Source organism: Staurois parvus, unplaced genomic scaffold (assembly GCF_062004578.1).
Source record: "Staurois parvus isolate SC_StPar_1 unplaced genomic scaffold, SC_StPar_1.0 ptg000169l, whole genome shotgun sequence".
In the NCBI taxonomy this organism is placed as follows: domain Eukaryota; kingdom Metazoa; phylum Chordata; class Amphibia; order Anura; family Ranidae; genus Staurois; species Staurois parvus.
Genome location: NW_028317965.1, coordinates 5,641,143 through 5,785,321, shown reverse-complemented (window position 1 = coordinate 5,785,321; position 144,179 = coordinate 5,641,143). Strand labels below are relative to the sequence as shown.

The 144,179-nt window shown below is 42.5% G+C and overlaps 1 protein-coding gene across 15 annotated transcripts in view; it reads left to right on the top strand.

Annotated features, from left to right (window-relative positions):
* The first annotated feature begins 137,890 nt into the window (after positions 1 to 137,890).
* The window catches only part of NRXN1 (neurexin 1), a 2,017,115-nt gene continuing 2,010,826 nt past the window's right edge, over positions 137,891 to 144,179 (top strand). For 5 of the 15 annotated variants that reach the window (XM_089676455.1, XM_089676459.1, XM_089676453.1 and 2 more), the window contains exons 1-2: positions 137,893 to 138,101; positions 142,369 to 143,660. In XM_089676455.1, the coding sequence (XP_089532581.1) occupies positions 142,937 to 143,660 (724 nt within the window). In that variant the 5' untranslated portion in view covers positions 137,893 to 138,101; positions 142,369 to 142,936. Of the gene's footprint in view, positions 138,102 to 142,368; positions 143,661 to 144,179 lie in introns of all 15 variants that reach the window. The other 10 variants (XM_089676458.1, XM_089676449.1, XM_089676446.1 and 7 more) reach the window with 3 other exon arrangements.

The window sequence follows — 144,179 nt, the reverse complement described above, 5'->3', positions numbered from 1 at the left end:
TGCCTCCCGGCTTCTGGAACCCTTAAAGGGCCGGGAGGCGCCGGCGCCAAGGGGTTAAAGCTGTGTGTATTGTTTCCTTCTATGGATTTAAGATACATTAAAGCAGTGGTCTCCAAACTGCGTCCCGTGAGTTTGCCTATAAGGGAGCCTTGGGGCAGTGTTCTCCCATATGACACAATTAGTGAGTCACCATTCTTTCCACTGACACCAACAGTAGGGTATAATTCTTTCTACTGACACCAACAATGGGACACTATTTCTCCCACTAAAACCAGTAATGGGGCAGTTATCCTCCCACTGATACCTACACAACAGTGGGGATTTATTAATTCCACCGACACCAATGATGGAGCATTATTCCTTCCACTGACACCAACAATGGGGCACTATTTCTCCCACTGACACCAGTAATGGGGCAGTTATCCTTCCACTGATACCTACACAACAGTGGGGATTTATTAATTCCACCGACACCAATGATGGAGCACTATTCCTTCCACTGACACCAACAATGGGGCACTATTTCTCCCACTGACACCAGTAATGGGGCAGTTATCCTCCCACTGATACCTACACAACAGTGGGGATTTATTAATACCACCGACACCAATGATGGAGCACTATTCCTTCCACTGACACCAACCATAGGGCACTATTTCTCTCACTGACACCAGTGATGGGGCATTTATCTTCCCACTGACACCAACAATGGGGCACTATTTCTCCCACTGACACCAGGGATGGGGCAGATATCCTCCCACTGACACCTACACAATGGTGGGGATTTATTCAATCCACCGGCACCAATGATGGAGTACTATTCCTTCCACTGACACCAACCATAGGGGCACTATTTCTCCCACTGACACCAGTAATGGGGCAGTTATCCTCCCACTGATACCTACACAACAGTGGGGATTTATTAATTCCACCGGCACCAATGATGGAGCACTATTCCTTCCATTGACAACAACAATGGGGCACTATTTCTCCCACTGACACCAGTAATTGGGCATTTATCCTCCCACTGATACCTGCACAATGGTGGGGATTTATTAATTCAACCGACACCAATGATGGGGCACTATTCCTTCCACTGACACCAACCATAGGGCACTATTTCTCTCACTGACACCAGTGATGGGGCATTTATCTTCCCACTGACACCAACAATGGGGCACTATTTCTCCCACTGACACCAGGGATGGGGCAGATATCCTCCCACTGACACCTGGTGGGGATTTATTCAATCCACCGGCACCAATGATGGAGCACTATTCCTTCCACTGACACCAATCATGAGGCACTATTCTTCCTCTTCCTGACCACAGGTTCTTTGTATTTTTTTTTACTCCCATTGATCACCAAGACTGAGGTATTGTATACTCTCACTGACATTGGGGCATTTTCTACATCCACCAGCCACAGTCCAGCCCCCCTAAAGTCGGAAGGGCTGAAAACTGGCCCTTTGTTTAAAAAATTTTGTAGACCCCTGCCTTAAAGCATACCTAAACCCCAAAACACAAATGTAATGTAGCACTCCCCCCTTAGGAGTCGCTGAAGTTTTTGGGTCCGCATATAGCCCTGCACAGCCAGGCAACACACATTTTCCACAGACTTGCATTGCACAGACAATATTAGGGGTATTGAACTTGGATGGGGTAAGGTATGTATGGGATGCCCAAGGGAACTGCAAGGGAAGGTGCCCGAGGACAATTTCCTGGCAACAAAGTCTTTACACAGCAAAACTCTTCTGAAATCGGCATGTCCTCCGACTTTGAAATCGTACGACTTCACTGTAAGTCGCACAATTTCAAAGTCGGGCTTGATGTGCCCGGGGTGTTACACACATTTGCAATCATAGTTGTCCCTGCTACTTTGCACAGGACCCAGTTTTTTTAGAAAGCAGATTATTAGACATATGCAGAATGAAATAATTAGTTTAATTTCATTTTGTTTTGTTATTTAAATAATTTAATTTCGGATAATTTATTAAATAAATGTAATTTGTTTTCAGAATTCGTTTAGTTTTGTTTCGTTTATTGGTTTTCGATTCAAATTTTCCAAATTCGGTCAAACTGAATTCAATTCGACTAAATCAAAAAGTATCAAATTGGCATTCAAATTCAAGTTTATTCCATTCGAAATGCAACTTTCTGCAGACAGTTAGGGGTTTATTTACTAAAGCTGGAGAGTCCAAAATCAGACTCCCTTCTGCATAGAAACCAATCAGCTTCCAGGTTTCATTGCCAAAGCTTCATTGAACAAGCTGAGGTTAGAAGCTGATTGATTTCTATGCAGAAGGGAGTCTGATTTTGGACTCTCCAGCTTTAGTAAATAAACCCCTTATAGTCTTTCTATTTTATTGTGTTTTCTATTCTATTCTTTTATCTTAAAATAGAATCTTAAAATAGAAAATAGAATACTATTCTATTTTAGTCTATTCTTTTATTTTATTTTCTGTTCTGTTTTATTCTATTCCATTCTATTCAAAATTTAACATTTTGGAAGGTGGCTATATTCTATTATATTCTTTTCTATTCCCTTATTTTCTATTCTATTTTATTCTATTATTTTATTTTCCAATCTATTTCATTCTGTTCTATTTAACTCTATTATTTTCTATTCTAATCTATTATTTTCTATTCAATTCTGTTCTTTTATGTTCTATTCTATTCTATTCTTTTATTTTCTATTCTGTTCGGTTCTGTTTTACTCTATTCTTTTCTATTCTATTTTTTTCTTTTCTATTCTATTTTATTCAATTCTTTTTTTCAAATTTGATTTTGTTTTCAAATTCGGTTTGATTTTGAATTTGCTTCAATTCGAATTTCAGACATAATTCCGTTTTATTTCAGATTTGTTTGAATTTATTGCTGTTCTGATTCAGAAATTCGGATACATCCAAATCTCCGAGTAACAAAAAATGTGTCCACATTTCGATTTGGAGCAAAACGAACCTGTCTACTGCTTAATATGATGTCAGGTATGATCTTTTCCCATCAGTAGATAATATTCTCTTGCTTGAAATGCTTAGTTATTGTCTTGTAAAGATAAATGCTTTGGATGTCATTTTTTATATGAAAAAAAGCTGGGCTTATGCAAAAATCCTAATATTTAAGCTTCCATTGTGCAAGTATGCTTTATAGTTAGCATTTATTTGGCTTTACTTACTAAGGTCCAAGGTAATATGAAGTCAGACAGTTGTCACCCTGTGGGCCACTTGACCCCACACCATCCTAATGCAGGCCATAGATGGGTCGAAAATCGGCCGATTTTTCGGCCGAAAATAAAATCGGCCGATTTTCGGATTGTTAGTGGGTTAATTGTTCGGCCGTTTTTCGGTATTTTGGCAGTTTTTTTTATCGATAAAGTTGGAAAAAGATCGGCCGATTTTGCTGATCGGCCGATTTTCGCGGCAATTATGGGCAAATCGGCCGATCTTTTTACCGATAAAAAATCTGCTCATGAGCCGTGACCTGCAAGAGGAAGACAAAAAGAAGAAGAGGATAAAGAAGAGGATGAAGAAGAAGAGGATGATGAAGAAGAAGAGGATGATGAAGAAGAAGAGGATGAAGAAGAAGAAGAGGATGATGAAGAAGAGGGTGATGGAGAAGAAGAAGAAGAGGAAGAAGAGGATGATGAAGAAGAAGAGGATGAAGAAGAAGAAGAAGAGGAAGAAGAAGAGGATGAAGAAGAGGAAGAAGAAGAGGATGAAGAAGAAGAAGAAGAAGAAGAAGAGGATGAAGAGGATGAAGAGGATGAAGAAGATGAAAAAGAAGAAGATGAAGAAGAAGAAAAGGATGAAGAAGATGAATTCCAGTCCGGCAAAAAGTGTCCCTGCAGAGAGCTCGGCTATTTCTTTGACAGTGCTTTGACATTTATAGCGGTTGCAACAATGTATCTATTTGTTTCCGAATAAAAACATCTGTATGCGAAATGGATACAAATAGATACACAAAGCACTGTCAAAGAAATAGCGGAGCTCTCTGCAGGGACACTTTTTGCCAGCTGTAGACAGGATGAAAATCGGCCGATTTTTTTTACCATTCCTGGTAATGTCGGCCGCTTGAACGAACGATTTTTCGTTTTTTTAAAGAAAAATCAGCCGGTTTTCTCCCCATCTATGGCCTGCATTAGAGTGCGTAACGGTACATTAAAAAAAATTATTCTACAGATTTATATAGCGACAACAATATGCCCAGTGCTTTACAGTATCAAATAACAGATAAATGTAGAAATCTTGAGGGCCTCATCTTACTCAAAGAGGTCATTCTTGATAAAGAAGTGTAATATCCTGTAACATAGGTAGCAGACATCACTTTCTCTGGTTGACTGTGTAGCCATTGCCTTAGTTTTTGGGATGATATGTTTTTGTTCTGCACTGTGTCTCCCATGTGGAAGAGGCCATCTTGGTAGAGTCAGGGGCTTTGCTTCCTTTTGTTGAAGCCTTTAACCACTGCCTGTCCGGACACTTTTACCCCCTTCCTGACCAGGGCAATTTTCAGCTTTCAGCACTATCACACTTTGAATGACAATTGCGCGGTCATGCAACACTGTACCCATATGAATTTTTTACTATTTTTTTGAGACAGATAAAACTTTATTTTGGTGGTATTTATTCTCCGCTGGGATTTTTATTTTTTTTGCTATGTAAATGAAAATGTCCAAAAAATTTTTCTTATAAAATTTTGCAAATAAATAATATTTCATCATAAGTCTTGGCCAAAATGTATTCCGTTATCTTTTTAGTAAAAAAAATAAATAAGCCAAATTAGTTTATAACCAAAAATTATAATTTTTAAACATTTTTTTTTACATTTTTATTTTTTATATTATTTATTTTATTTTTTGTACATACTGTCACCCTAGCAGTACAGTGTAACCATGGTGACACTGTACTACTTTTGAGGGGTGATGAAGATTTTTTTTTTTCTTTTTTACACTGATTGCTTTTACACCCGTATAAGATGTAAAAGCAATAATTTCTCTTTCTCTCCTCTGTCTGCATTCTTGCAGCCATTGAGAACTACTGAGTGAGCTGTGATTGGTCACAGCTTGTCACATGGTACAAGGCTGTTGTGAATAGCATTGTACCATGTGACCTCTGTGATCATTCACAGATTTCACACGTAGTAAGCAATGATGTCAGAAGTGACATCTTGCTTACTACTTTGCATGTAATTACTGATTGGCCAATCAGTGATCACATGATTGGGACCTCGTACAGAGGTCCCGTCCGACGATTGGTGTTTCACTGTATCGGGAGGACACAGCGGGCACCGGATCGCGGTGCTGCACGCTCCCAGGGAGCTCGCACAAGCAGGGTGCAGGGAGGCCGTTTATAAACGGCCACCCGACCCTGCACTGCCACCGTCCGGCCATTTATATACAACGGCTGGTTGGGAAGTGGTTAACAAGGAGAAGTAGTGGTATCACCAAATCTCACTTCAAATGGGAGGCAGCAGTGTCTTAGATTTCACACAGCAGATATACAGCTACAGGAGTGCCTTTACACCCTCAAATACTAGGAAGTGCATTTAAAGAATTTAGGACAAATGGTCGATTTCTTTCAGGGTACCGCTTAGACCTAATTAACATTTCCAAATGTTCCCTATAACATAGCAAATCTTTACTTCGGACCCTCTTTTAGTCTGGATTTTCAGTTTCCCATCTATGCCCCATTGTGACTGCTGCTCTTTAACCTCTCTACAGTTAAGAACAAGCCCCAGGTTTATCGTATTCTTTCCATTCCCTTTATTCTAGGATCTTAGCTGTTCAGACCACTCCCAAAACTATTGTATTATGAGGACTTTTATACCTAAAGAAGAAAAATAGCAGATCTCATGGAGGATATGAAAGGTGTTCTTCCAATGCAAGAAAGAAGCTGAGTTTTACACAATACTGACTTCTGAATACAAGCTCTTCAACACAGAAAATAGTCTTTGAAAAAGAAAACATTTATATATATATATATATATATAAATGTTATATATATGTATAATGTTATTATTATTATACAGGATTTATATGATACCAACAGTTTGCGCAGCGCTTTACAATATAAGGGAGACAGTACAATTACAATACATTTCAGTACAGAAGGAATAGGAGAGCCCGGCTTGTGGAGCTTACAATCTAAAGGATATATATATATATATATATATATATATATATATACTTTCTTAGTTTTGTGGCCTGTGTCCATGGAAGGGTATAGTGTGTTATGAATATATAAATCTTAAAAAAAAGAAAAAAAAGTGATAAAAATATATATATCTATATATCTATATATATCTATATCTATCTATATATCTATATCTATCTACATATATATCTATCTATATATATATACTGTATATATATATATATATATATATATACTGTATATATATATATATATATATATGGTTTCTTAGTATTTTTTTTTTTTTTAGAGAAATAGGAGTATACAAAACATATGACCATTGGCACCACACCAAGTTTGACTACACAGAGTCAATTGGCTACACAGATCCCAGTAAATTGTACAATTTTAAGAACATAGTACAAGTAAAGAGCTATATAATTATTATAGATCTTGGTAGCCTAAAGAGTGACTTACAGACATACTTTATTATTATTATACAGGATTTATATAGCGCCAACAGTTTGCTCAGTGCTTTACAATATAAAGGGAGACAATACAGCAACAATACAGTAAGGAGGGCCCTGCTACTTGGAGCTTATAATCTAAGAGGGAGGGGCTGGTGGTACAAAAGGTAATAACTGTGGGGGATGGACTGGTAGAAGGAATAGAAGATTCTGTTATTAGCTGAAGGCAGGATAGGCTTGCCTGAAGAGATAGGTTTTCAGAGTAGGCGATAGTAGGCAGAGTAGGTGGTAGTCTGATAGATTGGGGTAGAGAGTTCCAGAGGATGGGGAGGCTCTGGAGAAGTCCTGGAGATGAGCATGGGAAGAAGAGACAAGGGAGCTAGAGAGTAGGAGGTTGTGGGAGGAGTAAGAGAAAAAGAGAGGAAGGCGCCTCTAAGTGCAATATTGACAATTTATTTAGTAAACAATGGATAAATTGCACTTACAAGATAAATAGTTAAAAAGACTCATCGTGTGGTAATTAGATCCAGGTGGGACATCCAGCCGTCCAGCAGCAAAATCTGTCTATAGGATCAGGTAGTAGAGTCCAGGATGTGCCTGTGCATCAAAATGAAGCTTGGAGAGCAAAAGTCAGATGTAGAGGTTACAGCTACAGAGGTTAGGCCCCAACAAGCACGCCCTATATGATATACATTTTCTGGTTGTGGGAGGAGTGGAGAGGACGGTTTGGGTGATATTTGGAGACAAGATCGGTGATGTAATTTGGGGCAGAGTTATGAGTGGTTTTAAATGTTATTGTTAGTGTTTTGAATTTTATTCGTTGGGCAATGGGAAGCCAGTGGAGAGATTGGCAGAGAGGGGTGGCAGATATGGACATACAGTCACACTCATACAGGGCCAGGGCAAGGGGGGGGGGGGGCTGCCCTGGGTGCTCTGGTATCATATAGGGTGGGGGCACTTCAAGGAGAGTTCCTGCTGCTACAAGCTGAGAGGAGTAGTGACAGCTGCAACACTACTTCTGTCAGCTTAGCACTGGAAGAGACCAGCTAAATTTGGAGAGGAGAGAGTCGGGAGGAGGTGCAGGCTGTGCTCTCTCTACCCTCTAGTTTCACCCACCTGCTACTACAGCTCTCCTGGATCAGGACTGTGCAAGGCTTGCTTACCTGCCCCCATCCCCTCCCAGCACAAAATGTAGGTAGGAGGCGGGTAAGCAAAATCTATAAAGTCTTGTATGAGCTGATGGCAGTGGGGATGGGAGTGGGCAAAGATTTGTGCTGGGAGAGGGAATTTCAGCAGGAGGGGGATTTTTTGCTTAGGAGGCAAACATTCAGATAAATACTTTTTCAGATACACATTTCTGACACATAATGCTCATAAATCTTGGAGGGGGGGTGGCGGGAGGAGGGGGGGTGCAGTTTGGCATGTTTGCCCTGACCAGGCACTAGATGACCTTGTCTCAGCACTGCATTCACACACACACTCACTCTGCTCTCTACCCCTTTAGACATAAGACAGTAAAAATATAGGAAGGCTGAGATGTCCAAACAGGGCTGCCATATTTTGGTGAATTTTCTCGAGCAAGCCTGTCCTGTGTACATTTACCAAACAACAGACATATTAGGGGTTATTTAGTATAACTGGAGAGTGCAAAATCTGCTGCAGCTCTGCAAAGAAACCAATCAGCTTCCAGGTTTTATTGCCAAACCTTAACTGAACAAGCTGAAGTTAGAAGTTGATTGGCTACCATGCACAGCTGCACCAGAGTCGGAGTGTGCCAGTTATAGTAAATCTCCAATAATAGAAAATATGGTAGTGTGACAAGAGCAACACCACACAAGGGGGAAAGTGGTTACTTAAACATCCACGCGGAGTAATACAAGTTAAGTAATTACAAAGAGTACTTTATTTTGATCACATAGATCATAAGGAGGTTGAACACGAGCACAGTGAACATATCAAACAAAATAAAATCATTTAAAAGCACTTAGCGTCCTCATTTCTGGGTGGTTTGGGCACATAGGGAACCATATAAGGCAATAGAATTTTCTGGCGATATACTCTTAAGTTTACATATAGTCCAGTCTTGTATTAGAATTGACCATGTAGTCTTCAGACATATTCTTGGTATGTGCCAGGGTATGTAGAGTAACTTCCTGGTGAGTAGAAACTATAACACAGAAAGATGGTGATCAAAGACTTTCAGTAACATATATATCGCACCAACTCTACCCCATATAAACATGAACTATTACTCCCATTACCTTCTCAGTAATTTGGCTGTCATACCAGCATGATGTGTGTAGAGACTTCCTGGGTAACCACCCCAAGTGAAACAAGGTCCACAGTAACAAGTGATTCTAAGGATATATATAGAGAGTATATAAATCATAAATATCAGGCAGAATCCCTGAATAAAAACAAAAAAATATATATATAAGAGGTATGTATTACCATCGATGATGATCAAGAAGACTTCACGTCGACTTGAAATAGGATCAGGTCCTTTCTGCTTGTTTAGTAGTATATACAGTATATGAGTGGGAAGCCAGGTAGTCTCAAAGCAAAAAACTTCAAAAAAGAGTAGTATGTATATAGCAGGCAATATATACCTGAATCTATATACCCACTGAGGGGTTTCCAAAAATTGCTCAAGCTGAGATAGCAGGGCGGTTCCTTAAGGATATCACCATATCACAGCATATAACACATGTGTGACATAGAATACATATATTCCTCCACAGAGGATTTACAAAAAATTCCCTGTGAAAACAGGGGTACTAGTCACATGTAGTATTCCATAAAAATTCCATATGGGCTTATAAACCCTAACCAGCGACTAACCGCTAACTTAGACAAATAAGCAAAGAATAACTTGCCACCGGTGGAAGGTATGCTCTATTTAGTATTGCCACATGCGGACTGCTGGAAAGGTAGCCTATGGTAGTTTTTTCAGAGCCTCGTGCCCTCTTAACATGGATCTGGAGCAAACGCCGCTCCTTCCCTCCTCGTGGGCACCGCACCCTATGAAGACGCCGAGCGTAGTGACGTCATTACGTTGACGCGTTTCGTCCGCCAATCACCGCGGACTTCGTCAGAACTGGGAGGGGACTTCATTTCCATTGCCTTATATAGTACACTAATTGCATACAGAGAAATCTCCATGTCGCCCTCTTGTGTTGAAAAGATATCACTACATTAAAAAATCCGAAGTGAGTTTAAAAACGTATAATGACTGCTGACATTACATAGAAAAGCCTTATTTTACAATAGAAAGATATTCTTTAGTGAAAGTAGAAATAAGGGACAGAATAATTCCAGATCCAGGGGCCATAAGGAGAGGAGGGAGCAAGGGGACCCCAAAGGCAGAGCAAAGTCTATATTTTAATACTATCTTTTTTAATATTTTAGATAATACAGAGATCGGATTTGGGACAAGATAGAGCCTAGTACCAGTTACATTTCCTATTTAGTCCCCTAGGGGCCCTCATATCGAGGGTATATTATAGCAAAGAGAGTCCATGTTTTCCTAGTTTAGGACTAACAGTATGATCATAGCAATACAGGAAAAAATGTATAGCTTCAAACATTTATTTCAAGAAGACTTTAAAGTTGAGTTCTGTATTTAGTCCATAGGGGACAAGTGCACCCAGGGTATATATCCAGAATTTTTCTTTTTGGAGAAGGACTTTATCAAAGTCACCCCGTCTAGCTGAAATATTCAGCAAAAAGATCCCTTTAACTTTCAAGCCTTCTGTTCTTCCCCCATGTACTTCTTTAAAGTGTTGTGCCAGGGGATTTTCTTTCTCCCCCTTCCCTACATTTCTATTTTCATTTCTAATATCTCTCAAATGTTCACCAATCCTAGTTCTAAGATTTCTTTTAGTTTTTCCTATGTACATTTTCTTACAGGGACATTCTATCATGTATATTACTCTATTGCTAGAGCAGTTGATAAAACTACGTATCTGAAATTCCCGTGAGTTATCCTTATTGGAGAATAGGTTAGTCTTATGTACATATGGGCAGATTTGACAGTGGCCACATGGAAACATACCTCTCATGCGTTTCTTCCTAGTCAGCCAGTTTGTTTGTGGAATCCTCTGAAACTCTGACTGTACTAATATATCATTTCAATTCTGAGCCCTTTTTGCTACCATTTGTGGACTCTCCCCTACAATTCTTGCTATCTGTGGATTTTGTGTTAGTAGATGCCAGTGAGAATTCAAGGCATTCCCAACTTCCCTCCATTGTTGTCCAAATTTAGTTATGAATCTTATAGGTTGATTTAAGGGATCCTCCTCTGATTTTGATTTTGACTTATTTATCAGTTACTCTCTTGTTCTACCCGAGGCTCTTCGTTTAGCTCTTCTTAGGGTTTTGTGTGAATATCCCCTTTCCCTAAATCTCTTATAGAGCTGAATAGATTCATTTCTATATTGGGCCTCTTCCGTACAATTCCTTTTTATTCTCTGAAACTGACCAATAGGTATGCCCTCTTTTAAGCTCCTTGGGTGATGGCTACTGGCATGTAGAAGTGTATTAGCGGCTGTTTCCTTTCTAAATGTTTTAGTAACTAGTCTATCTTCATCTATTGAGATTGATAGGTCCAAGAATGATATTACCTCTTTATCGACTATATAGGTTAGTCTGATATTTCTATCATTCTCATTCAGAGATCTCATGAAGTTTTCCAACTGGTCAATACCACCATCCCACACCATCAGGACGTCATCAATGTACCGCAACCATTTCACCACATGTTGCTTAAAGGGAATAGAGGGATATACTAGCTCTTCTTCCCACAGACCTAAATGCAAAGATGCAAATGCCGGAGCCCAGGGTGCCCCCATGGAGGTACCACAGATTTGCTGATAAAACGAACCAAGGAACTGGAAACAGTTATGTGTCAGCATAAATTCCAGAAGGTCCAGGATAAATTCATTCTGAGCTTCCATTTCGGGAAAGTATACCTCCAGGAAGAAAGCCACAGCTCTCAGGCCCCAAATATGTGGGATAGAGGTATATAATGATTCCACATCTATACCCACCAGAAGTGCCCCCTCTGGCACCCTGAACTTTGCAATTTTTTTCAGTACATCCCCAGTATCCCTTACATAAGATCTAAGTTCAAGGACCAAGTCCTTAATAAGATCATCCACAAACCTACCTATTAGTTCCAATGGACCTTTAATGGCGGAAACTATCGGACGTCCTGGTGGTTGGATAGGGTTTTTATGTATTTTTGGGATTACATAGAATGTGGGGATATTATACACATCTACTGTCAGCATATCACCTTCCTGTTTAGTTAGGAGGTTTGCTTCCCGGGCCAATTCTACTTTTTTGTTCAAAATAGCAACAAGTTTCGGGAAGGGATTCACATACAGTTTACAATATATGTTGGGGTTTTTTAATTGTCTCAGTACCTCTTTCTCATAGTCATCACTTTCAAATAATACTACATTCCCCCCTTTATCGCTCTTTTTAATCACAATGTTTTTAGCTTTTTTAAGTTCCCTAAGTGCTCTTCTTTCACCTTGAGTGAGATTATCGGGGTTCCTCATTGTCCAATTAATTTTACTCAGATCTTCATGTACCAAATCTAGAAAAGTGCTAAGCCATTTATTTTCCCTAATATTTGGCATTCTTCTAGATGGAGTTCTTAGTCTAGTATGTCGTTTCCACTTATTCGAAACACCTTGTTCCCCCGTCTCGCCCATAGCGGGAGTCTCCTCAAGAAGACTGAAGAGGTCATTAAGTGCCTGTTGTTCCCTTTCCGAATCTAGGCCATAGGAATTCTGTTCCTCTCTAAGCAAGTACGGGATTTTTAAGAGGATCTTTCTCAGAAATAGATTTAGATCTTTATAGACCTCAAAAAGGTCCATTTTATCCGTAGGGGAAAACGTCAGACCTTTACGTAATAGATCATATTGTCTCTTTTTCAATATAAACTTAGATATGTTTATTACCTTCAGATCGTTATCCCCCTCCTCTAGATTATCTTTTATCTCTTGTTACTCAAAGTCTTTGATCACCATCTTTCTGTGTTATAGTTTCTACTCACCAGGAAGTTACTCTACATACCCTGGCACATACCAAGAATATGTCTGAAGACTACATGGTCAATTCTAATACAAGATTGGACTATATGTAAACTTAAGAGTATATCGCCAGAAAATTCTATTGCCTTATATGGTTCCCTATGTGCCCAAACCACCCAGAAATGAGGACGCTAAGTGCTTTTAAATGATTTTATTTTGTTTGATATGTTCACTGTGCTCGTGTTCAACCTCCTTATGATCTATGTGATCAAAATAAAGTACTCTTTGTAATTACTTAACTTGTATTACTCCGCGTGGATGTTTAAGTAACCACTTTCCCCCTTGGGTGGTGTTGCTCTTGTCACACTACCATATTTTCTATTATGCATTCCTCGGTTTATTAATCCACACTTCTATAATAAGTGAGACGGAGATAGTATTAGGACACAAAGTATTTGTGTTATTATTGGTGGCTTTTTTCGGTTGCTATTTTTGTGATATAGTAAATCTCCTTCATTTTGTTGTAGGCGGAGTAGTGTTGAAAAATAGCTTTTCTGGCATAAAGAAAAAGTAAAAGGTGCATAATACGACCATAGGTATGTTGAATTAAATAGTTGAGAATGCACATTTCCAGAGTTTTGGGAGCCTGCAGGTTCAGATTGGTCTCAAATTGATTGAAGAATTTATTCCTGAAGGCGGAGAGGTAGGAGGAAGTCCAAAACATATGTAGTAGGTTAGCTAATGGTTCACACTTTGAGCAACAGGCTTGTGTCACCATGACTATCCTCATTCAAGACAATTTGTTGGGAGTATAATACAGTGCCTTGAAAAAGTATTCATACCCCTTGAAATTTCCCGCATTTTGTCATGTTACAACCAAAAACGTAAATGTATTTTATTGGGATTTTATGTGATAGACCAGCACATAGTGGCACATAATTGTAAAATGGAAGGAAAATGATAAATGGTTTTCAAAATTTTTTACAAATAAATCTCTGAAAAGTCTGCAAGTCCACCTGTGTGTCATGTAATCTCAGTATAAATACAGCTGTTCTGTGAAGCCCTCAGAGGTTTGTTAGAGAACATTAGTGAACAAACAGCATCATGAAGGCCAAGGAACACACCAGACAGGTCAAGGATAAAGTTGTGGAGGCGTTTAAAGCAGGGTTAGGTTATAAAAAAATATCTCAAGCTTTGAACATCTCACGGAGCACTGTTCAATCTATCATCCGAAAATGTAACTGCAAACCTACCAAGACATGGCTGTCCACTTAAACTGACAGGCCGGGCATTCATCAGAGAAGCAGCCAAGAGGCCCATGATAACTCTGGAGGAGCTGCGAAGATCCACAGCTCAGGTGGGAGAATCTGTCCACAGGACAACTATTAGTCGTGCACTCCACAAATCTGGCCTTTATGGAAGAGTGGCAAGAAGAAAGCCATTGTTGAAAGAAAGCCATAAGAAGTCCTGTTTGCAGGTTGCAAAAAGCCATCTAGGGGATACAGCAAACATATGGAAGAAGGTGCTCTGGTCAGTTGAGACCAAAATGCAATTTTTTGGCCTAAAAGCTAAATGTTATGTGTGGGAAGAAAACTAACACTGCACATCACCCTGAACACACCATCCCCACCGTGAAACTGAGCAGAGTTGATGGGAAGATGGATGGAGCCAAATACGGGGCAATCTTAAAAGAAAACCTGTTAGAGTTTGCAAAAGACTTGAGACTGGGGATGAGGTTCACCTTCCAGCAGGACAATGACCCAAAACATACAGCCAGAGCAACAATGGAATGGTTTAGATCAAAGCATATTCATGTGTTAGAATGGCCCAGTCACAGTCCAGACCTAAATCCAATTGAGAATCTGAGGCAAGACTTGAAAATGGCTGTTCACCGACTCTCTCCATCCAATCTGACAGAAGCTTGAGCTATTTTGCAAAGAAGAATGGGCAGAAATGTCCCTCTCTAGATGTACAAAGTTGGGAGAGACATCCCCAAAAAGTGAAAGTTATAGCGTTTACAAATGGCGGTATATATACACTGTAATTTTTATATTTTTTTACTAGTAATGGCGGTGATCAACGACTTATACGGGACTGCGGAACTGCAGGACTGCGGTGGGCATTCTGACACTGGGGGGAACTGACTTGGTGTCACTGACATCCCCAGTGATACCAATACAGTGATCATAACTTATAAAAAGCTCTGACACTGTACTAATGGCACTGGGCAGGAAGGGGTTAACATGTGGGCTGATCAAAGGGTTAACTGTGTGCTGTTTTACTATGGGGGCTGTGTGTGTGCTTTACACTGTAAGCACACTTTTATGCAGAGCCATACAAAGCAGGAGCCATACAAAGCAGTGTGCAGAAGCTAACAGGGGAGAGATCTGTGTTGTTTATACACAGGTCTCCCCCCGTCGAAGATGTTTGGCGGTCACCAGGTACCAGCGAGGAATCACCAGCCGGGACCCACTGATTGACAGCCGAGGCCATGAATGGCGGCGAGGGTAGGGCGCACGTATATATGTGATTTTGCGCACCCGTGCCACCCTGTCGAGTATTTCTGCTATAGGGCGCGCAGAAATGGTTAAAGCATATATAATAAATAAATTTATATATAAACACATACACACACTGCAAGGCAAGTAATGTTGATATAAACGTTGAAGTGGAATATACTATATTAGTATTAATGTTTCATGTTCAGTGTTTTTAAAGTATGAATTAATTAAGTTTGGGAGATTAAAAACAATAATATTTATTCAGGGTTGAAATTTGGCAGTGTTCCTTTTGATGGTAAATCAGGCTATATAAGGAGCAATATGCTTCCTTTTATTAAAATTAGACAATGGCCATTAATTAAAAGAAAGGAAACAATATAGTTTGATTAATGAGGAAATGACTGACAATACTAGCACAGGAAACATGCCAGTATTCTAAAGCAATCATTTCCATTTAAACAGTATTTGGATGCTTTTCTAAGAGACTTCATGGAAGATATAATTTACAAGTTATGATAACCAAAGACATTGTGCATAAATCTGAAAATAATATAAATAGGATGTCTTCATTTTATGTATTTTCTTATTAAAACAGAAGTTTTTCACATATACATACATTTAAAATCAGCAATAAAAATCATCCCATATTAAAAAAATACAATAAAAAAAAAGAATTGATTTAAAGTAAACCTCTGCCTGGACTGTGCATACGAATATATTTAAATAATTAAAACAAGCAGTAACAATACAAAATATAAAAAAGTCTTGGCCAGAGCTCCTTACCAGCCATTATACAATAAGCCGCCACACACTGGCCAGTACTATCTTGTTCAGTGGATGGGGGATTGACGAAAAAAAACAACTAATATCAACACATCCGGGATACTTATCAGGGCATTGTTTAACCACTTGACACTGCACTGTGCTATTTTAACTGGCAATTGCTCAGTCATGCAACACTGGACTCAAATTACATTTACAATTGCAAGAAAAAGTATGTGAACCCCTTGGGATTACGTGGCGTTTTGCATGAATTGGGCATAAAATGTGTTCTGAACATCATCTAAGTCACAACAATAGAAGAACACAGTCTGCTGAACATAATACTACACAAACATTAGATGTTGCCATGGTTTAATTGCACATAACATGTAAACATTCACAGTGCAGGGAGGAAAAAGTATGTGAACCTTTGGACTTAATAACTGGTTGACCCTCCTTTGGCAGCAATAACCTCAACCAAACGTTTCCTGTAGTTGCAGATCAGACCTGCACAACGATCTGGAGTCATTTTGGACCACTCCTCTTCACAAAACTGTTTCAGGGTAGCAATATTCTTGGGATGTCTGGTGTGAATCGCTCTCTTAAGGTCATGCCACAGCATTTCAATCAGGTTGAGGTCAGGACTCTGACTGGGCCACTCCAGAAGGCGTATTCTGTGCTGTTGCAGCCATTGTTTTGTTGAATGACTTGTATGCTTTGGGTCATTGTCCTGTTGCATCACCCATCCTCTGCGGATGACGTTCAGAGCACATTTTATGCCCAATTCATGCAAAACTCCACGTAATCCCAAGGGGTTCACATACTTTTTCTTTCAACTGTATATCATTTTTTTAATGCAAATAGAGCTTTTTTCTGGTGGTATTTTATCAGCACTGGGTTTTTGATTTCTTATTAAACAAATTAAAAAAGACCGCAAATTTTGAAAAAAAGAATGATATTGGATTATAGTGGGACTGTGATAGTGTGGTGCGCAATCTGGCACTAACAGACACTGGCTGGGATAGATACTAACTGACACTGTCATCGATAGTGACACTAATACAGTGATCAGAAATAATACTGTACACTGCACAAATGACACTGGCTGGGAAGGGGTTAACATGTAGGGTAAATCAAGGAGTTAACCGTTTGCCTAAAAAGTGTAATGAATGTAATGTGTGCTGCTTTTACTTACAGATCTGGCAAATTTTCCTCCCTGCTTTTCAGGGAGAAGAAATAGCTACATCGCTAGGGCTTTTTTTCAGCTGGAATTAGGTGGAACTCGGTTCCACCACCTCTAGCATAGGCCCTCTGCTTCCTGTTCAGACTTGTGTTTACAAGTGATAGCTTGTCTCCCAACGGCTCACACAGATCTAATCTCCGGAGCAACTCCAAAACTGGGTGCAAGATGGGGACAAGAGAGATGCAGGTGTCCGGGGTGCAGTACGGCCGACACCCCCACTGGGTGATCTCCCTGAAAGTGAGAGAGGCAGAGCCACCTACAGTGTGTGGAGAGGTACTAGAGCCTGCTGGGTGCTTCAGTGTAATACAGCAACAAAAGTAATACATGTGGAAGATGCACTGTGTGCAGAACACCCCCGAATTTTGCACTCTGTATGCAGCACACCCCCGAACTCTGCACTCTGTATGCAGCACACCCCCGAACTCTGCACTCTGTATGCAGCACACCGCTGAACTCTGCACTCTGTATGCAGCACACCGCTGAACTCTGCACTCTGTATGCAGCACACCGCTGAACTCTGCACTCTGTATGCAGCACACCGCTGAACTCTGCACTCTGTATGCAGCACACCGCTGAACTCTGCACTCTGTATGCAGCACACCGCTGAACTCTGCACTCTGTATGCAGCACACCGCTGAACTCTGCACTCTGTATGCAGCACACCGCTGAACTCTGCACTCTGTATTCAGGACACCGCTGAACTCTGCACTCTGTATGCAGCACACCGCTGAACTCTGCACTCTGTATTCAGGACACCTCTGAACTCTGCACTCTGTATTCAGGACACCTCTGAACTCTGCACTCTGTGTGCAGGACACCTCTGAACTCTGCACTCTGTGTGCAGGACACCTCTGAACTCTGCACTCTGTGTGCAGCACACCTCTGAACTCTGCACTCTGTGTGCAGCACACCCCTGAACTCTGCACTCTGTATGCAGCACACCGCTGAACTCTGCACTCTGTATGCAGCACACCGCTGAACTCTGCACTCTGTATGCAGCACACCCCTGAACTCTGAACTCTGTATGCAGGACACCCCTAAACTCTGCACTCTGTATGCAGCACACCCCTGAACTCTGCACTCTGTATGTAGCACACCCCTGAACTTTGCACTCTGTATGCAGCGCTGATGTGATCTGAATGACTTCACTGTTTCTTTTCTAAATTTTAAGGATTAATTACTGCACAGTGCCTGCAACTACAGAGGTCAGTGTGATTTTATTTCAAAGTTTTGTTACTACTTGTTAAGAATATTTAAATATTGGAAAGTCAAGAGAATGGCCACAGTTCTACTTTGAACCCCGAATGCAGTCTCATACCTTTTTATAGTCTTGTACCCTTGTATGCTATCATTTTTAACTGGTGTTTGCTTAGAAATGCTTTATTAGAATGTTGCTGTTTCCCTTCTGTGTCTAATTTCTGTCCTTTGTACACCTAAACAGGACCACATACAAAAGTATTTTTTATCGAAAGCCAAATCAGGATGAAAATGTGTGTCGAGTGATGGTCCTCAGTATGAGATGTGGAGGAAAAAAACTTTGTAATGTCCACTGAAAAAAAAGAGCATAAGAGGAGAGATGGGAGAGTCTTTCTGCTATAGTAAGTTAGCAATAATATTAATATTTAATGTTTTTAAAGAGGAAAAAAATACAATTGGCAAGGCTGTGAAAATCCTAAGGGTTTAGAAGGATTTGTGGTAAATGCAACCTTCCAGTTAGGAGCAAGAAAAATACTCCTGTCTCCATGCAAGAAGTAGGCAACCAAACTGGATGGCTCAGAGGGGGCCAACCTTAGGTCCTCAAAGGAGAAATCAGATTGGTGGGCAGAACTCATCAGAATAAATAGAATAAATAGAATAAAAAAAAACATTGTCCATACGCAGGATCACCAAATGCTTTCTAAATAATTGTGATGATTTCAACCTCTCCATGATCACTCTAGAAATTCTGAAGGACCCTCTGCACACTGGTATATACCCTTTCAAGCAAACTATGCAATAAATAGGGATATTTGGTTCACACATATTGCAATACATGCTTAAGCTGGCCAACTGCGTCAAAGTAATCCCTCTATGGCCAGTCCTACTCTGCCCTGCCTACGCAAATGCTACTGTGGACACAATGCTAGCATAGGGGAAAAGACACAATGGGGAGAGCTACAAGGTTCAGGTCTGGCTACTGACCCAACAATACAACAAACAAGAGATCCCTGTGCTCAAATCCATACAGCTAGTGTCTGATGACGAATTTCCCCCACGAATCATTATCACTCAATTCTGCAAGTGGTTCTGATTTACTATCGCTGTTCTCTAGCCGGTCTAAAATCGCTTTTGGCTTAAGGGGACGCTTTTTGGACGCCATGGACGTTTCTCAGTTTCCAGGCAGAAAGAACAGTAAAAATGCAGGCAGGGCGCCGGACAAAGCACTCGGGACAAAATGTATGTGAAATGTTTTGATACAGTAATGGAATACTATCAGATTTTAGTGTATTGAGGGAATGTCAAATTTTTACATTTTTGAAATTAATGCTGGTTCCGCCCCCCGTACGTCCCGTACGTCCTGACACTCGCAGGGAACGGGACCCGGAAGACAGATGCCGGCATCGGCCGGAGGACATGGCCAGGTACACTGCAGGGGGGACATCATGGGGCCGTAGGACAAGGTAAGTGCTCGAGGAATGAAGCGCTGCAGTGTAAACCCGAGTGTAGTTTGGGGTTACCGCTTCTGGTACTGAGAGTTAACCTCGAGATACACTCGGGAATACCGCCAGGGGAGTTAAAGTGGTTGTAAAGGCTCAAGGTTTTTACCTTTATGCATTCTATACAGTCCAGCGATGTGCACAAGAGCCTTGGTTCTCCGAGGACTCTCCCTCATTGGCTGAGACAGCATTGGGAGCCATTGAGCCAATGAGGAGAGAGAAAAGGTGGAGCCAAGCCATGGCTCTGTGTGTGAATGGACACACAGAGCAGAAGCTTGAGAGCGAGTCTGCTTGGGTGTCCCCACAGAAAGTTGCTTGCTCTGGGTCCACTAGGCAGGATGGAGTGGCCAGGAGCACCGGTTTGGGACCTGAGCAGAGGAGGATCCGGGCTGCTCTATTCAAAACCACTGCACAGAGCAGGTACATATGACATGATTGTTATTTTTATTAAATTAATATCACTTTAAGGCCTGTACACATTATGCCATTTGGAATCGTAAGCACAAACGTTGCAATTCTGCCCAGAATTCCAAATCATGGAAAAAACATGCAACGCGCGTTTGAGTGCCACTGTTCTTAATGGCACCCCAAACATGGTGAGACTCTGCAGAGATTGTCGATTGACAGGATTGTGTGGGAATTGTGGAAAAATGAGCATTTCAAATTCACGCTAAGCTTGTTGCCCAATGAGGAGCAAGAGCTTCTTTTCAGTGACAAACACGCATAGGGCAGCACACGGAATCACATGAAAATCACGCAACACAAAATTGCTTGCAGGAACACTCGTTCCCACTTTGTGATACAGTAGCATAGCAGAGCCATACAAAGCAGTGTGCTTACAGTAAAACAGCACACAGTTAACCCTATGATCGCCCCACACAGGGGTGTATTTACCACAAGGCAAACAAGGCACTTGCCTAGGGCGGCATTTTTCAGGGGGGCAGCACCTCCCCCCAGAAGAAGGGATGGAAGAAGTGACATGCACGCCATGGGAACCAAGTGAGATCTGAGAGAAGCTGCGGGTTGCTTGATGGTGTACGTAAAGCCTGACTCTCATTCCCGGGTGCGTCCGGAGCTGTAAAGACGGGTGTCTTTTTTCTATAGCTGGGGGGGGGTAATGGAAGGTGGTGGCAAGGGTGTTGTTGGTCAATGTCAGGCTCTCTCTGCGTATGGGGAAGGGAGGTGGGTGTTGGTTGGTGTCCATGGGGGCAGACGATTTTTATGTTGCCTAGGGCAGCACAAAACCTAAATACACTAGTGGTCCCACATGTTAACCCCATCCTGCCCAGTGCCATTAGTACAGTGTCAGTGTTTTTTATTAGCACTGATCACTGTATTGGTGTCACTGGGGATGTCAGTGACAACAAGTCAGTTCCCCCTAGTGTCAGATTTCCCGCAGTCCCCTAATCCCGTTATAAGTCGCTGATCGCCGCCATTACTAGTAAAAAAATAAATACAATTCCAGTATATATACCGCCATTTGTAAACGCTATAACTTTCACGCAAACCAATCAATTTACACATATTGGGGTTTTTTTCAGCAAAGACATAGAGCAGAATACCTTTTGGCCTAAATTTATGACAAAATTTGATTTGTTACATTTTTTTTACTTGACATGTTTAATAGCAAAAAGTCAAAAATATTGTTTTTTTTTTTTTTTCAAAATTGTCCGTCTTTTTCTGTTTATAGCTCAAAACATAAAAATCACAGAGGTGATCAAATACCAAAAAAAGCTCTATTTGTGAGAAAAAGGACGTAAATTTCATTTGGGTGCAGCGTTGCATGACCACGCAATTGTCAGTTAAAGTAATGCAGCACCAAATCGCAAAAAACTGCCTAGTCAGGGGGGGGGGGGGGGTTGTGGTAAATCCTCTGGAGGGCAAGTGGTTAATTACACAGGTTCTGGAGCTAATTTAATATAGATAAGACACTAGGTGAGTTTAATTCTCACCTTAATCAGCCATGGAACCTGTGTAATTAGTATGTGTTCGGTTTTTAGCCCGGGTTCACATATGTGCGGTGCGGTATATCGCATGTGACTCGCACAGGAACCGCACCGCATTCCTGTGCGAATCACATGCGATTTGTGTGCTGTGCGATTAGAGCCATACATTTTGTATGTGTGACAAACCGTCCCTTTGTGATAACATTTTGCCCTTTCTGTTTCAGTTTTCTCCCCTTGGTAAAGCTGTATATGTTTAGCAGCTGTTATGTAGACAGACATTCTACACTGTTTGTTTAGGGTAATGTGAACTTGTAGTCTTCCACTTCTATAGAGTTCATACTGTATTGTAGGGTTTTGTTGTGGGTGGGAAAAACCCGGTACCAGGCTGTCTGGTGGGGCTGAAGCTGTATATACTGAGCTGTGTTTAATAAAGATCCATTCATTGCACCCTACACGAAGTTCCGACTCGTGGTTTGGGATAGCAGGGAAAGATTAGTTTTGAGCTCTAATACCTGCCTTGGCAGAGCACTGGAAGACTTGCAGGACAAGGGGACCATCGGCTGAGACGCATCTCTCTGAACAGTTCCACCACAGTATGGCTCTATTCAAACCGCACCCCCACCAAAAACGTACAGGACCCTTTTTTTGGTCTGCACTAGAATTGAATAGCATAAGTATTCACACCTATGCGATCCGATTCTGCACATCGCACCGCATTTTGCGGACCGCTTTCGGGGTGTTGTTAACTTAACATACACACCCGCAGCAGTTCGCATGAACAGGGTGCGATTCTGATGCGGTGCGGAACTTGCACTGAAAATGCTGCGAATTCCACACCGCAACCAGGACTAAAGGGATGGCGCAGCAACCCTACCTACATCAGATTTACCAGAACTGTATGAATCTTTTCTATTGACTTTACCAAGTTTGATCGAAGTATGTTTGCCCAAACCTGTTAAGAGAATAATTTTCTGATTATGATTACACATAAAACCGCACGTAAATTATGTATTGCAGCTTTAGCAGCTCGGCGTTGCACTTATCTCACAGTTTGATATTTTCCAGTTCCGTATAAATTGATTTTCTAAGCTATAGGTTACAGCATTCCCTTGTTTTTGTTTTTCTACGCTGACATTTGCCAGCGTGTGCGTATCCTTATCAGTGATATCTATGTACTAATGCAGATTCTGATTAGAGAACAAGTTGCCTGAATGAACTTTCTTTTATTTGGAGGTGCTTCAGATTTTTTTTTAAGGTTTCAGTCTGCATTTGTGTTGGAAATATTTTAACAATAGGAGTGATTGCTAATGACATAACATGAAAATTGAAGACATCTTTTTCCGCAGAAACAGCAGTTCAGCAGTAAATCCGTTCTCAGTGACAGTTAACGAAAACACTCTTTCATTACTTGCTTAGTTACGATCCTCCAACTGTGCATGTTGACAGCAGCAGTGTTGGTTGACGTTAGAGACATACTAAACAAAGGAACAGGATGGAAAAGGGCCCCAAAATGGTCTCATAATGTATTTCTGCGGCTAACCACTATGGCGATTACTACATGCGAATGACATCTCATAAGTATGTCACCTACTTTATTGGCCAACTATGTCAAAGGTGGTAAGAAATATCGCTGCATAACTCCTGCCATATGATTAGTTGTGTTTGCAGCAAGGAAGCAAAGTTTGTATCTCTCTTTGTCTCTTTTCTCTTCTCTGGACACCATAATTACTGATGAGTTGAACTGCCTTGGATTTGGTTCACAGAACTTTAAAGAAGTTACTGTGAGAGGGAGCCAGGAAAAACAATGGTTTGTGTCCAGGATAGAAGATATATTTGACCCAGGTTCAAGCAATACACAGATGTTTTTTCCTTTTTGTGCCGTGTGGTGGGCCTTTTTAGCTCACTGAGGGGTTAACAAGCTCAGCTGAAGCAGGTTGAGCACACTGAGCTCTATAGTTACATAGTTATTCTGGTGGAAAAAAGACAAAAGTCCATCCAGTTCAATTTAAAAAAAAAAAAAAAGTTGTAATCCTATACCCACAGTTGATCCAGAGGAAGGCAAAAAAACTAGCAAAGCATGATGCAATTTGCTCCTGCAGGGAAAAAAATTTCTTCCTGACCCCCCGAGAGTTAATCGGATATTCCCTGGATCAACTTTACCTATAAATGTTATATCCAGTTGTATTCTGTGTATCCAAGAAAGAATCCAGGACTTTTTGAAGCAATCCACTGAGCTTACCAGAAGCAACTCTTGAGGGAGTCTATTCCACATTTTCACAGCTCTTACTGTGAAGAAACCTTTCCGTGTTTGGAGATTAAATTTCTTTTAATCCCGACATAAAAAAAGTTCCCCCTTGTCCTCTGTGATGACCTCAGGGTGAATAGCTCTACACCGAGTTCACTATATGAACCACTGATGTATTTATACATGGAGATCATATCCCCCCTTATGTATTATACATGGAGATCATATCCCCCCTTATGTATTATACATGGTGATCATATCCCCCCTTATGTATTATACATGGAGATCATATCCCCCCTTATGTATTATACATGGAGATCATATCCCCCTTATGTATTATACATGGAGATCATATCCCCCCTTATGTATTATACATGGAGATCATATCCCCCCTTATGTATTATACATGGAGATCATATCCCCCTTATGTATTATACATGGTGATCATATCCCCCCTTATGTATTATACATGGAGATCATATCCCCCCCTTATGTATTATACATGGTGATCATATCCCCCTTATGTATTATACATGGAGATCATATCCCCCCTTATGTATTATACATGGAGATCATATCCCCCCTTATGTATTATACATGGAGATCATATTCCCCCTTATGTATTATACATGGAGATCATATCCCCCCTTATGTATTATACATAGAGATCATATCCCCCTTATGTATTATACATGGAGATCATATCCCCCCTTATGTATTATACATGGAGATCATATCCCCCCTTATGTATTATACATGGAGATCATACCCCCCTTATGTTTTATACATGGAGATCATACCCCCTTATGTATTATACATGGAGATCATATCCCCCCTTATGTATTATACATGGTGATCATATCCCCCTTATGTATTATACATGGAGATCATATCCCCCTTATGTATTATACATGGAGATCATATCCCCCCTTATGTATTATACATGGAGATCATATCCCCCTTATGTATTATACATGGAGATCATATCCCCTCTTATGTATTATACATGGAGATCATACCCCCCCTTATGTATTATACATGGTGATCATATCCCCCCCTTATGTATTATACATGGAGATCATATCCCCCCCCCTTATGTATTATACATGGTGATCATATCCCCCCTTATGTATTATACATGGAGATCATATCCCCCCCTTATGTATTATACATGGAGATCATATCCCCCCTTATGTATTATACATGGAGATCATATCCCCCTTATGTATTATACATGGAGATCATATCCCCCTTATGTATTATACATGGAGATCATATCCCCCTTATGTATTATACATGGAGATCATATCCCCCCTTATGTATTATACATGGAGATCATATCCCCCCCTTATGTATTATACATGGAGATCATATCCCCCCCTTATGTATTATACATGGTGATCATATCCCCCCTTATGTATTATACATGGAGATCATATCCCCCCCTTATGTATTATACATGGTGATCATATCCCCCCTTATGTATTATACATGGAGATCATATCCCCCCTTATGTATTATACATGGAGATCATATCCCCCCTTATGTATTATACATGGAGATCATACCCCCCTTATGTTTTATACATGGAGATCATACCCCCTTATGTATTATACATGGAGATCATATCCCCCCTTATGTATTATACATGGAGATCATATCCCCCCTTATGTATTATACATGGTGATCATATCCCCCCTTATGTATTATACATGGAGATCATATCCCCCCCCCCTTATGTATTATACATGGAGATCATATCCCCCCTTATGTATTATACATGGAGATCATATCCCCCTTATGTATTATACATGGAGATCATATCCCCCTTATGTATTATACATGGAGATCATATCCCCCTTATGTATTATACATGGAGATCATATCCCCCCTTATGTATTATACATGGAGATCATATCCCCCCTTATGTATTATACATGGAGATCATATCCCCCCTTATGTATTATACATAGAGATCATACCCCCCTTATGTATTATACATGGAGATCATATCCCCCCTTATGTATTATACATGGAGATCATATCCCCCCTTATGTATTATACATGGAGATCATACCCCCCTTATGTTTTATACATGGAGATCATACCCCCTTATGTATTATACATGGAGATCATATCCCCCCTTATGTATTATACATGGAGATCATATCCCCCCCCTTATGTATTATACATGGTGATCATATCCCCCCTTATGTATTATACATGGAGATCATATCCCCCCCCTTATGTATTATACATGGAGATCATATCCCCCCTTATGTATTATACATGGAGATCATATCCCCCCTTATGTATTATACATGGAGATCATATCCCCCTTATGTATTATACATGGAGATCATATCCCCCTTATGTATTATACATGGAGATCATATCTCCCCTTATGTATTATACATGGAGATCATATCCCCCCTTATGTATTATACATGGAGATCATATCCCCCCTTATGTATTATACATGGAGATCATATCCCCCTTATGTATTATACATGGAGATCATATCCCCCCTTATGTATTATACATGGAGATCATATCCCCCCTTATGTATTATACATGGAGATCATATCCCCCCTTATGTATTATACATGGAGATCATATCCCCCTTATGTATTATACATGGAGATCATATCCCCCTTATGTATTATACATGGAGATCATATCCCCCCCTTAATCTCCTCTTCTCAAGAGAGAATGCATTCAGTTCCTCTAATCTTTCCTCATAGCTGATCTCCTCCATGCCTCTTATTTATTTGGTTGCCCTTCTTTGTACTTTCTCCAGTTCCCCAATGTTCTTTTTGTGAATTGGTGCCCAAAATTGAACTGCATATTCCAGATGAGGTCTTACTAATGATTTGTACCGGGGAAATGATATTTCTCTCTCTCTGGAGTATATACCTCTTTTAATACAATAGAGGATTTTGCTTGCTTTAGGGCTCGTTCACACTAGGCTGTTTTGCCAACGCTTGCCAAACGCCCCTATAGCGTTTGGCAAGCGTTGGTCCGGCGTTTGCGGAGCGTTTTTTAACGCTCGGCAAACGCTCCGCAAACGCCGCATGCGCGGTTTAGCGGTGGTTGCTAGGCGTTTGCCGAGCGTTATTAACGCCCCACAAACGCCTATAATGCAGTTTGAGTGGTGTTACCGCTCCGCAAACGCCCCGCAACCGCTCCGCAACCGCACCGCAAACGCCGGCCGGGCGTTTGCGGAGCGGCACCATAGACGAGAATAGGAGGCTTCAAAGCCTCCTGACTCGTCCAGAGGCGTCCGTTTTGCCGCGACGCAACGGGACGCGACGCAAACACTCCCGTTAGAACAGCACCATGTGCTGTAATGTGCAGAATTGGCAGAGGCGTTTGGGAATCGGTAAAAACGCTTCCCAAACGCCTCTCTGCCGCCTGCACACAAGGCTAGTGTGAACGTAGCCTTAGAAACCGCAGCTTGGCATTGCATGTCATTATTAAGCTTGTGATCTACCAGAACTCCCAGATCCTTCTCCACCATTTACTCTCCTAGTTGTACCCCCCCAGTATGTATGATGCATGCATATTCTTAGTCCCCAAGTGCAGAACCTTACATTTATCAACATTAAACCTCATTTGCCACATAGTTGCCCAATTACACAGAGTATTGAGGTCGGCTTGTAAATTGAAGACATCCTGTAAGGACATTATTCCACGGCACAGCTTGGTGTCATCTGCAAAGAGTGAAATGGAATTTTTAATCCCAGACCCTATATTGTTTATACATATAATAAAAAGTAAGGGTCCCAACACTGAACTTTGGGGTACACCACTGACAACCCCAGACCATTCAGAGTATGAATCATTAACCACTACTCTCTGAATATGATCATTTAGCCAGTTTTCTATCCATTTGTATACAGATTTTTCCAAGCCTGTAGACTTTACCGTACACATTAGCCATGTGTGGGGAACTGTTTCAGATGCTTTTGCAAAATCCAAGTATACCGTGTCCACCAACACCCCTTTGTCCAAGGTTTTGCTCACCCCCTCATAAAAAGAAATCAGATTTGTTTGACAACTTCTGTCTTTCATGAATCCATCCTGTCTGTTGCTTAAAATATTTATTTCCATCAAGAACTCACTATGTGGTCTTTTATTAAACTCAGGGTAAACCTGCTCTCCACGGCTTCTTCAGAACCTTTCATTCCTGTCATATGTGCTCAGGGTGAACCTGCTTTCATCTGTGAAAAGCACAGGGCACCAGTGGTGGACCTGCCAATTCTGGTATTCAATGGCAAATGCCAATCAAGCTCTATGGTGCCGGGCAGTGAGCACAGGGCCCACTAGAGGATGTCAGGCCACCCTCATGAAGTCTGTTCCTGATTGTTTGGTCAGAGACATTCACATCAGTGGCCTGCTGAGGGTCATTTTGTAGGGCTCTGGCAGTGCTCATCCTGTTCCTCCTTGCACAAAAGAGCAGATACCGGTCCTGCTGATGGGTTAAGGACCTTCTACAGCCCTGTTCAGCTCTCCTAGAGTAACTGCCTGTCTCCTGGAATCTCCTCCATGCTCTTGAAACTGTGCTTGGAGACACAGCAAACCTTCTGGCAATGGCACATGTTGATGTGCTATCTTGGAGGAGTTCGACTGCCTGTGCAACCCCTGGAGGATCCAGGTATCGCCTCATTCTACCAGTAGTGACACTGACCCTAGCCAAATGCAAAACTAGTGAAAAAACAGTCAGAAAAGATGAGTAGGGAAAAAATGTCAGTGGCCTCCACCTGTAAAACCATTTATTGTTGCCCATTGAGTGCACAAGTTTTTAATTTCATTATCATCAAAGCAGATGAAACTGATTAACAACTCCCTCTGCTACTTAACAGATCAATATCCCAGGAGTTTAATTGACTTCATGCTAGACTCTGATTAGAAAGTGTTCCTTTACTTTTTTTGAGCCGTGTATATATACACTATATTGCCAAAGGTATTGGGCCGCCTGCCTTTACACTCACATGAACTTTAATGGCATCTCATTCTTAGTCTGTAGGGTTCAATATTGAGTTGGCCCCGCCCTTTGCAGCTATAACAGCTTTAACTCTTCTGGGAAGGCTGTCCACAAGGTTTAGGAGGGTGTCTATGGGAAGGTTTGACCATTCTTCCAGAAGGGCATTTGTGAGGTCAGGCACTGATGTCAGAGGAGAAGGCCTGGCTCACAGTCTATACTTTAATTCAACCCAAAGGTTGAGGTCAGGACTCTGTGCAGGTCAGTCAGGTTCCTCCACCCCAAACTCGCTCATCCATGTGTTTATGGACCTTGCTTTGTGCACTGGTGTGCAGTCATGTTGGAGCAGGAAGAGGCCATCACCAAACTGTTCCCACAAAGTTGGGAGCAAGAAAGTGTCCAAAATGTCTTGGTATGCTGACGCCTTAAGAGTTCCAGTTCCCTTCACTGAACTAAGGGGTCAAGCTAACCCCTGGAAAACAACTCCACATCATAATCCCTCCTCCACCAAACTTTACACTTGGCACAATGCAGTCAGGTAAGTACCATTCTCCTGGCTACCGCCAAACCCAGACATGTTTATCAGATTGCCAGAGAAGTGTGATTTGTCACTCCAGAGAACTCGTCTCCACTGCTCTAGAGTCCAGTGGCAGCGTGCTTTACACCACTGCATCCGATGCTTTGCATTGCACTTGGTGATGTGAGGCTTGAATACAGCTGCTCGGCCATGGAAACCCATTCTGAGAAGCTCTCTATGCACTGTTGTTGTGCTAATCTGAAGGACACATGAAGTTTGGAAGTCTTTAGCTATTGACTCTGCAGACAGTTGGCGACTTCTGCGCACTGTGCACTTCAGCATGCGCTGACCGAGCTCTGCCATGTTACCTGGTCTGCCACTTGGTGGCTGAGTTGCTGCTGTTCCCAGTTGCTTCCACTTTGTTATAATCCCACTAACAGTTGACCGTGAAATATTTAGTAGCAAGGAATTCCACGGATGGACTTATTGCACAGGTGGCAACCTATCACGGGACCACGCTTGGAGTCACTGAGCTCCTGAGAGCGACCCATTCTTTCACAAACATTTGTAGAAGCAGTCTGCATGCCTAGGTTTATGATTTTATACACGTATGGCCATAGAGGTGATTGGAACACCTGAATCCAATGATTTTTAGGGGGTCCCAATACTTTCGGCAATATACAGTAGTGTGTGTGTGTGATACATAATGGTTGTTTAGTTTATAGGTTGGAAGCAGGGTAGCGCTATTCTTTTTGAATGTTATTCTATTTCTTTGGGGGTTCACATCAGAGACAGACTATCAGCTTCTGTTTGAAGATAAGTCCTTTCCTTTTACCTGTGGCCCAGTCCTGTATAAGATTTCCTTTCTTTATTTGTTAAGTGCCTTAAATTAGAAATGCCTATGAGATTCCAATGAGATTCAAGGTTCTTACTCCATCTGTCAAATGCTGTTTTAATTCTAATTGGTTCCTGGGGGCAATACAGACATACTTTGGGACATTTGTCTAAAGAAATTCTTGTTCTTGTCAATAGCAACACATTTCATTTTGTCTTCATATTTACAGTACTTTCTGGAAAAATAAAATGTAGAATTTGGCTGATAATTATGGGCAAAATACAGTTTTTTCAGACAGGAATACAGTATAGAGCAGCCCCAGCGTATGACACATTTCACATTGAGGAACAAGTATATTAAACAGTGATGACAGTTTCAGTACAAATAATCACAAATCATAATGATAGAAATGTTACAAACCTAACTAAATATGAGAACTCACAGTTAAAGTATAACTAAAGACAAAACTTTTTTTCTTTTAGTTTTGGATAGAGTGGAGAGGGATTGGAATACCTGTCAGTTTTTAGTGCTGTCTGAGCCCCCGTTAGGAAAATTCATCAGCTCTATTTATCATGTTTACCATTATTAGAAATGTGCGTTTTGTTTAGTTGCGATTCAGTTCTTGCCCAAAAATGTCATTTTCAGAGATTCAGATGTAAATGAATCTTCAAACGGACATAATACGGAACGCCAATAAATCTGAAAAAGGTTATACCAAAATTAACAAATGCATTTGTTTCGTTGGGAAGACATCACATGATGCGATAATAGTTCAGGTCCATGGGGAAATTAATTCAATTTTCAAATTTGTTCAATAATTCAGATAATGAATGGATCCGAATTTGTGTTCCATTCGTTAAGTCAGATGCACAGAACGCCAGTCGATCTTGTCCATACAGCTCGTGCCATTTCTCTTGGTGGGTTAGACTAGCATCCAAAAATTCTGAATCTTTTCGATTAGAATCTGTCCAATTCGAAAATACACTGCTCAATAAAAAAAATTAAAGGAACAGTTTTTAATGAGAGTCTAGCATCAAGTCAACTCCTGGGATATTGATCTGGTCATTTAAGTAGCAGAGGGGGTTGTTAACCAGTTTCAGCTGCTTTGGTGTTAATGAAATTAAAAACAGGTGCACTAGATGAGCAATAATGAGACAACCCCCAAAACAGGAATGGTTTTACAGGTGGAGGCCGCTGACATTTTTTCCCAACGTATCTATTCTGACTGTTTCACACTAATTTTGCACTTGGCTAGGGTCAGTGTCAGTACTGGTAGCATAAGGCGATACCTGGACCCTGCAGAGGTTGCACAGGCAGTCCTACTCCTCCAGGATGGCACATCAATACATGCCATTGCCAGAAGGTTTGCTTTGTCTCCCAGTACAGTTTCAAGAGCATGGAGGAGATTCCAGGAGACAAGTGCATGGAGGAGATTCCAGGAGACAGGCAGTTACTCTAGGAGAGCTGAACAGGGCCGTAGAAAGTCCTTAACGCATCAGCAGGACCGGTATCTGCTCCTTTGTGCAAGGAGGAACAGGATGAGCACTGCCAGAGCCCTACAAAATGACCTCCAGCAGGCCACTGGTGTGAATGTCTCTGACCAAACAATCAGAAACAGACTTCATTAGGGTGGCCTGAGGGCCCAACATCCTTTACTGGGCCCTGTGCTCACTGCCCGGAGCCATAGAGCTCGATTGGCATTTGCCATTGAACACCAGAATTGACAGTTCCACCACTGGCGCCCTGTGCTTTTCACAGATGAGAGCAGGTTCACCCTGAGCACATGTGACAGACATGAAAGGGTCTGGAGAAGCCATGGAGAACATTATGCTGCCTGTAACATTGTTCAGCATGACCGTTTTGGTGGTGGGTCATTGATGGTCTGGGGAGGCATATATAAAGACTCGGTATGCATTGGAGATCCCCCAATCCCAGAGGACGCCATTTTTGGGGAAAAGCATCTGGCAGAGTTCTTATGTGATGTTGTCACGTACCTGCGTGCATACCGAGTCCGCGGTCAGGTGTATGCATTGAGTTGGTTGCTGCTTATTTTACTCACCTGTTTGTAAGTGCAATACTTTTTTTCATAAAGTAGTTGGGTTTGATATACAGTGCCATTAGGTTTCTCTTGTTCAATCCTTCCATGGCACTGTGATGAGCTGCATTTCATATCCTATTGATTATTCGGTGGGACTACATACCAGTCTGTTGGATGAAGCCAGGCCTTTCTCCAGCGATTATTTCATTGTGAGAGCACCAGCTTTATAATATATATGTGCATTGGATCGCTATAGTTTGAGATCATACATATATGGTAAGGGGCTTGCCTGCTTCCTTTGAAGAGCACCTGAGCACCGAAGCACCTTATTTGATGTTTTGCAGCATGGAGCACTGTCTTCACTATCTAATTTAGGAGTTTTATTTATTTATTTTTATATGTGTGTGTGTGTATGAATGTGGGTATGTAGTCAGGTCCATAAATATTGGGACATCGACACAATTCTAAATTTTTTGGCTCTATGCACCACCACAATGGATTTGAAATGAAACAAACAAGATGTGCTTTAACTGCAGATTGTCAGCTTTAATTTGAGGGTATTTACATTCAAATCAGGTGAACGGTGTTGGAATTGCAACAGTTTGCCTATGTGCCTCCCACTTGTTAAGGGACCAAAAGTAATGGGACAGAATAATAATCATAAATCAAACTTTCACTTTTTAATGCTTTGTTGCAAATCCTTTGCAGTCAATTACAGCCTGAAGTGTGGAACGCATAGACATCACCAGACGCTGGGTTTCATCCCTGGTGATGCTCTGCCAGGCCTCTACTGCAACTGTCTTCAGTTCCTGCTTGTTCTTGGGGTATTTTCCCTTCAGTTTTGTCTTCAGCAAGTGAAATGCATGCTCAATCAGATTCAGGTCAGGTGATTGACTTGGCCATTGCATAACATTCCACTTCTTTCCCTTAAAAAACTCTTTGGTTGCTTTTGCAGTATGCTTTGGGTCATTGTCCACCTGCACTGTGAAGCGGCGTCCAATGAGTTGTGAAGCATTTGGCTGAATATGAGCAGATAATATTCCCGAAACACTTCAGAATTCATCCTGCTGCTTTTGTCAGCAGTCACATCATCAATAAATACAAGAGAACCAGTTCCATTGGCAGCCATACATGCCCACGCCATGACACTACCACCACCATGCTTCACTGATGAGGTGGTATGCTTAGGATCAAGAGCAGTTCCTTTCCTTCTCCATACTCTTCTCTTCCCATCTCTCTGGTACAAGTTGATCTCGGTCTCATCTGTCCATAGGATGTTGTTCCAGAACTGTGAAGGCTTTTTTAGATGTTGTTTGGCAAACTCTAATCTGGCCTTCCTGTTTTTGAGGCTCACCAATGGTTTCCATCTTGTGGTGAACCCTCTGTATTCACTCTGGTGAAGTCTTCTCTTGATTGTTGACTTTGACACACATACACCTACCTCCTGGAGAGTGTTCTTGATCTGGCCAACTGTTGTGAAGGGTGTATTCTTCACCAGGGAAAGAATTCTTCGGTCATCCACCACAGTTGTTTTCCGTGGTCTTCCGGGTCTTTTGGTGTTGCTGAGCTCACCTTCCTTCTTTTTAAGAATGTTCCAAACAGTTGTTTTGGCCACGCCTAATGTTTTTGCTATCTCTCTGATGGGTTTGTTTTGTTTTTTCAGCCTAATGATGCCTTGCTTCACTGATAGTGACAGCTCTTTGGATCTCATCTTGAGAGTTGACAGCAACAGATTCCAAATGCAAATAGCACACTTGAAATGAACTCTGGACCTTTTATCTGCTCATTGTAATTGGGATAATGAGGGAATAACACACACCTGGCCATGGAACAGCTGAGAAGCCAATTGTCCCATTACTTTTGGTCCCTTAACAAGTGGGAGGCACATATGCAAACTGTTGTAATTCCTACACCGTTCACCTGATTTGGATGTAAATACCCTCAAATTAAAGATGACAGTCTGCAGTTAAAGCACATCTTGTTCGTGTCATTTCAAATCCATTGTGGTGGTGTATAGAGCCAAAAATGTTAGAATTATGTCGATGTCCCAATATTTACGGACTTGACTGCATGTGTGTGTGTATATATATATATATATATATATATATATATAAATAAATTGATATATTTATTGATCTCATCATTCATTGCACATTCTATTGATTAGTTGTTGCTTTATTTGATGATTTGGCACCTGTATATATGCATTTAAAAGGGACAGCACACTATTTAGATTTATTCAGTATTCAGATGTATTAGCTGCAGCAGTTCACTTTTTTACACTAACTTGGTTGGGTAAAGTGCAAAAAATTTTCTTTTTAATATCCTTCCTGTGCTACTTTGGCGTGACCAAGCCCCAAAAATATGCAAAATCTCAATCTCGCACTGAAAATCACACCAAAAATTGAATCATATTAGTGTGAAACGAGCCTAAAAGTAGCCAAAACTTAATTTTTCATAGGGAGATTAATTCTCTCCAATTATCCTGATTACCAATACTGCTGGAATGAAAATGACGGTAATTCCAAAAGTTCAAGTCGCCACCAAAAGAGGAATAGAGGAGACATCTTCCATTGAGAAGATATACTATAATAAGAAGCCTATAGAATACAAATGAACAGTCATGCTCCTAGATTGTAAGCTCCAAGGAGCAGGGCCCTCCTATCCCTCATGTATTGAACTGTATTGTCTCCCGTTATATTTTAAAGCGCTGAGCAAACTGTTGGCGCTATATAAATCCTGTATAATAATAATAATGCTATTTTTTGACAGATGGACTTGGAGAAAAGGGGTTTTAAGTAAACATGGCATGGTTGTTAGTGCCACAGAGGCTGGTCTGATTATTTCAAAAACGTCTGATCTACTGGGATTTTCATGCACAACCATCTCTAGGATTTACAGAGAATGGTCCGAAAAAGAGAAAATATCCAGTGAGAGGCAGTTGTGTGGAGAAAAATGCCTTGTTGATGTCAGAGGACAGAGAAGAATGGGCAGACCAGTTTGAGATGATAGAAAGGCAACAGTAACTCATATCAAATGGACCAAAATCTCTGAGGAATGTTTCTGACACCTTGTTGAATCTATGCCACAAAGAATTAAGGCAGTTCTGAAGGCAAAGGGGATCCAACCCGGTACAAGCAAGGTGTATCTAATAAAGCGGCCTGTGAGTGTACACCTAAAAAAAAAAAACCCTAATTGGACCCTAGTTCGAAAAAGGTAAGATTCATCTTCCTGCTCCTGTTTGTCTCCAAACTTCTTGAATGCCTTGTCTACAACCAATCCACTGATAATGTCTTTCGATCCCCTACAGTCTGGCTTTGGCCTGCCACATTCCATTGAAACTGCCTAGTTAAACAGACTAACGACTTACTAACTGCTAAAACTAATAGCCACTACCTCACACTGATACTCTTAGACCTTTCCGCCCCCTTTTTATAATGTTGACTACCTCCTCTTTCTAAAAAAACTTTACTTCCTTGGCTTCCGAGACTCTTCTCTTTCCTGTTTCTCCTCCTACCTGTCTCGGTGCATCAGTGTAACCACCATCTCTCCTTTTCTGCTCTTCCTCTTTAAACTAGGCTTTTACACTGAGTCCTTGGACCTCTTCTATGCCCCCTCTATACAACTTCCCTGGGCCAGTTGATAATATAGCTCCCATAGCTTTCAATGCTATCTCATAGCCAATTACACCAAAATGCATTTCTCTAATCCTCAGTTTAGCCCTTCAATCTCCTTCCACATTGCTGACAGACAAGCATATTGACAAGCATATTGACATAGATGTGACACCACTTCCTCAACATTAAAGTGTTACTAAACCCACAACTGTAAAATCAGTCTGTATATGCAGTAAAGCATGCTTGTTATACTCACTGTGGAACCTAAAGGGTTAATCCTCTGTATCGTGTAAAAAGCCTGTTTGATCCTGTCTTCTCTGATCCTACCCTTCTTCCACAGTCTCCAATCCATCTGCTGATAGAACAAAGCCTTGGGGGCAAGTGGCACATTCTCAGTTTGGTGTGTATTGCTAGAGCTTTTTTTTTTATTGTGGGAGAGTGCATGTGACAAGCACTGTCCAGGCAGAAGATCAGGGGTTATGCAGCCTCAATGGACAATCAGGGAAGAATGGAAACTCCTCCTACAAGTTTTACCAGTGCTTGGATGGACACTGATAGAAATCGCAAGACTGCTGATGAGAAAAGGTATTTAGCAGTTTATAATTAACAAAAATAATTGCATTTCCTTGTTCTGCGTACTGTGGGAGACCAGATATAGTAAATGTAGAGTCCGGGAAGACCAGATATAGTGAATGCAAGGTCCGGGGAGACCAGATATAGTGAATGCGGGGTCCGGGGAGACCAGATATAGTGAATGCAGGGTCCTGGGAGACCAGATATAGTGAATTCAGGTTCCGGGGAGACCAGATATAATGAATGCAGGGTCCGGGGAGACCAGATATAGTGAATGTAGAGTCCGGGGAGACCAGATATAGTGAATGCAAGGTCCGGGGAGACCAGATATAGTGAATGCAAGGTCCGGGGAGAGCGGATATAGTGAATGCAGGGTCCGGGGAGACCAGATATAGTGAATGCAGGGTCTGGGGAGACCGGATATAGTGAATGCAGGGTCCGGGGAGACCAGATATAGTGAATGCAAGGTCCGGGGGGATCGGATATAGTGAATGCAGGGTCCTGGGAGACCAGATATAGTGAATGTAGAGTCCTGGGTTTAGTAACACTTTAATCTATCAAAAACTGAGCTTGTAATATTTCCTACCCCCAATTCCCCTGCCCCAACTGTACCATTGAGATCAATAGCATAAATATCAGTCCTTCTACACATGTCAGGGTGCTAGATGTAATCCTAGAGTCTGACCTCTCCTTTCTCACATCCAATCACTGTCTAAATTTGCTGCCTTAACTTGTGTAACATTTCCAAAATCCACTTCTTCTCAACTAAGGACACTGCAAAGGTATTCATTCACTGGTTATCTGTTCAGAGACTATTGCAACTCTCTGCTCATTGGTCTACCTTTACACAGGCTATTCCACTTCAGTCTATCATGAAAGCTGCTGTTAGACCTTACTAACCAATCTGCGACTGTCATCCTACTTTGCATTCCCTTGAATAGTTCCCCAATGTAAAACTTTAAAATGCTAACAACAATATATAAAGCCATCCATAAATTTGCCCTGAGTTACATCAACAACCTCATCTCAAAATATCACCCAAGCAGTCCACTCTGCTCCTGCCACATCCTCTTGCTTTTTAGTTCCCTCATCAAGTTCTCCCATGCTTGCCTCCAGGACTTCTCCAGAGAACTCTCTACCCCAATCTGGCTGACTATCATCGCCAACTTTGTCCACTTTTAGGAGATCCCTAAAAAGCCAATCTCTTAAAGTAAGCCTATCCCCCCTCCACCTCAAAAACTACTTCTACCATTTTCATCAGCTCACCCCTCACAGTTATTGCAAATATAAGAAAAATACATAACTAGTTTATTACATTATAGTACATTTCCAACAGTCTAGGTGACCAATATAATAAAGACAGACACATATGCAAACACATTTCTAAGAATATATATATTTTAAAAAAAAAAAGTGGATTGGGGAGAGACCAAATGGGCACCACATCCTGATTGGAGATCAAGGATGCCCATTCTCTCTTGAGATATTCAGATTTCGGTTCCCTTTTTGACATTTTAACCACATGCCGCCCAGACACTGTAGAAATAACGTGTGTTTTCAAAACAGGTAGGGGGCGCACGCGAGGCGCTCCGCCGCCCTACCTGTCCCACCGATCACGGCCACGGATGTCAGTCGCCGGGTCACAGCCGGTCGTTACCGGCTATGTCCCGACGATTAGCGGCAATCACTGACAAGAGAGCACAGCTGCAGTAGCTCTGCTTTCTGTCAGTTCCCTGACAGCTCCTGACACGCTGATCGAGACAGAAGAGTTTATCTGTCTGGATCAGCATGTCCCCATGCAGTACACACCTCCGCCCCCTAGTAAAACTCTCCCCTCACACAGTTAACCCTTTTACTGAATAATAAAGTTAACCCCTTTCTCCCCAGTGCCATTAGTACAGTGTCAGTGTTTGTTTTTTTTTTGCACTGATCACTGTATTGGTGTCACTGGGGATGTCAGTGACCCCAAGTCAGTTCCCCCCCCCGTGTCAAAATGTCCGCCGTAGTCCCGCAGTCCCGCCATAAGCCGCTGAAAGCCGCCATAAGTCACTGATCGCCGCCATAAGTCGCTGATCGCCGCCATTATTAGTATAAAAAAAAATTAAAAATCCCAGTATCTTTCCCGCCATTTGTAAACGCTATAACTTTCACGTAAGCCAATTAATTTACATGTATTGGGGTTTTTTTTTAGCAAAGACATGTCGCAGAATGCATTTTGGCAGAAATTTATATCCTTATAAATTCAGCGGGACAGCTCGAGAGGAGAGAAATGCCGATAACCGGCATTTCCCTGTTTACATGTGATCAGCTGTGATTGGACACAGCTGATCACACGACCGAGCCGACATCTTCGGCTCTTTCCGACACAGTGCACCGCCGATCGCCACTCTGCGCGCTCCCTGAGCCGCGCATGCGCAGTGAGAATGGGAGGACGTCATCCCAGAACGAGACAACCACCTTGCGCCCGTCATATTACTATATGGCAGATGGGAGGTGGTTAATATGGGTTTGGATTTTTCCAAATTCTAACCGTTATGCTGGTCATTCACAGTTTGAATTTTGGGAAATTCCTGCTTAATGGGTTGAACTTTGGGATAAGCAGACATTTAGATTTACTAAAACTGGAGCACTTACAATCTGGTGCAGCTGTGCATGGGAGCCAATCAGCTTCTAACTTCAGCTTGTTCAGTCTAGTTTTGAACATTCTGCCATTCATTCCTATGGGAAAAGTTCACCACAAAAATGGCGATATTTTGTGAACCGTTCGGCGAAACGTTCCACAAAGTAACAGCACACCAATCGGGAACAATCCGCACATTTCGGTATATTACTCTCTATGTAGTGTAAAAACTGTGGGAGGAGTTGGGGTGGTAAATTTGGCTATAATAATAAGAATAAGAATATATATGTGAGATAACAATAAGTGTTCTTGCAAGAACACTTAATAATCAATTTCAATCAATGAGTGTCTGAATACTGTTGTTGCAGTACCTAAAAAGTCCCATCATCCTTGAAAGTTCCATTTTTTACAATTATAAATATACACACACACACACATATATATATATATATATATATATATATATATATCAGCACATTTTTATGAATTGATCAACCAGGTGAGAGTATATTTTAATTGGTTCTATGAAGTGCTCAAAAAACATTCGAAGCAGGGACAGATGAAGCGCCCAATCTGTATTGCACAGTTCCCTTGAGGGCAGTAATGTGCTAAGTGCCAATCACTTTTAAAATAATTCCTCAGTTCAATATATTGCTTAATGATTCACAATGCTGTGGCAGACAATTTCATCATTCTTGAGAACCAATATATAACACCGTTATTGCACGAAGTCCCTTAAGTGGCCAGTAAAGAGCAATATCATAAAGAAATATAACATTATGAGGTGTCTTTTCTCATAAAATATGAAATTCAAATAGACAATAAACAAATAAAAATTTAATTAGACAATGAAATATGCTATCCAATGACATCAGACATGAGTCCAATTAGACAATTAAATACAAAATTCAATTAGACATTACAAATGTGAAAATTCAGAGATGGCTTTATCATATAGTAGCATAGGAAAAATAGATTATTGAAGGTACGGTGGATGAAAACAATTGTGACAGTTATACAGAGCAGTCCACACTCCAGACACAGAAGGAGAAAAAAAAAGACCACCACTCTCCAATGATGTCACATGAATCCCAGTCTACTAGTACTAACAACCATAAAGACAGCCACCACCTATGGGACCACCCCTCTAACATGTTATATTCATATAGTAAGCCCTGTAGGGTGAAACGCGTTAGCCCGAGAGTTCCCATGGGTGGGGACTGTCTTCATGGTTGTTAGTTCCGATAAACCACGAACCATATGATGTCATGTGTTTAGGCCTGTCGGGGTCGGGGTGTTATTTTAAAACAACTACGAGAGAATAATTATTTTTGGAAAAAGTATTTAACCCCTTGACGCCGACATCACACAAATATGCGGCCTCACGGAACTGGGCTCTTTTCCGTGGGGCCGCATATTTGCGTACCTGTCTTTGTCTTTGACCGCGGTGTCACTGAGAGCCCCGGGTCCCATTCTAACAATCGGGATCCAGGACACCCGATTCCAGGTCACATGATCGCTGTGATAGCCTCTGATTGGCTATCACAGTGATCAGTCACTGTCCAGCTCAGCCCCCTTGTTTTTTTCTCTCTCTATGAATGGAGAAGAGAGATACATTGTATCTCTCTAACTCCTGGCATAGAGAGAAAAAAAATGTTTGTAAAAAAAAAAAAAAGATAAATAAATAAATATTAAAAAATTAAATAAGAAATAAAGAAAAAATACCTAGATCAAGGTTTGATCTAGTTCAGTGCCAGGGTTATTGTTTGGGTCAAGGTCAGGATCAAAGGTCAAGGTAAAAAGGTCAGTGTCAACGGTCAAGATTTAAAAAAAAAAATTGGTATCAGTGTCAGTTAGTGTCAATGTCAGTGTGTTTTAGGTATAAAAAAACAAAACAAAATGCGCACTATTGTTTCTGGGCTGTACTACGGGTACAAACAACAAATAACATACACATATATGGTATCGCTGTGATCGTCAAGAGCTAAATAATTTATTTTGGGTTGTTCTTTGGTGGTAGGTTATGGTAGTAACAAGAAACAAACAGCTAAATAAAAATAATGATTTTTTTTTTACTATTTTGGGCCAGTTTTCCTTTGATAATAACAAAAAATCAGGAGATATCCATTACTATTTACCACCAAATAAAAGCCCAATTTGTCCTGAGAAAAACGCGGTATAATCCACCTGGATGTACAAAGTAGTTGTGATTATATGTACGGTTTTACTAACATATGTCAACATTGTAAAATTGTGCTTAGGCATTTAGATTTGTTTTACCCTTAGGCGTAAAGGGGTTAAAGTGTATGCAGTGCACACTTCCTTCCTTCACATTTCCAGCACAGTGCCAGTGTACTGGGATGGTTGACTCCCATGTATGTACAGGAGTTATGTCTTCCAACACTGGCCAATCAAGGTGGGTGAAGACTGGCACCAGGAAGAAGCCAGGGATAAGATGCTTATAGAGTAAGCCCTGTTGGGTGAAATGCGTTAGAGGAGAGGTCCCATGGGTGGGGACTGTCTTCATGGTTGTTAGTTTCAATAAACTAGGATGTGATGTCATTGGAATGTGGCAGCCTTTTTTTTCTCCTTGATAAGTCAGGATGTTGTTATAAAAATTATAAGAGAATAATTATTTTTGGACAAGGTCGTTAAAATGTATATAGTGCACATGCAGCTCCCCTTTCCAGCAGAGTGCCAGTGTTCTGGGATGGATGACTCCTGTGCATGAGCAAGAGTTCTGTCATCCCACACCTGCCAATCAAGATAAATACCAATCAATGCCAAATACCAGCACCCAGGGAGAAGCCGGCTGTCGGTGAGGGACCTTATAGACATTGGACAATAGGTATTCTTGACCTTAGTTCTGCTTTAATTTGTATCAATAGACTATTTATTTATTGATTGATTTTTTTTAGCTTTGAATAGGTTAGCGACCCCTGCCATTTTTGTTTGGCTGTTGGAGTTCAGTACAGAGATTTCTCTTTACTTCCTGATCAGAAACTCAGAATAAATCTCTCCAAAGTGGTGACTCATTCCCAGTGGTGACTCATTCCCAGTGGTGACTCATCCCCAGCGGTGACTCATTCCCAGCGATGACTCATCCCCAGCGGTGACTCATTCCCAGCGGTGACTCATTCCCAGCGGTGACTCATTCCCAGCGGTGACTCATCCCCAGCGGTGACACATTCCCAGCGGTGACTCATTCCCAGCGGTGACTCATTCCCAGCGGTGACTCATTCCCAGCGGTGACACATTCCCAGCGGTGACTCATCCCCAGCGGTGACTCATTCCCAGCGGTGACTCATCCCCAGCGGTGACTCATTCCCAGCAGTGACTCATTCCCAGCGGTGACTCATCCCCAGCGGTGACTCATTCCCAGCGGTGACTCATTCCCAGCGGTGACTCATCCCCAGCGGTGACTCATTCCCAGCGGTGACTCATTCCCAGCAGTGACACATTCCCAGCGGTGACTCATTCCCAGCGGTGACTCATTCCCAGCGGTGACACATTCCCAGCGGTGACTCATCCCCAGCGGTGACTCATTCCCAGCGGTGACTCATCCCCAGCGGTGACTCATTCCCAGCGGTGACTCCTTCCCAGCGGTGACTCGTCCCCAGCGGTGACTCATTCCCAGCGGTGACTCATTCCCAGCGGTGACACATTCCCAGCGGTGACTCATCCCCAGCGGTGACTCATTCCCAGCGGTGACTCATCCCCAGCGGTGACTCATTCCCAGCGGTGACTCGTCCCCAGCGGTGACTCATTCCCAGCGGTGACTCATTCCCAGCGGTGACACATTCCCAGTGGTGACTCATTCCCAGCGGTGACTCATTCCCAGCGGTGACTCATTCCCAGCGGTGACTCATCCCCAGCGGTGACTCATTCCCAGTAGTGACTCATTCCCAGTGGTGACTCATCCCCAGCGGTGACTCATTCCCAGTGGTGACCCGAGTAAATTTCAGTTGGTACAGCTAAGATGTCAGAAGAAGTATGACAAACATTTAGAACATGGTTACATAGTTAATCTGGCTGAAAAAAAGACAAAAGTCCATCCAGTTCAGCCATTAACAAAAAAAAAAGTTATAATCCTATACCCACAGTTGATCCAGAGGAAGGCAAAGAAAACCCAGCCAAGCATGATCCAATTTGCTCCTGCAGGGGAGAAAATTCCTTCCCAATCCCCCGAGAGGCAATCGATATACCCTGGATCAACTTTACCTATAAATGTTATATCCAGTTATATTCTGTGTATCTAAGAATGAATCCAAGCAATCCACTGAGCTGGCCAGAACCAACTCTTGAGGAAGTCTATTCCACATTTTCACAGCTCTCACTGTGAAGGAACATGTATAAAATATTTGGAAGCCTGAACATTTTACCAACAAAGATTTTGTCCACCCAGGAAACCTAGGTTCTCAGAAAATAACTGCATTGTTAAATTTTTTTGTGTAAAAACCTATTGTTAGTTATGTCTGAACCTATGAGAGGTTTGGTGGGTAATGTTTGTTCTATAGAATTCAGGCCCATTGTCAGCCTTCAAAATTACTCAGATTTGCGGTCTCCTGACCACATAGAAAAACTTAATAAAAAGTTATTTACATTGTGATTTATGTGCAACATAAATATTTGTAATAGCATTGTACAGGTTAGTGCATGACCTATGTCTGAGAATTGACATTTCCTGTGGAAAAAAAACAGACATATCCCACAAGCACTAGCTCTCTCAGTCTACTGCTTACAAAGGTGAGAGCTGCACAGTAATTAGATCTGACACCAACACAAATATGCAAAACATTCATAGACTCACAGACAGCTTTCCATGCAGATACTTTTTTATTGCATTAGCCCTCCCACAATTGTGACGCAATACAGTGTGGATGACAAGACACTGGACGCTGTGACATGTGACCTGTAACAGGAAGTTGTTATACCCTTTAGCAAATAGGGACAAGCTAGGTGAATGAATACATGGACATAGGGGAATTGATCAGCTATGACACTACAAACACTACAGCCACAACATGTGCGCCTATCATTACAAGGTAAGGCAAACAGACAATTCTTCTAAACATTTTTTTTAATTGTTGCCCATGACTTCCAGTCTAGGTGATGACTCTTACGTGTCAGGAATCAACAACTGAGATGACCAGATCTGTGTTGCTACACTCAGAAAACTCGGACCAGACTGTGTATGCTTTAAGTGAAATTTATTTAGTGAGCATCAAAATTAATACAGACACCAACACACAGCAAACATAAAAGTAATATGAACAAAAAATCAAGTTACAGAATACCTGACTAATAACTAACAAACAGAAAACCTAATTAACAGTTAACTATATGCAATATTTATGACATGTAAAACAGACAAAAACAGGGAAAACTGTAGGTGCAGTGAGCAGATGAGAAGGGGGAACCAAATGTAGCGCCCCTCAAGTTTATCTAGGAGGGCCTAGTTCATTTTTTGGCTGAGGTTGTGCAGCAGCCTGGGATGAGTCAGCCATGTTACTCTAGGTCAGGGCTGAGGGCTCTGCAGGTCAGTTCCCTGATATCTCCCCCTGCTGTGGAAGCTTGAGAAGCTTCTGGAAGGTAGTGTGGGGGGAGGGGGGGGGGTGAGGAGGGGCTGATATGCATGCTCAAGGGACTGTGACCAATCCCCAAGCAGGAGGCTTGGCATAGGGTCAGGACAGCCCTTAAGTATGAGAGTCTGATCAGCAGGGGAATGAGCTCTGGGTAGAAGATGGAGTGAAGGCTGGAGTCTGGAGCCTGGGAGGGGGCCCAGGGAGAGAGGCATGAAAGCCAGCCAAGCTTAAGGCCCAAAGGCAGCCACCAACCCACCAAACTCACAGGAGAGACAGAGTGAGTAATTCTGCACCCCCTTGACTGGATAACAGGAGAGGGTGATCAGGTGGAAAACCCAACTAGCTTCTCATCTGTGGCTGTTTTGTTAAGCGGCGGTTTCTGAATCCCCTTGCCCAGGGAATACCCTCAGGTGGCTGGGTGAAGAGGAGGATTCATCTGGTGTCTGAGGAGGTTCACCAGAGAGTTGGAATCCTCCCAAAGGAGAGACAATTTTGTCCATATCTGTACACAGTTGCTAAGACATTTGTTCTCAAGTCTGCAGTTCCCTTGGGCATCCCATGCATCCCTCAACCCTATTCAAGTTCAAAAGCCCTTCATAAACATCAAAACCAAGCTCAAGGACTGTTTACTGACCCCAGTGCATAGGTGTGGACGGAAATGTGTGTTGCCTGGCTGTGCAGAGCTGTAGGGGGACCCAAAACTCAGCCACCCCTAAGGGGGTAGTGCTGCACAAAACTGGGGTAAGGAACCAAGGAGAGCATGTACAAAGCAGCAGGATACAGGGTACAAGTTACAAGGCAGGAGCAAGATCAGGATTACTGGCAACAGAATCTGGCAGCAGCAAAACAAAATGGTGAAGCAACAAGGCACTAAAATGGGAGGACCTAAATACCCTCCCAGCAGCCACCATCAGGTTGAAACTGATTACAGGGATCTTATGGCTGCTGGGAGACACTCACTGGTAGACACTGGAACTACAACCCTCTTTCCAGAGAACCAGAGTGCCACCAGCAGGTGATCCAGGTCCCTACAGAGACAAGAAAAAAGGGAAAATCTCCCATCATTGGATCAAAACCAAAAATAAAATCCCACCAATAATATGAACTGTTTCCCATTCTAGACAAATTAAAAAGAAAAAAAAAATGTCTGGAGCTAGGATTTAAATTCTTTTTAAAGGAAATTCAGGATACCAACAAATCTAGTAAAAGCATTAATGAAATAACTCAGAAAGTAGAAAACAGGCTACTCGCTAATGACTTTGTAATGAAGGAGTGCAGTTCACTTGCAAGTATTGCACCTCCACGGAAAGGTCAAATTATAAAGAAAATCTATATCAGTAAAGCCAGTTAAAAGTACTAATAGCAGGCTTTGTACCTTCAGACAAGCAAGGCTCTGTGCCGCCTGAGATTCTGCTGTGATGGATAAACAAGGATTTCTGCTTATTGCAATGCTAATAACATTTAAAGGAAAATTATACATTTATTAAATCGTATATATTTTTAAAGTACTGCATAGTGCGCATCAGTAATGGATCTATGGGGGGGAGGGGGCTCTGAGGGAGAACGGAGGGCTGGAAGGGCACTTAGGGCTCATTTAGATGTGCAGCTATGATTGCTGCCCCTCTGAAAAATGATCCAGATGGCACATCACTTTTCAGAGGATGTATAATAGGCAGCAAGGAGGAGATATTTCACCTCTTCGCTGCCTTTTTAACCTCACTGACCACCGTACTGCACGCAATTGCAGCGTGACACCTGTTCCATTACTTTTTCCCGTGGCTATGAAGCAAACTATCAGGCCATGGTATGTGTACAGCCCTGAGCAACCGCATCTCCTTGAACAGGTAGGTAGTAGGGAGGAGGAAAAATATAGGGCTCAACTGCATCTCCTTGAACAGGTAGGTAGTTGGGAGGAGGAAAAATATAGGGCTCAACTGCTTGTTTTTATCGCCTTCCATCCACTCATGTGAACAAACCCCAAGGCCTTGTTTACACTTGCTGTTCAGGGGGATGGGTGGTTTAAAAAAAAGGTTGAGCCCTGTTTTTACTGCCTTCCCTCTTCCCAAGCTGCAGAGACCGCTGTATGGGGATGTACACCTGTGCGAGAAAAGTTATCCCCGTCATGTTTGACAGACAGTATTGCCTGCTTAACATGACCCATGTACGTGAATGGGGCTGAAATGAAGTAGGATACAAAGCATGCACTTTTGGCACAGTGGTTTCAGATTTTAGGTGGTTAAAGCAGGCAGTGATGAGGAGACATAATGCATCCTCACTTCCTGGAAAATGTCTTCTGAAAAGTGATACAATGCAAATTGTTCTTCAGAGGGAGTGTAAACTAGCCCTAAGGCTTTATTCACATTTTTGCAGTTGTGTCTGGGTGATTCAATGTGCTGCCCTATGTGCAAAGCATGAACAAAAGAGCTCTTCTAAAAATCATGCCGCACCAAAATGCATGGTACTTTGATACCATGCATTTTGCTGCATCTAAATGAGTGCAGAAGCAAGGTGTGTGGGGGTGTCATTAAGAATTAATGGCACCCCACCATTTAGAATTAATGACACCACAACATGCCTGAAAAAGAGCTGTGTGTTTTTGTGCAATTCAGGAGCGCATGTGATTTTGTACACATTTTTTCAATGTACAAATGTCCGTCTAGTATAGGAGAGAGGGGGCTAAGGGGGTCTGAGGAGGAGAGGGGGGTGTGGGGGGGTCTGAGGAGGAGAAGGGAGATGTGGGGTGGTCTGAGGAGGAGAGGGGGGAGTGGGGAGGTCTGAGGATTAGAAGGGAGATGTGGGGTGGTCTGAGGAGGAGAGGGGGAGTGGGGAGGTCTGAGGAGGAGAAGGGAGATGTGGGGTGGTCTGAGGAGGAGGAGGGGGAGGGGGAGGTCTGAGGAGGAGAAGGGAGATGTGGGGTGGTCTGAGGAGGAGAGGGGGAGTGGGGAGGTCTGAGGAGGAGAAGGGAGATGTGGGGTGGTCTGAGGAGGAGGAGGGGGAGAGGGGTGGTCTGAGGAGGAGAAGGGAGATGTGGGGTGGTCTGAGGAGGAGAGGGGGGAGTGGGGAGATCTGAGGAGGAGAAGGGAGATATGGGGTGGTCTGAGGAGGAGAAGGGAGATGTGGGGTGGTCTGAGGAGGTGAAGGGAGCTGTGGAGGGGGAGGGTCTGAGGAAGAGAAGGGAGATGTGGGGTGGTATGAGGAGGAGAGGGGGGTGTGGGGTGGTCTGAGAAGGGGAAAGGAGATGTGGGGTGGTCTGAGGAGGAGAAGGGAGCTGTGGGGGGAGGGTCTGAGGAAGAGAAGGGAGATGTGGGGTGGTCTGAGGAGGAGAGGTGGGTGGTCTGAGAAGGGGAAAGGAGATGTGGGGTGGTCTGAGGAGGAGAAGGGAGCTGTGGGGGGAGGGTTTGAGGAAGAGAAGGGAGATGTGGGGTGGTCTGAGGAGGAGAAGTGGGTGTGGGGGGGTCTGAGAAGGAGAAGAGAGATGTGGAGGGGTGGTCCGAGGAGGAGGGGGGAGTGGGGAGGTCTGAGGAGGAGGGGGGAGTGGGGAGGTCTGAGGAGGAGAAGAGGTGTGGGGTGTTCTGAGGAGGTTAAGGGAGATGTGGGGTAAGCTGAGGAGGAGAAGGGAGATGTGGGGTGATCTGAGGAGGAGAAGGGAGATGTGGGGTGGTCTGAGGAGGAGAATAGAGATGTGGGGTGGTCTGAGGAGGAGGAGGAGGAGGGAGATGTGGGGTGGTCTGAGGAGGAGAGGGGGTGTGGGGTAGTCTGAGGAGGAGAAGGGAGATTTGGGGTGGTCTGAGGAGGAGAAGGGAGATGTGGGGTGGTCTGAGGAGGAGAGGGGGTGTGGGGTAGTCTGAGGAGGAGAATGGAGATGTGGGGTGGTCTGAGGAGGAGAAGGGAGATGTGGGGTGGTCTGACGAGGAGAAGGGAGATGTGGGGGGGGGGGCCTGAGGAGGAGTACCTGTCACCTGCCTCCTATTGACAGCGGTTAAGTAAAGAAGGTATCATAATATATATACAAACTCAAACATTCACTATATAAACTGAAAAATGTTTGAAGATTTTGCTTTCCTTTGAATGACTTCATGAATATTTGGTTGTAGTCGCACTGTTTCTGAGAACTGCTGTACATCTGTGTTGCATGGAGTCACCCAACTTCTGGCCCCTGTGATCAGGTATTCCAGCCCAGGATGATTGGACAACATTCCACAGTTCTTCTCTATTTCTTGGTTTTGCTTCAGAAACGGCATTTTTGATGTCACCCCACAAGTTTTCTATTGGATTAAGATCCGGGGATTGGGCTGGCCACTCCATAATGTCAATCTTGTTGGTCTGGAACCAAGATGCTGCACGTTTACTGGTGTGTTTGGGGTCGTTGTCTTGTTGAAACACCCATTTCAAGAGCATTTCCTCTTCAGCATAAGGCAGCATGACCTCTTCAAGTATTCTGATGTATTCAAACTGATCCATGATCCCTGGTATGTGATAAATAGGCCCAACACCGTAGTATGAGAAACATCCCCATATCATGATGCTTGCCCCACCATGCTTCACTGTCTTCACAGTGTACTGTGGCTTGAATTCAGTGTTTGGGGGTCATCTGAAAAACTGTCTCCGGCCACTAGACCCAAAAAGAACAATCTTACTTTCATCAGTCCACAAAATGTTGCACCATTTCTCTTTAGGCCAGTCATTGTGCGCTTTGGCAAATTGTAACCTCTTCAGCGCGTCTTTTTTCCAACAGTGGAACTTTGCGGGGGCTTCTTGCAGATAGCTTGGCTTCACATAGGCGTCTTCTAATTGTAACAGTCCTCACAGGGAACTTTACACCTTCTTTCATCTTCCTGGAGCTGATTGCTGGCTGAGTCCGCGCCATTTTGGCTATTCTTCTATCCATTCGAATGGTAGTTTTTCGCTTTCTTCCACGTCTTTCAGGTTTTGGTTGCCATTTTAAAGCATTTGCGATCATTTTAGCTGAGCAGCCGATCATTTTCTGCACTTCTTTATATGTTTTCCCCTCTCCAATCAACTTTTTAATCAAGGTACGCTGTTCTTCTGAACAAAGTCTGGAACAACTAATTTTCCTCAGAATTTCAGAGAGAAATGCACTGTAACCAGCATGTACAACATTTGCTGCCTTCCTTCCATAAATAAGGGCAATAATTGCCACCTGTTTTTCAAAGAATGAATGACCTCACTAATAGAACTCCACACTGCTATTATTTTGAACATGTCCCTTTCAATTAGTGATTTAATTACACAGAATCAGCAGCATGCATGTCATGACTGTTGGGTCTGTTGGATTTCTATTACTCTACTACACCTGCTAGTAAATTATTTGCCATGTAGAAATATCATTTCTACCAAAAACAGTGATTGATCAGATTAGTGATGCACCCCCCATATAAATGTCGCAGCATAGGACAAGCATGTGTATGTAGACATTAATTGTGAAGCACATGCAGGGACGGACTGACCATTTGGAAAGTCGGGCACTGCCCGAGGACCTGGGGTCAGTAGGGGGCCCCATGAGATGCCCCTGGTACCTTTTTCATAGGCTTTTTTGAGTTTGGGCAAGGACACATGGGCCCCATGATCCCCTATTGCCCGGGGGCCCCATGGGTTGTCAGTCCGCCCCTGAGCACATGCTAAGTGTTGCCTAACAGTCAACAGAAGCAGTTCTCATCATGCTGAAGAAACAATAGTGGGATGCAGGAGGTAAGTGGGATCGCTCTTGCATCCCACTCAGTCTGTATTTGTCTATAATACTGTAGGTGAAAAAGCATCCAGATCATAGCTGGTATCCACAGATGCTTATTTTTTCACCTGGATACCTGCTATCAGGGGCAGACTGACAACTCATGGGGCCCCCGGTCAATAGGGGATCATGGGGCCCCTGTGCCCTTGCCCAAACTCAAAAAAGCCTATGAAAAAGGTACCAGGGGCATCTCATGGGACCCCTACTGACCCCGGGCCCTCGAGCAGTGCCCGAGTCTCCAAATGGTCAGTCCGCCCCTGGGTGCTATTATCTGGATGCTTTTTCACCTAATAAAACAATCTTACTACACTATGGAGTTCTCTCTGCTTTAACTCCCCTGGGGAGGTTCACTTTGCAGATACCCAGGACCCATAGAGGGAGCCCTATACACCTGGTGAGCTGACCTGTCCATCCCTTAAAGCAGTGGTTCTCAACCTGTGGGTCGCGACCCCTTTGGGGGTCAAACGACCCTTTCACAGGGGTCGCCTAAGACCATCGGAAAACACATATTTCCGATGTGTAAAGAGCAGCTACTGTGTTGAAAGCAGCTACTGCGTAGAAAGCAGCTACTGCGTAGAAAGCAGCAGTATTAGAGGTAAAACGACACTTCATGAATTATAATTACTGGGTAAATAATTTTATGGTTGGGGGTCACCACAACAAGAGGAACTATATTAAAGGGTCGTGGCATTAGGAAGGTTGAGAACCACTGCCTTAAAGGGATCTCTGACATCCTCCCAGCACACACCAGATGCTTTAGGACCCAGGCTTATCCAGTGAGGGATTTCACTTCATTCCTGTCCAGACCTGGATGACCTTGATGACATCAGGATATTTTTACATAAATGCGCATTTTATTTTGCGCTCTGGTGAGTGCCCATTCTTCTCATTTTTGACTGCACAAGCACCAAGTTCTAGAACAGTGGTTCTCAAGCTTCCTAATGCCGTGACCCTTTAATACAGTTCCTCATGTTGTGGTGACCCCCAACCATAAAATTATTTACCCAGTAATTATAATTCATGAAGTGTCGTTTTACCTACAATACTGCTGCTTTCAGCACAGTAGCTGCTTTTAACAGAGTAGCTGCTTTCAACACAGCAGCTGCTTTCTACACAGTAGCTGCTCTTTACACATCAGAAATATGTGTTTTCCAATGGTCTTAGGTGACCCCTGTGAAAGTTTTGTTCGACCCCCAAAAGGGTCGCGACCCACAGGTTGAGAACCACTGTTCTAGATGAACACAGGATTCCCGTTCACGTTATTATTCACTCTATGAACTATTTAATACATTGTTTTAATACAGTGATTTTATGTACTTATTTATAGCGCTGCACTTTATCACATTTTGTCTGTTTGAGGTTTATTGGTTACCTTTAGTGCGTAGCAGCTTATAGTGCGCTCGCAATGATATATTTATCAAACAATAAATTCTGATTTGGCTTATTTTCACCAAAGAAATGTAGCAGAATACATCTTGGCCTAAATTTAGGAACAAAAATTATTTATTTGCAAAATTTTATAACAGAAACGAAGAAAAACGTGTTTTTTTTTCAAAATGTTTGCTTTTTTTTTATTTAACAACAAAAAAAAAAATTAATATATGAACAAAACAAGACAGAAAATCTTGGAAAAAAAAACATTTTTTTAAATTTCTGCTATAAAATATGTTCAATGAAAATGTTAAAAAATTTAATTTCTTCATGAATTTAGGCAAAGTCATATTCTGCTACACATCTTTGGTAAAAAAAATCATAATAAGTGTTTGGTTTGCGTGAACGTTACAGTTTCTACAAACTATGGTGTATAAACTGGAATATTTATTTATTATACTGGTAATGGCGGTGATCAGCGACCTATAGTGGGACAGTGTGGCGAGCAATCTGACACTATCTGACGAAGGCTAAGGAGGTACACTTACTGACTAACTGAAACTAATAATCAGTGCTAATGTTGTATACTGTCAATGTATTAATGACACTGGCTGGGAAGGGGTTAACATCTAGGGGCGATCTAGGGATTAAATGTGTGCCAAACAATGTGTAATGTGTGGATTGTGTTCTTCCTTTACTTGTACGATTTTGTTGTTTTTTTCCTGCTTGTAGGGAATAAAGAAAACAGCAAGATTGCCTGTTGGTGTACAAATCTCTGTGTTGTTTACCAACACAGAGCTCTCTTCTGTGAATCACAGAGTCGATCAGCAGGTCCCGGCAATCAATTAATGACTGGGACCTGCTGATTGGCTTCTGCTGTAACAAATCACAGCACAGCTGGGGCAGCACGTGTACTCGAAAGTGCTGACCAAGTACCAGCTATGTGATCCAGCACACAGCGGCCACCCTGCCGCTGTAAATGTACGTGGGGCAGTCACTAAGCAGTTAATAACAATAAATTACAATGTGGCTTGTGTAGCAATTGTATTTTCTATATTATTTTTTTTTGTATTTACTATTCTTTCCAACAAAAGTGGACTTACCTTTTAAAGTGTTACTAAACCCACAACAGTAAAATCAGTCTGTATCTGCAATAAAGCATGCTTGTTATACTCACTGTGGAACCTAAGGAGCTAATCCTCTGCATTGTGTAAAAACGTTGTTTGATCCTGGCTTCTCTGATCCTCCCCTTCTTTCAGTGTCCCTCTCTTATCGACATATATAAAGACATATCGTGTGGAGTCACTCTGCACATGCTCAGTTTGGTGTATATTGTTATAGAGGTTTTTTTTTTTCTTGGGAGAGTGCATGTGTTCAGCACATGGCCAATCAGCACTGTCCACACAGAGGTCAGGGGTTCTGCCTTCTCTTAGAGCAGAATGAAAACTCCTCCTATAAGCTTTAACCAGTGCTCTGCTGGTCACTGATAGAAGTCACAATACTGCTATAAACTGCTGATGAGAAAAGATATTTAGCAGTTTATATTTACTAAAATAATTGCATTTCCATGTTCTGTGTACTGTGGGAGACCAGATTTAGTGAATGCAGGGTCTGAGGAGACCAGATATAGTGAATGTAGGGTCCGGGGAGACCGGATATAGTGAATGCAGGGTCCGGGGAGACCGGATATAGTGAATGCAGGGTCCGGGGAGACCGGATATAGTGAATGCAGGGTCCGGGGAGACCAGATATAGTGAATGCAGGATCCAGGGAGAGTGGATATAGTAAAGGCAGGGTCCGGAGAGTCCAGATATAGTGAATGCAGGGTCCGGGGAGACCAGATATAGTGATTGCAGGGTCCGGGGAGACCAGATATAGTGAATGCAGGGTCCAGGGAGACCAGATATAGTGAATGCAGGGCCCGTGGAGACCAGATATAGTGAATGCAGGGTCCTGGGAGACCAGACATAGTGATTGCAGGGTCCGGGGAGACCGGATATAGTGAATGCAGGGTCCGGGGAGACCGGATATAGTGAATGCAGGGTCCAGGGAGACCAGATATAGTGAATGCAGGGTCCAGGGAGACCGGATATAGTGAATGCAGGGTCCAGGGAGACCGGATATAGTGAATGCAGGGTCCGGGGAGACCGGATATAGTGAATGCAAAGTCCGGGGAGACCGGATATAGTGAATGCAGGGTGCAGGGAGATCAGATATAGTGAATTCAGGGTCCGGGAGACCAGATATAGTGCATGCAGGGTCTGGGGAGACCAGATATAGTGAAAGCAGGGTCCGAGGAGACCGGATATAGTGAATGCAGGGTCCAGGGAGACCAAATATAGCGAATGCAGGGTCCTGGGTTTAGGAACACTTTAAGTGAAAAAAAACACAAATAGATTTTTCTGGACTACTGTCACCTGCATCAAAATATGGTGATAATTATTAGAGGAAAATAGCCCAGAGCGTTTTTATAAATAGACAGAACTGCCAGATTCAATGATTCATATTCGAATTCGCAGAATGTCAATTATAAAATGATTGAATATGAAAATGCTATGGAAAAACTTGACATGAGATCTCAGAATCACCATTTCACACTTGAAAATGATAGTGGGTTGTTTGCCCCAGCCCTTTTCTCACCTTTCATTAGACTACATGTAAAACCCATCACATGCTTAGTCCTCGTCCATCAAGAGAAACGCACTAACAACATTAACTTAACAAATTAAAAAAGACGTGGAATTAACCTTAGGGCCTCTATAGGTAGGTTTGCTTTTAACCTTTCCTCCGCTGTACCTTCATATGCTATGTTGAAGTACAATTTCTAGCTTCGTTCATGATCTGCTGTTAACCTCTTCAGTAGTAAGTGTAGCATCAAACCTGGATGTGCTTGTTGCAGGGGCGGACTGACCATTTGGAAACTGGCCCGGGGTCAGTAGGGGGCCCCAAAAGATGCCCCTGGTACCTTTTTCTTGGGCTTTTTTGAGTTTGGGCAAGGACACAGGGGCCCCATGATCCCCTAATGCCTGGGGGTCAGTAGGGGGCCCCATGAGATGCCCCTGGTACCTTTTTCATAGGCTTTTTTGAGTTTGGGCAAAGACACAGGGGCCCCATCATGATCCCCTATTGCCCGGGGGCCCCATGAGTTGTCAGTCCACCCCTGGCTTGTTGGTTTTGTTGCTAATCCACGTACAATTGTTGCTTGGCGAAATTAAATCTGTTTAAGTCCCAAGAGCGGACCACAGGGAAGACAGCAGAATGGGAAAGTGGCCATCTAAAGGAACGAGAATAGGGATGAATAGTAATCAAACAGCTTTATTCAAAATACTAATCACTATACAATTCAAATGACATGGGGACTAACCAGTCTTAGTTTTAAAGTCTGAGTTTAAAAACAAATTAAAATACACTGTAAAGTGTCAAACTTGTCTTTTTAAAATACTGTATATTAGTGCATTTGTTACCTGTGGGATGATTAACTTAAAGCAGAGCTCCATGAAATATTTTTTTCGCTCATGCATTGGGGCTGTGCCCGCACGTCATGGGTTAACTGCTCATTTTGTCCAGGGGTGCACCAAAAGACTATACTTACCCGATCCTCCAATCATTCAGTAAACAGAGCTCCCCTCTCGTCTAGTGGTGGACTGTTCCTGCTGTCGTTATGTCTAGAGCCGGTATGGGCATGATGACATAAGGAACAGTCCATTCACAGGACAGCTAGCATGTGTGTGTATGGGGGGTGTACAGGAGCGGCAGTGACCGGTCTCATGCTCAGAGTATCAGTGGATTAGGTAATTATACACTATATTGCCAAAAGTATTGGGCCAGCCCTCCAAATCATTGGATTCAGGTATTCTAATCCCCTCCATGGCCACAAATGTATAAAATCAAGCACCAAGGCATGCAGACTGCTTCTACAAAAATTTGTGAAAGAATGGGTCGCTCTCAAGAGCTCAGTGACTCCAAGCGTGGTACCATGATAGGTTGCTACCTGTGCAATAAGTCCATCCGTGACATTTCCTGGCTACTAAATATTCCACGCTCAACTGTTAGTGGGATTATAACAAAGTGGAAGCAACTGGGAACAACAGCAACTCAGCCACCAAGTGGTAGGCCACGTATAATGACAGAGCGGGGTCAGCGCATGCTGAAGTGCACAGTGTGCAGACGTCGCCAACTGTCTGCAGAGTCAATAGCTAAAGATCTTCATGTGGCCTTCAGATTAGCACAACAACAGTGCATAGAGAGCTTCTCAGAATGGGTTTCCATGGCCGAGCAGCTGCATCCAAGCCTTATATCACCAAGTGCAATGCAAAGCATCGGATGAGGTGGTGTAAAGCACACCGCCACTGGACTCTAGAGCACTGGAGACAAGTTCTCTGGAGTGACAAATCACACTTCTCTGTCTGGCAATTAGATGGACATGTCTGGGTTTAGCGGTTGGTAACACACACACACTATATTGCCGAAAGTATTGGGACCCCCTACAAGTCATTGGATTCAGGTGTTCCAATCACCTCTATGGCCATAGGTGTATAAAATCAAGCCCCTAGGCATGCAGACTGCTTCTACAAACGTTTGTGATAGAATGGGTCGCTCTCAGGAGCTCAATTAATTCAAGCGTGGTCCCGTGATAGGTTGCCCCATGTGCAATAAATCTATCCCTGGAATTCCTTGCTACTAAATATTCCACGGTCAACTGTTAGTGGGATTATAACAAAGTGGAAGCAACTGGGAACAGCAGCAACTCAGCCACCAAGTGGTAGGCCACGTAACATGACAGAGCGGGGTCAGCACATGCTGAAGCGCACAGTGCGCAGAAGACGCCAACTGTCTGCAGAGTCAATAGCTAAAGACCTCCAAACTTCATGAGGCCTTCAGATTAGCACAACAACAGCATGTAGAGAGCTTCATGGAATGGGTTTCCATGGCCAAGCAGCTGCATTCAAGCCTTCCATCACCAAGTGCAATGCATAGCATCAGATGAGGTGGTGTAAAGCACGCCGTCACTGGACTCTAGAGCAGTGGAGACATGTTCTCTGGAGTTACTAATCACACTTTTCTGTCTGGCAATCTGATGGATGTGTCTGGGTTTGGCATTTGCCAGGAGAATGGTACTTGCCTGACTGCATTGTGCCAATTGTAAAGTTTGGTGAGGGGGATTATGATATGGGGTTGTTTTTCAGGGGTTGGGCTTGGCCCCCTAGTTCCAGTCAAGGGAACTCTTAAGGCATCAGAATACCAAGATATTTTGGACAACTTCATGCTCCCAACAGTTTGGGAATGGCCCATTCTTGTTCCAACATGACTTCACACCAGTGCACAAAGCAAGGTTCATAAAGACATGGATGAGCGAGTTTGGGGTGGAGGAACTTGACTGGCCTGCACAGAGTCCTGACCTCAAACTGATAGAACACCTTTGGAATGAATTAGAGCAGAGACTGCGAGCCAGGCCTTCTCCTCTGACATCAGTGCCTGACCTCACAAATGCTCTTCTGGGAGAATGGGCAGAAATTCCCATAGACACCCTCCTAAACCTTATGGACAGCCTTTCCGGAAGATTTGAAGCTGTTATAGCTGGAAAGGGCGGGGCCAACCCAATATTGAACCCTACGGACTAAGACTAGGATGCCATTAAAGTTCATTTGTGTGTAAAGGCAGACGTCCCAATACTTTTGGCAATATAGTGTATCTTGTATATATATTGTATATTGTGTCCGCTCTCCTCACTCCTAGTTAAAAATGAGCAGTTAATCCATGCAGTGCGAGCACAGCCCCTCTGCGTGGGAAAAAATTCCAGGAATTCTTCTTTAACCCCTTGGCACTGGCGCCTGCTGGCCCTTTAAGGGGTTTTTGATGCTGAGAGGTGGGGCGGGGTTTAGGGTCATGTGACCGCTATAACAGTCAATCACATGATCGGAAAGGTCCTGACTGCAAATAGTGATTGGGACCTTTCTGTGAGACACCAGTAAATGTGCCTCAAAAAAATCCTTTGTTTACATTGGTTACGCAAATATGTGGCCCCTGAGTGCCAAGGCCCAGCCACTAAGAGGATGCAGATTTGCATACGCTCAGCGAAAAGGAGTTAAGGTAGCACTTTAAGGATATGGTCCACTCACCAAAATCTTCTTTCCAGGCCCACTATTATTGAAATAAGGCTCAAAACAACACAGAGGGGAAGAGGTTTTTCAGCATTTCTCTGTAGCAAATGAAGACTCAACTGCCTCCTAGCTTTCACTTACAGTGCCACTTGTTCTATCCTTTAGATCAGGGGTCTCCAAACTGTGTAAACAAAGGGCCAGTTTACTGTAGTTCAAAATTTAGGGGGGCCAGACTGTGGCCAGTGGGAGAAGAAAATGTTCTGGTGTCGATGGGAGTAAACAAAGTCCCATCATTGGTATTAGGGGAAGTAATAGAACTCTATTGTTGGTATCAATGGGATGAATAGTGTCCATCACTGGTGTTAGTAGGAGGAAAAGTGTCCAATTACTGGTGTCAGTTGAAGGAATAGTGCCCCATCATTGGTGTCAGTTGGAGGAATACTGAATCATCATTGGTGTCAGTTGGAGGAATACAGAATCATCATTGGTGTTAGTAAGATGAATACTGAATCATCATTGGTGTCAGTAGGCGGAATAGTGCCCTATCATTGGTATCAGTGGGAGGAATAGTGTCCCATCATTGGTGTCAGTGAGAGGAATAGTGTCCCATCATTGGTATCAGTGGGAGGAATAGTGCCCCATCATTGGTATCAGTGGGAGGAATAGTGCCCAATCATTGGTATCAGTGGGAGGAATAGTGTCCCATCATTGGTATCAGTGAGAGGAATAGTGTCCCATCATTGGTATCAGGGGGAGGAATAGTGCCCCACCATTGGTATCAGTGGGAGGAATAGTGCCCCATCATTGGTATCAGTGGGAGGAATAGTGTCCCATCATTGGTGTCAGTGGGAGGAATAGTGCCCCATCATTGGTATCAGTGGGAGGAATAGTGCCCCATCATTGGTGTCAGTGGGAGGAATAGTGCCCCATCATTGGTATCAGTGGGAGGAATAGTGCCCCATCATTGGTGTCAGTGGGAGGAATAGTGCCCCATCATTGGTGTCAGTGGGAGGAATAGTGCCCCATCATTGGTATCAGTGGGAGGAATAGTGCCCCATCATTGGTATCAGTGGGAGGAATAGTGCCCCATCATTGGTATCAGTGGGAGGAATAGTGCCCCATCATTGGTATCAGTGGGAGGAATAGTGCCCCATCATTGGTGTCAGTGGGAGGAATAGTGCCCCATCATTGGTGTCAGTGGGAGGAATAGTGCCCCATCATTGGTATCAGTGGGAGGAATAGTGCCCCATCATTGGTATCAGTGGGAGGAATAGTGCCCCATCATTGATATCAGTGGGAGGAATAGTGTCCCATCATTGGTATCAGTGGGAAGACTAGTGCCCCATCATTGGTATCAGTGAGAGGAATAGTGCCCTATCATTGGTATCAGTGGGAGGAATAGTGTCCCATCATTGGTATCAGTGGGAGGAATAGTGCCCCATCATTGGTATCAGTGGGAGGAATGGTGCTCCATCATTGGTATCAGTGGGAGGAATAGTGCCCCATCATTGGTATCAGTGGGAGGAATAGTGCCCAATCATTGGTATCAGTGGGAAGAATAGTGCCCCATCATTGGTATCAGTGGGAAGAATAGTGCCCCATCATTGGTATCAGTGGGAGGAATAGTGCCCCATCATTGGTAATAGTGGGAAGAATAGTGCCCCATCGTTGATATCAGTGGGAGGAATAGTGCCCCATCGTTGGTATCAGTGGGAGGAATGGTGCTCCATAGTTGTGTCAGTGGCAGGAACTATGTCCCACTGTTGCGGATAGTGGAGGGGAATAATGCCCCAAGGGTCAGATAAAATAAAAAAAATAATCAAACGGCTGCATCTGGCCCTGGGGCCACAGTTTGGAGACAACTGCTCTAGAGAGTACTCATGCTCACAAAGGCTCTTGTGCATACTGCACCAACTTGTACTGACTCATAACTTGACTTCTGAGCAGTCTTCTGCCTTCTAGGTGGAGCCTTAACCCACAGTCACTCCCAAACTAAAAGGATATTTGCTTCCCTGAAAATTTGGGTGCTCACAAAACATGGACATAGGATTAGAGATGTCACCCCTCCCAAGTCTCTATGAAGCCTCCAAGCTCCAGGAACAAAATGAGGACTTACGAGGGACATTCAAATCAAACAGGGACTTTTAATTTTACAGGTATAAAAAGGGATGCTAGCATGTAGTAGTAAGTGGCAAGTGTGTCCTAATACTGATAGGTAGGTCTCATGTCGTGGGCCAGTCCTAAGACCGTTAATCAAGATGGCAGACAACAGTGTTAGTGTGTGCATGGAACAGCGCGTGATGATGAAGTTTCTTGAGAACGAATGCGTAAATCCAGTAGATATCTACAGAAGATTTCAAGCCCCGTACGGCAATAAGACACTCAGCCGCAGTAAGACATTTGAATGTTGTAGGTGTTTCAAAGAAGGCCGTACGTCCATCAGTGACGATCCAGACCGTGGTGCTTCCCAGCCCACAGCAGTCATTCCTGTGAACATTCAGCGTGTGGAAAACCTGATCCTGGATAATCGATGCATAACCTGTCGTGAAATTGCACAAGAGCAGGGGCAGACTGACCATTTGGAAACTCGGGCACTGCCCGAGGGCCTGGGGTCAGTAGGGGGCCCCATGAGATGCCCCTGGTACCTTTTTCTTAGGCTTTTTTGAGTTTGGGCAAGGACACAGGGGCCCCATGATCCCCTATTGCCCGGGGGCCCCATGAGTTGTCAGTCCGCCCCTGCACAAGAGAAACATCTTTCTCTGGGAACGGTGAACACAATGCTGATGAAGTGAAGCCGGCTGTCCTAGGATGGTTCAGGCGTACTGACAAATCTTTCTATCCCGAAGCTTTCCAGGCATTAGTTAAACACTGGGATAAGTGTATAAATGTAGCAGGCGAGTATGACGAAAAATAAATGCAGTTTCCACTCCTTAAAATTTGTTCTTTTATTATATAAACTCAAAAGTCCCGCTTTGACTTGAACGTACATTGGGGGTTTTATGGCATAAATCACTGAATTTACTGCATACATGTTCTATTGTTCATTTTTTCAGTGTTTTGTATGTAACACTTGACAAGAACGATCACATGGGTTGCTTCTTCAAATACCACTAGTTTCTGATTGCCCATAACTGTGAGGTTCTATGAGGTGTCTATGGCGGAGATCACACAAAAGCTGCTGGAGTTTAGATAAAAGCAGAGATAGAAGCAGAGATAAGAGTGAAGGTTTATATTTAAATTTCAGGACGTTCCAAAGATGATGAAAAAATAATGCAAAAATTTAGAAGTTTAACGCTTTACATTCTTACAGAGAGGAGCTAAGTGTAAAGACATAAAAAAATAAGTGCAGTGCTCATAAATAAACTAAATCTATATATATGCTGTGTATCCCAGTGCAGGCTCTCCCCGCTTCAGACCATCCTGAACTCAGCGGCCAGACTCATCCACCTCACCAACCGCTCCACCTCTGCCACCCCCCTCTGCCTATCCCTCCACTGGCTCCCTATTGCCCAATGCATCAAATTCAAACTACTCACTCTGACCTACAAAGCCATTCACAACGCTGCCCCTAACTACCTCACCAACCTGATTCCCAGGTATCACCCTACCCGTACCCTTCGCTCTTCACAGGACCTCCTTCTATCTTGCCTCCGGGTCTCCTCCTCCCACGCACATCTGCAAGACTTCTCCAGGTCCTCCCCCATCCTCTGGAACTCACTACCCCAATCCATCAGACTGTCACCTTCCCTCCTCACCTTCAGGCGCTCCCTGAAAACCCACCTCTTCAGGGAAGCCTACCCCACCCTCACCTAACTGCCGCTCTCCTTCTTTCCTCGTACCACTCCATCCCCCACAGCCACTTCATCCTGTACCACTACCCCCTCCCTCCTAGATTGTAAGCTCGAAAGAGTAGGGCCCTCGAACCCCTCGTGTGCTGTTTGTAGTTGCTGTACTGTGCCATGTATTGTCCCCCCTCTATTGTACAGTGCTGAGCAAACCCTTTGGCGCTATATAAACTCGATGTAATGTAATATATACACATAATGACATATTAGTGAACAAACGTGAATCACATTGAAGAAAAAAAGTGCAACAACACAATGGTGCTACAAGTGAAGATAACCATGAATAAGCCCCTATATCAGGGGATGTATCTAATAATGATAGTGCTCAGTGTCAACACACTCTATTCATCAATATAAATGACAACTAAATCATAAAAATGCAATAAGTGAACACATCACTCAAAAAAAAACTTGATATATGAACAAAAAGTGCCACCAGTGTCCACGTCATAAATACACACGCAGGTGAATCTCGTGTGTTGGTAGATCCTGGTGATAACCGCACACTCAGCTAGATTGGCCCCTCACCTTCTTGCTGCAACCCTAAAAGGGCCTAAATGCCTTATGGATCTCTCCTGGATCCTCCTGGGTAAAAGCGTATCCACCAGCAATGTCCTAAATGGCTCCTGTCCAGACATATCAGCTCCCACATAATCCACAAAGAAAAAAGCCTCCATAGTGCATTATCATTTATTGTTACAGTAAGATAACATGTACAGGACACTCACATTTTTCCTCTTCTTGTACAGAGCATATAGAACCTCATGCATGGGTGTACTTGCTGGGTTCTCTAGGGTGTCCAAACATGGCGTCCGCACCGGAAATGCCGTCACCTACGCGTTGCGTCACCTCTCACGTGACTTCCTCAGGGTAACATCATTGGTCAGCCATGCTTCCTTATATAGGGAACCCCAGAGTTAGCAGCAACCAGCTTCAGATGTTTTGTCAGTTTGTATAGTAGCACACAGCCAGGTCTCCTTTCAACCTCTACACTACCACACCTAGCACTAAGAGCTTCCTGTTCAGGAACAGGTGTGGTGGTGTAGAGGTTGAAAGGAGACCTGGCTGTGTGCTACTATACAAACTGACAAAACATCTGAAGCTGGTTGCTGCTAACTCTGGGGTTCAGGCAGTCGTAAACTCCTTGGAAAAAAAGCAGGGTTCACAATCAATCCTGAGAAGTGTGCGACTGGGATGGAAGAAGCAGAGTAACTAAGCACCCACATATACAGATACGCATCAAGGACCCCTGAGCACCCCATGAAGATGTGACCAGAAGGTGTATAGGATCCCGACCTGACCTGGGAAGCAGTTGACCTGAGTAATACCTGATGAGACAGGCTATATCTCAAATGCGTGTTTTTACGCACTTCTGGTGAGTGCGCAATTTACTTACTTCGGATTTATCATCTGCCACCTTGGATCAGTATTCCACGCATGCTTATCGGGATCATACAGGATCCTTACGTGGGCAGTTTTATTTGGGACTTTTTATACACTTAGTTCACCACCTGGTGACAACACATTTTTCACTATAATTATACGCATTTATTGTATTTTATGTTACATATTCTGTTTTAGCGCTGCACCTTTATATTGTTATGCTCTTTGGAAGGTTTGTTTGGTTGCCTTTTTGGTGTTTCATTGGCTATTTTCCTCTAAGATAGCGCTCGCTTAATTATCCTTCACAAGTGTAAAGATAGCCACAGTATTTTCTTTAGTTTTGGAAAGAGTGGACAAAGATTAGAACCCCTGTCAGGTTTTTTATTACTGTGTCCCAGCTGGGAAGACTCACCCTCTCTATTTGCCCTGCTGGCCATTGCCATTAACCACTTAAGTGCCACCCCATACCAGATATACTGCTACAGGGCAGCTCCTCTGCACAGAATCATACGCCCCTACCGTGCCGGTATTGGCAGCTGGATATGTCAATCACCGGGTCCCGGCCGGCGATTCCCGGTCAGTACTTGTGATCGTCAGCAGGGCTGAGAGGGGAGAGATCTGTGTGTAAACAACGCAGATCTCTCACCTGTCAGCTGCTTTGTATCTCTGCACAACATGTCTCCCAAGTAAAACACACATGGCACACTGTTAACCCTTTTATCACCCCTTCCTGCCCAGTGTCATTAGTACAGTGTCAGTGCTTTTTATTAGCACTGATCACTGTATTAGTGTCACAGGAGATGCCAGTGGCAGTTAGTTCCCCCCAGTGTCAGAATGTCCGCCACAGTCCCGCTATGAGTCGTTGAACGCCGCCATCACTAGTATAAAGTAAATAAAAATAATAATTCCAGTATATATACCGCCATTTTTAGACACTATAGTTGTCACGTGAACCAATTAATATACAATTATTGGGATTTTTTTTTTAGCAATTTAGGAAGAAATTTAATTTTTTTTACATTTTTTTATTGGTTATGTTTTATAGCAAAAAGTAAAAAATTTATTTATTTATTTATTTTTCAAAATTGTCGGTCTTTTTTTGTTTATAGCAGAAAAAATAAAAAACGCAGAGGTGATCAAAAACCACCGAAAGAAAACTCTATTTGTCGGAAAAAAGGACATAAATTTCATTTGGGTGCAACATTGCATGACTGTACAATTATGAGTTAAAGTAATGTGGCACAAAAAGTGGCCTGGTCAGGAAAGGGGGGAAATCTTCTGGAGGGCAGGTGATTAAGACAGAAAGTTGGAGGAAGTCCAAAACTATTTAAGTTGTCACCAGAAGAAGAAGCAAGGGGAAATCTTCCAATGGAGACCTCTGTTCCAGTGACAACTGGAATTCTCTCCATTCGTAGTGGCTTCCTTTCACTGCGTGTTGCATCTTTGGGAAATTAAATGAAGAAATATCTACCTAGGAAACAGACAACAAATTATGAACTGACAAGGTATTTTAACTTTTTCATATTTTATACAAAAAAATTAAATATTGCCCATGAATACATTTTCAGATGTGTATTTGTGAAACATTTGTAAAGCAGTTTTGGAAGTAAAGTTGCAAGTACATTTGCTATGTATGGATGGGGCCAAAAATAAATATTATTAGGCTATTTTCAGTGCTAGCCAGATTTCTTTTTTTATTATTTAAAATGGAAAATACTGTATTTGGCCACTTTATGACACTACTTAGCATTTCCTATGTGACATAGTGCCATCTAGCGGTCAAATATGGTATTTTATGTTTTAAATCAATGAGAAACATTTGGTCAGCACACAAAATAGCCTAATGACATTGAGTTTTTTGTCCAGTTCACATAGAACAAGCACGTTCACTGGGCAAATTGCCATACAGATTATTTTTTACATTTCATGGAAAAACAGTGATTCCAGTTCTGTGTAATATTTATGCATGTAAAATGAATGCATTGATAAAAAAAATATTGTGAAAAAAAAATCCAAACACACCCTACGTTTGCTGTATGTACCTTTAAAGCTGACCCACAGGCAAATAGCTAAATACACTTGCAAGTGCATATATAGGAGCTGTGTTACCTGTTTTACCTGCCAAAGCATTTGCCTTTTTTGTTCATCCAGCCCTAAGATTTACACAGCTCTGCCACATACCACGCATTCCTATCTAACAGGGCAGAGAACCTGATTTTATTTGCTGCAGATAAGTAAATCTGGCCCAGGGGCGGACTGACAACTCATGGGGCCCCCGGGCAATAGGGGATCATGGGGCCCCTGTGTCCTTGTCCAAACTCAAAAAAGCCTATGAAAAAGGTACCAGAGGCATCTCATGGGGCCCCCTACTGACCCTGGGCCCTCGGGCAGTGCCCGAGTTTCTAAATGGTCAGTCCGCCCCTGATCTGGCCATATCTGCATAGACCTCTCTACCCATGCTAATGATGGGTATTAATTTACTTGCTGCAACCTCATCCTGTATATTTTACTATAATATTGTGCTTGTATATACTAACATTTACATTAGTGTATTTTATATTTTTTTACACTTTTACACTTGATAAACAGCTGCTCTAATATCTTGTAACATAAAAAAAATTGGAACTACCATCATTTTATTCTCCAGGTTCTCAGAAAATACGTACCATTAGGGGGTTTTAACCCCTTGACGCCAACGTAACACAAATATGCGGCTTCACAGAACTGGGCTTTTTTCTGTGGGACCGCATATTTGTGTACCTGTCTTTGTGCTGGGAGCGCGCCGCACGGCCCGCTCCCAGCACAAAGACCGCGGTGTCATTGAGAGCACCGGGTCCTGTTCTAACGATTGGGACCCGGGACTCCCAATTCTGGGTCACATGATCGCTGTGATAGCCTCTGATTGACTATCACAGTGATCAGTCACTGTACAGCCCGGCCCCCTTGTTTTTTTTCTTCTCTCTATGAATGGAGGAGAGAGATACATTGTATCTCTCTAACTCCTGGCATAGAGGGGGAAAAAAAATGTTTGTAAGAAAAAAAAAAAGATAAATAAATATTAAAAAATAAAAGAAAAAATAAAGAAAAAATACCTAGATCAAGGTTTGATCTGGTTCAGTGCCAGGGTAAGTGTATGGGTCAAAGGTCAGGATTTAAAAAAATAAATTTGGTGTCAATGTGTTTTAGGTAAAAAAGACAAAAACAAAATGCGCCCTATTGTTTCTGGGCTGCACTACGGGTACAAACAACAAATAACATACACATATGTGGTATCGCTGTGATCGCCAAGAGCTGGAGAATTTATTTTGGGTTGTTCTTTGGTGGTAGGTTATAGTAGTAACAAGAAACACACAGCTAAATAAACAAAATGATTTTTATTTTACTATTTTCGAACATTTTTCCTTTGATAATAAAAAAAAAATCAGGAGCTATCCATTGCCATTTACCACCAAATTAAAGCCCAATTTGTTCTGAAAAAAACGCGGTATAATCCACCTGGATGTACAAAGTAGTTGTGATGATATGTACGGTTTTACAAACAAATGTCAACATTGCAAATTTGTGCTTAGGCATTTAGAATTGTTTTACCCTTAGGCTTTAAGTGGTTAAGCAACCTTCAGGCCAAAAATGTGTTTTTTAACAGGGGTGCAAAAAAATGCAAAAATGTGTCTAGCAGCAAAAAAGGTTAATATAGAAGAGTTAGAACAACTCCTCAAAGAGGCTAAAATCTTTTGCAATGTAGTGAATGTGCAACAAGTGATACTTACGCGACATACAATTTATTATAGGATTCAAGGAGTCATAGGCATACTTGGGATCATGCCAGAAATTTTTATGTGGTTGATGGATTATTACTGAAATCCATAAAATCTCTCAAAACCTAATGGAAAATATAAGGTACAAATGTTTGTCACCATTTCATGGATGCACACATAGGCTTGACATACAGGGTATCTATTTACTCAGAGCAACCTTCTCTTTTAAATTTGACCATAAAATTTGGTAAAATGTTGCATTTTTTTGCATTAGAATAATGCTAGTGTATTTTAAACTGAAATTATATTAAAATCATGTGACATTAAATATTAGAACCACCACCATGTTATTCTCCAGGGTCTCTGATTTCAGAAAATATTTACAGAGAAGGCAGCTTATTTGCAAACATTCCAGGCACCCAATACCTGTGGCCAGAGGGAGAAGAGAGGGAATGCCCCAAACTGCACTTGTGCAGCCACTATCGGGGGGGGGGGGGACGACACCGACCAAAGGTGTGATTCAAAACCCCTGGCAGCGTCCCCTCAACCGGAGATAGGAACTTTGGGTATAGTAAGATCATAGTGTAAGTCTTGAAACTACTGAGATAAGAGAGGATGAGTCTAGAGGTATTGGTATAAGAGAGAGTGAATCTAGAGATATTGGGATAAGAGAGGATGGCTCTAGAGGTATTAAGCAGGGGCAGACTGACCATTTGGAAACTCTGGCACTGCCCGAGGACCCGGGGTCAGTAAGGGGCCCCATGAGATGCCCCTGGTACCTTTTTCATAGGCTTTTTTGAGTTTGGGCAAGGACACAGGGGCCCCATGATCCCCTATTGTCCGGGGGCCCCATGAGTTGTCAGTCCGCCCCTGGTATTAAGATAAGAGAATATGGGTCTAGAAGTAATGGGGTTAGAGAAGATGGGTCTAGAGGTATTCGGATAAGAGAGGATGGGTCTAAACATGCTCCAGGGGGCCTGAGTGGCTCCCCTATGAATCTTGATAGGAAGGCTGCAGGAAGAAAATGGAGGGGATTGGTTCCTTTATATGCTGCCACCACTCCTATCCAGGTTCTGCTGCCTCCAGGAGTTCTCTCTTGGCTCTCCTTTGTCCCTCTGTAGCTCTGCCGGGTTCCCCCCACCTCTCCCACCAGCTGCTGTGGAGGACGCTTTTAGTATGGAGAGCAGGGAAGGGGCCAGTAAATGACAGAATTTTTTCCTTTTCTGAATGGACAGATTCAGTGATCGGTACCGATCACACACACTGTGTTCATTCATAACTGAAGCATAGTGAACTGTGAATGAATAGGAAGTCTGTGTACAGAGCTATTCCTGTCCATTCAGCCTGTGCTGCTGAGGCTGCAGAGATGGAGATTGAGGTCAGTTTAGTCCCCTGATGTCTCATGAAAGCCCCACAATGGGGCTCCTAAAAAATGTAAAGATACATTTAAAAAATAAGTTACATTGTAAAAAAAAATAAAATGGTAGAAAAATAATACAAAAACAAAATAACAAAAATAAAAAATTACTGACAGCAGTGGTGGAACTACAAGGGTCACAAAGGTCACACTTGTAACCAGACCCTGGTTTGGGGGGGCCCAAGATGACAGGAAGAGGGCCCGCTGCAGCATATGTGCAAGTGTCCCGCTGAAGGACTGTAATAAAGGGCTATGCAATGGGAGTAAAGGGCACTGGGATCCATAGGAAGAGCCCCAGGCCCGGAGGAAAGGGAGGCCCTTCATAGTTCTTGCGCTGGGGCTCTGAAGGTTCTAGTTATGCCTCTGGGTCTAGAGGAAATGGGGTAAGAGAAGATGGGTCTAGAAGTATTGAAGTGAGAGAAGAGGAGTATAGAGGTATTGGGATAAGAGAAGATGGGTCTACAGGTATTGCGGTAAGAAAGGATGAGTCTAGCAGTATTGGGATATGAGAGTATGAGTTTAGAGGTACTGTGATAAGAAAGGATTGGTCTAGAGGTATTGAGATAAAAGAGGATGGGTCTAGAGGTATTGGGCTAAGAGAGGATGAGTCTGGAGGTTCTGAGATAAGAGAGGATGGGTCTAGAGGTATTGGGATAATAGAGGATGGGTCTGGAGGCATTGAGAAAAGAGAGGATGGGTCTAGAGGTATTGGGATAAAAGAGGATGGGTCTGGAGGCATTGAGAAAAGAGAGAATGGGTCTAGAGGTATTGAGATTAGAGAGGATGGGTCTAGAAAGGATGGGTCTAGAGGTTTTAAGAGAAGAGAGGATGGGTCTATAGACGATGTGTCTAGAGGTATTGAGATAAAAGAGGATGCGTCTAGAGGTATTAAGATAAAAGAGGATAAGTCTAGAGGTACTGAGATAAGAGAGGATGGGTCTAGAGGTATTAAGATAAGAGAGGATGGGTCTAGAAAGGATGGATCTAGAGGTATTGAGACAAGAGAGAATGGGTCTATAGATGATGGTTCTAGAGGTATTGAGATAAGAGAGGATGGGTCTAGAGGTATTGGGATAAAAAATGATAGGTCTAGAGGTATGGAAATAAGAGATGATGGTCTAGAGGTATTGGGATAACAGAGGATGGGTCTAGAGGTATGATGAAAGAGGATCGGTCTACAAGTATTGGGGTAAGAAAGAATGAGTCTAGAGGTATTGAGATAAGACAGGATGAGTCTAGAGGTATTGAAATAAGAGAAAAATGGGTCTAGAGGTATTGGAATAAAAGTGGATAGGTCTAAAGGTATGATGAGAGAAGATGGGTCTAGAGATATATAGATAAGAGAGGATGGATCTAGAGAGGATGGGTCTAAAGGTATTGAGATGAGAGAGGATGGGTCTACAGATACTGGGGTAAGAAAGAATGAGTCTAGAAGTATTGAGATAAGAGAGAATGAGTCTAGAAGTATTGAGATAAGAGAGAATGAGTCTAGAAGTATTGGGATAAGAGAGGCTGAGTCTAGAAGTATTGAGATAAGAGAGAATGAGTCTAGAAGTATTGAGATAAGAGAGGCTGAGTCTAGAAGTATTGAGATAAGAGAGAATGAGTCTAGAAGTATTGGGATAAGAGAGGCTGAGTCTAGAAGTATTGAGATAAGAGAGGCTGAGTCTAGAGGTATTGGGATAAGAGAGGCTGAATCTAGCCTATAAACTGTATGCATAGCCTATAAGACACTACTGTGTTTTTGTTGCTGTTTTGTACTATAACTTGTCTTTAAGCCCTTCCCACTTTTAAGTGTAATATGGCCACATTCAACATTCAACCCACTGCACTACCCCTCCCACATTCTCAGGAAATATGATTTTCAAAAATGCTCTGGTATAGTCATAAGAGTAAAGGTTAGAAATAGCAGAAAAATCTACATCAACCACATTCAAGGAGCATCCAACAGCATGTGTTCAGGCTAGCAGTTTGCAATGCAGGGTGTAGGGGGTGGATATATGGCCAGATCTGAAGAGCTAATATGTTTTGTGAAATGAGGAATACTGGATTATCAGTACATCAATCATTTGCCATTTTATAAGTATACCCCTTAGAGTCACTCATAAGATTTTCTTTTGGTAATTTGATTATTTTATTATTTTTTCATTCTAGTGTTTGTATCCAAAACACTAAAACTGTCATTTTTGTTTAGACTCTAAATGTTGGAATTGTTTCTATTGCACAGATATGTATGTAGACTCGCAGACTGTATCTGTTATATACCAGCATGCCTATCTTTTTCTGCAGCCCTTTATCCATCTAGTTATTTAAAGATAAAAACTAATGGCTGGGATTATGGGTCAGATTAACCATCAACTGTTATGAAACAGACACATCTGTTCATTCGCACGTCTTTGTTTCATTTCAAAAAAAGAAAAAAAAATAATTTCTATGGATTTGATTAAATCAAAGAGTAAGCGTCCATATACTGCGCCCATTCTCATATAGAAATGGTAATATTCTGAGCTTTTATGTGGAGTTCAGAAGCAGCCATTACATACTTCAATCTATCCTGAAATATATGTAGTCTGCAAAAATTATAAATACATGTACAGCTATGATTACATATTTGAATTAAAATGGAGACAAATCTGCCAGCCTATGCACAATATTTGTGCTGAAGACTGCTCTGGACTGAATGGATCAGTCACTGGTCATAGGGGGGTGGTTGCTTGGGTGGGGAGGGAGAAGTCTTACCAGTCAGTTATACCCAATGGAGGATATTGGCCGTAAACCTGCTTAGAGTTTGGGCTGCTGCCTTTCTGGTACGGCCTTGAGGTAGTTTCCATATGTACACTTGGAAGAGTAGAAAAGAAAGGGCACCCGATGTCTAAAAGAATGCACTATTGATGGTAGATTAGGAGGCATTTCTTGAGAGTAACGACAAGTACATCAATCCAACGCGTTGGAAAGCCTCTTCCTTCTTCAGGGCTATTAGCCTCCCTGGCGGTATTCCCGAGTGTAGCTCGGGGTAAAGTTTCAGTACCAAAAGCAGTAACCCCGAGCTACACTCGGGCTTACCATGCGGTGCTGCATAGGGGATCCCTGCAGAGCTTACCTTGTCCTTCGCTCCCACGATGTGTCCCCTGCAGCGTCCCCGGCCATCTCCTCCGGCCGATGCCGGCATCGGCCTTCGGGACGTACGGCGGCAAATTTGAAAATTTAAAAAAAATGACATTTTTTTAAAAACGATTATTTCATAGCAAAACATTCCTGTATCAAACCATTTCACATACATTTTGTCCCGAGTGCTTTGTCTGGCGCCCTGCCTGCATTTTTACTGTTCTTTCTGCCTGGAAACTTAGAGAAGTCCATGGCGTCCAAAAAGCATCCCTTTAGGTCAAAATCGGTTTTAGACCGGCTAGAGAACAGCGATAGTAAATCAGAACCACTTGCATAATTGAGTGATAATGATTCGTGGGGGAAATTCGTCATCAGACACTGAAAATGATTTTGCGACTTTGCTCAGCAATGTGCGAACTTGGCGCTCTATTTCAAATTTCAGTGTTTTTGGTTTGAATATATTATTGAATTAAATTTACTATTATTATATTATTTTTTATGAGTATTTATTAAATTATAATTTATGATTTTGTGTTTCAAGTTTTATCACATCCGGAATGTTTACTAGACTCTTGTTCGGACAGATTTCAGAGTTATTCCTAAAAATTACAGCCTACAATAAAAAAACTACATATTTCCATGCAAAATAATGGTACCGCTTTCAGCACCAAAAATCTGAAATAATCATACCGCCAGGGAGGTTAAAGAAACAAGAAAAATATTTTTATAAATGCCTCCTAATCTACCATCAAAAGTGCCTTCTTTTGGGCATCGGGCGCTCCTTCTTTTCAACTATTCCAAGCCTATGCACAATGTCTCATATACATACGTATCACAAGAGGGCAATGAGCAGCTCGTAATGCCTGCCAAGCGCTTCCTGCCGTCAGGCACAGACGGAACATACATGAGGGTTGTATGCTCACTAGAGTTCAGTAAAACATTGCTGCACGGTATTCCTTACATTCACATTGCATCGCACATATGGCAGCACTACATACTGTATGGCAGCATCAGAACCTACAGTGTCAACATATGAAATCTTGGTACAAATTCCATGATTTAAGATTCTATTTTCATTGCAGATTTTCATTTGGCAAGTAGATTTATAAAACATGTAATAGTTAAGTGTAGCAATACAAAAATATGCATTGCAACAATAAAAAAATAGACCCTTAACCCATAAACCACAATCTAGCCTCTAAACTTCAAGCAAAAAAAAGGAGAAAAATGAATAACTTTTCACTGCCAAAGCTTTTTTTTTTTGCTATGTAACAGTGACAAAATATGGTGCTTAAAATTGTCCATAGACAACACTTTAAAAGCCTTTACAGGTTATTAATTTACAATGACCTACAAATGCTGGCCGTAGACTTATTGATCTCACTCTGGTGTGTGTAGAATTAAGAATAAATCAAATGTATTAAATCTGTTTCTTTAACGTGTTACTAAACTCAAAGCAGTAAAATCAGTCTGTATATACAGTAAAGCATGCTTGTTACATGTACTGTGGAACCAAAGAGGTTAATCCTCTGCATTGTGTAAAAAGGCTGTTTGATCCTGTCTTCTCTGATCCTTCCCTTCTTCTACTGTCCCCAATCCATCTGCTGATAGAACAGAGCCTTGTGGGCAAGCTGCACATGCTCAGTATGGTGTGTATTGCTAGAGTTTTTTTTTTCATTCTTGGGAGAGTGCATGTGATCAGCACAGTGCAGACAGAGGGTCAGGGGTCCTGCAGCTTCATAGGACAGTCAGAGGAGAATTAAAATTTCTCCTACAAGATTAACCAGTGCTGGGCCAGATGCTGATAGAAGTCACAAGACTGCTCTAACTGCTGATGTGAAAATGTATTTAGCGGTTTATATTTACTAAAATAATTGCATTTCCATGTTCTGTGTACTGTGGGAGACCAGATATAGTGAATATCCTCACCTAACAGCCGATCTCCTCCACTCCTCCTACCACTCCATCCCCCACAGCCACTTCCTCCTGTACCACTATCCCCTCCCTCCTAGATTGTAAGCTTGAAAGAGCAGGGGCCTCGAACCCCTCGTGTATTGTATTGTTTCTGTATTGTCTCATGTTCTGTCCCCCACTATAATGTACAGCGCTGAGCAAACCTATTAGCGCTATATAAATACTGTATAATAATAATATTAATAAAAATGCAGGGTCCAAGGAGACCGGATATAGTGAATGCAGGGTCCGGGGAGACCAGATATAGTGAATGCAGGGTCCGGGGAGACCAGATATAGTGAATGCAGGGTCCAGAGAGACCAGATATAGTGAATGCAGGGTCCGGGGAGACTGTGTATATTGAATGCAGGGTCCGGGGAGACTGGATATAGTGAATGCAGGGTCCGGGGAGACCGGATATAGTGAATGCAGGGTCCGAGGAGACCAGATATAGTGAATGCAGGGTCCGGGGAGACTGGATATAGTGAATGCAGGGTCCGAGGAGACCAGATATAGTGAATGCAGGGTCCGGGGAGATCAGATATAGTGAATGCAGGGTCCGGGGAGACCAGATATAGTGAATGCAGGGTCCGGGGAGACTGGATATAGTGAATGCAGGGTCCGGGGAGACCGGATATAGTGAATGCAGGGTCCGAGGAGACCAGATATAGTGAATGCAGGGTCCGGGGAGACCAGATATAGTGAATGCAGGGTCCGGGGAGACTGGATATAGTGAATGCAGGGTCCTGGGAGACCAGATATAGTGAATGCAGGGTCCGAGGAGACCAGATATAGTGAATGCAGGGTCCAGGGAGACCAGGTATAGTGAATGCAGGGTCCTGGGAGACCGGATATAGTGAATGCAGGGTCCTGGGAGACCAGATATAGTGAATGCAGGGTCCTGGGAGACCAGATATAGTGAATGCAGGGTCCGGGGAGACCAGATATAGTGAATGCAGGGTCCGGGGAGACCAGATATAGTGAATGCAGGGTCCGGGGAGACCAGATGTAGTGAATGCAGGGTCCAAGGTTTAGTAACATTTTAAGTATCTTTGATTTTTTTAATGTAAATGTTATTTGTCCCTGTAATTCTTCTGTATTACCTGGCTGATCCTACCAGCTCTCCACTTCCGTGTTGAAAACTGACCACAGTAAGTATGGAAGCAGATCCATGCTAGCGTGGTCAGTTTGCATCTCCTGTCATCTGAGATACAGACAGGCTGTGGAACAGCACAGTCTGCCTTTATCTTCCATGGTCAGCGTATAGCCATGCTCCCTGCCATCCACCGTGTATGGCCACGCTTCTATCTGATATGTGTAGCCATGCCCCTGCTTGGCTGAAATACGTGGGTTTCCATGCCTCTGCCCAGTAACCACACCCCCACCCATCAAATGTGCATACTGTAGCTACTCCTCCCACCTATACAGTGTGGACACACCCAACCGCAGGGGTCTGTGATGTGCTGAGCAATGACAAGAGATCCTGTGACCTGCATCTCACAAGCTACAAGTTAGGAAAACAAGTTTTTTCTTTAATTTACCAATACAGATTATATCTAAGTACATATTTACCTAATTGTATATCAATATAGAAAACTTATATTCACAACTACTTTATAATGATTGCTATCACAAGACATCTGGCAAGCCCCCTATGTTATTACAATTATGTAATGACAGGTTCTGTTTAAGGAGACATCATGGGTCCATTAGGGTCACCTCTCTCCATTTAAGCTAATCAAAGACAGAGTGTACTTGATTAGCTTCTGCCACAGCAGCTGGGGAACAAAAGTGTCAAAACCAGAAGTATTAAAATGCTTGTCACTTCCAGGTCCATTCACTGGAGGGACAATCAGCAAAGTCTTCAGACGGCTGTAAAAAGTCTTCTAACATAAAGATGATAACTGAAAAGTTGTGAACAAACCTTCGGCTGCCAAAGAAGCTAGAAGTCTGTTTACAGATCTAATGGCTGAAAAAGGGTAAAAGATAAAATCTTTTTAAAAGTTAAAATCAGAGCCACTAGAGGCTGATAGGCTGACAGTCCAAAGATTTACTGCTGCTCAGGGGCTCTGGGCTTCAGCATAATGGCCACCTCCAGCAAGAAGAAACAGGAGCAATGCTGGTGGCAACTTACAGCACACACTAATTTTGGTAGCCAAACTAGCTTTTGCTGCAATTTTCAGCTTCAGTCCAAAGATTGACCTCTAGTACTTTTTTGTTCCTTTAGATGTCCTCAGTCTGATGATCAGCATAATTTGATCCACTTCCTGAACCCTTGCCAGCCTGTGACTGTACAGTGAAAGGAGAAGAAGCACACCAATAAGCTCATCTTTCTGTCTCTCCTGAGTTCAGGCAGCCAGGCCCATCCCTGGCCATTCTGTGCATGGGTTCCCACAGCTTTCTGAAATATGTGATTGGGATTTCCAGGGGGCTGCTGGCGTGGGATATGTTATTCTTGCCTAGACCAGAATAGAAGCAGGGGGAGGGGCCAGCAGAAAAAAGAAGAACAGCAACCCCCACCCCCCAAAAAAAAAGCTATTTATAATGCATGGGGGGAGGGGTGAGCAGAGGCATAGAGCCAAATTTTATTTGTGGAGTTAAGTTCTGCTTTCAACTAGTCATAATAGTCATAATCCTAGTATCAATGTCCTATGCCATAATATATCGGTGAAATTCAAATTCTCGCACCAGCATAAAATACTCCTACACATTGCTGCTTACCATGGAACTTTACTCAGAAAAGTAATATGTGCTGTAAATTGCCTCCATCGTTGTTTTTATTTCTTCTTGCTGGAGGCTGCAATTTTGCTGAAGCCCAGAGCCCCTGAACAGCAGTAAATCTTTAGGCTGCCAGCTGATTGGCCTCTTGTAGCTCTGATTTTAGGCACAGGGCCGAGAATAGAAACATAAAATTTGCTGCTTATCCCCTTCATGCCTAAGGGTAAAACAAATCAAAATTTTGCACCTTTGACATGTGTTAGTAAAAACGTTCATATCATCAAAAATACTTTGTACATCCACGTGAATCATACCTTGTTTTGTTTTTTTCAGGACAAATTGGGCTTTCATTTGGTGGTAAATGGTAATGGTTATTGCCTGATTTTCTTATTATCAAAGGAAACTGGCCCAAAATAGTAAAAAAATATATATATTTTTAAAATATATTTATGTGTTTCTTGTTACTTCCCATAACCTACCACCAAAGAACAACCCAAAATAAATTCTCCAGCTCCTGACGATGGCAGCAATGCCACAAATGTGTATTTGTTATTTGTTGTTTGTACCCGTAGTACAGCCCAGAAACAATAGTGCGCATTTTACGTCTTTTTTTTTTTTTTGTCCTACTTAAAACACTCACACTAACTGACATGGATACCAATTTAAAAAAAAAATTCTGACCTTTGACCCAAACACTAACCCTGGCAGTGACCTAGACCAAACCTTGATCTAGGTATTTTTTCATTTCTTTTTTTGATATTTATTTGCACATTTTTTTCTCTCTGTCTGTAGCCTCCCTGGAGGTATTCCCGAGTGTAGCTCGGGGTAAAGTTTCGGCACCACAAGCGGTAACCCCGAGCTACACTCGGGCTTACCATGCGGCGCTGCTTCGGGATCTGTTCTTCTCTTACCTTGTCCTGCGCTCTCGCAATGTCCCCCCTGCAGTGTCCCCTGTAATGTCCTCTGGCGGATGCCAGCATCTGTCTTTTGGGTTGTGTTTCCTGCAACGTCAGGACGTATGGGGGACGGAACGGCGGGAAATTTGAAAATGACAAAAAGTGACATTCACTAAATACACTAAAATCACATAGTAAAACATTCCTGTATCAAACCATTTCACATACATTTTGTCCCGAGTGCTTTGTCCTGTGCCCTGCCTGCATTTTTACTGTTCTTTCTGCCTGGAAACTGAGAAACGTCCATGGCGTCCAAAAAGCGTCCCTTTAGGTCAAAAGCGGTTTTAGACCGGCTAGAGAACAGCGATAGTAAATCAGAACCACTTGCAGAATTGAGTGATAATGATTCGTGGGGGAAATTCGTCATCAGACACTGAAAACGATTTTGCGACTTTGCTCAGTGATGTGCGAACTTGGCGCTATATTTCACATTTCAGTGTTTTTGGTTTGATTATATTATTGAATTAAATTTATTATTATTATATTACTATTTTGTATGATTATTTATTAAATTATAATTTATGTTTACTAGACTCTTGTTCGGACAGATTTCATTGAGTTATACCTAAAAATTACAGGCCTACAATAAAAAAATATATATTTCTATGCAAAAAAATGTACCGCTTTCAGCACAGAAACATGGACATAATCAGACCGCTAGGGAGGTAAAGGAGAGAGATAGATACAATGTATCTCTCTTCTCCATTCAGAGAGAGAGAAAAACACGGGGCGGGCTTCACAGTGAATGATCACTGTGATAGCCAATCAGAGGCTATCATAGCAATCAGGTGACTCAGAATTGAGAGTTCTGAGTCCCAACTGTTAGTACGGGACCAAGGGCTCTTGGTGACACCCCAGTCTTTGTGCTGGGAGTGAGCCATGCGGCACACTACCAACCACAAAGACAGAAATGCAAATATGCGGCCCCACAGAAAAAAAGCCCAGTTCTGTTATATTTGTGTGACATTGGCTCCGAGGGGTTAGGGCTCCATGCGCACTAGCGGGATTTTTTAAGCGCAAGAAACACTGGGAAAAACAGAAAAAAAAAAGCTGGCATTTTAGTAGCTGAATCAGAGTGACTTGCGAGCCACAGGTGTGATAATTACTAGAGGATCGCAAACATGAAACACATAACTACAACTGTGTTGGAAATATCTACAAATATATGTTGCGCTCCTAAATACTTCTCAATAAATAATAATTAAATTATTACCATTAAATTAATTCAAATTATGATACAAATAACTAATAAAAGTGAATAAATACCAAAAAATTTTTAAATAGATAATTTCAACTAATCAATCTCCTCCAAATAAATATCAAAATAATTCCACATGAAATACTCCTCTAAAAAATATTTTACCAAGTGCTCATAAATCATCCATTAGTGACATGATGTACTTACTAATACCCTCAATTTCATTTATATTCATAATACCCTCATTTAATATAATAAAAATAATAAACCAACTAATAACCCTCAACTAAAACGCATTTAAATGACCCCCCCATAAATAAAAATAACCAAATGCTCATAAATAATTAGTAGTGATTAGTATGAATCCAAATATCATCAAAATAATAGTCTCATTGAATAAACATTTGTTTATATATAGTGACTTGGTGCTTGTTGTTCTTCAATTTGTGATATTTGGATTCATACTAATCACTACTAATTATTTATGAGCATTTGGTTATTTTTATTTATGGGGGGGTCATTTAAATGCGTTTTAGTTGAGGGTTATTAGTTGGTTTATTATTTTTATTATATTAAATGAGGGTATTATGAATATAAATGAAATTGAGGGTATTAGTAAGTACATCATGTCACTAATAGATGATTTATGAGCACTTGGTAAAATATTTTTTAGAGGAGTATTTCATGTGGAATTATTTTGATATTTATTTGGAGGAGATTGATTAGTTGAAATTATCTATTTTAAATTTTTTTTGGTATTTATACACTTTTATTAGTTATTTGTATCATAATTTGAATTAATTTAATGGCATTTTAGTAGCGTTCAGAAGAGTTTAGGAGTGTTAGAGTATTATTAGCATTTTAACAGTACATGTAGAAAAAAAAAAGCTAGAAGAAAGCTGTTTGAGTAGCGTTTAGCAGTGTTTAGGATTGTTTAGTGTTTTTTTTTTTAAGCTCCAACGCTCCAAAAAATTCTACAAAAAAATTTTTATTTCTGCTCCTAGACGCTGAAGCTCAAAAAATGCTAATAGTCTAAAGTAGTGTGCATGGACACATAGAAGAACACTATTTAGCTTCTAGGAGCAGAAAAAAAATGCTAATAACAGCTTCTAGGAGCTTAAAAAACAAAACACTACTGTGCATGGAGCCTAAACTGGAATTTTAGTCAGAAAGTCCTGCTAGATCATTTCAGTCTGGCCCCATTCTCAGGTATAGCTATGCAAAACCTTAATGCACTCACCTGCTCTGCACATGCTCAGTTGCTCTCTATTCTCGGCACTGTGCCTAAAATCAGAGCCGCAAAGCACTCGTGACAAAATGTATGTGAAATGGTTTGATACAGGAATGTTTTGCTATGTGATTTTAGTGAATTTAGTGAATGTCACTTTTTGTCATTTTCAAATTTCCCGCCAGTTCTGTCCCCCGTACGTCCCAACGTTGCAGGAAACACAACCCAGAAGACAGATGCCGGCATCCGCCAGAGGACATTACAGGTGACACTGCAGGAGGGAAATCGCGAGAGCGCAGGAAAAGGTAAGAGAAGAACAGATCCCGAAGCAGCGCCGCATGGTAAGCCCGAGTGTAGCTCGGGGTTACCGCTTGTGGTACTGAAACTCTACCCCGAACTAAACTCAGGAATACCTCCAGGGAGGCTACAGAGAGAGAAAAAAAAAACGTGTAAATAAATATTAAAAAAGAAAAGAAAAAATACCTAGATCAAGGTTTGGTCTAGGTCAGTGCCAGGGTTAGCGTTTGGGTCAAAGGTCAGGATTTTTTTTTTTAATTAGTATCCATGTCAGTTAGTGTGAGTGTTTTAAGTAGGACAAAAAAAAAAAAAAAGATGCAAAATGCGCACTATTGTTTCTGGGTTGTACTACGGGTACAAACAACAAATACACATTTGTGGCATTGCTGCCATTGTCAGGAGCTGGAGAATTTATTTTGGGTTGTTCTTTGGTGGTAGGTTATGGGAAGTAACAAGAAACACATAAATACATTTTAAAAATATATTTTTTTTTTTACTATTTTGGGCCAGTTTCCTTTGATAATAAGAAAATCAGGCAATAACCATTACCATTTACCACCAAATGAAAGCCCAATTTGTCCTGAAAAAAAAAAAAACAAGGTATGATTCACGTAGATGTACAAAGTATTTTTGATGATATGAACGGTTTTACTAACACATGTCAAAGGTGCAAAATTTTGATTTGTTTTACCCTTAGGCATGAAGGGGATAAGCAGCAAATTTTAGGTATCTATTCTCGGCCCTGTGCCTAAAATCAGAGCTACAAGAGGCCAATCAGCTGGCAGCCTAAAGATTTACTGCTGCTCATGGGTTCTGGGCTTCAGCAAAACAGCAGCCTCCAGCAAGAAGAAAGAGGAACAATACTGGAGACAATTTACAGCACACACTAATTTTGGTAAAATAATGATTAATGTGGAATGTACTGTATGTTCCTTGCTTTTTATCACGTTGTTATGGGTAAAATTCAGCTTTAAAAACCCACGCTGAATTGTATGAATCATATACAGCTAATCCATTATGCCTGGGAGAGATATCCAGGAGAACAAGACAGCACTATTTTACATTTTTATTTTGGCATAGCCCTTCGTGAGGAACACCTAGTGATGAGTAGAACTACTATAAGGATCTGTACAAATCTGGAAAGAGAACAAATGGCAAGCTGGTAAATCAATTTGTAATCAGTAAAAGGTGAACAAGGGACAGTTCATTTAAAATAAATGCACGAAACAGAAAACAATTGGCAGCACTTAGTTTTCTTAATTATAAAAGAGGCCCTGATTGAAAATCTGCCTCGGTTATTATAATAAAAGACGAGGTCTCAGTTGCCAACATTTGCCAATATACATAGAGGCCACTTGCCACCATCAAAACTCAGATCATAAAATCTGTATATACAAATACTTTAACTGATAAAGCTAACCAGATATTCATCACTTCAGAAAGTTAGAGTGACCCAGGACAGGGACTACTGCTTTGGTTGGTCTAAGCTTTTGGCTGACCTGCGTGAGTGAGTTTTATGCAGGCCATAGATGGGGAGAAAAACTGCAGATTTTTCTTTTAAAAAACGAAAAATCGGTTGTTCAAGTGGCCGACGTTACCATCAATGGTAAAAAAAATCGGCCGATTTTCTACCCGTCTAGAGCCGGCAAAAAGTGTCCCTGCAGAGAGCTCTGCTATTTCTTTGACAGTTCTCTGACAGTTCCTTGACATTTATAGAAGTTGCAACAATGTATCTATTTGTTTCCATTTAGGATACAGATGTTTTTATTCGGAAACAAATAGATACAATGTTTCAACCGCTGTAAATGTGAAGGAACTGTCAGAGAACTGTCAGAAATAGCGGAGCTCTCTGCAGAGACACTTTATGCTGGACTGGAATTCTTCTTATTTTCATCCTACTTCTTCTTCTTCTTCTTCTTCTTCATCATCCTCATCCTCTTCTTCTTCTTCTTCATCCTCATCCTCTTCTTCTTCTTCTTCTTCATCCTCATCCTCATCTTCTTCTTCTTCATCCTCATCCTCTTCTTCTTCTTCTTCTTCTTCATCCTCATCCTCTTCTTCTTCTTCTTCTTCTTCATCCTCATCCTCTTCTTCTTCTTCTTCTTCTGCATCCTCATCCTATTCTTCTTCTTCTTCTGCATCCTCATCCTATTCTTCTTCACCATCATCCTCATCCTCTTCTTCTTCATCATCCTCCTCATCCTCCTCTTCTTCTTCTTCTTCTTCATCCTCATCCTCTTCTTCATCCTCATCCTCTTCTTCATCATCATCATCATCCTCTTCTTCATCCTCATCCTCTTCTTCTTCTTCATCATCGTCCTCATCCTCTTCTTCTTCTTCTTCATCCTCATCCTCTTCTTCATCCTCATCCTCTTCATCATCATCATCCTCATCCTCTTCTTCATCCTCATCCTCTTCTTCTTCTTCATCATCATCATCATCATCCTCATCCTCTTCTTCTTCATCATCCTCATCCTCTTCTTCATCTTCTTCTTCATCCTCATCCTCTTCTTCTTCCTCATCCTCTTCTTCTTCATCATCCTCATCCTCTTCTTCATCATCATCCTCATCCTCTTCTTCATCATCATCCTCTTCTTCTTCTTCTTCCTCATCCTCCTCTTCTTCTTCTTCTTCTTCTTCTTCATCCTCATCCTCTTCTTCATCCTCATCCTCTTCTTCTTCATCCTCTTCTTCTTCCTCTTCTTCTTCTTCATCCTCTTCTTCATCGTCTTCCTCTTCTTCTTTTTGTCTTCCTCTTGCAGGTCACTGCTCATGCGCAGATTTTTTATCGGTAAAAAATCGGCCGATTTGCCCACTAATTGCCGCGAAAATCGGCCGATCGGCAAAATCGGCCGATTTTTTTCCAACTTTACCGAAAAACAAAAACGGCCAAAATACCGAAAAACGGCCGACCAAATCGCCCACTAACGATCCGAAAATCGGCCGATTTTATTTTCGGCCGAAAAATCGGCCGATTTTCGACCCATCTATGGCCTGCATTAGTTTTAATTGTAACCCAATTCCCTATCTTGGAGATTTTTCTCAGTTTTATTATTTACTGTAACTGCAATACATTCTATATAATATTCTCAACTGGGTGTAGGCCTTTTAAGATTCTTCCTAGGCATGGGCCACCTGGTACTGGCTCATTGGCCTCATTGGCTTTATGAAATGGGGGAGGCTACCTGGGTTGCTTGTTGGAAAACCCACTAATGCATGGGAAGCAGTGGATTGCTTGAATCCTTTGGTATGATATAATCTGGTGCTAGTTCCCCATGACTTCCCTTTGTGTGAAGTGGACACTAGGACTACTCCCAAATTGGGGAGGAAAGACTTGTGGTGTCCCACATCCTGAGTGATGCCAAGACAATGTTCTACATTCTTAATGGGTGCAGGTCTACCTTCTGTATGGGCACAGGTCTCAGAAGTACTGGCTAAGTTCTTAACTTCTTGAGTACTTAGAAGAAGGAGGTGCACCCTAAAAGCTTGTCCTAAAAATTTGAATGTTAGTACCAATAAAAAAGTATAATTTATAGTACTCAGTTATTGAAGTACTTCCATAATCTCACAAAGCCAAAAGAGTGTAAGGCAAATGACATGAACCAGAAGGTGACTCCAACTGTATCCTCAGTTTGTAGCTCTAGATAAGCACAAACGACACCCAATGCAGTGCAGACTGATGCGTTTTGAGGGTAAACCCTCTTCTTCAGAACTCTTCCTTGAAGTAAAGCGATAGTAAAACTTTTTTAATTACAATAAGAAACATATCATATTTACCTGCTTTGTGCAATGTTTTTGCGCAGAGCACACTTGATCATCTTCTTGGTTCCCCTGCCAGTGCTCCAACTTTTCCTCTTCATCCAGTGCCCTCATAGAAAGCCGCCGGTACCAAAGATGTCCTTCCATCTTTGTTAGCACATGTACCAGAACAATGGCAGTTTTTCATTTGATACTATCAGGGGTGGACTGACAACTCATGGGGCCCCCGGGCAATAGGGGATCATGGGGCCCCGGTGTCCTTGCCCAAACTCAAAATAAGTCTATGAAAAAGGTACCAGGGGCATCTCATGGGGCCCCCTACTGACCTCGGGCCCTCGAGCAGTGCCCGAGTTTCCAAATGGTCAGTCCACCCCTGGATACTATACATTGTAGTGAGAGGCTGTCTTAAACCATATATGGGACATATTTGTCTCCTATTTCGATCGAAGCCTGCCCCCCTGTTTTGCTGTTCTACCAAAGATATACACTTCATATTCATCTTGAGAAGAGACATGTGTTTGGATGCTTCCTACTTTCTATCTGTGTGTTTAAGTCACACTATTAAGTTTTCATTATTCATATATTGGCATTTTAGAATTGATGATTCTGTGCCTATGGTTGTCCATCTGCAGTCTCTGTTGTATGCCTCCGCTTGGTCTGGATGGAGGTGACTAAATCCTGAGAGTCTTGACACTGATTTTAGACGTTATGAATATTTATCACACTTGAGTATAAACGTCTGAAGAAGCGGTTACTACCGCGAAACACATAATTTTTTGCCAACAGCAAGTTTAATTTGTATACTATGATCTTTTTACTATAATTTGTTTTTATTTTCTGTTTGAATCAAAATTGTGATGCAATGTTATACATTAAAATCTGTATTATTGTCCTGTTCTATCTATACATATACCGATAGGTCACCCTAAATTTCCTTGTTTTTCTCCCTCTCTTTTGGTCAAGAATGGCACCAACAACACCCAATGCAGAACACACTCTGACAGGTTTTGAGGGTAAACCCTCTTCCTCAAAGCTCTTCCTTGAATTTCAAGGTATGCAAAACTGAAAATAAGCAACTTATGCTGATAATCTTACCTTGTTGAGTACTTAGAAGAAGGGGGTACAGCCAGACAACTTATGGGGCCCCCGGGCAATAGGGGATCATGGGGCCCCTGTGTCCCTGCCCAAACTCAAAAAAGCCTATGAAAAAGGTACCAGGGGCATTTCATGGGTCCCCCTACTGACCCCGGGCCCTCGGGCAGTGCCTGAGTTTCCAAATGGTCAGTCCGCCCCTGGGTACAGCCCAAAAGCTTGTCCTAAAAATGTGAATGTTACAAAGCTGAATGAGTGTAAGTGTTAAGAGCCGCCTGGCAGTGTCTCTAGCAGCCCACAGCACGGATTTCCTCAGGGCGCGGGGTCTAAATCCCAGCCTACTATTCACCTGGGCCCCTGATGGTGGGGATGGTCTTGGTGCAGACTGGAACCAGGTTGCGACCCCTGAGTGCGTCCGGCGGTGGTAGAGGGCACTGGCAGGGGAGTGTGGAAACGGAATCTGATGGGAAGAGGCAGGCAGACTAACTAACAGCGCGTGATCCGTGTGGGATGGATGGATCGTTGGGTGAAGTAAGCGTAGTCAGGCAGGCCGGGTCGGTATCGTGCGGGCAGCAAGGTACAAGAGGAGCGAGCAGAGAATGGTCGGGGTCACAAGCCAGGTTCAGCAGGTTGCGGGCAGCGCGGTACCAAGGATCAGGCAGAAGAATCGTCAGGCAAGCCAGGGGTTAATCAGGAGAATAAACAGGGTCAGGTACAAGCAGAGGTCGGCAACGGAATACACAGGAACACAATATCAGGAACAGAGCAGGTAAGACCAAATGGCAATAAAATACCTTAGTTCCTCGTTTAAATAGCCCGCCCTGCGCTGTCATTGGTGCCAGGCGCGTGTCCACGATCGCGAGTGCGCATGCGCGAACACCGCCACCGCTGTGCACGCCCAGGTCCCGTCGCTCGTCGGCTAGTGAGGACTAGTGTTCTGCGCATGCGCCGCCCAGCGCCATGCTGCAGAACACCCACGTCCTGACAGTAAGGCACATAACATGAACTAGAAGGTGACTCCAACTGTAGCCCCAGTTTGTAGCTCTTGATAGGCACAAATAACAACCAATGCAGAACACACTCTGATGGGATTCGAGGGTAAACCCTCTTCCTCAAAGCTCTTCCTTGAATTTCAAGGTATGCCAAACTGTAAATGAGCAATTTATGATACAAATCTTGAGGCTGGTGAGAATGGGTCCTTACAGAAGCGCCCACTATCTTTTACCAAAAGGAAAAGTGCAGTTGTGTTAAGAAATACTGATTTGTAAAATGTTTCTGGGTTAGGCCAAAATGATGTCATACATCCCAGGAGTCTTCATGAACATTTCTTTCTTTTATCTGGAGGAGGGGCTTTCTCAGCTAAACACACCCTCCTGTCTGCATGCCTGTGCAGGGCAAGTGGATTCCAGAAAGTAAATGCTACATGAATCATCTGCCCTTACTCAAGATGGCGTAACTAGAAATGCTAGAGGGTGTTCTTCAAAGTGATTTCTCCACCAAATAAAGACATAAATGGATGTGTGCATTTGCTGTGAATATTAAAAAAAAATATTAAATAGCATTTTGAGTTTGTGGTGCTCAGATACAGTTTAGTTCAACTATAAGTACTTACCTTGGGTTATCAGCCAAATAAAGTTTTTCTTGGATATACTATTTTGTTTTTCTAATTCTTATAGTGTGTGTAAATATTACTTTATGGCTTTTGGTGAGATACCTGTAGTACTGTATTTATTTGTATTTGGTAAACGCCGCACAAAATGAATTTATGCTATGTTGATAATTAAATAACATACTTGCATTGGGCTTCTGATTGCATGAAATTATGACTACAGCAAAGTCTACTACAGCAATCTGCTGCCTTCCTTTTTATCGCTCAGCAGTTTTATTTGATGGAGTTTATATTTTGGAAACGTTTTGTTTTATAGAGAGCTTTATTACCTCTGTGACTGTATAGCAGGATGATGACACAATGATGTAGGATGTGCCATGTATTTACTAACATGTAGTTTTTCTTCCCTGTGTTGCCGTCAGATTGTGTTTCGTGTGATAGCCTTCTTTACAAATAGCTAAAGAAATTGATATGATTGTTATAAATAACCACTGCATATTGTCCTTGTAGCCAGAGATAAATTTATAACTTCCTCTGGCAACAGAAATTGGGAATAAATATGATGGTCAACCAGTATGTTTATGTAACACTGACAAGGATCGTTTGACCACTTCCACCCAGCTTTTAAAAGTAGACCTTAGCCAAACCTTTATTTTTCATTTTGGTTAGATTAACCTCTTTATAACCACCTAACACACGGGAGTCAAACTGGTGGCCCTCCAGCTGTTGCCAAACTACAAGTCCCATGAGGCATTGCAAGATTGACAGTTACAAGCATGACTCCCAAAGGCAGAGGCATGATGGGACTTGTAGTTTTGCAACAGCTGGAGGGCCGCCAGTTTGACACCCCTGTCCTAACACATACTGTATTTACAGTGGCAAAAGGGAGGGCTTTAACCTCCCTGGAGGTATTCCCGAGTGTAGCTCGGGGTAAAGTTTCAGCACCACAAGCGGTAACCCCGAGCTACACTCTGGAATACACTGAAGCGTTGCTCCGGGATGTCGTCTTCTCTTACCTTGTCCTGCGCTCCCGCGATGTCCCCCCTGCAGAGTCCCCGGCAATGTCCTCCGGCCGATGCCGGCATCTGTGTTCCGGGTTCCGTTCCCTGCGACGTCGGGACATACGGGGGATGGAACTGGCGGGAAATTTAAAAATGTCAAAAAGTGACATTCACTCAATACACTAAAATCACATAGTATAACATTCCTGTATCAAGCCATTTCACATACAATTTGTCCCGAGTGCTTTGTCCGGCGCCCTGTCTGCATTTTTGCTGTTCTTTCTGCCTGGAAACTGAGAAACGTCCATGGCGTCCAAAAAGCGTCCCTTTAGGTCAAAATCGGTTTTAGACCGGCTAGAGAACAGCGATAGTAAATCAGAACCACTTGCAGAATTGAGTGATAATGATTTGTGGGGGAAATTCGTCATCAGACACTGAAAACGATTCTGCGACTGAGCTCAGTGATGTGCGAACTTGGCGCTATATTTCACATTTCAGTGTTTTTGGTTTGATTATATTATTGAATTACATTTATTATTATTGTTTTTTATGATTATTTATTAAATTATAATTTATGATTTTGTGTTTCAAATTTTAACATACCCAGGATGTTTACTAGACTCTTGTTCGGACAGATTTCAGTGAATTATTCCTAAAAATTACAGGCCTACAATAAAAAAACCAACATATTTCCATGCAAAAAATGTACCGCTTTGAGCACAGAAATACTGACATAATCAGACCACTAGGGAGGTTAACGACCACACATATGCATCGCTAATGTAGTGGTACCCCCTTAGGAGCCAGCCATTTTAAAGTTCTCTGAGGTCTTTTTTTTAATTTCCCCCCATAGCTAGGTACACGGTCACTCTTTGGCTCATTGAACAGTTTACAAGAGTTCTTTTTGGTGTTTTTATTTTAGGGTAGCTTGGATGGGGATGGGAAATGAGTGGGATACTCCAAAAAGTTGAAGACACTAAACTTCCTTCTGTAGAACTGTAAGCAAAGTCCTTGTAAAAGCAGGCATTATTTATTTATTTATTTCAGGTACTTATATAGTGCTGTCAATTTACGCAGCACTTTACATATATATTGTACATTCACATCAGTCCCTAACCCTCAAGGGGCGTACAATCTAAGTTCCCTAACTTTCATTCATACATACACATATTAGGGCCAATTTAGACAGGATCCAATTAACCTACCAGCATGTCTTTGGAGTGCGGGAGGAAACCAGAGTACCTAGAGGAAACCCATGCAGGCACAGGGAGAACATGCAAATTCAAGGCAGGTGGTGCCATAGTTGGGATTCAAACCAACGACCCTAGTACTGCCAGGCGAAAGTACTAACCATTTAGCCACTGTGCTGCCCAGTAGATTTTGCTTAGTAAAAGCTAAAGGCACAAAATCCTCCTTCTTTACAGTAAGCAACTTGAGCAGAGCCCTTCACAAAGAACTACATGGACTGAGCTCTTCAGGACACTAGGTGGTATCCTCTTTCTACACACAGCTGACTCTCTAGCACCAGTCCACAGCAGCCCACAGTCTCTAGGATGTCTCACACTGTCCACAGATGATGGTTGTCTCCAGCCAAAATCTTCCAAACACCTTTACCGGTGACCTCAGACTAAGTCCTCAGTAGACAACCCCTTAGCCAGCTTCCACCAACTATCAGCATCCAGGTCTCTCAGCTAACCTAGCTGAGGCCTCACAAACATCAAGCACATGGTAGGGCTGCCCCGAGGGCAGCACATACTCAGGCTGGACTTCTCTCCAGGACAAGACAATTCTGCCCCAGGTCTCAGGCTATTTATACCCATTTCCCAGCAGCCATCTGTACATGGCTCACAAAGATCAACTAGGACAGTATAAATATTTATGCTGCCCATTTATATTACTCCACACCTATGTTCCAGAACCACCTAGAGGATTCTAAAAATACAGGGAGAGAGCAATCAAACCTGCAGCCTGGGAGACACAGAACAGACCTAACCAATCACATGCAGCTGCAGTGATTACAGTGAGACAAGCTAAATTTACCTAACAATAAAAATACAGCTCCACTGGATATAGTGAGCCAGAACTAAATCTACCTACTCATAGCACCTATCTAGGAGGCTGCTACACTAGGTGGCCAATGTTTATGTGCTGACAGCATGTTCAATATTAGCATGCTGTGCACCCCCAGCACAAAGATTGAGCTGTCAAAGACAGCTCTTGGCCTGGACTAAAGATCAGTAGCCAGCATGACTGGCATCTGATCATGTGACCACTGTGAATGTCCGCTCTGATTGCCTAGGCAGTGAAAGCAGAAGTGGGAGCGGATACCTGCTAAACCTAGGTTTCCACTCCAAAAAACCCTCCAGAAGTGGGAGAGGAAGGAGAAAGCAGGTGTTAAAGAACTTCCCTTTTAGGGTGAAGTTCTGCTTTAACCTCCCTAGCGGTATGATTCTTTCCGATTTTTTGTGCTGAAAGCGGTACATTTTTTTGCATGGAAATATGTAGTTTTTTATTGTAGGCTGTAATTTTTAGGAATAACTCACTGAAATCTGTCCGAACAAGAGTCTAGTAAACATTCCGGATATGATAAAACTTGAAACATGAAATCATAAATTATAATTTAATAAATAATCATAAAAAATAATAATATAATAATAATAATAAATTTAATTCAATAATATAATCAAACCAAAAACACTGAAATTTGAAATTCAGAGGCAAATTCGCTGAGCAAAGTCGCAAAATTGTTTTCAGTGTCTGATGACGAATTTCCCCACGAATCATTATCACTCAATTCTGCAAGTGGTTCTGATTTACTATCGCTGTTCTAAAACCGCTTTTGACGTAAAGGGACGCTTTTTGGACGCCATGGACTTTTCTAAGTTTCCAGGCAGAAAGAACAGTCAAAATGCAGGCAGGGCGCAGGACAAAGCAGTAGGGACAAAATATATGTGAAATGCATTGAAACAGCAATGACAGCAAAAATGACATTTTTAAAAATGTTTAAATTTCCCGCCGGTTCAGGCGCCCGTACGTCCCGACGTCACAGGGACCGGAACACGGAAGCCGGATGCCGGCATCGGCCGGAGGAGATGGCCGGGGACACTGCAGGGGACGCATCGTGGGAGCGAAGGACAAGGTAAGTGCTGCAGAGACCCCCTATGCAGCGCTGCATGGTAAGCCCAAGTGTAGCTCAGGGTTACCGTTTTTGGTACTGAAATTTTACCCCGAGCTACACTCGGGAATACCGCTAAGGAGGTTAAGTAAAACTATACTCACCTTAATTCCAGCACTGTAGTGTCCCAGAGCTCCCCTTCTTCTGCTAGCATTCTCAACAGGTCTGTTTCTGTGTTCCGTTCTTTGGCCATTTTCATTGGCCAGGCCAAGATGGCGTTCATTTATTTTGGCATAGCCAAAAATGCACACTGAGCTGTGCATATACAGGGCTAACAGGTAGGTGAGAAACCTTAATGCAGAAGAGACATAGTATGTTGGATTTTTTCCCTATAGTTCCACTTTAAAGGGTAGTTCACCTTTACCAAAAAACGTCCTATGCAGGTAAGGGGAGGGGGGGGGGGGCTGTAGATAAAAACAAACTATGCATCTTTGACCAAAGTTAGAGAATGCCCTTGCTATAGGTGTAGACCATTTACATACATCATAAAGCCAGACCAAAAAATTCCATGGGATGGTATCATCCTGTCCTGCCTTGTTGCTAGAACATTGCTAAGGCACTCCCAGCCAATTCAAACCCCATTGGATGTGCTCTCTCTTCCATGTCTCAGTAGCTCTGAGCTCAGTGATGCTGTGATGGAGGAGATAGGGGATCACACATGCGCACGGATTTGAGAGCTCGCACCTGTGATGGTGGGGGTGACCTGTAATGGCTGAGAGCAACAAGACAGGACAAGATGATTCCATTTCTGGGAATTTTTCAATCAGGCTTCAGGAAGCATGCTAATACCTTCAAGGGCATTATCCAATTTTGGCCAGAGCTGCACAGTTTGTTTTTGTCTACAAACATCTATTACCTGCATAGGTAGTTTTTTGATGAAGGTGAACTAATTGAATGTCCCCCCCCCCCCCACATGACAATTCACATTCTACCTGGACTACCACGGAAGCATTGGATTGCAGTTAGTTATTGTTTGCTACATGGGCCTAATTGGGCTATAGACTTCACTGACATTATCCCTGATGAGCGTTAAATACATTGCTGCCATCTAATATTGGACACTATCGCCTTCTACACTAAAGCCACCAAACCCAGACTGCTGAACTGAATTGTTCTTTCTTTTCCTGCATTGCATACTCTTTACTTCAACAGTATTTACCTTTGCTTAGCCAACTTAAAGGGGTATTCCTACATACACTAAATGGCCGTATTGGGCCCACCCTTCAAGTCATTGGTTTCAGGTGTTCTAATCACCTTCATAACCACAGGTGTATAAAATCAAGCACCTAGGCATGCAGACTGCTTCTACAAACATTTGTGATAGAATGGGTCGCTCTCAGGAGCTCAGTGAATCCAAGTGTGGTACCGTGATAGGTTGTCAACTTGTCAATGTCGTGATAGGTTGTCAATAAGTCCATCTGGGAAATTTCCTTGCTATTAAATATTCCACGCTCAACTGTTAGTGGGATTATAACAAAGTGGAAGCAACTGGGAACAACAGCAACTCAGCCACCAAGTGGTAGGCCATGTAAAATGACAGAGCGAGGTCAGCACATGCTGAAGCTCATAGTGTGCAGAAGTCGCCAACTGTCTGCCGAGTCAATAGCTAAAGACCTCCAAACTCCATGTGGCCTTCAGATTAGCACAACAGTGAGTAGAGAGCTTCATGGAATGGGTTTCCATGGTCGAGCAGCTGCATCCAAGCCTTACATCACCAAGTGCAATACAAAGCGCTGGATGCCATGGTGTAAAGCACGCCGCCACTGGACTCTAGAACAGTGGAGACATGTTCTCTGAAGTGACAAATCACACATCTCTGTCTGGCAATCTGATGGATGTGTCTGGGTTTGGAGGTTACCAGAAGAACGGTGCTTGCCTGACTGCATTGTGCCAAGTGTAAAGTTTGGTGGAGGGGAGATTATGGTGTGGGGTTGTTTTTTAGGGGTTGGGCTTGGTCCCTTAGTTCCAGTGAAAGGAACTCTTAAGGCATCAGCATACCAAGACATTTTGGGCAATTAAATGCTCCCAACTTTGTGGGAAGAGTTTGGGAATGGCCCTTCCAGTTCCAACATGACTGCACACCAGTGCACAAAGCAAGGTCCATAAAGAAATGGATGAGCCAGTTTGGGGTGGAGGAAGTTGACTGGCCTGCACAGAGTCCTGACCTCAACCTCATAGAAAACCTTCGGGATAAATTAGAGCGGAGACTACGAGCCAGGCCTCCTCCCCCGACATCAGTGCCTGACCTCACAAATGCGCTTCTGGAAGAATGGTCAAACATTCCCATAGACACCCTCCTAAACCTTGTGGACAGCCTTCCCAGAAGAGTTGAAGCTGTTATATCTGCAAAGGGCGGGGTCAACTCAATATTGAACCCTACGGACTAAGACTGGGATGCCATTAAAGGTCATGTGGGTGTAAAGGCCGGCACCCCAATACTTTGGCAATATAGTGTATATATAAAAAATGCATAAAATCAAAAAGAAGTCTCCTCATTTACCCAATGCCTGTTCCAGCCAAATGCTTAGCAGCAGGGGCGGACTGACAACTCATGGGGCCCCCGGGCAATAGGGTATCATGGGGCCCCTGTGTCCTTGCCAAAACTCAAAAAAGCCTATGAAAAAGGTACCAGGGGCATCTCATGGGGCCCCCTACTGACCCCGGGCCCTCAGGCAATGCCCGAGTTTCCAAATGGTCAGTCCGCCCCTGGTTAGCAGTATCCAAGCTCCCATGTGTAAATGATGTTAAGTTTAAAAAAATAAGGGGCATCCTCGGCATCCCTTTAGATGTGTATGTTCCTTGCAGAGCAAAACACAGTAGATAGAGTCTTCTATCACTAGATCTAGCATTACAATCCACAAGAAAATTACAAAGTTTACATACAATGACTGCTTATTTTAAAATTATTTACAAGCACTGTTATGGTGTAAACTGCATATTGTTAGAGAAGCATATTTTTAATTAGGCATCTATGATTTTTTTTGTCATCTAGTTACACTAGAAGAATCAATATGCTGTGATATGAGCGTGTCATGACCACTGTTTTAAAAAAAAATGCTGAACGCAGCAACTTAACATAATAACATAATGTTTACTATGCTTATCAATAGATGCTGAGCTCAGGTCATAAACTGAAAAAAAAATTACAAAAACCATATTTATGTATGATGTGATAGGCGTATAAATGTATGTTTTGGTGCCAGCATCGCTTCATTAAATTCAGTACAGCACAATACCCAATACGAGAATGTTTAGGCACCACATATCAAATAAACAAAGAATGAATATAAAAAATTATTGTTTACTTGTACATTCTGATTAAAATCATGTTAATATAAAAACACGGCTAACATTCCTATTACAATTGATCACCAAATGCATTCCACCCAATTCTATAATATATATGTGCAATATATAAGGAGCAGCAACTCAAGTTGATCTGGGAACCTGGGAAATGCATTTGGTTGTCAAATCTGTCAGCCAGATTCCTACATCAAAGTCAGTATTCCCAAAATCAAATGCTATGGGTATCCAAAATACGATTCCTCCTGCGCTCCAGGACACAGGCCGGTGGTGAGTAGGTGAAATCAAACCCCAAAGGAAATGACCACCAGAGCATAGAAGGTCGTGCAGCTCCACAACAAGGCTGGGGAAGCCCGAACAATACTGCAAAGTGAAAAAAACAAGAAGCGCACCAACCTTGCGCATTACCTCAGTAACCAAAATTTATTAGTAAAAGAATGGTACTCACAAACAGCGAATAAAAACAGGCATGTAAGTCCTCCAAGGGACTTCAGAAACAGGAGGCCAGCGCGAATCCCATCATGGGGGTAGACACTCAGTACCTCTGACGCGTTTCGAAGGACGAAGGTATTCGCTGTTTGTGAGTACCATTCTTTTACTAATATATTTTGGTTACTGAGGTAATGCGCAAGGTTGGTGCGCTTCTTGTTTTTTTCACTTTGCACTATGGGTATCCAAACCAGGTCGGTAACAGGGAATCCAAAAGTATTGAGCACATAGGAATATGGGTTACAGGGAGCTGAAGAATAATTAGCAATGCCTGAGTGTAACTGCCATCCTTGTAAAGGCCAAAAGGCTCCAGGAACTATCATGCATGGTGTGCGCCCGTGTGCACAAGCGTGCGCCAGCTCACTTCCATTGCATTTGCGTGCATTTCTGTGCAAGTGATCATGGCCATGCTGGATATTGGCAAATGTGCCAGGTCTCTGCACATTCCTTCTCAGGCTTATCCCCTAACATTGATGTGGGTACCTGGGGAATGGTGATCAATTGCATTATGAATGTCAGCCAAGTTCCCACATCAAAGTCAGTATGTCCAAAATAAAATGATTAATGCTATGATTATGTATGTGAAAACTTCCCAACGTGTTTCAAAGAATCTGGAGTCAAAAACCGTTTGTAGAAAATATTTGCAAAATACATTATTAACCAACGGAGCAGCAACTCGAGTTGATGTAGGAACCAGGGGAATGCATTTGGTGATCAATTGTAATAAAAATGTTAGCCAGATTTCCCACATCAAAGTCAGTATGTCCATAGTCAAATGCTATAGTTATCCATGTGGGAACTTACCAATGAGTTTCAAAGAATCTTCATCAGGGTCTGGAGTCAAACTCTGTTTGTAGAAAATATGTGCTATATAAATTATTAATCAATGATGCAGCAACTCAAGTTGAGGTGGGAATCTGGGGAATGTATTTAGTGGTAAATTGTTCTAAGAATGTCAGCCAGGTTTCCACATCAAAGTCAGTATGTCCATAGTCAAATGCTATAGTTATCCATGTGGGAACTACTCAATGCGTTTCAAAAAAATCTTCATCAGGGGCTGGAGTCAAACTCTGTTCTTAGAAAATATAAGCAATATACATTATTAAACTATGAAGCATCAACTCAAGTTTCTGTGGAAACCTAGGCAGTTTATTTGGTGATCGATTGTAGTAAGAATGTCAGCCTGATTCCTACATCAAAGTCAGTATGTCCATAATCAAATGCTGTAGTTATCCATGTAGGAACTGCCCAACGCATTACAAATGATCTTCGTCAGGGACTGGAATCAAACTATGTGCTATATATACACTCACAGGCCACTTTATTAGGCACAATTGTTATTATTAGTTCAATTGTTTGGTAACACAAATTGCTAATTAGCCAATCACATGGCAGCAGTTCAATACATTTAGGCATCTAGATGTGGTGAAGAGGACTTGCTGAAGTTCCAATTGAGCATCAGAATGGGGAAGAAAGGGGATTTAGGTGTTTTTGAATGTGGCATGGTTGTTGGTGCCAGACGGGCTGGTCTGAGTATTTCAAAAACTGCTGATCTACTGGGATTTTCACACACAATCATCAGAGAATGGTCCGAAAAAAAAAAAATATCCAGTAAGTTGTGTGGACGAAAATGCCATGTTGATGTCAGAGGTCAGAGGAGAATGGGCAGACTGGTTGCTGCAACATTAAGATGGTAGGGTCAGAATTTGGCATAAACAATCGTTGGCAAACTCATGCAGGCTCCACCTCCGCAACATCTCCAAAATACGTTCCTTCCTAACCCCAGACACTACTAAACTACTCGTTCACTTCCTTATTATCTCACGTCTGGACTACTGCAACTCCCTTCTCACCGGCCTACCTCATCGCAGACTATCCCCGCTTCAGTCTATCCTGAACTCAGCTGCCAGAGTCATCCACCTTACCAACTGCTCCGCATCTGCCACCCCCCTCTGTCATTCCCTCCACTGGCTCCCGATTGGCCAACGTATTAAATTCAAACTACTAACACTGACATACAAAGCCATTCATAACGCTGCCCCAAACTACCTCACTGACCTGATACCCAAATACCACCCAACACGTACTCTTCGCTCCTCACAGGACATCCTACTTTCTAGCTCCCTGGTCTCCACCTCCCACGCCCGACTGCAGGACTTCTCCAGGACTTCCCCCATCCTCTGGAACTCAGTACCCCAATCCATCAGACTGTCACCTACCCTCCTCACCTTTAGGCGCACCCTGAAAACCCTCCTCTTCAGAGAAGCCTACCCCGCCCTCACCTAGCAGCCAATCTCCTCCTACCACTCCATCCCCCACAGCCACTTCCTCCTGTACCACTGTCCCCTCCCTCCTAGATTGTAAGCTCGAAAGAGCAGGGCCCTTGACCCCCTCATGTATTGTATTGTACTGTATTGTCTCATGTACTGTCCCCCCACTATGATGTACAGCGCTGAGCAAACCTATTAGCACTATATAAATACTGTATAATAATAATAATAATAATAATGATGAAAGCATGGATCCATCCTGCCTTGTATCAACGGATCAGGCTGGTGGTGGTGGTATAATGGTGTGGGGGAGATTTTCTTGGCACTAGCAAGGTGTACCTAATAAAGTGGCTGGTGAGTATATATTATATACGATAAGTGTATATTATTAATCAATGATGCAGCAACTCAAGTTGAGGTGAGAACCTGGAGAATGCATTTGGTGATCAACTGTAATAAGAATGTCAGCCTGATTCCCACATCAAAGTGTGGATGTCCAAAATCAAATACTATGGTTATCCATGTTACTATGCTAATATGATTTTGATCAGGACGTACTAATAAACAATACTTATTTAAATGTATTTTTGTTCATGTGCATTCCTCAGGTTCCCACATCAAAGTCAGTATGTCCATAATCAAATGCTATGATCATCCATGTGGGAACTTCCAAACACATTTCAGACTCTTTGTCAGGGGCTGGAGCACGAGCGGACTGACAACTCATGGGGCCCCCGGGAAATAGGGGATCATGGGGCCCCTGTGTCCTTGCCCAAACTCAAAAAAGCCTATGAAAAAGGTACCAGGGGCATCTCATGGGGCCCCCTACTGACCCCAGGCCCTTGGGCAGTGCCCGAGTTTCCAAATGGTCAGTCTGCCCCTGGCTGTGGATAAGGGGGTACTGTTAGTCCTTCTGTATGGGGCCCAGGCCAACATGGGGGGGTCCAGAAATCTGAGTGAATCAGATGTGGGCAGGGAGGGTGATCGAGTTTCCAAATGGTCAGTCCGCCCCTGGGCTGGAGTCAAACTCTGAAGAAAATATGTGCTATATACATTATTAATTAATGATGCAGCAACTCAAGTTGATGTGGGAACTTGGGGAATGCATTTGGTGATCAACTGTAATTTGAATGTCAGCCATGTTGCTATGTTATTATTATTATTATTATTATTATTATTATTACATCAAGTTTATATAGCGCCAAAGGGTTTGCTCAGCGCTGTACAATGTTAACATGATTTTATTCAGGATGTATTGAAAAACATTATTTTTTTAAACTCCTTTTTTGTTCAGGTGATATGCACTGCCTAAAAAAAGTCCCATATTGTTTATTGTGTTTTATTGTAAAAAAAAAGTTACATCCTATCAAAGAGATTCGAAGAAAATTCATGTGTGTTTGTAAAGGTTCCAAGACCTGTATGGACCCAGTGATGCATGACATTTACAATAACTGGCTTGTGCAATTTACTGATCTTTGCTGGCCAATATGTTAAGCAAAAAGAGACAATGGAAATGACAAATAATACTTTTCTCCTATGGGTTTACCAGGAGGGAAGCCAGATGTGTCCATGATGTAAGGGCAGAGAAGGTAACTGCTCCTTTCCCCATGAGGTTAAGTGTAAGTGCTCCTGTGCCTTCCTTACCTTGTGTCCTAATACTGCATTCTGTTCTAGAACATTGCACTTCTTTTTCTTTTAATTCTTTATTATTATTATTATTATTATTATTACAGGTTCTTTATTATTTGCTGTTTTTGCCTTTCTTGACTTAAAAAAAGATAAAAAGATGTGAAATTTAATGAGCTATAAAAATAAAAAAATATGGCTTTTTAATTTTTAGTTAGACCTCTGCTGACTATATAATCCTCAGTGAAATTTACTCAGTTATTTTGTACATTTTCACAAATGCAACCACACATTACACGTTTTTTTTAAAGTGAGCTCATGCGTTGAAAATGATTGGAATGTCTACTTCAAAGTGGAATTAAACTCTCTCAATCAACAATAATCAACATTTTTTATTAATTGCTATTATCCTTATGCTGGTAGCATTAGTAAATAGATAGTAAGGTATATTTTATTTACTTGTTTTAAACTTTGTATTTAATTTTCTTCAGTTGCTTCCTGGTGTCTGGCCTAGGCCAAAAAGATGTCATACATCATGGGAAGAGGGGCTTTCCCAGCTAAGCACAAGCTTGAAAGAGCAGAGCCCTCAAGCCCCTCATGTTTTGCATTGTATTGGTATTGTTCTGTCACATGTTCTGTCCCCCTTTGTAATGTACAGCGCTGAGCGAACTATTGGCGCTTTATAAATACTGTATAATAATAATAATAATAAGCACAACCTTCGGCCGTCATGCCTGAGCTAAAGGCAGCAGATGGATTCCAGGTAGCAAATGCTACATAAATCATCTGCCCTTAGTCAAGATGGCCATGGCTAGAAATGATCGGGGATGTATTTCAAAGTGATTTAAAAAAACAAAAAAACAAAATATGGAGACATGGATGGATTGGGGAGTTCTTTGAATATTAAAAATGAATTAGTGTTTTTGGCTTGTTGTCCTAGCTTGGCTAATGTTTCGGTAAAAAAATTTAAAGAATCAGCACTTACAGTACATTTATTGAGAAGTGTCCCTTGTGCTGGTGCTGGCTGCCCTAGTGGAAATCCAAAGTCCTCTGACCTTGGCAAATGCCCCAGCACCACTGACACCTCGGGTATACATGGTAAATTAATAATCATAATTAATACCTTGGGGTCACCTGAACATGAGATTAGAGACCTTGTAGCACATAACAAAGTATATTGTCAAATAATGATGTATAACAGTGAAACTTTTTAAAGCATAAATTATATAATGAGGCTTCACTTCATATAGTGAAGGTAGTACCGTAAACTCAATCCAGACCAGAATAAAGTGTAGCTCTCCTCACCTAGTGAGTACCATAAGGCAACAACAAGACTGGCATCAATGAGATCAGGACTAAGTTGCCTTTGGGCTCTTGAAATGAGGTTACTAAGCCTAGGCATTTGTAAAGGGAGATAGTTAGTATGCTGCTAACAGCACTCAATAGCAGGTGAACTATGTACAGTCTCTAAATTTAGTCTTCTGCTGGCTCCGTTGGGATCCTAAAAGAACATTGAAGTGGGATAGGCCAGCAAAAGGGTTAAGGTTCAGCAATATAGACTCTGGTCAAACAGGGCTAGCAGTGCTCACTACTAGACCAATGTGAAGTAACAGTAAAGGAAAGGGTGATAAGTCTTCCCAAGGGGTTTGCACAGAATCAGCAAAGAGGTCACTAATAGGTCAATGACCCGCTAACCAGCTGCTGTGGATCTGGTGTAGCAAGCTTCTTCTGATAGAAGGGAACCTTTTAAGGTGGTGTTGATCCCAGATGGCTTCCTGTGGTGATCAAATGAATGATGAACCCCTAAGCATAACAGCAGTTTTGCAGTGTCTCTGGTTTAGTCCTGCGTGGCAGCAGTAGCAGCAAGTCTGGAACACTATATTGGCAAAATTAGTGGAACGCCTGCTTTTACACTCACATGAACTTTAATGGCATCCCAGTCTTAGTCCGTAGGGTTCAATATTGAGTTGGTCCACCCTTTGCAGCTATAACAGCTTCAACTCTTCTGGGAAGGCCATCCACAAGGTTTAGGAGGGTGTCTATGGGAAGGTTTGACCATTCTTCCAGAAGCACATTTGTGAGGTCAGGCACTGATGTTGGAAGAGAAGGACTGCCTCGCAGTCTCCGCTCTAATTCATCCCAAAGGTGTTCTATTGGGTTGAGGTCAGGACTCTGTGCAAGCCAGTCAAGTTCCTCCACCCCAAACTCGCTCATCCATGTCTTTATAGACCTTGCTGTGTGCACTGGTGCGCAATCATGTTGGAACAGGAAGGGGCCATCCCCAAACTGTTCCCACAAATTTGGGAGCATGAAATTGTCCAAAATGTGTTAGTATGCTGATGCCTTAACTGTTCCCTTCAGTGGAACTAAGAGGCTAAGCCCAACCCCTAAAAAAAAACATCATACCATAATCCCCCCTCCATCAAATTTTACATTTGACACAATGCAGTCAGGCAAGTACCATTCTCCTGGCAACCGATAAACCCAGACAAGTCCATTGGATTGCCAGACAGAGAAGCATGATTGGTCACTCCAGAGAACACGTCTCCACTACTCTAGAGTCCAGTGGTGGCGTGATTTACACCATGGCATCCAATGCTTTGCATTGTACTTGGTGATGTAAGGCTTGGATGCAGCTGCTCAGACATAGAAACCCATTCCATGAAGCTCTCTACACACTGTTGTTGTGCTAATCTGAAGGCACATGACGTTTGGAGGTCTTTAGCTATTGACTCTGCAGACAGTTGGTGATTTCTGTGCATTGTGCGCTTCAGCATGCGCTGACCGAGCTCTGCCACTTCATGGCTGAGTTGCTGTTGTTCCCAGATGCTTCCACTTTGTTATAATCCCACTAAGAGTTGATCGTGGAATATTAAATAGCAAGGAAACGTCACGGATGGACTTATTGCACAGGTGATGACTAGAGATGAGCGAAGTATTCAAAAATTCGATTCGGCTGATTCGGCGAATTCGAGGAATAAATTCGATTCGATGCGAATATATTCGCTGCAAATTTAACTTATAAAAGGGTGTTTCTAGGCTTCAGAGAGCCTTCATATTAGTGCAGAACACTGTACCTTTAATTTAAATGCCCTTGGAGTCTGCTGGGGAAGAGAAATAATACTGTCAGTCAGTATGACATGCAGATGAGTGCCGACGATCTTAGAATCACCGCACACTTCACTCATTTGGGCAGTCACGGGGCCAAAACCAGAGTGTGGAGCCACAGTGTGGTGGTGGAGGCAGCAGCAATGGGAGGCCATACAGCACCCTATGACAAAAATGGAACCCACCAGCAGTGTGAGGAGACCTGAAAGTGGCACATGGCAGAGTGTGGCGATGGAGACAGCAGCAATGGGAGGCCGTACAGGGACCCATGAGAGACTCTGGACCTGGCAGCAGCATGAGGAGGCGGTAATCTGCCAGCACCCTATGACAAAAAATGGAACACACCAGCAGTGTGAGGAGACCTGAAAGTGGCACATGTTTGGGGCATGATTCATGGCGGATTTAGTCAGTTGTGTCAGGAACTGGTGGTTTGAATTCCAGACTAATCCACGCCTGATTCATTTTCACAAACGTGAGTCTCTCCACACTTTCGGTGGACAGTCGTGTCCTCCGCGGAGTTACAATACCTCCTGCTGCACTAAACACGCTCTCCGATGCCACACTACTGGCCGGGCATGACAGCCTTTCAAGGGCAGATTCAGCTAGTTGGGGCCAAAGGTCAAGTTTCGTTGCCCAGTAGTCAAGGGGATACCTCGGTTGGCAGGGTGCTGTCCAAGTAGGCCCAAGCCTGTTGTTTGAGGTCCTGCTCCAGGTCCACCTGATGCTGCTGCTGCTGCGGCTGGTTAGTAGTTTCCTCACTGCGCTGGTGAAGAAAGCTACTCATCATCGACTGCAGACTGAGGCAGCCGCTGCTGGTGGAGCTGCCACTGCTCCTACCACCCCACCCCTCCCCTGCTGCCATGGCAGCGGAACGCGAGCGCACAGGGCCCACAGTGTCTGAGGATGGACGTTGGCGCAGAAAGGCAGAGACCAACTGACTACATAGGTGGTTTTTATAGTACGTTATTTTGGCCTCCCTCTCAGCAGGTGTGAAAAAGGCCACCATTTTTGAACGGTAGCGAGGGTCCAACAAGGTGGACAGCCAAAAGTCATCCCTCTGTCTGATGGTTATTATTCGGCTGTCGCTACGCAAGCAACCGAGCATGCTATGGGCCATTTGTGCCAAGGAATGCGAGGGACTCCCTGCCTCCATCTCCACAGCATACTGCCACGGTACGTCTGGGTCCTCTGTCTCCTCCTCCTCCTCCTCTACCAGATGCTCCTGCTCCTCCACTCCTGTCCGCTGAGTGGAAAAACCACCCATTTCACTCAATAATTCCTGAGCACAAATGTCCTCCTCTACCTCCTCCTCTTCTTCCTGTCCTGCCCTCACAGGGGTCATGTGGCGTTGAGATCTGTGCGCCACGTCTACCGCACCCTGACCAGCCATTGTTAACAGCATTTGTTCCAGGACGTGCAACAGAGGAATGACGTCGTTCATCCCATAGTCCTGCCGACTCACGAATAGCGTGGCCTCCTCAAAGGGCCTGAGCAAGCGGCAGGTGTCACGCATGAGCTGCCAATGGCTGACATCGAAGTTACACAGGGGAGTACCTTTATCCGCTTGTAACATCAGGAAATCGGTGATGGCCTTTCGCTGTTCGTAAAGGCGGTCTAACATGTGTAGGGTTGAATTCCACCTTGTTGCAACGTCGCAGATCAGGCGATGCTGTGGAATTCCGTTCTGCCGCTGCAGCTCAAGGAGGGTGTGCTTTGCGGTGTAGGAATGGCTGAAATGCATGCAAAGTTTACGTGACATTTTAAGGATGTCTTGCAGTGGGATGGTGGATTTTAGGAACCGCTTGACAACCAGATTGAACACGTGAGCCATGCATGGCGCATGGCACAACCTTCCTTGACGCAGAGCAGACACCATGTTCTTTCCGTTGTCGGTCAACATGCTTCCGATTTTCAGTTTGCGCGGAGACAGCCATCTGTCGATTTCTCTGTTCATTACACTCAGAAGTTCCTCCCCTGTGTGACTACGTTCGCCAAGGCATACCAGGTGCAGCACAGCGTGACACCGTTGCGCCCTGCACATGTGATATGCCGGTCGGGTAATGGGACTTGGCACGGGGGTGGCGGCTGAGGACACGGCGGAAGAAGAGGTGGTAGAGGCGGACATCTTTTGTGGACCAAGGACGTGCAAACGTGGAGGCAAAAGCGGCGTGACCTGTCCAAGTTGCTGGTGCGGCTGTGCCGGCACCACGTTCACCCAGTGGGCCGTAAATGACATGTACTGTCCCTGACCGTAGTTACAGCTCCACACGTCGGCGCTGCCGTGCACTTTGGCAGAGACCGACATGCTCAAAGACTGGCCCACCATCTCTTCTACATGTGAATGCAGGGCTGGCACTGCCTTTTTGGCGAAGAAATGACGGCTTGGCACTCTCCACCGCGGCGCGGCACAAGCCATCATTTCTCGGAAAGGTGCTGAGTCCACCACTTGGAAAGGGAGGGACTGCAGCACCAGCAACTTGGACAGGAGGACGTTCAGCTTCTGCACCGTCGGGTGCGTGCTCGCAAACTGTTGTCTCTTGGAAACGGATTCCAAGAAAGACTGCTGACAGAATCCGTGAAGAGGAGTAGCAGGAGAAGGAGCATCTGAACGAGCGGAAGATGCCAACGAGCGACAACTCCCCTCAGCAGAGGTGTTGGAGCCTTGACTGGCTGATAGAGGGCGATTGACGTCGGGTGACGGAGCAAGTAACGGAGCGGGTGATGGTGCGGGGGCTGGGGAAGGCAGAACCGCTGTATCTTTATCACGGTTTTCCCAGGCCACCAAATGGCGACGTTGCATATGCTGCCGCAACGCTGTAGTCCCAACATGGGCCCCCTGGCCACGTTTGACTTTCTGGCCACATAGTCGACATACAGCTACGTTTACTTCCTCGGGCGGCTTGACGAAAAATTGCCACACCGCCGAGTAGGAAACTTTGCCCCCGATACTCCTCACTGGCTGACTGCTACTTCCTCCGTGCACACCGGCACCACTACTGGCCGTGGTGGTAGGCTGCAGTGGAGCTGGTGCTCTACTCCGTGGCCGTTTGCCTCCACTGACACTGCTGCGACCCTGCTGCCTCCTGGGCAACCCACCGACTGTTTTGCTCGCTGCCAAGCTGCCACCCTCTTCTCCTGATGATGCGGAAGCAATAGCCTGATGACGACGAGGCTGCCAAGTGCGATCAGCCTCATCATCATCAATTAGGGTCTCCGCCTCACTACTAGCCCCCTCGGCTGCGTGTGGGTCAGGAGACAGACCTGCCTCTAGACCGGCTACCGAGCCACTCTCCTCGCCACTACTTCTTCGCCTGGCTGCTGAAGAGGCGGATGTCTCCCCCCGTTCCTGACCGCCCTCTGTTAGCTCTTCCTCACTGTACAGTGGGGCTGAGCCCACAGCATGCGATACTTCGCTTGGTGAGGGAACACCAAAGGACAGGGGCAGGTAGAGGACACGTGATTTCAGTGGGCTTGCTCCCGGGCCATGCCAACTAACGGTTGTGTCTGACGTACCCACCGACCGTTGGCTGTAGGTGTCAGAGGTGACCTGGGAAGAGGAAGACGACCGAGCCAACCAATCGATGACGGCAGGGTTGTCGGTGGAGACACGACCGCTGGATGACACCGGGAGCACTGGCCTCTGGCTGCGACTAGTGCTGCCTCGACCCCTTCCTCTGCTGCCACGTCTGCTTGCTCCTAAAACATTGCCTCCTCTGCCACTCCTCTGCATGTTGTCTGACATACTCTTTAATTCAACGATTCTGTGTCCCTGAGTAACAATTCTGTGTCCCTGAGTGACAATTCTGTGTCTGTCCCTGAGTAACAATTCTGTGTCCCTCAGTAACAATTCTGTGTCCCTCAGTAACAATTCTGTGTCCCTCAGTAACAATTCTGTGTCTGTCCCTGAGTAACAATTCTGTGTCTGTCCCTGAGTAACAATTCTGTGTCCCTCAGTAACAATTCTGTGTCCCTCAGTAACAATTCTGTGTCCCTCAGTAACAATTCTGTGTCTGTCCCTGAGTAACAATTCTGTGTCCCTCAGTAACAATTCTGTGTCCCTCAGTAACAATTCTGTGTCTGTCCCTGAGTAACAATTCTGTGTCTGTCCCTGAGTAACAATTCTGTGTCCCTCAGTAACAATTCTGTGTCCCTCAGTAACAATTCTGTGTCCCTCAGTAACAATTCTGTGTCTGTCCCTGAGTAACAATTCTGTGTCCCTAAGTAACGTTTCTGTGGCCCTAAGTAACGGTTCTGTGTCCCTAAGTAACGATTCTGTGGCCCTAAGTAACGTTTCTGTGGCCCTAAGTAACGATTCTGTGGCCCTAAGTAACGTTTCTGTTGCCCTAAGTAACGTTTCTGTGGCCCTAAGTAACGATTCTGTGGCCCTAAGTAACGTTTCTGTGGCCCTAAGTAACGTTTCTGTGGCCCTAAGTAACGATTCTGTGGCCCTAAGTAACGATTCTGTGGCCCTAAGTAACGTTTCTGTGGCCCTAAGTAACGTTTCTGTGGCCCTAAGTAACGGTTCTGTGGCCCTAAGTAACGTTTCTGTGTCCCTAAGTAACGTTTCTGTGGCCCTAAGTAACGTTTCTGTGTCCCTAACTCCGTCCCTAATACAGAGCGGTCTGCCTCTCTTGAATGACTGGAGGCAAATGGAGAATTCTAAAATGGCCGCAATTTATAGCTCGACCATTACACAGTGCTGGCTGGCTGGCTGCTGATTGGCTAATGCGATCACATGTCATGAATGAATGCATTATGGGTCAGCGCGCCTTGTCTGCGCGCCTTCCCAGAGATCCCCGCTCCGTCTACGCACATGTCGCCGCCATTTTTGGCAAAATTTCGATTCGCGCATCCGAAGTCTGCTAATTTTCGGATTCGTCGCGAATCGAAATTTTCCTAATATTCGAAACGAATTCCACTTCGCCAAGTTCGATTCGCTCATATCTAGTGATGACCTATCACGGGACCATGCTTGAATTCACTGAGCTCCTGAGAGCGGCCCATTCTTCACACAAATGTTTGTAGAAGCAGTCTGCATGCCTAGGTGCTTGATTTTATACTCCTGTGGCCATGGAGGTGATTGAAACACCTGACTCCAATGATTTGGAGGGGTGTCCCAATACTTTTGGCAATATAGTGTATGTTCAGGGTCCCTGGTGGCACAAAGAACAGGCCACAGTACAGGACTTGACCACAGCAGCCAGTTGCACCCTCTCTTTGTCTCAGTCCAGTGGTCTGCAGCTGAGCAAACAGCTCTCCAGAGTTGACAGGCCCTGCTGCTGATACAGCACACAGTCACTAACCAGCTTCCTAAGTTCTCTCACCCTCTCCAACAGCATGGCTAAAGACCTGGTGTAAGAGGGAAGGATTTGGATTTCTAGAGCACTGGGCTGACTTTTCATTGGGGTGCATCCTATATGCTAGAGATGGTTTGCCCCTAAATGGAAGGGGGTCTGCGGTGCTGGGGGAGAGGTTTATGGGGAGGCTGGAGGAGTATTTAAACTAGGATTGAGGGAGGATGGTGAATTATAATATAATAGGGCAGAGAGATCAGAGGGGGGTCAGTCCTTATTGGTGGGTGGAATGGGGAAAGATGGGGGGAGGGCTATGGCAGATGATAAGAAGGTTTTCATGTTACACACAACAAGTGGAATTGATACCATTTATATGAAAATAAAAAAAAGTGTCAATGAATGAAAGTGTTTGTTCACCAATGCCAGAAGTCTGCCAAGCAAAATAGTTCAGCTGGAGGTTTTGGTGCATGAAGAGAGCTATGAGTTAATTGGTATTGCTGAATCTTGGCTTCATTCTTCACATGACCGGGCCATTAACATTCCTGGCTATATTCTCTTTCGGAGAGACAGGGTAAAAAGGAAAGATGGTGCCTGTCTCTATGTGAGAAGTGATCTCAAAGTGAGTGTGAAAGAGGACCTAGTTGATGGAGAGTGTGATGAGGCTGAAGTATTGTGGGTGGAACTGCACATGGGGGTACGTACTATAAAGGTAATCATTGGAGTTTGTTATAGGCCACCCAGTGTTAATGAGGAGGGTGAAACTCAGCTCCTTGCACAGACTGAAAGGGCTGCAAGAGCTGGGACAATGATAATAAAATTGGGGGATTGTACCTACCTGAAAATTGACTGGAGTAATGGTACTGCAGGAACAGTTAAAGGGCAAAAATGTAAAAACCTACTAAAGGACAATGTTATGGTACAGATCATAGAAGCCCCTACTAGGAACGATACTCTGCTGGACCTGGTCATCTCAAACCATGCAGAGCTTATTACGAATGTTCATATAAAAGAACATCTGGGTAGCAGTGACCATAACATAATTTAATTCATTGTTAGCTGTAAACAGCGAGCACATACGGGAAAAATAAAAACACACAACTTTAAGGGAGCTAATCTTCCAAGGCTGAGAGCTTCTCTTCAAGACTTAGACTGGGAGGGAATATTGGCATTGATGAACACAACACAGAAATGGGAGTTCTTCAAAAAGACTGTATGTGAACACACTGCAAAATATATTCCCATGGACAAGTTTAAAAGGCTAAAAAAAAACCTATGTGGCTTACGGCCAAAGTTAAAAAAGTTATAGATAATAAGAAAAGAGCTTTTATTAAATCTAAAAATGAAGGAACGCTATGATTGTTTAACTGTTACAAAGAATATAACAGAATATGTAAAAAGGAAATAAAGGTCACAAAAATTGAAAACGAATGACAGATTGCAAAAGATAGCAGGACAAACCCCAAAAAATTCTTCAAATATATTAATAGTAAAAAGGTCCAATCCAAGTATGTAGGCCCTATACAGAATAATATAGAGTGGGTGACTGGGGAGAAAGAGAAGGCAAATTTATTAAATACCTTATTCAGCTCTGTGTATACAAAGGAGCATGGGGGAGCTCTTGTCCATAATGGGCATGGTATTGACACAGCTCCAGATGATCCACATTGGCTCACAACTGATATGATCCAAAAATATTTAGACAGAATAAAGGTGAATAAAGCACCTGGACTGGATGGCATACACCCACGGGTCCTTAAATAATTAAGCTCTGTCATTTCAAAGCCATTGTTTCTAATTTTTAGGGACTCTTTAATGGCTGACATAGTACCACTAGATTGGTGTAATGCCAATGTGGTGCCAATATTTAAAAAGGGGTCAAAATCTTTACCAAGTAATTATAGACCTGTTAGTGTAACTTCTATAGTTGGGAAGATAATGGAGAGTTTAATAAAAGAGCATATAGATGAGTTCTTGCTGGAAAAAAATATTTTAAGCAACAGACAGCATGGATTCATGAAAGACAGAAGTTGGCAAACAAATCTGATTTCTTTTTATGAGGAGGTGAGCAAAACCTTGGACAGTGGGGTGGCGGTGGACGTGGTATACTTGGACTGAGGGGTGTCGGTGGACGTGGTATACTTGGACAGAGGGGTGGCGGTGGACGTGGTATACTTGGTTTTTGCAAAAGCGTTTGACACAGCTCCCCACACACGGCTAATGTGTAAGGTAAAGTCTACAGGCTTGGAAAAATCTGTATGTAAATGGATAGAAAACTGGCTAAAAGATCGTATTCAGAGAGTAGTGGTTAATTATTCATACTCTGAATGGTCTGGGGTTGTCAGTGGTGTACCCCAAGGTTCAGTGTTGGGACCCTTACTTTTTAATATATCTATAAACAATATAGGGTCTGGGATTATAAATCCCAATTCAGTCTTTGCAGATGACACCAAGCTGTGCCGGGGAATAACGTCCTTACAGGATGTCTCCAATTTACAAGCCGACCTCAATGCTCTGTGTAATTGGGCAACTATGTGGCAAATGAGGTTTAATGTTTATAAATGTAAGGTTCTGCACTTGGAGGCTAAGAATATGCATGCGTCATACATACTAGGGGGGTACAACTTTGGGAATCAATGGCAGAGAAGGATCTGAGAGTTCTGGTAGATCACAAGCTTAATAATGGCATGCAATGCCAAGTTGTGGGTTCTAAAGAGAGCAAAATCCTCTCTTGTATTAAAAGAGGTAAAGACTCCACAGAGAGATATATCATTTCCCCCATTACAAATGATTAGTAATGCCTCATCTGGAATATGCAGTTCAGTTTTGGGCACCATTTCACAAAAAGAACATTGGGGAACTGGAGAAAGTACAGAGAAGGGCAACCAAACTGATAAGAGGCATGGAGGAGATCAGCTATGAGGGAAGGTTATTATTATTTTATTTCAGGTACTTATATAGCGCTGTCAATTTACGCAGTGCTTTTACATGTATATATATATATATATATATATATATATATACAGTGGGCACCCCAGCTAAAAATTTGTATTAATGTGCATAAAGAAGCCAAGGAAAGATGGAAAAATCTCCAAAAGGCATCAAATTTCAGATTAGACATTCTTATAATATGTCAACAAAAGATAGATTTTATTTCCATCATTTACACTTTCAAAATAACAGAAAACAAAAAAATGGCGTCTGCAAAAGTTTGGGCACCTTGCAGAATTTATAGCATGCACTGCCCCGTTTGCAAAGCTGAGACCTGCCAGTGTCATGGATTGTTCTCAATCATCGTCTGGGAAGACCAGGTTATGTCAATCTCAAAGGTTTTAAATGCCCAGACTCATCTGACCTTGCCCCAACAATCAGCACCATTGGTTCTTCTAAGCAGTTGTCTAGAAAACTGAAACTGAAAATAGTTGACGCTCACAAAGCTGGAGAAGGCTATAAGAAGATAGCAAAGCGTTTTCAAATGTCAATATGCTCTGTTCGGAATGTAATTAAGAAATGGCAGTCATCAGGAACAGTGGAAGTTAAAGCAAGATCTGGAAGACCAAGAAAAACATCAGACAGAACAGCTTGCAGGATTGTGAGAAAAACAATTCAAAACCCACGTTTGACTGCACAATCCCTCCAGAAAGATCTGGCAGACACTGGAGTTGTGGTACACTATTCCACTATAAAGAGATACTTGTACAAATATGGTCTTCATGGAAGAGTCATCAGAAGAAAACCCTCTTCTACGTCCTCACCACAAAAATCATCGTTTGAACTTTGCAAATGAACATATAGACAAGCCTGATGCATTTTGGAAACAAGTTCTGTGGACCGATGAGGTTAAAATTGAACTTTTTGGCTGGAATGAGCAAAGGTACGTTTGGAGAAGAAGGGGCACAGAATTTAATGAAAAGAACCTCTGTCCAACTGTTAAGCATGGGGTTGGATCAATCATGCTTTGGGGTTGTGTTGCAGCCAGTGGCACAGGGAACATCTCACGAGTAGAAGGAAAAATGGATTCAATAAAATTTCAGCAAATTTTGGATGGTAACTTGATGCCATCTGTGAAAAAAGCTGAAGTTAAAGAGAAGATGGCTTCTACAAATGGATAATGATCCTAAACACACCTCGAAATCCACGGGGGATTACATCAAGAGGCGTAAACTGAAGGTTTTGCCATGGCCTTCACAATCTCCTGACCTCAACATAATTGAAAATCTATGGCTAGACCTTAAAAGAGCAGTGCGTGACAGACAGCCCAGAAATCTCAAAGAACTGGAAGACTTTTGTAAGGAAGAATGGGCAAAGATACCTCAAACAAAAATTGAAAGACTCTTGGCTGGCTACAAAAAGCGTTTACAAGCTGTGATACTTGCCAAAGGGGGCAGTACAAGATATTAACTCTGCAGGGTGCCCAAAATTTTGCAGACGCCATTTTTTTGTTTTCTGTTATTTTGAAAGTGTAAATGATGGAAATCAAATCTAACTTTTGTTGACATATTATAAGAATGTCTAATCTGTAATTTGATGCCTTTTGGAGATTTTTCCATCTTTCCTTGGCTTCTTTATGCACATTAATACAAATTTTTAGCTGGGGTGCCCAAACTTTCGATCCCCACTGTATATATATATATATATATATATATATATATATATATTGTACATTCACATCAGTCCCTAACCCTCAAGAGGCGTACAATCTAAGATTACGTGCCAGTTCATACTACATACATTTCGGTTGCTTTTTTTCTGCATCCAAGACGCACAGAAAGTATGTTATATGGTTGTCAATGTCATAGTTCACATGATTGCTTGCAGTTCCAGTGCAATCTGGTTGCAAAAATAAAAGTAGAACATGGTGCATGATGTGGTAATGATGATGTGGTAAAACACATCAAAAATGCCCCGGAATGCACCAAAAGGCACCAAAAACACACCAGAAAGCACATATCTCTATTTAAATTGAAGAAAAAGAGAGGGGAAACTGAACTGCATAAAAAATGTACTGGAACCCATCAAAAACGCACCAGAATGTGTCAAAAAAACGCATGTGGAAATGCATCTGGACTGTGTTTCTATAATGTGAACCAGTCCTTAAGAAACTGAATGTATTCTCTCTTGGAAAGAGGGGATTAAAGGGGGATATGATCTCCATGTATAATACATAAGGGGGGATATGATCAACATGTATAATACATAAGGGGGATATGATCACCATGTATAATACATAAGGGGGATATGATCCCCATGTATAATACATAAGGGGGGATATGATCTCCATGTATAATACATAAGGGGGGATATGATCTCCATGTATAATACATAAGGGGGGATATGATCACCATGTATAATACATAAGGGGGGATATGATCTCCATGTATAATACATAAGGGGGGATATGATCTCCATGTATAATACATAAGGGGGGTATGATAAACATGTATAATACATAAGGGGGGTATGATCAACATGTATAATACATAAGGGGGGATATGATCACCATGTATAATACATAAGGGGGGATATGATCTCCCTGTATAATACATAAGGGGGGATATGATCACCATGTATAATACATAAGGGAGGATATGATCTCCATGTATAATACATAAGGGGGATATGATCTCCATGTATAATACATAAGGGGGGATATGATCACCATGTATAATAAATAAGGGGGGATATGATCTCCATGTATAATACATAAGGGGTGATATGATCTCCATGTATACTACATAAGGGGGATAGGATCTCCATGTATAATACATAAGGGGGGATATGATCTCCATGTATAATACATAAGGGGGGATATGATCTCCATGTATAATACATAAGGGGGGATATGATCTCCATGTATAATACATAAGGGGGGGATATGATCTCCATGTATAATACATAAGGGGGATATGATCTCCATGTATAATACATAAGGGGGGATATGATCAACATGTATAATACATAAGGGGGGATATGATCACCATGTATAATACATAAGGGGGGATATGATCTCCGTGTATAATACATAAGGGGGGATATGATCTCCATGTATAATACATAAGGGGGGGATATGATCACCATGTATAATACATAAGGGGGGGATATGATCACCATGTATAATACATAAGGGGGATATGATCTCCATGTATAATACATAAGGGGGGATATGATCACCATGTATAATACATAAGGGGGATATGATCTCCATGTATAATACATAAGGGGGGATATGATCGCCATGTATAATACATAAGGGGGGATATGATCTCCAGGTATGATACATAAGGGGGGATATGATCTCCATGTATAATACATAAGGGGGGATATGATCTCCATGTATAATTCATTAGTGGTTCATATAGTGAACTCGGTGTAGAGTTATTCACCCTGAGCTCATCACAGAGGACAAGGGGGCACTCTTTACGTCTGGAGGAAAAGAGATTTAATCTCCAAACATGGAAAGGTTTCTTCACAGTAGGATCTGTGAAAATGTGGAATAGACTCCCTCAAGAGTTGGTTCTGGCCAGCTCAGTGGATTGCTGTAGAAAAGTCCTGGATTCTTTCTTGAATACACAGAATATAACTGGATATAACATTTATAGGTAAAGTTGATCCAGGGAATATCCGATTGCCTCCCGGGGGATCAGAAAGGATTTTTTCCCCTGCAGGAGCAAATTGGATCGTGCATTGCTGGGTGTTTTTGCCTTCCTGTGGATCAACTGTGGGTATAGGTTTATACCTTTTTTTTTTCATGAATGGTGGACTTTAGTCTTTTTTCAGCCAGACTATGTAAGGTTCCTCCCTTCTACACACTGGAGGTGATCTCCCAAGGACCTTGCCTGTTCTTGGGCTTTTCTATTGATATGGCTCCTCCTAGGCGCCTCCTGCCTCCAGGCACACTGGATCCTGCAGCTTCTTTGCCTGCAATGATAATGGCACAAAAACGCCCAAACTACAGCCATGCTTGAAAGATCAGGAGCTTAAATTCCATAGAAGCTCCATCTTGTGATGAAAAAAGGGAACTGCATTCAGGGAATGGTAACAATACTAATTATAATGCGTTACAGAATCTGCATAGTCCAGTAACAGCAATTCTGGTTGCATATATTATCATAAGGTTAGGTTCACATCACTGCAATATGCATTCTATGTCTAGACAGCACATTCATTTCCATGGGCTACCTTACCCACAGAAACAAAAGAGAAAGTAGTCCCTGACCCTTTTTAAAAATCACACCACAATGAACCAAATGGTGCCATGACAACATGTGGCTTCAAATGGGTGCAGTTTGCCAATTCCTGGGGTTGCCATGAAGAATTAACCACTTGGTAACCGCGCTATAGCCGAATGATGGCTACAGTGCGGTTACCCAGCTCTGGGAGGGCGTCCTATGACGTCCTCCCAGAACGCACCCTCCTGCACGCCCCAGGGGTGCGCACCCAGCAATCTCCATGATCGCTGCGTCCTACGGACACAGCAAATCATAGAGTAAATACAGTTGGCAGTTATCTGCAGCACTTTCCTCACACTGTCACTGCGTGAGGAAAGTACTGCCGATAACCAGCAGCTGTCAGAGGAGATCGGCACTGATGATCAGTGTCCGTATGATCAGTGCCCTGCAGTGCCGCTCACCAGTGCCCAGCAGTGGCACCCACCAGTGCCCAGTAGTGCCTCCCATCACTGCCACCCAACAGTGCCCTTCAGAAGTGCCTCTCATCAGTGCCCAGCAGTGCCACCCATCAGTGCCCCCAGCAGTGCCACCCATCAGTGCCACCCATAAGTGCCCAGCAGTGCCCATCAGTGCCGCCTATCAGTGCCGCCTATCAGTGCCTCCAGTCAGTGCCATCAGTCAGTGCTATCAGTCAGCACCGCCCATCAGTGCCACCTATCAGTGCCCATCAGTGCCACTTATCAGTGTAGCATCATCAGTGCCTCCTCATCAATGCCCACCACTGCCACCTCATCAGTACCAACTCATCAGTGCTGCCAATCCATGCCACCTCATCAGAGCCTATCAGTGCTGCCAACCCATGCCCATCAGTGCTGCCTATCAGTGCCCATTAGTGCTGTCTCATCAACGTACATCAGTGAAGGAGAAAAATTACCTATTTGCTAAATTGTATAATAGAAACAAAGAAAATTTTTTTTTTTCAAATTTTTTTCTCTTTTTTTGTTTATAGTGAAAAAAATAAAACACCCAGTGGTGATTAAATACCAACAAAAGAAAGCTCTATATGTGTGAAAAAAAAAATGATAAAAACGTCATATGGGTACAGTGTTGCATGACTGCGCAATTGTCCTTCAAAGTACGACAGCGCTGAAAGCTGTAAAATGGCCTGGGCAGGAAGGGGGTAAAAGTGCCCGGTAGGCAAGTGGTTAATATAATCTCATTATACAGATACAAACTGGCTAACATGTTAATCCTCCCCACATAGAAATAAAACTAACATATAATCGCATACAATACATAAAATACGATCATGCATTAATTAAGTTGCTTACTTTTAGTTGATCTCAGAGGTTAGGCTCCCATGATGGGATACAAATAATGGAGACTGAGCTGTCGGGCAGCATGATGCACTAGAACAGGTGGGAAGGGACATAAAATTTTCAAGAACGTCAGCTACTGGGATGCAAATCAGCTGCTTTTGCATTACAAGAGAAAAAAAAAAAAAAAGATAAAATCGTTAACCACTATAGTTAGTGCACCTCATTTTAAAATAATGTACTGCTTTTGTTTTAATTACACCAGAGTACTTTCTAAACTCCCCGTGCAGCTTATTTTGGTACCAATTATTGGCATAGGACTTAATCCACTAATTTGTTGACAGTTAAACATATTCATTGACAGAGATAATCATTGCTGTTTTTGATGGATAAATACACAGACAAATATTTATGATAAAAAAGTACTTTTAACTAAACGAAGCTTTTACATCCAAAAAACTCCCAACTAAAAACACGCCACTTCAACCAATATGTCGGAAATATTTCCAGGCCCTCTGTGTTTTAGCAGTCATGATTGGCTGTTGTGTGAATGGACCCTGCAAATAGTAGCTGCAGGCTTTATTCATAAATACACTGTAACAATATTGTTACAAAGTATTTCTGGTGATTATGAACAGATCAAAGGCTGTGCATGATCTGTATATAACAGTAACTCCAGCAATCCCACAAATGTAAAAAGATTATATATATATATATACAGGTGAAACTCAGAAAATTAGAATATCGTGCAAAAGTTAATTTATTTCAGTAATGCAACTTAAAAGGTGAAACTAATATATGAGATAGACTCATTACATGCAAAGCAAGATAGTTCAAGCCGTGAATTATCATACTTGTGATGATTATGGCTTACAGCTCATGAAAACCCCAAATCCACAATCTCAGAAAATTAGAATATTGTGAAAAGGTGGAATATTCTCGGCTCAAAGTGTCCCAATCTAATCAGCTCATTAAGCCATAACACCTGCAAAGGGTTCCTGAGCCTTTAAATGGTCTCTCAGTCTGGCTCAGTAGGAATCACAATCATGGGAAAGACTGCTGACCTGACAGTTGTGCAGAAAACCATCATTGACACCCTCCATAAGGAGGGAAAGCCTCAAAAGGTAATTGCTAAACAAGTTGGATGTTCCCAAAGTGCTGTATCAAAGCACATTAATAGAAAGTTATGTGGAAGGGAAAAGTGTGGAAGAAAAAGGTGCACAAGCAGCAGGGATGACCGCAGCCTGGAGAGGATTGTCAGGAAAAGGCCATTCAAAAGTGTTGGGGACTTTCACAAGGAGTGGACTGAGGCTGGAGTCAGTGCATCAAGAGCCACCACACACAGACGGATCCTGGACATGGGCTTCAAATGTCGCATTCCTCTTGTCAAGCCGCTCATGAACAACAAACAACGCCAGAAGCATCTTACCTGGGCTAAAGAAAAACAAACCTGGTCTGTTGCTCAGTGGTCCAAAGTCCTCTTTTCTGATGAGAGCAACTTTTGCATCTCATTTGGAAACCAAGGACCCAGAATATGGAGGAAGAATGGAGAGGCACACACTGCAAGATGCTTGAAGTGTGAAGTTTCCACAGTCTGTGTTGATTTGGAGAGCCATGTCATCTGCTGGTGTTGGTCCACTGTGCTTCATTAAGTCCAGGGTCAACGCAGCCGTCTACCAGGAGATTTTGGAGCACTTCATGCTTCCTTCCACAGACGAGCTTTATGGGGATGCTGACTTCATTTTCCAGCAGGACTTGGCACCTGCCCACACTGCCAAAAGCACCAAAACCTGGTTCAATGACCGTGGGATTACTGTGCTTGATTGGCCAGCAAACTCGCCTGACCTGAACCCCATAGAGAATCTACGGGGTGTTGCCAAGAGAAAGATGAGAGACATGAGACCGAACAATGCAGAAGAGCTGAAGGCCGCTATTGAAGCATCCTGGTCTTCCATAACACCTCAGCAGTGCCACAGGCTGATAGATTCCATGCCACGCCGCATTTAGGCAGTAATTGCTGCAAAAGGGGCCCAAACCAAGTACTGAGTATATATGCATGCTTATACTTTTCAGAGGTCCGATATTGTTCTATGTACAATCCTTGTGTTATTGATTGCATGGAATATTCTCATTTTCTGAGATTGTGGATTTGGGGTTTTCATGAGCTGTAAGCCATAATCATCACAATGATGACAAATCACGGCTTGAACTATCTTGCTTTGCATGTAATGAGTCTATCTCATATATTAGTTTCACCTTTTAAGTTGCTGCACTGAAATAAATGAATGAATGCACGATATTCTAATTTTTCGACTTTCACCTGTATATACTGTATGTTGATATGCATTTTTATTACAAAATATATGAAAAATATTTTAAAAAATAAATTTCAAACACACTGTATGTCTTTAAAAATACAAATCTCTATATATATTTATTTATTGAAATATATTTTGAAATATATTGAATATGGCCAAAATTGTAGTATTTCAAATATATGTCAATATATTTGGGAAGAATATTTTTCAAATATATTTCAAATATATTTTTCTTCCATGTGGGTCTTGTCTACAAAATTGCACTTGTCAAACTTTATAAACAAAAGGGGAGTTTACTGTCCTTCAAACTTTAGGGGGGCTGGACTGTAGCCAGTAGAAGAAGAAAATGTCCTATTGTCAGCTGAAGTAAACAATGCCCCTCAGCACCACATCCCCAAAAACCAATAGTAAAGAAAAACAAAAAGAGGAGTAAATGGGACTTTCAAGGTGCTAATAACGTCACCCTCAGGAAAAAAATACAACACAGACAAATCATCAATATTTATTGCAGATTCATATTAAATGAAATGGGGTATCACCCCCATAAAAACATCTACTGGAGGTATTAGCATGGATAGTCAATTCAGCAGCCCCACACACCTTCCAAACAGGGGCGGACTGACAACTCATGGGGCCCCCGGGCAATAGGGGATCATGGGGCCCCTGTGTCCTTGCCCAAACTCAAAAAAGCCTATGAAAAAGGTATCAGGGGCATCTCATGGGGCCCCCTACTGACCCCGGGCCCTCGGGCAGTGCCCGAGTCTCCAAATGGTCAGTCTGCCCCTGCTTCCAAATAAGAAACATGTAAGTTACAAGGTCACAAATAATCGGATAAACATAATAAAAAGAACGGTGCTAGATTCCAATGCATAGCATGAGGCACATGACAGGTATTCGTTATTTAGGCTTTAGGGGTTTAATAGACCCCAATGTCTCTCCTGCCCTCCAATGCATCTAAGCAGAGATCTGATCAGTTAGATGCTTCTGTGGCTGTACCGGCCAGGCAATGGAAGCTAAAAGTAACAAAATCACTTCCATGCAGTGCAGAGAAAATCGAGGCATGTGTGTAGCTTGGTTTCCTCCCATTCGCCAGACTAGACTAAATATGGTCTCGGGCTCTCAGTAAGACTGGGAGAGCCCAGGAAAAATGTTGAGGGCAGGGGTGGACTGACCATTTGGAAACTCGAGCACTGCCCGCAGGCCCGGGGTCAGTAGGGGGCCCCATGAGATACCCCTGGTACCTTTTTCATAGGCTTTTTTGAGTTTGGGCAAGGACACAGGGGCCCATGATCCCCTATTGCCCGGGGGCCCCATGAGTTGTCAGTCTGCCCCTGGTTGAGGGGGAGTGCCGGTGGGGCTAAGGAACACCATGCCGCCTGCATAGTGAGAGTGATCAGCAGTTATACAGCCACAAGATCTTTTTAAGGCAGGCCATACATGGTACAATTTTCTTTCCTGATATAATCACTCTATACCCTCATCAACAAAGTTAGTGTTGATGGAGGAATGCTTCCTGTGGAGCTATTGTGTTCTGCCAGTGTGCAGCTTTCCCAGCCGGCAGAACACAATGATCACTGCTACTGGCTATAGCCACTGGCCATGATTGCATGCAAAGAATCCGATAGGCTGGTTGTACTGAAGTCAATCAAATCTTGGCCAGTCCCTGTTTGATACACCTACTCTGATGGTTTTATCCATCTCTACATTTAGGCCAGGAACCTGCTGACGAGAGACAGCACAAGCAGAAGCTGATGGCTGCTATTGCAACCATCAGCTTGTGTTTATCCATCAGCTCCTTAGATATATGTAGTGCGTCCAAAGAACTGAAGTAGTTAACAACAAATTCCAGATATGTGAATTTATACCCTCTTAGCATAGGTGGCTCTGCAACTTTAGCTTTGGCTCCTTCTGTAATCAAGGAACAGTAATTGGTTGGTCTGGCCTCTGCAAGGTTTCACAGGCTGGGAGTTTGATTGCTTCCCTCTGCCTCTGGAAGAGCTTAGGGCAGGAGATTCAAATTGACCATTCTTGCAGCCATTGAGAACTACTGAGTGAGCTGTGATTGGTCACAGCTTATCACATGGTACAATACTGTTGTGAATAGCCTTGTACCATGTGACCTCTGTGATCATTCACAAATTTCACATGTAGTAAGCAATGATGTCAGAAGTGACATCTTGCTTACTACTCTGCATGTGATCACTGATTGGCCAATCAGTGATCACATGATCGGGACCTCGTACAGAGGTCCCATCTGACGACCGGTGTTCCACTGTGTCCGGAGCCCAGGGAGCGCGCACAAGCAGGGTGCAGGGAGGCCGTTTATAAATGGCCATCCACCCCTGCACTGCCACCGTCCGGCCGTTTATATACAAGTGCCGGACGGGAGGTGGTTAAGGCTCTGTTCACACCTATGCAGTTTGCGTTTTGTCCATTTTGCAGTACTTTTCGCAGTTCGTTTTGCTGTTTTCTACGCGTGTTTTTGACGTGTTTTGTTTAGCTCTTTTTTTTTTTAAGTGCATTTTTTTTTTGCTGGGCAGAATAAAAATGCAAAACGCAAAAACGCACTACCTTGCATTTCATCAGATTCTCCACTGAACTCTAGTGTAGCGAAAACACTGCTTTTTGCTTCTAAAAAAGTCCCTGACCCTTTCCAAAAACACAGCAGCTCAAAAAAGCATCTATGTGAACATGTTCCATAGGAAACCATATTAAATGGACTGTAGTGCGTTTCTGCAAAAAGCACTAAAAAATGAATTGGTGTGAATGGAGCCTAAACAAAAGACCGTTTTCTGGCATGATCAGAAATATTTTCAATATCAATGCCAAAATTTCACAATTTCTGCAACTTTTGATAACAACTGTAGATAGATTCGATCAAATGGAGTCGATTGGCCAGGGCAGGGAATTAGTGATCATCTGACACTCAATATTTAATTCAATCAAATCGATCAAATCTGCAAATAATCTAATGGTAGCCACAAATTTTTCTATATTTTTTTTATCCAATTCAATCAACACAATCAAAATCGGAAAACAATTGAATAGCTATAACCAGGGGCGGACTGACAACTCATGGGGCCCCTGGGCAATAGGGGATCATGGGGCCCCTGTGTCCTTGCCCAAACTCAAAAAAGCCTATGAAAAAGGTATCAGGGGCATCTCATGGGGCCCCCTACTGACCCCGGGCCCTCGGGCAGAGCCTGAGTTTCCAAATGGTCAGTCCACCCCTGGCTATAACTTCCCTTCTGATCAATTTGGACACGATTTCAATCAGATTTGATCAAAGTCAATCGGCTAAGGCAGAATAATAATTTTGTATCATTTGGCAGAACTGAGATGCTTTGTTCATGAATATTTTAATCGATACGATTACGAGATGACGTGGTAAAAACAGAGATGTGATGTGTAAGTTACGATCATATCTTAAAGATCGATCGAAATCCACTTTTCCGTGTGGTATATCAATTGAATGAGTTGTCAATTATAGATCGATTATCCCAATCAGAAGAGATCAATTGGAAAATAAATAGTTTATCGAAGAGCCTCTGTAAGGCATAACTTTCCTTCCAATCAATTTAGACAGATTTCATCACAAACGAATGATCGTTTGACATCGATCGCCAGCACTGAGATTTGGAGTGGCCAGACTGAGATTACATGGTGGCAACTAGACATGTGCAAAATGAAAAAAATCTGTTTTGTTTTGATTCGTTATTTAATTTCATTTAGTTCGATTAGTTACGTAAATTAAATTCCTTTTTTAGAATTCGTTTTGTTTATTTGAATTCGACCAAATTCGAGATTTCGAATGGATTCGAAAATACATCCAACAGATTTGAAAATAATTCCAACGGATTAAAAAATAATTCCAAAGGATTCGAAAACAATTGTAACAGATTTGAACATAACTCTAACGTTACAATCCATAATCCACAATATATGTGTTTTGGATGGTATATGGGCTATATGAAGAGATGCGTGACCAGACTGGAAATTTCTAGTTCAGCAAAATTTTCACAGTGCCTTTGTTGATCACTACTCACGTCACCATAGTGCAGCTCACAATGTTTTGTAAATGATTTTAGTCTTTTCTATTCTATTCTTTTCTATTGTTTTATATTCTATTCTTATGTATTCTGTTCGAATTCAAATTCATTCTAGTCAAAATTCGAATTTTGGAAGGCAGTTATATTCTTTCTATTTGATTCTATCCTCCCTCCTAGATTGTAAACTCGAAAGAGCAGGGCCCTCGAACCCCTCGTGTATCACATTGTATTGTTTTCCTACTGTCGCATGTTCTGTCCCCCTTTGTAATGTACAGCGCTGAGCGAATTGTTGGCGCTTTATAAATACTGTATAATAAAAATATAATAATAATATTCTACTGTTTTTTACACTATTCTATTTTATTCTTTGATTCTCTATTCTAATCCTTTCTATTCTATTCTTTGATTCTCTATTCTAATCCTTTCTATTCTATTCTTTGATTCTCTATTCTAATCCTTTCTATTCTATTCTTTGATTCTCTATTCTAATCTTTTCTATTCTAGTCTTTGATTCTCTATTCTAATCTTTCCTATTCTAGTCTTTAATTCTCTATTCTAATCCTTTCTATTCTATTCTTTGATTCTCTATTCTAATTTTTTCTATTCTATTCTTTGATTCTCTATTCTAATCTTTTCTATTCTAGTCTTTGATTCTCTATTCTAATCCTTTCTATTCTAGTCTTTGATTCTCTATTCTAATCCTTTCTATTCTAGTCTTTGATTCTCTATTCTAATCCTTTCTATTCTAGTCTTTGATTCTCTATTCTAATCTTTTCTATTCTAGTCTTTGATTCTCTATTCTTTTTTTTTTTTTTTTTTATAATTTAAATATGTATTAATTTTTCATATAAACAAGTTATACAAACATACTCATTCAAACCTTAGCATATTATCAAAACATTTATCGTTTCATCCCTCCCCCCCCCTCCCCCTACCTATATACCACACATCTCCCCCTCCCCCCATCCAATCCCTGACCCCTTCTGCTCTGCATTTTCCTGTTCATTTCTGGAGATTATAATCCCTATAAAGAAAGAACAAAATATGTTTCCATATTATTCTATATTAATCCCCCATAACCTCTAAGGCTAGCCTAGACTTTTTGAATTCCTCCCATTTGTTCCATCTTCTATGGTGACTCTCCATCTCATCTTCATTCAAATGATAAAGTTCCTCCAATTGATTCTCTATTCTAATCTTTTCTATGCTATTCTTTTTTTTTTAATCCAAACAAATTTAATTGGAGAATAAACAGCAAATATAGGTAAAGTACTTCAGCATACAATTAAGGTCTATTCTATTCTTTGATTCTCTGTTCTAATCTTTTCTACTCTATTCTTTGATTTTCAGTTGTAATCTTTTCTATTCTAATGGATTCTATTCTTTTCTATTCTTTTATTTTCTGTTATATTTTGTTCTGTTTTACTCTAATATTTTCTACGGTATTCTGTTCTATTCTTTTATTTTCTATTCTGCTTTTTCCCTCTAGTTTTTTCTTGCTATTCTTTTATTTTCTACTCTGTTCTATTATTTTCTATTTCCTTATTTTCTGTTCTATTTTATTATATTCATGCTTTCAAATGCGAATTGGTTTTTGAACTTGTTTTCGAATTTGAATTAATTTTCTAATGTGTTTTTGAATTTGAATCAATTCAAATTTCGGCCAAATTTTGTTTCATTATTTCAGATTCGTTTAAATTCATTACTATTGTATATTCGGAATTCGGATATATCCGACTCTCCGAATAATGGAAAATTAGTTCGAATTTCGATTTGGAACGAAATGAACTGCACATGTCTAGTGGCAACTGATATGTGATCGATAAGCTACAATCATTAATAAGTGCAGCGCTAAATAAATAATGAATACAACTTTAAAAGTTCATAAAAGTTCATGAATAGTAAAATGGTAATAAAAATACAGGATCCCAACTTCAGCAGAACTCAGATGCTTGTGCTTGGAAGTCATAGTAAAATTGCGCACTCACCGGATGCTGAGCCAGGAGAGCCTGCGGAGGACCCGAGAAGAGGGGAATCCGGGCTGCTCTGTGCAAAACAACTGCACACCGCAGATGAAAGGGAAAAAAAGCCCACGAAGACTCCTGGGATCTATGACATCATATTGGCCTAGGCCAGAAACCAGGAAGTAACTGAAGAAATGTGAAGAAAAAAGTTTAAAACAAAACCTGCTCATGATGCTGGCTTATCCAAGCACCCAGAGGAGGGAATCCCTGTAACACAGGCTGCAGACCAATCCATCCTTAAAGTGGACCTCGGGATCAGCAGATCTTTTATCCAGCCCAAGAAATTCTGCTGTGCTGTTCCATACCTAGAAGGAAGTGTACCATATGCCTGACATATCCCGCTCCCATAAGTGGACTGTTGTGGATTTAATTATATGCATATATTCTATGCGCATCCGGTGAGTGCGCAATTTTACTATGACTTCCAAGCACAAGCATCTGAGTTCTGCTGAAGTTGGGATTCTGCATTTCTTTTACTATTCATGGACTTTTATGAACTTTTAAAGTTTTATTCATTATTTATTTAGCGCTGCACTTATTATTTATTGTTTGACAGAGGTTTTTATGGTTACCTTAGAGCAATAGCTGCTTTTTCTGGAGCACTCACTTTGCTTTATTTTGTATTTCAATGTTTTTATTAATTTTTAAACAGTATAAAACAGAGGCAACAAAACACACCCACGGAGGGGCTATCAATTGCACAGATAAAAAATGTAAAATAGAAAAACAGTGCTCTAACACCAGCAGAGCAAAAGGTACGCCCACGCAGGGGCCATCAATGGCACATAAGTTACAATAACATTAATGTAACTCTGACTGAAACAAACTAAAGGCAGCTATCCTCTGTCACACCAAAAACAAACAGCGAAAGAAAGAAAAGAGTACAAAGAGAAAAAAAACAAAAAACAAAAAAACAAAAACAAAATCAAAGAGCAGGGATCCAAGAACGCCAATACCGAATTCCATCACATCCCCAGACTAGCCGGGGGGAGCGTGGGAAAGGCGTATTGCAACCACGGCTCCCATATTTTCAAAACTTTACGGTGGGAGTCGTTGCAGATACTCGACATCTGTTCGTTGAGCATCATAGTGGTCATACGATCCCGCACCCCCTGAAGAGGGACAAACGGGCTCTTCCAGGCCTGAGTAATCTAGTGGCCGATAAAAACAAATAGGAAGCCAACCTCTGCTGGTGAGCCAAGAGGCCCGGTATGGGGCAATGAAGCAAAGAATACCAAGCATCCCGGGTATGGAGAGATGGAACAAGGTGAAAAGGAGGCCAAACACACGAGGCCAAAAACGAAACAGTCTCGGGCATGACCCCCAGATATGCAATACATCTCCATGATGGCCACAACCTCGAAAGCAGCGATCACTACAGGCAGGGTTTGCCTGGGCCAAGCGAGCTGGAACCCAGTACCAATGAAACAATACTTTATAGGCTGCCTCCAGCGTGGTCGTATTGAATGAGCATTTAGCTATGAGTGACCAGGCCTTACTCCAGTCCTCCGAATCCACAGCCACTCCCAGGCCGCGCTCCCACTGAACAACATATGAAAGAGAAGTGTGCGATGAGCACTTTGCTTTATTTTAATCACTAGCCTACAGGGCACTTATACCCCCTTCCTGTCCAGGCCAATTTCCAGCTTTCAGCGCTGTCACACTATGAATGATAATTGCGCGGTCATGCAACACTGTACCCATATGAAATTTTTATCATTTTTTTGTGACAGAGCTTTCTTTTGGTGGTATTTAATCACCTCTGGGTTTTTTATTTTTTCTTAAACAAACTAAAAACCACTGAAAATTTTGAAAAAAAAATGTTTTTTCTTAGTTTTTGTTATAAAATTTTGTAAATAAGTGATTTTTCTCCTTCACTGATGTGCGCTAATGAGGCTGCACTGATGGGCACTGACAGGCTGCACTGATGGACACTGATAGGTGGCACTGATGGGCACTGATGAGGAGGCACTGGTAGGTGGCACTGATGGGCATTGACAGGCATCACTGATGGGCACTGAAAGGCAGCACTGATACATGGCAATGATATATGGCACTGATAGGCAGCACTGATAGGCGGCACTGACTGGCACTGTTAAACGGCACTGACTGGCACTGTTAAACGGCACTGACTGGCACTGTTCGGCGGCACTGATGCGCACTGATAGGCAACACTGACTGGCACTGATATGCGGCACTGACTGGCAGCACTGATAGGTGGCACTGATTGACATTGATAGGTGGCACTGAAAGGCAGCTCAGATGGGCACTGATATGCGGCATTGATGTGCACTGGTACGCACTGATATGCGGCATTGATGTGCACTGGTACGCACTGATATGTGGCACTGATGTGGCACTGATGGGCACCAGCACGAGGAGCTGATGAGCACTGACAGCTGGCACTGCTGGGGCTACACTGATCATCAGGGCACACTAATCATCAGTGCCATGATGTTCAGTGTACATGTCCCCACCACGGAAAGCCGATTACCGGCTCTCCTCTCCTCTGTCAGCGTGACAGCTCGAGAGGAGAGAAATGCCGATAACCGGCATTTCCCTGTTTACATGTGATCAGCTGTGATTAGACACAGCTGATCACATGACCGAGCCGACATCTTCGGCTCTTTCCATGATCAGTGATCCGCTGTGTCCGAGGGACACAGTGCACCACCGATCGCCTCGCTGCGCGCTCCCTGAGCCGCGCATGCGCAGTGAGAATGGGAGGACGTCATATGACGTCCTCCCAGAACGAGAGAACCACCTTGCGCCCATCATTGTACTATATGGCGGGCGGCAGGTGGTTAAACAAGCTACAATCATGAGTTACAATTGTATCTTACCTCAATCCCTGTGTGTGTGGCATATCGGTCTATATAGTTGTCGACTAAAGATCGATTATCCTTATTGGAAGAGAGTCATAACTTCCCTTAAGATCACTTTAGATTTAGTCGAACAGCCAGGGTGGAAAGTTATTGATTGTTTGGCATCGATCTGCAGCACTGAGATCCTGTTATGAGCTATCAGACTATACGATTGCTTGGTGGCAACAGAAGTACAATTAATAAGTTACAATCATGAGTTACAATTGTATCTTAACTATCAAAATCTACTTCCTCATGTGTGGATATCAAATGAGTTGTCAACTATTAAGTCGGCCATACACAGGTCAAATTCCAAAATAATTTTCTTTTGAAAATCTTTTCTAAGATTAGTGGGTCGCAGAAATGGCCAATTTATGTATGGCCATCGAATTTGAGTGATTGGGCATGATGGAAATGTTTTCAAAAATGAACAAATTTCGAATCAATGATGGGAGAATAGTGCGAGAAATATAAACAAAAAAGAAATGAGTGTGAGCTGTGACCTGGAAAAAAAAGAAAATTCCCAGCCACGAAAATTCTTTTCTGTAGCAACATGGGGTGAAATTGAAGGCTTGGTTGGTTGAATTTCGAAATCAGTGGTGGCACCATCGGATTACAAAACGCACAAAATTTCAGATTTTCTAAAGAAAATTTGTTCGGAATTCAACCCACTTATGGCTTGCATTAGTCGATTATCCTATCGAAAGTGATCAATCGTAATTAATCTGAGCCTGAACACGATTTGATTGGATTGTGAGCTCTGCTGATTCCATGTAATGGCGGCCAATGTAATTATCTGGTGAATGTGCAATTCGATCAAAATGATCAAATCCTCAAATAATCAAATAGCCATATCCTCCCTTCCAATTGATTTAGATCAGATTTGATCAAACTGAGTCGATCAGCCAGGAGGGAATATCGTTGATCGGTTGGCATCAATCGGCAGCACTGAGATCCTATTTTGAGCAATCAGACTATGTCTAGGTTCACACCTATGCATTTTCTGCTGCGTTTTGCATAAACACACACCAGTCCATTTAACATGATTTCCTATGGGACACATTCACATCTCCGCGTTTTCACCGGGTGCGTTTTTTTGCGAAGGGTCAGGGACTTTTTTGAACGCAAAAAGTTGCAGTTTCGGTTCTATAGACTTCAATGGAAACGCTTCAGAAAAACATGTAGTGCATTTTTGCCACGTTTTTGATGTGTTTTGTGTTTTAAACCTGCCTAGCAAGAGAAAAAAAAAAACATGAAATGCAAAACGCACTGCAGAATCGGATCAAACATAAACTGCATGGGACATGTTCACATCTTCGCGTTTTCACCCGGTGCGGTTTTTGGGAAGGTTCAGGAACTTTTTTAAACGCAAAAAGTTGCGGCTTTGGTTCTATAAACTTTAATGGAAATGCTTCAGAAAAACATGTAGTACGTTTATGCCGCATTTTTGATGTGTTTTGTGTTTTAAATCTGCCTAGCAAGAGAAAAAAAAAACATGAAATGCAAAACGCATTGCAAAATGCACTGCAGAAACGGATCAAACGCAAACTACATAGGTGTGAACCTAGCCTAAGATCAGATTTCATCAAATTGAGTCGATCGCCAAAAAGGGAACATTATTGATCGCTTGGCATCAATTGGCAGATCCTATTTTGAGCAATCAGACTATGAAAATACATGGTGGCCAGGGGCGCGGACTGACCATTTGGAAACTCGGGCACTGCCCGAGGGCCCAGGGTCAGTAGGGGGCCCCATGAGATGCCCCTGGTACCTTTTTCATAGGCTTTTTTGAGTTTGGGCAAGGACACAGGGGCCCCATGATCCCCTATTGCCCGGGGGCCCCATGAGTTGTCAGTCCGCCCCTGATGGTGGCACCAAAGATGCGATTGTGAGTTATGCTCCGTACACACGATGAGAATATCGGACGAACGATCGGCCGTTTTTTCACCTGCTAGTCTCACATCAAAAGTGAAAAGGTTACTAAAGATACGAAAATTCTCCTATGAAAGAAAAGAATTTTGAAAGTGATGTCATGTATTGTATTTGTATTGTATTTTCAGACGACTACTGTACTGATTAAATGAAAATCGTATGATCTGGTATCGTACGAGAAAACTTTTTGCGCTTGTCCCTTCGGATATCGTCAAACGAATTGTCATGATCGACTCTCGAAAGCTGTGTATTAACGATCCGATTACGATCGGAAAATTTTCGTACAATTTTCTTATAGTGTGTATGGGGCATTAAAATCATATCTTAACTATCAATTCCTGTGTGTGCAATATCAGACTAGAGATCGATTATTCCTATTGGAAGAGAAGGATCACAATCAATCAGAGCCTGAACAAGCTTTGATTTAACTGTGAGCTCTGCTGATTCCATGCAATGTTGGCCACACATGACTATTATATGTTTGATGCGCAATTCGCTCAAAATGATTGAATAGCCATAACACCCTATCTGCAATTGCTAACTTATGATTGTAAGTTACAATTGTATCTAAGCCCCCGGTCACATCAAAGCCGATTTTGAAATCGTCTGACTTACAGTGAAGTCGCATGATTTCAAAATCTGCCAACCGATGTCTATGCAAATCGCACGAAAAGTAGTGCATGTATTACTTTAGAAATCGGTGCGGCTCCAATCAAGTTGGCACGGCACCGATATGACTTCTCTAATAGCGGACAATAGGGTGCGACTTGGCCTACGATTTCAAAGTCGCCAGGCATGCAAATCGAAGTGACCGGGGGCTTAACTATAGATCCCCACGTGTCAGGTTGTTAACTATAGATCGATTATCCCTATCAGAAGAAATCAATTGCCATCAATTGGAACCCGAACAAGCTTTGATTGGATTCAGAAAAAGAGAGGCGATCAATAAGTGAGTTACAATCAATTGAGTTACAATCCTCTCTTAGCCATCGATCCCTGTGTGTGGCCAGGGGCAGACTGACAACTCATGGGGCCCCCGGGCAATAGGGGATTATGGGGCACCCATGTCCTTGACCACACCCAAAAAAGCCTACGAAAAAGCCAATGAAAGGTACTATCTCATGGGGCCCTCTACTGACCCTGGGCCCTCGGGCAGTGCCCGAGTGGCTAAATGGTCAGTCCGCCCGTGTGTGGCATATCCATTGAATGAGATGACAATTAAGGATTGGCCACCATAATAGGTATAACTTCCCTTCCGATTGATTTAGAGAGATTTGATTGAAAATCATTGATTGTTTTGGCATTGATTGGTGTATTTTGAGCAGTCGGACTATGAGATTACATGGAGGCAAAAGAGATGTGATCAATAACATACGGATATTTACAATAATTTCTTAACTATTGATTTATGTGTGCAGCAAATCGGATTGTCGGCTATCTATTGATTATCCCTTTTTGGAAGAGATCGATCACAATCAATCAGAACCTGAATAAGCTCTGATTGGATTGGGAAACAGATGTGAACAATAACTTACAATCATGAGTTACGATCGATCAAGCTACAATCATATTTTAACCATCGATCCCTGAGAGATACGATCTATAACTTATGATTCTGAGTTACAATCGCATTTTCACTGTTGATCAAAATCCACTTCCCATGTGCAACATACTGATTGGATCTGTTTTTGATTCTAGATTGATTTCTTCTATTGGAAGATAATATTCACTATCAATCTGAGCCTGAACAAGCTTTGATTTGATTGTGAGCTCTGCTTGTTCCATGTAATGCTGCTCACACTTGCTTCAATGTTATTACGCTTTCGATGTGTGATATGATCAAAGAGATCAAATCTGTGTGTGGCATATCAATCAAATGGGTTGCCGATCAATTATTCCAATTGGAAGACATTGATCACTTATTAAATCGTTTATGGCCTCTATTAGATTGGTTGCAATCGATCTCTTCCGATAGGGATAATACCCAAGGCTTTTTTTTCTCACAAAATAGGTGCAGGAACTCCCCTCTTCAGAGTCACTTCTTATCTTCGCCCCCTACCTTCCTCCGAGCACCATCACTTGGTTCCAACACCTACCAACTTCCGAGCACCGTCACTTGGTTCCACCTCCTACCCACCTCAAAGCACCATCACTTGGTTCCACCCCCTACCCATCTTCAAGCACCTTCACTTGGTTCCACCCCCTACCCACCTGCAAGCACCATCACTTGGTTCCACCCCCTACCCACTTCTGAGCACTGTCACTTGGTTCCACCCCCTACCCACCTCCAAGCACCATTACTTGGTTCCACCTCCTACCCACCTCCAAGCACCATTACTTGGTTCCACCTCCTACCCACCTCCAAGAAGCACCATTACTTGGTTCCACCTCCTAGCCACCTCCAGGAACCTTCACTTGGTTACACCTCCTACCCACCTCCAAGTACCATCACTTGGTTCCACCCTCTACCCACCTCCGATCAATATCACTTGGTTCCAACACCTACCAACTTCCGAGCACCGTCACTTGGTTCCACCTCCTACCCACCTCAAAGCACCATCACTTGGTTCCACCCCCTACCCATCTTCAAGCACCTTCACTTGGTTCCACCCCCTACCCACCTCCAAGCACCATCACTTGGTTCCACCCCCTACCCACTTCCGAGCACTGTCACTTGGTTCCACCCCCTACCCACCTCCAGGCACCATTTCTTGGTTCCACCTCCTACCCACCTCCAAGCACCATTACTTGGTTTCACCTCCTACCCACCTCCAGGAACCATCACTTGGTTACACCTCCTACCCACCTCCCAGTACCATCACTTGGTTCCACCCCCTACCCACCTCTGAGCACCATCACTTGGTTCCACCCCCTACCCACCTCCAAGCACCGTCACTTGGTTCCACCTCTGAGCACCATCACTTGGTTCCACCCCCTACCCACCTCCAAGCACCGTCATTTGGTTCCACCTCCGAGCACTGTCACTTGGTTCCACCTCCCAGTACCACTCCTTTTACAGAATACAGAGCAAAGTATCATTTTGCAATGCTAAATAATTAGTATGGAATTTGTTAGTATTAACAAGAAAAGCAGAACAATATATCTCACACAGTCTGCAACAATAAAAGCCCCCCAGCAATAGATTTGTCCAACAACAATGGACCCCCAAAACAAAATACCACCCTAGCAACACTAGATGCCCAGCAGCTACAGCAGATCTTACAGCAACAAGCATCAATAAGTTCTCCAGCAGCCAGCAACAATATACCCCTCCCTGAACAGTAGATCCCTTCCAGCATCAATTGACCCTCATCAACAATAGATTCCCAGCCAGCAACAATAGATCTCCCCAGCAACAATAGACCACCACACAAAAATATATCCCCTTCAGTGTCAATAGATCCTCCAGCAGCCAGCATTAATAGACCCTTCAGAACACCCCAGCACCCCTTGCCATTACAAGAATTCAGTGCTGGAGGTGCTAGAGGTGTGTTCCCACTGAAAAAAGTCCTGATAATACCTATAGTCCAGGGGCGGACTAACCATTTGGAAACTCGGGCACTGCCCGAGGGCCCAGGGTCAGTAGGGGGCCCCATGAGATGCCCCTGGTACCTTTTTCATAGGCTTTTTTGAATTTGGGCAAGGACACAGGGGCCCCATGATCCCCTATTGCCCGGGGGCCCCATGAGTTGTCAGTCCGCCCCTGCTATAGTCGACCTATAGTCAACAACTCATTCTTCTGCACATGGGGGAAGCGGACTTTGATAGATAGTTAGGGCGTGATCGTAACTTACGGCCATAAGCATCTCTATTTCCACCATATGATCTCACAATCTGATTAATTGAAATACGATCATATTCATAAATAGGGATGGGCCGAACACCCCCCTGTTCGGTTCGTGGTAGAACATTTGAAGCTAACAAAAGTTCGCTTCGAACATAATGCAAGTCTATGGGACACGAACTTGTAAATTCAAAAGTGCCCATTTTGAAGGCTTATAGGCAAGTTATTGGCCATAAAAGGGTATGACGACTCGGGTCCTGCCCTGTAGGACATGAATCAGTGAAAAAAATGTTTTAAAAAGTATTATTTTTAAAGGGGCAGTCATTTTTCATTGCTTTAAGTAAAAAAAAATGTTTAATTCCTTTAAATATCATACCTGGGGGGTCCCCTTAAACTACCTGCAAAGTTGCACATCTGTACAAAGTATAGAACCTGCTGCAGCAGGGCTGACTGACGCACTGAATTATATTTTTATTTTTTAAAAAAACAGCATGGGGGCCCCCCCCAATCCCTACCAGACCCTTTAGGGCTGGTGGGCAGGTTAGGAGGGACCCCACAAAGTGTGTGGGGTTCCCTCTAAAAGCCATACCAGGCCTGTCAGGAGCGAACTTCCTGCCGAACGCCCTTACCGTTTGAGTGTTCTGTGAACGCTCGAACAGTCAATGTTCAAGTTGAACACGTAACCCATCCCTATTCATGAGCAGAGCATCTCCCTGCTGCCAATTGATGCAAAACAATTGATCATTTCCCATCCTGGCCAACTGACCCAGTTTGATTGAATTCAATCAAAATAGAGTCTAAATCAATTGGAAGGGAAGTTACGGCAACTCACTTTTTGAAGATTTTATCATTTTGAATGAATTGCAGATCAGCTAGATTAAAAAAATTTGTATGACCACTGCAGGGGCAGACTGACCATTTGGAAACTCGGGCACTGCCCGAGGGCCCGGGGTCAGTAGGGGGCCCCATGAGATGCCCCTGGTACCTTTTTCATAGGCTTTTTTGAGTTTGGGCAAGGACACAGGGGCCCCATGATCCCCTATTGCCCGGGGGCCCCATGAGTTGTCAGTCCGCCCCTGGACCACCGTAAGCCTAAACAACTTTTGATTGGATAGAGAAACAGAGATACAATTGATAACTTACAATCATATCTTCACTAGCAATCGAAATCCACTTCCGGTGTGTGGCATATTGATTGAATCAGTTGTTGACTATAGATCGATTTCCCTTAGTGGAAGAGATAATTCGTTATCAATCTGAGCCTCTCCAAGCTTTGATTTGATTGTGCGCTCTGCTGGTAGCATGTAATGGTAGCCATTCATGCTTCAATGCTATTATGTATTCAATGTTTGATTGGATGAAAGCGAAATAATCGAATAGTCACAACCTCCCTACTGCTCAATATAGACAGATTTGATAGAAGGTTATCATCGGCAGTACTGCTATGTATTCTGAATGATCTGACTATGAGATACCATGGTGGAAACCGAGATGTGATCTATGACTACAATCATGAGTTAAAATCCACGTAACTATCAATCAAAATCCATGTAACTATTGAGCAAAATCTGCGTAACTATCAATCAAAAGCCACGTAACTATCAATCAAAAGCCACATAACTATCAATCAAAAGCCACGTGACTATCAATCAAAAGCCACATAACTATCAATCAACAGCCACGTAACTATCGATCAAAATCCACGTAACTATCAATCAAACTCCACATAACGATCGATCAAAATCCACATAACTATTGATCAAAATCCACATAACTATCAATCAAAAGCCACGTAACTATTGATCAAAATCCACGTAACTATCAATCAAACTCCACGTAACTATCGATCAAAATCCACATATCTATCAATCAAAATCCACGTAGCTATCAATCAAACTCCACATAACTATCGATCAAAATCCATGTAGCGTAGCTATCAATCAAAAGCCACGTAACTATCTATCAAAAGCCACATAACTATCAATCAAAAGCCACTAAACCAGCAATCAAAAGCCACATAACTATCAATCAAAATCCATGTAGCTATTGATCAAAAGCAACGTAACTATCAATCAAAATCCACATAACTATCAATCAAAAGCCACGTAACTATCAATCAAAATCCACATAACTATCAATCAAAAGCCACATAACTATCAATCACAATCCATGTAGCTATCAATCAAAAGCCACGTAACTATCAATCAAAATCCATGTAGCTATCAATCAAAATCCACGTAGCTATCGATCAAAAGCCATTTAACCATCAATCAAAATCCATGTAACTATCAATCAAAATCCACCTATCAATCAAAACTGAAACCCATAAGCATGTGGCATATTGATCAAATGGGCTGTCAACTATAGATCTATTATCCCTTTTGGAAGAGATAGCCATGACTTTCTTTACCTTGATTTAGCCTCCATTTAGACCAGATTTATTCAAACGGAGTAGATTGGTCAGACTGGAAAATTGCTGATCGTTTGGCATGGATTGTCAGCACCAAGTTCCAATTCTGACTATGATAGTAAGTTGCAGTCGTATATTAACTATCGATTCACACGTGTGGCCTATCAGGCTGCCAACTACCGATCAATTATCCTATTGGAAGAGATCGAATGCAATCAATTTGAGCCTGAAAAGGCTTTGATAGGCTTGTAAGCTCTGCTGGTTCCATGTAATGGAGATGTGATCATGAGTTACAATCGTATCTTAACTATGGATTGAAATCCTCTTCCCAGCATGTGACATATCGATCAAATGGGTTGTCAACTAAAGATTGGTTATTCCTATCAGAAGAGACTGATCTGAAAAGAGGTCGATCTTTTATTAAAGTGTCATCATAATAAGCACACCTTCCCTTCCAATCAAATTAGACATATTTGGTCAAAAGCAGGGGCGGACTGACAACTCATGGGGCCCCCGGGCAATAGGGGATCATGGGGCCCCTGTGTCCTTGCCCAAACTCAAAACAAGTCTATGAAAAAGGTACCAGGGGCATCTCATGGGGCCCCCTACTGACCCCGGGCCCTCAGGCAGTTTCCAAATGGTCAGTCCGCCCCTGGTTAAAAGTATCAATTGTTTGGGATCACGTGTCAGCACTGAGATTGTATTATGAGTGGGAAGACTGTGAGATTACAGGGTGGCAACAGAGGTGTGATTGATCACTTACGATCGACAGTTACAATCACATAACTATCGATCGCCGTGTATGGGACATATTGGGTTGTCGACTTCAGATAAGTAATCCCTATGAGAAGAGATCAATTACAATCAATCTGAGCCTGATCAAGCTTTGATTCGATTGTGAGCTCTTCTGGTTCCATGCAATCCATCTGAGCCTGAGCAAGCTTTAACTGGATTGAAAAACAGAGATGTGATTGATAGCTTACTATTGTGAGTTACAATTGGATCTCAACCCTCAATCTGCAATCAATCTTAACCCAATGAAGTTGTTATTAGATTGTGAGCTCTTCTGGTTTCATGGAATCAATATGAGCAAGCTTTGATCTGATTGTTAGCTCTGCTTCCACTCAATCTGAGCCTGATCAAGCTCTTCTGGTTCTATGCTGTCCATTTGAGCCTGATCAAGCTTTGACTGAATTGTCAGCTCTGCTAATTCCATGCAATCAATCTGACCCTGATCAAGCTTTCATTTGATTGTGATCTCTTCTGGTTCTATACTGTTCATCTGAGCTTGATCAGTATTAATTGGATTGTGAGCTCCTCAAGTTCCATACAATCCATCTGAGTTTGATCAAGTCTTGATTGGATTGTGAGCTCTTCTGGTTCTATGCAATCCATCTGAGCCTGATCAAGCTTTGATTTGATTGTGAGCTCTTCTGGTTCAATGCGAGTAATCTGAACCTGAACAAACTTAGATTCAATTGTAAGCTCTTTTTGTTCTTTGCAATCAATCTGAGCCTGATCAAGCTTTGATTCGATTGTGAGCTCTTCTGGTTCTATGTAGTCCACCTGGGCCTGATCAGTTCTGATTGGATTGTGAGCTCTTCTGGTTCTAGCAATCCATCTGAGCTTGATCAAGCTTTGATTCGATTGTGAGCTCCTCTGGTTCCATACAATCCATCTGAGCTTGATCAAGTCTTGATTGGATTGTGAGCTCCTCTGGTTCAATACAATCCATCTGAGCTTGATCAAGTCTTGATTGGATTGTGAGCTCTTCTGGTTCCATACAATCCATCTGAGCCTGATCAAACGTAGATTTCATTGTGAGTTCTTCTGGGTCTATGCAATCCATCTGAGCCTGATCAAGCATCAATTCAATTGTGAGTTCTTCTGCTTGCTTGTAATCAATCTGAGCCTGATCAAGCTTTGATTGGATTGTGAGCTCTTGTGGTTCTATGCACTCTATCTGAGCCTGATCAAAAATAGATTCAATTGTAAGCTCTTTTGGTTCTTTGCAATCAATCTGAGCCTGATCAAGCTTTGATTCGGTTGTAAGATCTTCTGGTTCTATGCAATCTGAGCCTGATCATACTTTGATTAGATTGTGAGCTTTTCTGGTTCTATGCGAACAATCTGAGCCTGATCAAGCTTTGATTCAATTGTGAGCTCTTCTGGTTCTTTGCAGTCTGAGTCTGATCAAACTTTGATTAGATTGTGAGCTCTTCTGGTTCTATGCGAACAATCTGAGCCTAATCAAGCTTTGATTGGATTGTGAGCTCTTCTGGTTCTATGCAATCCATCTGAGCCTGATTAAGCATTAATTCGATTGTGAGTTCTTCTGGTTCTATGCAATCTGTCTGAGCCTGATCAAATTTTGATTAGATTGTTCGCTCGGCTGGTTCTATCCAACCTATCTAAGCCTGATCAAGCTTTGATTAGATTGTGAGCTCTTCTGTTTCTATCCAACCCATCTGAGCCTGATCAAACTTATATATGATTGTGAGTTTTTATGGTTCAATACAATCCATCTGAGTCTGATCAAACTTAGATTCGATTGTGAGCTCTTCTGGTTATATGCAGTCTATCTGAGCCTGATCAAAAATAGATTCAGTTGTAAGCTCTCTTGGTTCTTTGCAATCAATCTGAGCCTGATCAAACTTTGATTAGATTGTAAGCTCTTCTGGTTCTATTCAATCTGAGCCTGATCAAACTTTGATTAGATTGTGAGCTCTTCTGGTTCAATGCGAACAATTTGAGCCTGATCAAACTTAGATTCGATTGTAAGCTCTTTTTGTTCTTTGCAATCCATCTGAGCCTGATCAAGCTTTAATGAGATTGTGAGCTCTTCTGGTTCTATGCAATCCATCTGAGCCTGATCAAGCTTAGATTTGATTGTAAGCTCTTCTGGTTCTATGAAATCTTTCTGAGCCTGATCAAACTCAGATTCGATTGTAAGCTCTTTTTGTTCTTTGCAATCAATCTGAGCCTGATCAAGCTTAGATTCGATTGTGAGCTCTTCTGGTTCTATGCAACTCATCTGAGCCTGATCAAGTTTAAATTTGATTGTAAGCTCTTCTGGTTCTATACAATCCATCTGAGCCTGATCAAAAATAGCATCGGCTGTAATCTCTTTTGGTTCTTTGCAATGAATCTGAGCCTGATCAAGCTTGGATTGGATTGTGAGCTCTTCTGGTTCTATACAAGTGCCATACAAAGCACAAGTCTGCATCCTCCCAGATCCATCCGCCTTCACATCTAAAGGAGTGCCGGAGAAGCTTCGCTCGCCCATCTCCCCGGTCAAAGCTTGCTGGCGGAGTCTATCGATCAGCACCGGGGGGCTGACAGCGCTGCATGGGTGAGTCGCAGCCGTCGCTGTCCATGGTGCTGCAGCAGATCCCAGGCACAGCAAACCCCGCCTCAGTCTGCAGACGGACAGGGACAGGCGTCATGTGAGTCCCTCCTCCTCTCCATCCTCTCCATCCCCTCCTTCACTCCTGGAGATCGGAGCACAAGCCTGGAGCTGCTGGAAAGGCAGAGCGCTGGTTTGATCCCAAGACCTGGGCAATCGTCCCCCTTCCAATGGACTGACCACCACCATCACCATCACCTCCATCCCCGGCCAGCTCTGCTCACCCGACGCAGGTAATGGTCCCCTAGGTGGAGGAGAAGAGGGTTCAATTGTCGGGGAGGGGGATGCTCAGGGCTGGGTGCGCTTTCAGCATATTGAACAGGTACCACCAGATCATGGAGCAACTTGGGGGCTGCAGTGATGATGCCTTATTTACTGCTCCAAACATGGACCATGGTGGGCTCCATCCATCTGGTCTTGGGTAATGTCTATGCGACGGAATAATGAAGAAGAAGAAAAAAATGGGAGGGGTAGGTTGGATTAGGCGAATATGAGATGTGATGCACCCCTAGTGCTATTTCTCAGCTTCATTATCTTCTATTTCCCTGATTGTGGCTGGAGAAGTCACCCCCTCCCCCTCCTCCTATTCCTTATTTTTTTTTTTTTTTTTTTTAGAACTGCAGACACGGTGCTGTAGGTACCCAATCGATCTTTTCAAGCAGGGATGGATTGGGATCAAGAAATATGATGATGAAATGAGAGGAAAGATTTATGGTGTCTTTCTAAGGCTTTTTCTATTATTATTTTTTTTATTTTGTTTTTTTTTAGAAGATCTGGTTGGTTTGGTAAGACCTCATGTCATTTTGCATCCTTGTAGTTGGTGGTTTCTTGGGGGTCTTTTCCAACGCAATAAGGATTCCCCCAAAAGATTGGAAATGCCAGTTGATTTGCCATTTATATGAATGTACAGTATTGTTGTAAGGCGTTGAGGCTCCAGATCCAAGCCTACCGGGGGTGTAGATGATAAGTCAACCTAAAATATGATATATATCGCAAGTCAACTTAAAATATTATATATATAGATGAGGTCAACCTAAAATATTATGTATACATGACAAGTCAACCTAAAATATTATGTATAGATGAGAAGTCAACCTAAAATATTATGTATACATGACAAGTCAACCTAAAATATTATTTACAGATGACAAGTCAACTTAAAATATTATACATATAGATGACAAGTTAACCTAAAATATTGTTTACAGATGACAAGTCAACTTAAAATATTTTATATCTTTTTATTTCCTGCCGTCCTTTTACGGGCATTCTAAGTCGGACATGATTGTCCAATGATAGGACTTTAGATGAAGGTATTGATAAGGCATTGACAGTATCATGCCTGATAACAAGCCGTAAGAGCTATGCACTGTCAAGTGTATACATACTTATTTAAATACACATCTTTTTTTTCTGCATTTATGGGTCTACCATTGCATGTCTCGAGAGGGAAATGTTTAGCTTGCTCTATTTAAAGTGCATGCTGATTGAACTGGGATTTAACGCTTTGCTGACATGATATGTATTCATGTTGAAGGGATATTGTGTTTCCTGTCTAAGTTAAATAACAAGGTGTAAGGGTTAAGTTAAATAACAGTGTATTAAGGTTTTAGATTTAATTAAAAAAATACTAAGGTTTTAGGTGAATTAATTAAATATCATGGTTTAGGTCAAATATCAATGGATGAAGGGTTACATTAAATAATAGTGAATCAAGGTTCAAGTCATATAACAGTGTATCAAGGTGTAAACCTTATTGCTGAATTCAGCTACACAATAGGGGGTGCTTTGCTTGCTAGGCAAAATCTCTAGTATCCAGGCTTCCATGTCTGTATTATGAGTGGGAAGACTGGTGGTGATGCCACCTCCTGCAGGAACTTTGCCCATTGGCAGTTTCTGAATGTGTTGGTTGAAGGGATCACCTTGTTCTAGTCTACTTGTTGTGGGAGCTCATCCATGAAAGCAATGCATCAAGGTTTAGGTTAAATAACAATGTATCAAGGTGTAAACCTTATTGCTGAATTCAGCTACACAATAGAGGGTGCTTTGCTTGCTAGGCGAAGTCACTAAGTATTTGGGCTTCCATGTCTGTAATATGAGTGGGAAGACTGGTGGTGGTGCCACCTCCTGCAGAAACTTTGCCCATTGGCATTCTCTGAATGTGTTGGTTGAAGGGATCACCTTGTTCTAGTCTACTTGTTGTGGGAGCTCATCCATGAAAGCAATGCATCAAGGTTTAGGTTAAATAACAATGTATCAAGGTGTAAACCTTATTGCTGAATTCAGCTACACAATAGAGGGTGCTTTTCTTGCTAGGCGAAATCACTAAGTATTTGGGCTTCCATGTCTGTAATATGAGTGGGAAGACTGGTGGTGGTGCCACCTCATGCAGGAACTTTGCCCATTGGCATTCTCTGAATGTGTTGGTTGAAGGGATCACCGTGTTCTAGTCTACTTGTTGTGGGAGCTCATCCATGAAAGCAATGCATCAAGGATTAGGTTAAATAACAATGTATCAAGGTGTAAACCTTATTGCTGAATTCAGCTACACAAAAGAGGGTGCATTGCTTGCTAGGTGAAGTCACTAAGTATTTGGGCTTCCATGTCTGTAATACGAGTGGGAAAACTGGTGGTGGTGCCACCTCCTGCAGGAACTTTGCCCATTGGCATTTTCCAAATGTGTTGGCTAAGGGATCACCTTGCTGTGGTTCAGTTGTGGTGGGAGATCATCCATAAAAACAATGCATCAAGGTTTAAGCAAAATCATTAGTATCCAGGCTTCCTTGTCTGCATTAGGAGTGGGAAAACTAGTGGTGGTGCCACCTCATGCAGAAACATTACCCATTGGCATTCTCCAAATTTGTTGGTTGAAGGGATCACCTTGTTCTGGTCTGCTTGTGGTGGGAGATCGTCCATGAAAGCAGAACATCAAGGTTTAGGCCAAATCATTAGTATCTGGGCTTCCATGTCTGTAATATGAGTGGGAAGACTGGTGGTGGTGCCACCTTATACAGGAACTTTGCCCATTGGCATTCTCCAAATGTGTTGGTTAAGGGATCACCCTGCTGTGGTTGGTGATCAGCCTTAAAAGCAATGCATCAAGCCTTAAGTTAAATAAAAATGCATCAAGGCTTAAGTGAAATAACAACGTATCAAGGTTTCCGTCAAATAACAATGAGTCAAGGTTTAAGTAAAATAACAATGTATCAAGGTGTAAATGCTGTTGCTAGATTCAGATAGAGGATGCTAGGCAAAGTCACTAGTATCCAGGCTTACTTGTCTGTATTACGAGTGGGAAGCCTGGTGGTGGTGCCACCTCATGCAGGAAGTTTGCCCATTGGCATTTTCTGAATGTGTTGGTTGAAGGGATCACCTCGTTCTAGTCCACTTATGGTGGGAGAATGTCCATGAAATCAGGGACACAATGCAGTGTCATAAATAAAGCTAGTTTCTCCTTGTAAAAAAAAAAAAGTGTTAATTAGGCATCGAGCTGTCGTGTCTAGGCAATAAATTAGGAGGAGAAAAATGCATGCAAGGGTTTGCAATGGCAGAATTCTATGTACAATGATCACCTTCTGCAGCACGTTGCTATTGTCTCCCGTTCTGATCTGCTTGTCAGTGCTCATTTTTAACCCATTGCTGTCGGGGGGAAGGAAAATGTTGTGTCGAAAAAAACAGGCAAAGTGACAGATGTGCTATTGATGGCTGGCCCTTATTAACATGTGGATTTCTGTCTAAATCCTCCAGCTCACATGTGAGAGATGTAACAGCTGTATTAATGCTTAGCAAGGGTTTATGCTGACTAAATTGCGCCTGGGTCTCTTAATGAGGAAACGGATGGCATGTGTGTGTTGGTAGGGGGAGGGAGGGGATTAACCCTTTGACAAGATGAGGCCTTGGCAGCAGCGAAAAGGTTAAGGCGCTTGGGAGACGCTAAGAGCGCATGAGCCAAATTGGATTTTTATTTGCTGTAGGAGCGATCATGGTAATGCTGAGAGGGGAAAAGAGGCGAGGTAGCCAAGGAAATAATACCTGATATGGTGATTACATCTCTTCAGTATTCATTCACATTCTACCTCACCTTGTGAAAATTAAATGTTAAGGCGCGCTTGCAGCTCAGCTCGCTAGCAACCTGCTGGGTTAGTGTGCTCCCTCATCATGTTTCCAAACACATTGGAAGTGACTGATAGCCTTGTATGGATTTCTTCGTAGTGTATGAGATGTAGATAAAATTGATAAACTCCTGAAGGAAAATTGTTTGGTAATAGCCTCAATGTATGTGGGATATTAATGCTGTGTTGTGATGCTATGCATAATTTGGCTGCATATTAATGTCCCTTTTTGCTGCGACCTGCATTTAAAAATCATAATAATAATGAAATATATTCTTTGTGCTATGTTGAGCTGCATAGTTACATTTGTATTTTATTGAATCATGCTAGATTGTGCTCTTCCAGAAGTTGTAGATGATATACTTACTGATATTTAAATTGCTTTCAGATTGATGGGTTGTATTAGACTTCATCTGAATGGGATCTCATTGTTGTTGTGGAAAGGAAAAAAGAAGAGTTGTTAACATTTTCCATGTCGAACGCTTGCTTCGGTCTAACAGTGCATCATTTCTGCTTGAGCTGGAGAGAAAGATCTAGGAGAACCATGAGTGATGATTCATGCCCTCTTTTGTAGTACCATGGCAAACCCGTTGATGATCTATTTTTATTATGGGATTTAAGTAAGAAGTGAAGAGGAAGGTGTACGCTTAGCTTTGGATAGTCTCCAAAAAGATTATCCAGATTTGGATGCTAAAAAAAGTTGGGACGTCACTGAATTTTTACTGAAGAAGAACTGGGTGTCCACCATGCATGGTACCATGGAACATTAGAGCTCCATATTTTTTACAAAAAGATTTCTTAATTAAGTGTGTGTTTGTTCTAACTGGCTGTCCACTGACTACTGGTGGGCCCCGTGACTGAGACAAAATATTTTTGTTGGATTGGTCCCCCACTAAGAAGTCAATCTGGAAGATCCACGCAATTTAAAGGACCCTCAAGACATTAAGTCATTCAAAATGGCTAGTGTCCTTAAACAAGGGGGACTTATTATCTGGATGATCTTAATTCTTGGATGCATGGTGGACCTGGGCTGTGGCCTAGAATTCCCTGGGACAGAAGGCCAGTGGACTCGCTTCCCTAAGTGGAATGCATGTTGTGAGAGTGAAATGAGTTTTAACATGAAGACCAAAAGATCGAGTGGACTTGTCATATACTTTGATGATGAGGGTTTCTGTGACTTCCTGGAGCTCATTCTTTCTGATGGAAAACTGAAGTTAAGCTTTTCTATCTTCTGTGCCGAACCAGCTTCCCTCCTAACAGATTTTGCAGTTAATGACAACAACTGGCACTCAGTGGTCATCAAGAGGAATTTCAAGAACACAACGTTAATCTTAGACAAAGAAAGTAAGTGGGTGGAAGTGAAATCGAAACGGAGAGATATGACGGTCTTCAGTAATCTTTTTATAGGTGGCATCCCACCAGAGCTAAAATCTTCAACGCTCAAATTAACATTTCCAGCAGTAAAAGACCACAGCCCCTTCCAAGGTTGGATAACTGATGTCCGGGTCAATTTCACAGACTCCTCTCCTGTAACCTACAGTGACATTAAGTTGGAGGACACTACAAACCCATGTGACAAAGATCAGGTTTGTCTGAATGGTGGAATTTGTTCAGTTGTGAATGAGGAAGCCATGTGCGACTGTTCCCAGACCGGTTTTCAAGGGAAAGACTGCAGTGAAGGTAAGAACAATATTCCTATTTGTCTTTCTTATGGTCGGATCCTATGATTTGTGTACATAAATATACAGTTCAAGGGTACTTGCATGTTTGTAGATATTTTCGTTTTTCAGTTGGTCCCCCTTTTTTTCCTTGGCCAGTCCTTATTGATTGTTGCTTGCCCTTTTCTTTAAGTAATTTCCTTTAAAAGAATTAACGGTTTATTGATGGATCATAGAATACGTCTATAAATAAAGCAGGAAGATACGTTTGTGCATTATACACATGACAAGATCTACAAGATTCAGACAGACCTTAGACCTAAACATATGAGACAGATTTTTAAGTCGAGGTGGCATAAAAACTCTAGGAACAAATATTCGCCTGCACACTAGACATGAAAAATTGCATAAAATACTTGGCTGCACCAATAGAATTTTCTATCGAAGACAAAAAACATTAAAGGATTTATTGTTCTTAAAGAGTACTATCACACCTGACTTGACTAAACCATAATCTTTAAGACAGAACTGGGGCGAACCA